Below are 104,277 nucleotides of genomic sequence, written 5' to 3'. Positions count from 1 at the left end.
CTGATATTCAAGTGGAAATTTGAGGGCCCTGGTATTGAAGTTCTGAAGACCTAATATATCCTTATCATCCTGTTTGCCCTCTGTAGGAATTGCCAGTGATCTCACCAGAGTGCTGACCTGTAATACACATATACACCTTCTTGTTCTCAACATTGATTGCATTATTATAGAAATGCTTCAGGCACTTTGGCTTCTCCATGTGTATGTTGAAAGTGCAGTAGTGGTCTTGTTTGTCATTCACCAAGGACTCAGAAAAGTATAAGGAATAAAAAATCAGCAGGGAGGTCCATAAATGCCTCTACTTTGAACCTCTGTGTGCAGCTTACCGACAGCACAGTGATCCTCATAATTGTCCACAGCTCCTTGAAGGCCCATCAATCTGAGAACAAGGTGCCCTACTTTCATTGACCTTTCTCGTGTATCTTGTGACCTGCACATACTGTGTATACCTGGGTTGCTTCAAAGAGCTGTTGCGCTGCAGCTCTCTTGATGCCTTATAGCAATAAATTCATTATAAGCCTGAATGGCAGTTCTTGGCTCCAGAAGCTAGTTACACAAATGCCTTTCTTATTGGTAAAAGTGACACACATCCATAATTAAAAAGCAGGAACAGTTTGAACATTGTCCTGTATCTCTGCTACAGCAGTACAATTCATAAATAGCAATAATAGGAACTGGGCTGGAGGACTGAAGGTGAGAGGAAGTCTTCTGGAAAGAGCTCTAATAAGAGGGATAAAAATGAAATGTTGTGGTGTTGCATGATGTTATAATTGGCTGGTGCAATTACATTTTGTGTACCTTATGATAATGGAATTTATTTTCATAGATAGATACACTTTGAGGATCATAAGTGTTAGATGTACTGCGGAAGATATCAGTCTACACTGATATATTTGCCTTGGATGTCTGTGGCCTTGGGAAGAACAGGATTACATGCACACAACTCTATGATGGGTTATGCGACATTCATTTGTAAAAGGGGCTGTTCTTTGATTTTCTGAGTATAATTACAGAAACTCACTGTTTTCTTTCTCTGTTATTGATGTCTGAAGGACTTTCATTGCAGTGAATTCCATCCCAGGAGAACTGTGATCTCTACCTTTTTAAATTGCGGTGACATGTTGCTATTGTCATTTGTACTAATGGCTGATATGGGTCGGGGTCGCAAGGAATCACTGAATGAATAAGAAAAGAAATGCATCTTCATTTTATTAATGAAAGCAGAAAAGGAGTTCATCTGGCTCCAGATTTATAAAATCATAGAATCATAGAATCATAGAATAGTTAGGGTTGGAAAGGACCTTAAGGTCATCTAGTTCCAGCCCCCATGCCATGCGCAGGGGCATCTCACACTAAACCATGTCACCCAAGACTCTGTGCAACCTGGCCTTGAACATTGAACAGCTTCCCTGGGCAACCCATTTTAGTGCCTCATCACCCTTACAGTAAAGAACTTCCTCCTTATATCCAATCTAAACTTCCCCTGTTTAAGTTTGAACCCATTCTCCCTTGTCCTATCACAACAGTCACTAATGAAGAGTCCCTCCCCAGCATCCCTATAGGCCCCCTTCAGATACTGGAAGGCTGCTATGAGGTCTCCACGCAGCCTTCTCTTCTCCAGGCTGAACAGCCCCAACTTTCTCAGCCTGTCTTCATAGGGGAGGTGCTCCAGTCCCCTGATCATCCTCGTGCCCCTCCTCTGGACTTGTTCCAACAGTTCCATGTCCTTTTTATGTTGAGGACACCAGAACTGCACACAATACTCCAAGTTAGATCTCACAAGAGCAGAGTAGAGGGGCAGGATCACCTCCTTCGACCAGCTGGTCATGATCCTTTTGATGCAGCCCAGGATATGGTTGGTTTTCTGGGCTGCAAAAAATTTCTGGAAGCTCTGGAAATTGTGGAACTTTGGAGCTGTCTAACTCAAGTGGTGGAAATTAAGGCTACCCTATAGTGTCCTAGGAAACATATTCCCTAGAGGAAGGCTGATGTTAGTTATCACAGTCAATTAATACTGGTATAATGTGGACAATTATCCCTAGCACTGAGCTGTATTTGGTCTGGAAAGCCTGAGTCCAGATTTGGAGGAAGTCAAAAATTGAGGTGCAAATGTGAATTTTTATTACATACTATCTGCAGTTTGAAAAGAACTTTTTTTGTGGATGAGATGGAACAAATTTTTCATCTGGGATTTTCAAAGATTTTCAGATAAGTGCTCTGTTTTCTTGCCAGCAGCATCTGAGCACTCAGGTATTCCTGTTTTATTTTGTAAGTGATGCAATGGATAAGTTACACAACTGCTGGAAGGCAATGCAGCTCCTGAGAATTGAGCAGAATAATAAGTTTTTACAGGCAGTGTATAGCTTTTGCCATCTGTCTTAAATTTCACCACTACTTCAGTCCAAAGACCTCCCAGACTTTGGCAAGGCTGAGTGGCTTGACACTTGAACTTCTTTTCCTGCTAGGCACCTGACTGAAATCCTGCCGGCTGACCCAACAACTGGAGCTAACTATGAGTCGGTGACATGGGCACTCCATGCAAGACCTTTTTGCAAGGTGATAGGAAAGGCTGTTTGACTGATAAAAGCTGCATCCCTTTTCATAGGTGAGCACAGTAAATGTGATAAGATAAATAAAAAAAAATGTATGGTAAGTCAGCACCTTGCCACTGCTGGCCCAGCCCTCCTGCAGAGCTGCAGGAGCCCTTCGCCTACTGATTTGTCTTGTTTGTACTCAGGTCACTTCACACCATAACGTGGTAAAAAGCCATCTGTGTGCCTGGGGTTACAGCTGGCAAGTCCAGCTTGAAGCTGGCTGAACACAAGCGTGAGACTGGGCTGAAGTCAGACTTCTGTTTGGTTGCAATTCAGGAAATGCTCGTGCTGATCCTGGGCTGACACAAATTTCACAATCCCCTTTACACCTCTTCCCTTCTGACCCCTGGTTGAGCTGGGCAAGTGGCTCCCAGCCAGGCTTCAGAGTGAGAAAAAAATAGCAGTATGTTTTCAAGAGCTCTTAAAGAGTTCTATTTTTCACATTCCTTGCAAGCTACTGCTGTGCTTATTTGCCTATCAATTCATTTTCTCTTTGCTGGTACGTTTCCTCTATATTTAGCACATTTCAAAATAGGACTAGATTGTACAGACACAGAATCATACAGTAGGGCTTTATTTACCATACCGCAATAACTGTGTTCATAAATCTAACCTCTCTTTGTCAACCTCATATACCTGTCTTTTCTTTCTTCCTTTTGATTCCTGTCCTTACTTCTCTCTGCTGATAGCAGGCAGTAGGAGCTGCTGTCATTCAGTACCTCCAAGTATTATGGTCCACTTACTTAAACGTGGATGCTGATATTAAACTTAAGGCATCCAAGTTTGACTCTTTTGTCTTACTTACATTTTTGTGGCTGTTTATTGTTTATACTTTTCTAATGATAGACATTTCTGGGTTATTAAGATTTATAGCAGGCAGGAAAGAAAAGAGTGGCTGTTTATCTCAAATGCAGTTTCCTTGGTTATCTGAGTTTTGAAGGGGTCTCTAAATGTTAAAATGAACTTAGACTAGCAGGTAATAGTGTATTGAAAGCCTTTCCTGGAAAATATTTAGACCAATATTTTTAAGGACATACGCTTAATTTTAACCTTCATAATACTGCAGTTGTATAATACTTATAATATAATGTACATGATATAATTAATAATTAAATGTTACAATATAACTATATACAATTTATTCAAATATCTAAAAAAAAATCAAAAATCTAACCCAATACAACCCACACAGATCCCCTGAAATATGGTAAAATTAAAAGCTATGAAAAGCAAATTTTTTTCTTGGACTCAAACTTCCTGTAATTACAGTAAATGATGAGACAGAGGGAACTCAGAATGGGCCAAACTGAAATCAATTAAATCTAGGATTTCCTAGACTTAATTTAGTAAAACATTGTTATTGGTCTTGAACAGCAAATCCTGGACTAGTTTGTGAGCCATACTGGTAGGCTGTGGAGCTGTAGATCCACAGATGCTCAAAAAATTTGTAATTTCTGTTGCATTTTCAGTAAAAAACTTGAACATGGAAGGGTATAGGTATTCATGGTAAATGCTGAACATAGACTCATTTCTTGGGGAAGACCACTCCTACATATGGAACATGAAACTGCTATGGTTCTGCTTTCCATTTGCACAGCTTCATCTTGGTTATCCCATTCATAAAATGAAAAGAATAAAACTAGGGTATATCAGCACAACAATGAGAGGAGAATCTAGTGAAGGAGCTGGGAACTGCTATGTACCATGCTCTGAGAAAGCTGAAGTGTGCGCTTTCGCCATACAGTGCATGACCTGTTGCTGGTTTTGGGTAACTACAGGAGTTACATACCACTCTTCCTGAGACTCAAGAGGGATAAGATACCTAAACCCACTAAACTAATGTGAAAATGCCAGTTTTAAAGATTGCACACTGTTTCACACACATTTTACTGTAGAGAAGCATTTCTTCTAAATCCAAGGTTTTCCTGGAACAGGAAAGACTATTAATGAGCTACTGAATTTTGCATGTGGCAGAGCAGAAGAAACATGTCCTTTCAATAACCTTCTGTGTACATAAATGTGCTCATGGACATGTGAATTTAATGACAATTTTATTAACCAGTCAATAAATACACACAAAAGGGGTGGGGAAGAGAGGTCATAGTTTTTTCTTACCAACTTTTAAGATAATCTGTTTCATAGAGCTATATGCAAAAAAGTAGGCATAACTTTCGGTATCTTTCAGGTACATCACATATTACTTACTTTGGTGGTCTTACCACACTTAGGGAGATAGATGGGTATATCAGAAAATTATCTATACATAATTTGTCATATTTGGGCACCAGTGACAACAGTCTCTCGACTTTGGAAGAAACCAGGGTTAGTATGGTGAGGAAAAGAAATAACTTTTCATCCTGAGGCTTAGTTCTTCCCATGCAGCACAGAGGGCAGCTGGAAGCTCATGTGGAGAAACTAAACTGCTGAAACATTGCGTGTTTAACATGGAATGAGAATACAAATGCGAGAATTTACTGTTCACCAATGCCAACCCTTGAAAATAAACTTGAATGAAAACCTGATGGGATTAGCACAAAAAGTCCTCCTGAATAAAGTGGAGAGGTTTCAGAAACAAAATCTATTATCTGTCATCCCATCATTAACAAAGTGGAATAACTGGCAGAATTGTTGCAGAATTTAAAAAAGACATCAAAATATAGGCAAGAAAAATATACAGGGGAAATATTTCTTGGGAAGAGTCCTGCACTGGCAGGGGGAGGGATTGGATAGTTTTGTTGGCCTTTTTTGTCACTCAGTTTTAGGAGTCTGTTATGTTATTTTGCAGAGTGAAGAGTGGTTAAAATGATTAATGGACCTCAGGGTTGGTGTCCGAGCAGCCAGCCAGACGAATGAATCTGTACAGTGTTCTCAGTGTGGAGCAATGCAAGGGATGCCTGAGAGCTGCTGGGGTGGCATGTAGGGGAGCTGCACCCTGCAATGTGAGGAATTGTAATTGTCAGAAACAAAATGACAACTACACTAGAAAGTCTTTTAACCCAGTTATTGTGCCCACCTGTAATCCCTGCCAGCAGCAATGACATCCGCTCCTAGTCCCATTCCTCCACAGCACCACACTGGAGCCTTTGGCTCTCTCTGCACCATGCAGCTGCAGCGCTGGCACCAGTGACTCCTTCCCTCCCTCCTGATCTATGCTGTCCCTTGCCATGGTTCAGGGTATGTGCTGTCCTCCCCACTCTGGCTCTGCAACTCCTGACTTGCTAGAGAGCCATTATGGTCCACCTCCTGGAAGCTTTGTGAAAAGCTGGAAGGCATATTGCATCAGATACCATGTTAAAACAAAATGGGACCATAGGCTAAAGGGGAAAAACATCCTCAATAAGGAAAATAGGATGGATTATATGGAGAAGATGTCAATTTACGAAGGTGTTCATAATACTTGTTTCAGAAAGTTCTCTGCAGGTATTGGGGCTCTGCTGAGACTACCCTTAGAGAAACCAGCTGGGATAGAAGAACTCTTCCTTCACAGCCATCCCCTCCTACCTACCATGCCAGACCAGATGCCAATTCACCTGCAGACTTGGAGCAGAAAATTAAGAGCAGCAGACGCTGCAGCCTGCAGAAAGCCTGGTGGTAGCTGAGCATTTGAACTCCTAGAGAAGAGTTCTTGTGGAGAAGGCCACTAGCTGACTGCAGGATTGCAGCACACCGTGCTTTTGGAAGATTTCAGAGTTTTACTGTGAAATATTCTCATGGAGGAAAACCCCAGATGTATCAGGATCTTCTTAGTACATTGTGCAACCACTTGTGAGTTTGTCCTGCCAGTCCACTGCCTTGCTGGGGTCTTGTGCTGCAGTGCTGTTGGCAGTGTCCTTGTCCTGGAGTGTTTTGGAAAAGCGATGGGACTTTTTCTCTGCATGGTTACGTTTGAGTCCCTCTGCTCCATAACAAGAAGAAAGAAGAAATTATATTGTGCGGGCATCTCGGGGGGAGGAGGGGGGGAGAACATTTTTTTAGTCCGACAGTGTAAAAGGAATATAGTCTGGCTTTTTCATTCAAGCTTCCTTCCGTCATGGCATAATTATGCCCCATATGCCCTTAGATATTGAATAAAATATATAGTGTTTACTCTCGCTTTAAACCCATGTTTTATCTAAATAAATACTATAGAATGCAAAAACACCAAAATTGCTCCACTGTGTCAGACTGGAGGCTCAGCTGCCTCAGTGCTACCTAGCAATACCCTATTATGGCTGCCTATGGAAAGTTTTATTCTTCACACTGTGGATTTCTACAACAGCATAATGTTGTTTTCCATTTTATCCTCTGCCTTATGATGCCAGCATTTAATGCTCTGTTTATCATTCTGACCACTGCTGAACATCGAGCTGAAGTTTTCAGAAAACTATCCAGTGTGAGGCACTGCTGATGATGTAGAGTTGTTCCTCAGTGTGTTCATTGCTTGGCATTTGTAAAGTCTTAATTTTGTCTGCACTCCCCATTGCTGGTTTTGGTTGATTGTAGGTTCTTTGAGGCATGCACCAAGCAGGGTGCTGGACTTGCCTGTGATGCTCCATGATGACAACTAAATTCTTCAGGTTTTTTCCTCTGTTTGCTGATGAAAGTAATTAACTTCATACAAAACATGATAAAAGAATATATTAATGTCACTTCAAACCTGTCCTATTCTGCTTTTTGTAAAGCTGTGATGTTTGTCTCCTATGTGAATGAATACAGTGTTTTATTTTGCATGGCAAAGGATATGGTGATCGCCAGTGTTATGTAAAAATAATATAAGTAGGGTCAGCAGTACATAGTCTGTTTGATGCTCCTGTTTTCCTTTTCTTTTTTATTTTACCTCCTTAGACCTTGTAGTTACTCAGTGATTTTTTTATTTAATTATTTATTGTAGCTGGATGATTGATGTTGTTTCACTTTGGTTCTTTGCAAATTCTTGATTCTTTAGTTGTCAAAATGACAAGGACTCTGTGATTAATTAAAACCTTTATTTTACTCTGTTATTGTTCATCTTCAGTCAAACCTAAATTTTTACATATTCCAAAATGTAATAAATATTCCCCTAATGTAGGTTGCTAAAATTTAGATCAAGGAATAGCTTAATTTATATTTCATTATTGTTATTTTTTTGTATTAAATTTTTTATGCATGCACACATGTGTAATGTGTAAATTTTTTATACATGAACACATACAATATTTCTTGTGAAAGATGTTAAATTAAAAACTCTATACAAGAAACCTGCCAGTATAGCCTGGTGCTGGATGATCACTGCTGTAAATTTCTTCACAGAACTCTCTTTTTTCCTAAGGAAGAAGAGAATAATTAAGAGTGGCTCCTTGTCAGGACTGGCAAAACTCCCTCTCTCTAGCTGTCATTAATTGCAGTGCTCTTTTTGGTGTTGTGTACATACAGCATGGATTCCTCTCAGCTATCTTTAAGTGTTTGGTGTTGATATGTACATCTGAATTAGTTATCTTAAGGTCTCTGTCCTGGGTTCAGCAGTAGCAGTCATTTTTCTCCTTCTTGGTAGCTGGTGCAGTCCTGTGTTTTGACTTTTGGCCTGGAAACAGAGCTGATAACAAGGATGTTTTGGTTTGGCCAAGGACTTTGTGAGCCTCATGCTCTGCCAGGGAGGAGGAGAAGCTGGGAGGAAGCAGAGACAGGACACCTGACCCAAGCTAGCCAAAGAGGTATTCCATACCGCAGCATGTCATGCCCAGGATGTAACTGGGAGTTAGCCGGAAGGACTGGTAGACTGTGGGGTTGGAGGAGGTACAGGTCGGGGCTTGGTTGGGCTGGGTGGGGCGAGTTATCGGTCGGCTGGTGGTGAGGTGATGTATTCTCTTCCCTTGTTATTTCCTTTATCATTGTTATTCTTGGTGGTAGCAGTAGTGATTTGTGTCATACCTTAGTTACTAAACTGTTCTTATCTCAACCTGTGGGAGTTGCATTCTTTTCGATTCTCCTCTCCGTCCCTCCGAGAGTAGGGGGAGGGAAAGAAGGGGGGGAGTGAGTGAACGAGTTACCTGACTGTGTTTAAACCACGACAGTCTCCTTATAGTTGGTGGAAAGAAATAAGCACTCTCAAAGGTGTAATTAATCTCATATGAAATCAGACATCTAAAATAGGGCTGCTGAACTGCATCCTATTCCCTGATAAGAAAAGGGTGAGCCTGCACATTTGGTCAGATAATTCCTATTCAGACACACTGGGACCTGGACTAAGATCATAGAATCATAGAATTCTTAGATTGGTAAAGACCTTTAAGATTGCTTAGTCCAACCATTAATCTAACACTGCCAAGTCCATTACTAAACCATGTCCCTAAGGGCCTCTGTTTAGTACGGTTTTTGAAAACATCCAGGGACGGTGATTCCACTACTTCTCTAAGCAGTTTTTCAGTGAAGAAATTTTTCCTAATATCCAGTTTAAACCTGCCCTGATGCAGCTTTAAGCTGTTGCCTCTTGTCCTATCCCTTGCTACTTGAGGGAAAAGACCAGCCGCCACCTCCTTGCTCCATCCTCTTTTCAGGTAGCTGTAGAGAGCAATAAGGTCCCCGCGAGCCTCCTCTACTATGATGACTGATTTATTTTGTGTATATGGACATAAAGAAAGCAACATCTCCCAGTTCCTCTGTTGGGCCTGGGCAGAGTGCCATTTCATTCCTAGTTTCTTGTGACATCTTCTTTCTCAGAGAGAAATGCCTCATTCTAAAAAATGGGATTTAACATCCCCTTTCATATGCCTTTGTGTACAAAAACTCAGTTGCAGTGACAACAGCTGTGAATGGCAGGATGCATTCATTTGAATTAATTCATTCCACTGAACCTACAGAAATACGTTAACCCAAGATGGCCCAGCCTTTGCAGTGTTGGGGTGGACCTCTGTGTAGTGGTTTTTGGCGGGTGTGGCAGGGAAGCTATTGCAGTGGTGAAGCGACCACAGGCTGTGGGTGTTCTCCATAGGGGTAGGTGATGGGGAGGCACGGGGCTACATGACCAGTATGCCAATCAGCCTTTACTCTGGAACAGACATTCCTAATTCCTCTCGGGAAGAGCTGATGGGTTGGTTGGAAGTAGTTTAAAGTGTGTTTGGCTTTCTGGAATTGCTTTCACAGACCAATTTATTTTTCCTGGGGTCTCATGTGAGAACAAACTCATTAAATTTTTGATATGATTCCTTGAATGGCTGACTCATGAATTCTAATGTTTCAAATTGTCATGTATATAGCACATCAGATTTTGCTGGCAAACTGGTTTTGGCTTTCCTTTCAGTATTTGTTTAGGATTTTTTTCTAGTTAATTCTGGTGCTTCTCATTTCTTGCTTTCTCTTTTTAATGTTCCCAAAGATGTAATAGACTAGAGCTGAAGTTACAGTTACTTGGTCTGCTAGAAAAATAAATAAATTGGCTCAAGTAAATTATGAAAGTAGAATTCATATAATAATAATACTTTTGCTGATTGATATAGTCTTCCATTGCAGAAAACTCAATAAAATATTAATTAGGAAAAAAACCCAAACAGATAAGCAAAATGCAATTAAACCCATATTTTAAAACATCCTGAAGTTGCAGATTTTTTGTCAGTTCCTTTGATGGCATTGAATAGATACTTACTCTGCTCTGGAACTTTAGAACTATCATTCCTGAGCTGCTGATTCTGCTCAGTAGAAGGGATCGAGGTCAGATATGGAAACACAAGGTACACAAGAGTATATCTGCTGCCAAAGTGAATGCCTGTGCATATTCCACAAAAGATACCCGCCTATGTGATTTTCAGATTTTTGTCAGACACTAGCATGTCTTTCTGATGTATTACTATACCTGGAATGATCTTTTCCTGTAATTTCAGCTTTAGAGTGTAAAGAAACCTCCTCATCATTCTACATCATAAACTTCTGTAACAGAAAGGAGAAAAAAAATTTCTCCGTTATAAAATCTGATTGACCCTATTGAAACAAAAAAATGAGACAGCAACAAAGCAAGTTCCTCCCACATCCTTCTTTTGCTAGATTTACACATTTCCTGTGAAGCAATTGCTTCATAAAAATCTCGCCAAATGTTTAGGGCTGGTATGAAGGGTCACTCAGAGTGACACTCAGAGTGGCAATGTCCCCTTAGGCTATACTAGGAACCAGGGTAGGGTTCGTCCTCTTTCCATGATGCCATGGAACAGATTATTTTGTTCAGATAAACCCAGTTTAACACTCAGTTAAACACGTTCCTTTCTAGTACATAGAACAAAATTTCTACTTTCAAACTTCTTACTGGAACCACCCTTGGGATGAGATATCTCCTGGAAGATGTCCAGGCATTGTCAAGGGCAAAATGAGCTGGCAAAGGCCATACCAGGGACAGCATTGACATTTGAGATACCTGGATGGACACTAGACTGTGCTTGAACCTGTGCCCTAACACTATTGTTTTTTTTTTATCCTTCTCCTTTATTTTACTCCTTTAAGGCAAATATTGCCTCATATGGATTAAATGGGAAAATGCTAGGAAACTAAAATAGGGAGCACTGGGACACCTAAGACAAATAATGAAATCCAGAAAAGGGAGATCAGTGTCAAGAATGAGTATGCTTCACGGTATACAGTCATAAAAATACAGCTGTAAGTCAGGAAGAAGACACCTGAATATCAGATCTACCTTTTCTTAACTAAGTTCTCTCATGCTGGGTTGCCATCAAACTTGCTCTTCCTCTACCACCACTCGTTTTGCCTGCACAAAGCTACAGAGAAATTTGCCTGTGGTAGCAGGGTGAGAGTGTGCACCTGTTTGGAACACCCTGTCATCTCTGGTTAGAGCCTTCTGCGTATGGTGGGAGCAGAGACAGGAATGATCTCAACTCTCCCATTTCTTGGGCAAATATGTTAACTGGCAGGTAATTCTAAACTCCTGCTACAATAGCTGCAAAATACCCGCCCAGCCACAGCACTAACAAAAAAAAATTTTCTAAATGCTTTATGTAACTGATCAAGTTATGAATTTATGAAGTTTTCTCATTGTTTTCCTGAATGTAGGAACCTGAGCAATGTAATTAATATAGTTTAAGTTCTTCAAACATCATCATTTAATTGCTGATGAATCCATGCACACTAAACCCTAAAAATTACGTGTTCAGTTAGATTTTTACTTTATTTTTCAGATCCGTCTCAGACTATTCTTCATAGAACCCACAGTTTATTTGGCTGCATTTCACAAGAATTTTTTTGTAGTTGTAGAATTGCAAGCTGACTTTTTAGGTTGGCTTACCAAGTGGTGTTATCAAGTTCTCAATCCATAGTGATGTAAAGGATTTAAACTCACTCAATTTGCTGTCTTTTCATAACAGTATTGAAGTTTTAAGCTGGATGTAGCTGAAGAACACTTTTCTGTCTTCCCACCTGCTGCCATTATGGCAACAAATGAGATTGCCTTGTCTTTGAAAACATTTGCACTTTACCCTCATTAAAGATAATGGGAATTTTGGCAACATGCCAGTGGAAGGTATCTGTCAGACTTGAATGCAAACAGCATGCAAGTCTTCCATGTAGGTGGGATCAGGATATAGTCATTGTATTTTCAAATATATGTTATGAAATATTTAGATGGAAATAGTTAAGTGCTACAAGATTAAGTGTGACTTTTGGAGGTATTGTTTATCATTTGTCTCTTCTACGAAGAATAAGGCTGAGGTCTTCTGAAAAATGATTGCATGCTAAAAATAATCATCCTTGTGCATAAACAAAAATTACATGGAAAATCACAAATCTAATGGTTCCAGTTTGGAGCATTTTGATTTTTTTAAATGCATTTTAGCTTTAAATTGATCACATTTTATGGGTTGTGGGTTTGTGTTTTTTTTGTTTTTTTTTTTTTATGTTTTCAAAGATAGAAAAATATTGTTACATGGAAACTGAACAGCCTTTTTGAGCTATAAGCCTTCAGCACGGCCTAATTTTTCTACAAGAGCTAACAAGTTAGCTAGGTGCATTTGTTATTTCACATTTGGAGCAGGAGGAAGAGTGCAGAGAAAATATGATTCCAGTTCTGGATATATCTTTGGTGAGTTGAAGATTTTTTTTGGAGTCTGGTTTGGGTCTATCTTGGTGCCTTGGAAATTGAAAGAGCTGAGGCAGAGTTTGTATGAGCTGACTTTAGAAGCTTTGTGAGGAGCCCAGGACAGGGCTCAGGGACTATATCACAGATCTACTGTACTGCGTGTTATATACATAGTCAATTGTCTGCAAACAGCTACCCCATTGAACATAAATGATGAAGAGGAAGGAAAAAAAAAAAAAGACCTGCTTTGAGTATACTTACATATTTCTGATTTTCCAGCTTTCATGAAATCCTTCTCAGGTCTGTGAAAGTCCTGACTGAAGCAATCTCAGCACTCTCTCAGTGTGAGGCAGTGTGAAGGTGGATCAAGTTCTGCAAGACTGGAAAAGAGCAAACATGAGACTTAATTTTTAAAAAAAAAAAAAGGCAAAAGAGTATGTTGTGGAACGATGGTTCTTTTTGTGGGAACATACTAGATAAAAAAATCACGCAGTCTTTTTATAGGGGACACCAGATGAGTAAGTAGTAAATGAGTAGGCAGCAAATGCAGTGAGTTAACTCATTTGTCAGGATTCAATTGTACCATATCAATCCAAAATCTTTTTATGCGAAGTAACATGCCTTAAGGGTATAGACATCATATAGCTAGGCTTTGTTCAGACTTCCTACATTGTCTCACATTACACGAGCAAGTTGGTATTATTGTAAAACAGGGACAAAAGTGTCTGGGGATGTTACATACAGAGCAGTTGCTGGCTCTTCACTGTCGAACTGCTAAAATGAATTAGGAGGGCTCCATGAGGATCTATCCTAGGTTTAGTATGTTCAATGTTTTCACTATAATCCAAAACTAGGTTGTTAGAATATGCTTATTAAGTCTGCAAATGAATCTGAAAGAGGCGGCAAACAGATTGAAAGATAAGAATTAATTCAAAATGATCACAACAATTTAGAGAAATTGTCTTGAAAACAGCATAGAATTTAATTAGAACAAATGCATGGTTCTGCACTTAGGCAAGGATAAACAGCTGAGAAAATACAATGAGAAAAGTTGAGATAAGGTAGGTAATAGTCTTGCAAAGAAGTATTTGGAGGTTACAGTGGGTCATGAACTGAAAGTGGGTTGAGAGTATTATGCTGTTTGTATTACATTTGTGTGGCAAGGTTTCAGTAGCAGGGAGACCACAGGGGTGGCTTTTGTGAGAGGCTGCTAGCAGCTTTTCCCATGTCCAATGGAGTCAATCTCAACTGACTCCAAGACAGATCTACTGCTGGTCAAGGACAAACCCATCAGTGATGTTGGTAACATGTCTGTGACAACGTATTTAAGAGGGGGGGTGGGAAGGGCTGTGAGGAATCCTCCTCTGAGGAGGAAAGAGCAGCAAAAACGTGTGATGAACTGACCACAACCCACATTCCTCATTCTCCTTTAGTACTGCTATGGAGGAGGTAGAAAAAGTGAGAAGTGATGTTAAGATCAGGAAGAAAGGGGATGAAAGAGGAAGACTTTTAAGATTTTATGCTATTTTTCATTGCCCTACTCTGATTTGATTGGTAATAAATGAAACTAATTTCCCTAAGTCCATTTTGCCTGTCATGGCAACTGCTGAGTGACCCTGTCCTTACCTCAACCCACAAGCCTTATGTTACATTTTCTGTCCCCTGTCCAGCTGAGGAGGGGAGTAACAGAGCAGTTTTGGCAGACACCTGATGTCCAGCCAGGGTCAACCCATTGCACTGTTTCACAGAGGTCAAACACTGCACTGGGATTTATAAACAGCAGCATAGCCCATAACATTTGTAATTTAATTCTTCATCACAACATTGTTATGGGTTTGAGATATGAACCAGCTGGAGGGAGTACAGAGGAAGGTTAATGAGGAAAGTCTGGGGATCTACAAAGGATGGCATTTTTGGTCACCGTAGAAGACATAAGATAGAGAGGAGAGGTTATAACAGCACCCGATTATGTAGAACAGCTGCGAAGAGAATGTTTTTCTATGGCCATGAATGTTAAGGGAAGAAATAATAGCTCAAGGTGCAGAAAGAGATATTTACTTTAAGTGTTAGGAATGGTTTTGTAATAGTAGGAATTGGTAGGCATTAGGGTTGCCTAAGAATGTTACACAATGCTTACTGTTAGAGATATTAAAGAACAGGTTAAGGAAACAGTGATAAGATAGTTTGGGAATATGGCAACTATATTATTTCATTGCTACAGCAAAAAGAATGAATTAGATGATCCCTTCAAGTCCCTTCTAACCCTTTTATGTTTGTACAGTTTTGTGGTCTTTCTAGGCCCAGTACAGGGAAAGAAGGTATAATGGGGAGCTGGACATAAGCCAGCGTGTGCCCAATCAGCCAAGAAGGCCAACGGCATTCTGCCCTCTATCAGCAACAGTGTGGCCAGCAGAGCCAGGGCAGTGATCATCCCCCTGTACTCAGCACTGGTGAGGCAGCACGTTGAATCCTGTGTTCAGTTCTGGACCCCTCACTACAAAAAAGACATTGAGGTGCTAGAGGGGAGCCAGAGAAGAGCAACAAAGCTGATAAAGGGTCTGGAGCACAAGTGTGATGAGGAATGGCTGAGGGAACTGGGGTTGTTTGGTCTGGAGAAGAGAAGGCTTGGGGGGACCTTATTGCTGTCTATAGTTACCTGAATGGAGGTTGTAAGTGAGATGGGGATCGGTCTCTTATCCCAAGTAAGAAGTGATAGAACAAGAGGAAATGGCCTCAAGTTGCACCAAGGAAGGTTTACATTGGATATTAAGAAAAATGTCTTCACTGAAATCATTGTCAAGCACTGGAAGAGGCTGCCCAGTGAAGCAGTTGAGTCACCATCCCCGGAGGTATTTAGAAAACATGTAGATGTGGCACGAAATTACACGGTTTAATGGACTTGGCAATGCTAGATTAACGCATAGGCTCAATGATCTTAAAGGTCTTTTCCAACCTAAATGTTTCTATTATTCTGTATTTGTTGTTGGTCAACAGTTAATGAAGCAAAACATTTATTCAGACACCTATACAAATGTTCTGGCTCTCCCAAAGATTGAATGACTGTTTGTTCTACTGAAATTACTGTGAATTTCAAACACTCGGGACTTCCGTAGATTAGTTTCTTCTCCTGAAACATTTAATGGTCTTTAAAAGGAAAATTTATTTTTATTAAAGCCGTTGCTTATGTTCAAATCAGAGCTGATATTTTAAAAAGTCAATGTACAATGAAATGCCAGAAAAATATTTATTCAGCTTCTTTTCATTTTTGATCATGTTGCCCTTCCTTTTTTTGTAAAAACAGGAAGATATTAACCTCACCTGTGACTGCAGTCAATGTAAGAACTCCTGTTCCCAAGTGATCTTCAAAGCAAAAGTATTAGGAATAAACATGAGGGCTGTGCTATATCATAAAAAGTCATGAATCTTCCTTTAGGACCGATTTTAAGACAAACAAGCAAACTGCAAACAAAGACCATGACAGTCTTTCCTCCTGAGGTTTATACAGTGTATTGGTGGATCTTTCTTTTGATGCTGCAATAGTAAATAACAGATTTTGCTGTATGCTTAGAATAGTTCAAAGCTTCCTGATGCTTTCAATTTTATTAAAACATTCTGCAGTCAGGTTTGTTCAATATGCTTTTTTGAATTTCATTGGCAGTAGCACTCACCATCAGTGCTTTGAAATGTTTCATTTTAACATTTGGTTACTTCACCATAGCAGTACCATTAAGACATCCAAATAAACTGTTAGAGAAAACACTATCCCTGCCAGGTGTTGCTATTGTTCTAAAATAAATACTGTAGGTCCAGTGAAGGAGCACTGGTAGCCAAAAGGATCCTCCAAAGGTGAGTGGTTCCAGCTGGATAATAAACTCTGTTCCAAATCAGTCCCTATTTAGAACTGTGAAGAAGGTGGTGAAAAGGGCTTATTTATCTTTGATGGTGTGTATGAGGGCCAGATATAGCTGAGTTCTTTGTAGATAGTAATATACAAATTGCTGCCCAGCTGCATTCTTTAAAAATAAGTGCAATCTGCAGCTACGATCTGGCATTATTTCCCCTAGTAGATTGTGGATTACAGTGAACGTAGATGTCTTTACTGTGTGGAGCCACAAGGAGCTCCCAGCGTTGCCTGGGGAATGAGTGAAAAGATAAGAGGCTCCATGATAGGACTGAGGCTAAAGAAGGTCTCAGGTTTCTCAGAAATCTTCTGCCCTTTCCTTCGCTGTTGATGTCATAGCTTTCTCTGTAATGGAAGAGATCATCTAACATAATTCTTAAGTCTTTCCATAGCTAGCCTTGGCTCCCATATGTTTGTTTGCAAGAATGAATTCTCAGAACTGTTTTACCTACTACACTTTTTTTGTTATTAGTACTAAGTCACAGACCCCTTTACAAGATCTTATGCTTTACATGGAATAGCTTTCCTTTTCTAGCTGTGGCCAAAAGCTTAAAAGTATGTGTAGTGTGTTTATTAGTGCAGGTATAGAACACAAAGATTTGATGTGGGTTTGAACTAGCAGTTTGTAATTTTGGGAAATTATTTTAAGGAGGAGCTAGAGTTCCCAGAGTTATAATCTATTATTTTGATTTGGACCCATTCCTTGAATTTTCTTCCTACTTATATACTATCACAAGAAGACAGAATATCTAAAATAAATGGCAAGTTCAGGCAACAAAATATCACAGGAAAATTAGCCTGCTCTTCCCTTCTTCCAAACTCCTTTTTTATTAGATGTTGTATGTCTCTGAAGGTCTTCAAAGGCTTCTATAATCAGAAGAGCTATTAAGATTCCACTTAAACTGTGGTGATGCCCAGGCTGTCCTTCTGCCATGTCTATCATACATAAGTATCTCAGTCCAGGTGTATTACTACTGGTATACTATCATGATTCTTCAACCTGCTTATTGTTCTCCATATCTCAGGAATAAGTCTGTATTTGTTGAAATGTAAAGGTGATTATTTCAAAATGGGTAATAGAAGGGAAGGGCCAAGCAACCCAACATTTGAGTGTGGAAATCCTGGAATTTTAAAAGGATTGGGCAATTTATCAGATAACAAGGTTATCTAGAATACAAGCTTATACTACCAATATTTCTTGAAGTAAAATAAGAACTCATACTGAAGGATTTAAGGATAACTCTAACTCCAAAAAATTAGGATGAGATCTTTATGGAAAGGGATTATTTTATCTTTTCTTAAAGCTTTCTCTGAAGCACCTTGTGATGGTCATAAATAAAGACAAGACATTGTAATAGATCAAAGTGGGATGAAGTGACTGTTACCGAATGATGCAGTCCTTCCTACCACTATGGCTGATCGTGGACAGAGGAAGTTGAGGGGAGCTGTTTGGTACTTCTACTGTCCCATCCAGTGTACAATTTTGCTGCAAGCTATTTCCACACTGAGCAACAAAATGTTTTGTATTTCTTTCTCTCTCTCTCTGACCACTGCATCTAGACGCTTTCTTCTTCTATCTGAAAGCACCCTAAACTTTCGGTATTTAATATGAAGATGACAAGTAGGCACTGCTCAACAAGTGCAGAAGAAAACTGATTCAGAGTAAAATAGAATTTTTCAGACAATGTCTTTTATGTTTAGCAGGGTGGAGATACGTGAGCACTGATGATTGCCACTGGCAGTCATGTAAGATCACGGAAGACATAGAGCTGTTGCCCTCACTGCTGCTGAGAAGAAAGTACTGGGAAAAGAGCTAGGTCTTTTGGGACATCCATGGGCAAAGAAACAAGAAGTTTTTCATCCCCAAACTCTTAGCTATCTTGTGAATTTTTTGAAAATTCACAGCTTTAAGGAGACTAAAGGAGAGGCACCTACAGACTCACATGGGTGAAACCACTAACCTCTGTGGGTGAAGACTAGCAAGGCAAGCCCCGGTTTTGTGTAAGCCCTTGCCCCACACTTCACTTCTTTGTATATATCAGTGCCAGGTTATCAGCAAAAGCATTGTTCTATCCTCTTCACGAACTGTTTATCATCAAAGGTGTGAGCTGTGCCTGCATTTTCCAGCCCTTCCCCCCAAAGCTACTTGTCATTAAATGTGACAGGCCTCTGAAGAAGTATTGTTACTTGTAAATAAAATATGGTTGCTAAGAAACACTATGATTAACATGCTGACAATACAACCTTCTTTGATTGTTTGGGCACCAATTGTCTGCGTCTGTAATCAGTGAGGAAATAATTTTTTGGAGGAGATTTGTCAGGCTGCAGAAAACTAGAGGGTTTTTTTGAATTAAATTAGAATCTAGTGTTTCCATGCAAAGAAAAGGTCTCCAAGCCATATCTCTTCTTTTTGTTTGTTTGTTTGTTTGTTTTTCCATTGGCACATCATAATTTTTATGTTTCTGTTTATGTTAATTTTTCAGCAAGGAAAATAAGGTTAACATTAATAATGTATCTGCCAAAATATTCAAATAAATGAAGCCGGAAGTTCAGGATTATTAATTTTTTATGTTTAAATTCTATATATTAACTTTCTTTTTGCTGTTTCTAGTCTCATTTTTAATTTCTCCTACTCTCAAATTCTTTCCGTTATTAGGGACCTTTGAAATGAACCTTTCTCGTCTACATATAGAAACCACCTGTGCCATCGTTCCAGTACAGAGCAAGGGATTTGAGTCTCCTTTTCTATTAGGGGGAGACAGAAAAACAGTGACATTTCTTCATTTTTCAGTAGACTGTCTCTGGTGCTAATGGCTCAGGTTTGGTGAAAGGAAATGATCAGACAGGAACCATACTTCTCAGGTAGAAAATCACCCTTCTCACCTCCTATAACTGAATGTGTAACTGCACTTGCATATGTTGTAACAGATGGTGTTTCACTGAAGAATGGCTGAAAATGGCACCTTCCTACCCAATGTCTCTGCCTGCTGTGTGTATTTAGAGTCATGTCTGCTTACTAGAGTGTTTAAAAAGAAGTTGCATTGCCTATTAGTTTTGCAGAGCCAACTGAGAGATGACATGCAGAATATCTTTTCTGCTACTGCAAATGGTATTCCAACCACAAGGCACCTGTGCTAGCACATGGAAAACAATGGTTCTGTGCAGGCATCTGTGTAGGCACAGTGTGCAAACAGTGGAGATGCCTGCTGGAGTCCAGTTCAGCCAGGTTGTCTTCTGTGGTGGTGATGGATACAAAAATAAAATCTCTTCTGAGACCTGACAGTCAATATTCATTTCCACAATTTCAGAAGAATGAACTAACTATATTTTTATATCTCCTTGGAGATGGACTAAACTATGGGTATTACAATGCAACATCTATGTTTTCACTGTTCTTGGGTATGAAAGGCAGATTATTATGCTACAAGTGAGAGAAGGACACTTTGGCATAGTTATACTTGTAAAAAACAAAGGAAACTTAAACACGTACACATTTACCTAATGACTGAAGAGCAGTATGACTTTCAGGAGTAACTGAGTGCCTTAGAACATACACTGAAGAGTAAAGAAAATGATTGACCTGCAGTCTATCAAGATGTACAAAGAAAGGTAACGCTTTTGCTGTTAAACACACAGATGCAAATCCAAACTTCCCCTTCCACCCAGTGCAAACAGATTACACCTCAACAGTGTAGCATTACTTAAATAAATGTTTCTGGATCCCATTGGACAGCTAGCTGAAACCCTTAGGTATGGCTTTTGAGTACAGTCATTGTCTATGTGCACATATGGAACACAAGAGGTTCCACTTGAACTTGAGAAGAAACTTCTTCTCAGTGAGGGTGACAGAACACTGGAACAGGCTGCCCAGGGAGGTTGTGGAGGCTCCTTCCCTGGAGACATTCAAAACCCGCCTGGACACATTCCTGTGTAACATTATCTAGGTGTTCCTGCTCATTAACGTAGGTAATTCTGGTTATCTTATGGCACATAAATATTGAGGTTAGAGAAGATAGTATTTATGGTGTGACCAATTTCAAGGCCAGACTGGTGGCCTATGGCTATCTTACCTAAAGCCTTCCTTACACTGGAGGTGTAATTTCTCTGAAAAGCTGAATCATACCATCTATTTCAAACAGCTATCTAAACCCACCTTAACAAAACAGACTAATGATAAATTGCCACCTCACCTCATGAAATTTCATTTTCTGTGTTGTGTCTTATTTCAAGGTCAAATTTTCTAACTCCAGCTTCTAGTCATTATGTCTAATTATGTCTTTGCCAGCAGGTTTGAAAGCAATCCTACTGGATTCGGTTTCTGTGTGGAATACCTATATGCATGAGTCAGTCAGCTTTCAACCTTCTCTGATAAATTAGTTGAGCTCTAATCCCCACAGCTTTAGATTTGTTTTCCAGTCTTTAGCCTGTGCTGGTTTTGTTTGTTTGTTTCTTTGTCTTTAATTTCTTCTGATTTCCATGTTCTTCTGGAAGAACTGACTCCAGACTAGGTGTCTTATTGTAGCAGTAGTTTTATTAAAGCAAAGTAGAACAGCAGTAGCATTTCCTTACTTCTGTTTTATAATCACTTCTTATGTAGTCAAGGATCATATTAGCCATTTAGCCAAAGCACTACTTTGAGAGCTTATTTTGAGGTGATTATCTACACTGACTCTCAAGTCCTTTTCTGAGCTACTACTTTCCAAGAGTCTCACTTTCTGTACCTATAATTTGCATTCCTGGTCCCCAGACATTATGTTCTGCATTTAGTCATCCTTAAACTTATTTTGTTGGAATTTAACTGTTTTCGCAGACTTTTCAGATATTTCTGCAGCAGAGCCTCATCTTTGCTATTTACTATCCTGCTATGCTTTGTACATATGCTCTTTCATATACGGAGCATTGACTATTTGGGGGAACCTTGTAGAAGCAGCTGTGCTCACTGGTTTCCTAATTACTGGTTTCCGAATGCTTTGGTATTTGTTATTGTATCTAATGTACACTCTGTTAATTCTGCTCAATTCAAGTTTGTTTTTAAACCAAAGTGTTTTGTGGCATTAAGTCAAATGATTTGTTAAAAATGAAGACTGCCGTGCCAGCATGGACACCTTTATCAATATGACCTGTGACACTGTCAAAAAAAAAAAAAAAAAGGTTTGTTTGACAAGATTTATTTTCTACAAAACTGTGTTTACTGGCATTAATTGTATGCTTAGCCACTCTTTGTTGATAGAATCCTGATCTAACTGTTCCATTTTTTTTTCTGGAATACAAATTGGTGCAATTTTTCTGATGGTTCCTAGGTTATATTTTTCACCCTTAATAAACATAGGAATTACTTTGGCAGCTTTCCAAGTCATTTCAATACCCCAGATTTCTAAGATCTGTTTAAAATTAAAAAGTGATTAAAACCATTTTTAACCCCTTCAAAATAATGTTTGGCTCTAAGATGTGAGTTAATCTGAAAGTTTCTATTTTTAGCAGATATTATCTCATGCAATCCTTTTGATAGAGATGGAGTTTAGATGGAAAAGGTGTATAAAAAAACCTTCTTTGTTTCAGATATCAAATGCATTAATAGAAAATATTTCTCTTTTCTATATCACTGTTTAGAATTATTCCATCTACATCTCCTGAAGCAAGACTTACAGCTGACCTAAGATGACCCTTCTTCCTAATACATATGAACATTAATTCCAATTTCCTGAAACCCTACCTATACCTAATAATAAATTGATTCAACTAATTTAACTAATTTAAATCAGAAGTGACCTATATTTTAAATTGTACACCATTCGTTTTCCATTTACCCAAGTTACATATGATTTATCATTAATTCAAATCTAATTATAAAACATAGGCCTTCTTGTAGTAAGAAAGAAACTTTTTTGACCTGAGAAATAATTTTACAGAACCATGAGTGGGGTTCATCTCTACTTCTTTTAGATTTCTCGGAATTAGACAACTAAATTTCAGCTAACCACTCTGACATATTTTGCAGAGAGAAATAAGCAACTTCTAGGGTATGATTCAATTGATTTATCTTAGACATCTATTTTAGGATGGTATGAACTGTCCACTGGAACTGTTTATTTTTCCCCTGAGGTACCCCGGGGAGGTACTGCTACGGAGTTTTAGACATCTGTGTTATGGTGTTAAATTTCCACCTTTATGTTTTTAGTAACAAACTGAGCCACTTGTCCAGCAAATAGCACTTAAAGTCACCCATCACAAAGCAGGCTTTCTTTCTACATCCTTATGAGAGGAGTTTAGGGAGGCTGGGTGCAAATGCATGCCCATCAGTAATTTTTCTTTGTTAATCCATAATCATAGAATCATAGAATGGTTTAAGTTAGAGGGGACATTAGAGATCATCCAGTTCCAAACCCCCTGCTATGGGCAGGAACACCTTCCACTAGAACAATGATTGACAATGACCTCCATCTCTTCTTTAGCTGTCACTGAGCCTTCCAAAACTGGCACAGAAACAGATTTTTTACTATGAAATATTGGTCCTTTATAAGCACAGCTCTATGAGACCAGCTGGAATACATCAGCATTTTTATCATGTTTGCCCTCTTGCAACCTCTTTGTATGGTCCTCCTGGTTTAAGCAGACCAGCAAATGATGCTGAGATGAACCCGTAGAGCTGTAGATCCTTCCAACCTGTTATTTTCAGATCTGTGAGTTTCCAGTCATGGCACTATCTTATATGCAATGGTATAAAAATTGCAGTCTTGCTTTTTTTGTTCCCCTATCATTCCTCCCTGCCTCTCTGTCAGATTTGTACAAGCAATGACCAGCTAGAAAGCATTTATAGATCCTAGTGCTATGCCAGCTGGCCAGACTTTTTCCTTTGGCAATGCTGCTCTAAGGTACCTACTGCTTGCTATCTTTCTGCACATGGGTCTCAGTAGATGCATCCATGAAAATTTTGCAGGAGGACAAGCATGGGCTCTGCTTGTGCTTGGAGGTAGCTGAATGCAGTGATGCAGCGGTGCAGCGTGGTTGAGGTGGGATGTGTTCAAGCTGGAAAGGCCTGCAGGGAAGCAGGGTAAATTATCTCAGGCTCGGCTGGGTGACAAACATGCATACTGGCTCCCAGATTGAAGCTGGCTCTGGAGGTGGGTAGAATGAGATGGCTTCTGCGAGGAAAATGCTGTGTAGACATACCCCACGTCTGGCTAATGAAGGAAACAATGAATTTTTGATATTTTATTCTCTCATAGATCCTGGTAATTTGCTGTTTTTTTTTCTGTTCAAAAGGAGCACAAATTGCTGCCACCCATATTTGGGAAATGGCAATACACCTTTGGCCAAGTCTAGAATTTAGTTACTGAATTTTTGGATTATTTGTTTTCATATTCTTTTCATTTTTTTTTAATTCAGCTTTTCTATGATAAATCACTTTAAGAACAAAAAGTATGTAAGTTTCAGTAAATGCAGCAATAGTCATGACTATGGGAAAGGGGGAAGAACACATGTATCTAACAAGGGTTTAATTTTGAAGTTAACCCAGAATACTGCCACCTCTATACTAGTTATGTCTAGCATAACTAGACAACCTGATCTAGTTGAAGATGTTCCTGCTCATTGCAGGGTGGGGGGTTGAACTGGATGACCTTTGAAGGTCCCTTCCAACTGAAACAATTCTGTGATTCCATGATTCTACACAGCTTCAGTGGTGATAGTTCACAGACTGCAATGCTTATCTCCCAGTGCACTTCTAACTTCCCTGGGTTTTCTTTCCTGTGTTGTCTCTGCAGCCAGCCCTCCTGCAAGTCTTTGTTCTTTTACATATATTATCAGTTCTTTTTCCTGAAGATTTGTTCCCTTGGAAAATATGTTTCTGCTCCTTTGCCATTTTCTACATCATGATGGCTCCCTGATCTCTGTTTTTCTTTTTCACTTTATTTTGCCTATGGTTTGCCCTTAGATAAACTCTGGAAGGAGTATCAGGCTTCTGGTTCATTAGTGAATCCAGCTGTAACTTCTAGCAATGAACATATTCATTCCCAAATAAGCTGGGTTTCATTAGTTAGATAATAATCAGTATTCAGATCTGACATCCAAGACAAACGTAAGTGTTCAATGTGTTGTCTTTCCTGAAAAACAACAGAATGCTTTTCTCTGCCTCTGCATTTCTTTGATGCTGACCTGTAAGTATGTCTTAAGAACACATTCATCACACATGTCAGATTTAGTTTTCTTTTTTTATTTGGGGGTTCCCAACTGTCCTGGTTTCAGCTGGAACAGGGTTAGTTTTCTTCCTAGTAGCTGGTGCAGTCCTGTGTCTTGGCTTTAGCCAGAGAATAATGCTGATAACATGCTGATGTTTTAGTTCCTTCTCAGTAGTGCTTACTTTTCACAAGAACATTGCACAAGAAGCTGTGAGGAAGCAGAAATAGTACACCTGACCCAAACTAACCAAAGGGGTATTCTGTACCACAGCACGTCATGCCTGCTATATAAACTAGGGGGAGTCACCTGGAAGGGAGAGATTGGTGCTCTGGCTGGACTACCTGTCGGTGGGTGGTGAGCAATTGTACTGTGCATCACTTGTGTTTTCTGACTTTAGAATCATAGAATAGTTAGGGTTGGAAAGGACCTTAAGATCATCTAGTTCCAACTCCCATGCCATGGGCAGGGGCACCTCACACTAAACCCTGTCACCCAAGGCTCTGTCACTGCCAGGGATGCAGCATTCACAACCTCCCTGGGCAACCTGTTCCAGTGCCTCACCACCCTTACAGTAAAGAATTTCTTCCTTATATCCAATCTAAACTTCCTCTGTTTAAGTTTGAACCCATTACCCCTTGTCCTGTCACTACAGTCCCTAATGAAGAGTCCCTCCCCAGCATTCTTATAGGCCCCCTTCAGATACTGGAAGGCTGCTATGAGGTCTCCATGCAGCCTTCTCTTCTCCAGGATGAACAGCCCCAAGTTTCTCAGCCTAACTTCATACTGGAGGTGCTCCACAGTAGGTGCTCCAAATAGTAGGAAAGCAGCACCTATTAAACAGAGTTATTAGAAAAATGTGTTGTTCCTTACTGTGATTATCAGTATGGTTTTTATTGTTTTTTTTTTTTTCTATTATCACTGCATTTTACTTTAGTTTGTTTATTAAACTGTTCTTATCTCAGCCCTCAGGATTTACATGATTCCAATTGTCCTTTTCTCATCCCATCCAGGGGAAGGGGAGGGTGAGCAAGCGCCTGTGTGGTACTCAGCAGCTGAGTTTAAACTACAACACTAGCCATCCAAAGACTATTCCTACCTGAAACAGTCTTCCCAAGTATAGTTCCTTAATTACAGGGCAGAAATTAAGGTCTTCCGCTCAATGTGCAGGAGGACATATACTGTTAGAAATGTAAGGAAATTTTATAACTGGAAAATATTATCAAAAGTCCAATGTGTTTCATTCCAATTCTTTGCTTCTGATTCTTCAGAGAGACTGTAATATCCAATGCCGTCTGCAGTTACATATTGCCACAGAAGTCCTGCCTTATGCATTCAACATTATCCTCTAATTTTTAGTAGGCTAGAAGATTTTCCTTTTCTTCAGTCAGAAAGCTGAAACCATAATTCTTCCAAATCCAGTAACTAATCCCTCGAAACGTGTTCTCACAATTGAAAGTTGACTCTAGGCAATATTCAGAATATACACAGTAGAATTCCGCCTCTGCCCCCTCCACACACATACTGGAGGGATTTGTTTTCCGCAAATCACAAGCTACCAAATATCAAATGATTATTTGCTAAATAATGAAAGGAAAGATTAAGACATTTCTTAAGCTCTGGTGAGTCTAGGAGCACAGTCCCTAATTAAATAACGCAGTGTTGGTTTCATAATGCTTAATTCACTTTGTGAATCTGTCCCCAGTGATGGCACTATTGTTGAAGGTCTCTCTGAATACTTATTTGTACTATGCCTCTCCACTGAAGTAGAAATAGAAGCTTCCTGAAAATGGAGTTGTGTGCGTCTAGTAGAAGACTGAAGACCCACTGAAAAGAGTGACTTGGATTTTGGGGCTTATTTCAAGCTGGGATGCTCCCATCATACAGGTGAGGGTGTGAGAGCTCAGAAAGAGCATGTTTTTGCTTTGTTATAGACTGTGACTAAATGGCATGATTTACTCTTAAGACTAAGAGAAAATGTTAATGATGTGAGCCCTCTGAGGGAAAGGAGTCCTTACATCATTGTAGTACCTGCCACTAAAAACAAAATTTTACTGCTTTCCCATGTCTCTGTCATTGGGGCTGGATCTAAGGATGCTGTCACACCTGTAGTCCTCAGGGACCCAGCCCACTTATAGACACATTGGATAACTATTACCATGTGGTATGAGCTTTCCTACTCTGACTGAATACTCTGCAGGGATAAGAACTTGAGTTCTGTGGGGACTAATCATGTCTCGTTTTCCTTTTTCTTGCCATTTTAGCAGGGAGGAAATGAAATTTTTGCCCATGGTTGCTGTACTTGTCTCCATAGGCAGATGTTTATGCAGTAGTTCTTAAGTTGTTCTCTAGTCACTCTTTGATGCTGTGGCTCTGGTATAGCCTGAACCATTCCTTACACCACAATGTCACAAGATAGGCAACTTAGGTCAGATGAGGACTAAGAAATACACACAGTGAATATTAATCCTTCTGGTTGAGAAGTCTGCTTAATGTCTTTGACACTGGATTTCCTTGTCCTGCCTATTATTGCTTCTACCACTGGAGGTCAATGCCATGCACTCCTTTGGATATCTTACTACCTAATAGGGTTTGCGTTCACCTACACAGAATCATCTCTTCTTTTGCTGCAAGTACACCTACAGTGTGACTGGCACCATTCTGTAAATAATTAGTGAAAGTAATGATATAAATCCCAGTGGTAATTTCATCCTGTTTAGGATACAACTACAGTCTGCAATTCAATAACACCTTTGACATAATCAAACATCCCAGAGCCCTTTACAAAGCCATAAATTACTCACCTGTAAAGTAATGACTTCAGGGAATTACAGTAAGCAATGAGTCCATTGATCGGTGCTGGTACAAAATGAGGGAGAAGAAGCACAGCAGAGGCCACTCCAGGACACTTTTTCTTTGGAAATTTCCGTAGTATCTTTAATTTCTGCATGTATCTCTTCCCTTCCTCACAGATGAAACCACTTTGCTCTGACACTCAAGGACACTTTCTTCTGTGCTGGTCTGTCAATGGGTAGAAAGTGATGGGATCTTAGGCAAGATGCAAATGTATGGTTTTATAGCCTGTGGGGAAAACTGCTCTTTAGCCAGTAATGCAAATAAACAGGTAAGTCACTTCCTTAAATTTGCACGTGCCAATTCCAAAAGCAGAGTTTTTTCTTTTGTTTTTAGACACAAAATAGCAGAAATTGCTTTGGATTCCCCACATGCTATGCTGCATGCAGAATCAGGAATGCCTCACCTCCTGTTCTAAAGCACCCTCTCTATGATTCAGACTTGTCTTTTCATTATCAAGTTTCATTATCAAGTTGGAAGGAATTTTCTCCTTTATCAATTCTATCTAAAATGGACCCCAATTCTAAAAGCTTTAAATTAACTAGTCCATATATCCATAAGCACTTACTGAAATTACAGGGACTATTTTGTCAGGCAACTCCTTATGTAAGAAAGGATTGCTACATCAAGAATTCTATTATTTATAAGATAGTAATAAAAAATAAGGATTAAATCACTTTTGCAATTAAAAATACCTCTGTGGTTAGGAAATGTTTTGTATTACATGAAAAATCTCAGTGGTTTTGCTTTTTTTTTTAAACCTGAATGAAGACGATGGGATCAAGCCTTATATTTGTAACATAAATACATATTTCTTAGCACCACCTGGAGCTCTTCTTGGTTTTGTAATGTTCTGGGACTACGTTTATTATAGTCCTATTCTGGATTCCCAGACTATTATTGTACTTGCCGTTGTGGTGCCAGCTTGATACCAGTGGGACTACCTTATAGATGCCATTGAGTGTGGATCTGAAAAATTTTGACTCTGAGATAACAAATATTTTGGCAAGATGGGAAAGTTACAGTAGCAAATATTTTTTGGCTCTCAAAGGTATACTGCAGTTTTATAACTTGTGCCTTAGTTTCAAACTGTTTCAAACTCTTAATTGCTTACCTTGGGTATTGGACATGATGTTGGACTGAAAGTCATGGGGACCTCTCATAGAGAAAGACAGCAATGTTTGGTCCCAAAGGCTTAATTTTGAAATCCAGTGGAATTGTCCTTGCCCTTTGGATATGACTATTGAAAGAGAGATTCGTGCTGAATTTAGCAGGTATCTTTTGGTGGGATAGGGCTTCTTTGGAATTACACATGAATAGAATAATTTAAATTCTCATACTTTAAAATATAGCTTTAGTTGGATTATCTTTTGTGGTCTGATCCAATGAGTACTGAAGCCTGCAGAATGATTTCTACTGAAATCTGTGAGCTGTGTAGCAGGTACGTACCAGATTTTAGAGGATGAGATAAACCTTTCAGGAGCTACCTCTGAGTTGTGTACAGTGTCTCAAAGTAGTCACGAGAAGAGACAACTAAACTTCTATGAGGGGCAGGATGTTTACAGTGTTCTCCTTGAGACAACCTCAGCATTATACTTTGAAACAAATCTGGTCTTGGGAAAAAGCAAATTAACAAAATGAAACAGTCTACCTTCTCATCAACTGTGTTTTTCTTTCTAATTTCCAGACTTTTTATTACCTTATCACAGTATACTCTGTCAGATACATAAAAAATATTGACAAGAGAGGATATGGAATTCCATGGAAGTTCAAGGATTTTTGCTGGTTTTGCTAGCTATGAGTTAGTCCCAGCACTTTGAAATTTACTGATTCAGCAGCGTTGCCAATTTTTTTTAATACTGATAACTTTAATTTTCTCTGCAGTCTAGCACCAACTGAAGGGACCAAAATGTAACAGGGTGAATACTGACTGATAAGCGTAATGAGTCCCTGTCTCTTGAAATCATCCCAATGAAAGCTTTAAGTTCTAGCTCCTGAAATGTGTAATTTTCTTTGAAAGCTGCTTGGTTACATATTGGCTCTGCTTTTGCATTCTGTGAGGAACCATAGTGTCACATTTATTAGCATCTTTCTAATTGTCCTGAGTTAGTATGCATTTGTTATCCTCCATGAGGAGATCTAGCTAATTAGAATAATACCAAAGAGTGATTATTGCTATGTTTCATATTTAAATAAAGGAGCTCAACAGCTTTTTATACTTCAGTGAAAGTGATTTAAAAATTATTAAGTTAAATGAAATAAGATTGATATAAATATTTTTAACTGATGGGAAAAGAGATAGCTATTGAAAACAGAAAATAGTTTGCTTTTGGTACATGGGAAAACAGATTTAAGTTGCTGTGTAGTATAACAGTTACAATTTTGCAAGATGAAAAATAATTGTTTCACTATTGTCTACTTCTGTTTTTTTTCCACCTGTTCTATCCAACTCTATGTTTAGAAAGTAGTCTCTCTGGGGCAGGGAATTATTTTATTTATTGAATATGTGGCAGGCATCCAGCACAGAAGGGCCCCTATTCCTACCCTTAAGGCTATGCATTAACGTAATGCAAGTGATAAATATAGGCCATATCAATCAGCAGTACTGTAAAAATATGGTTTATTGTAAACCCCCATTTTTGCTATGCTTGTAAGGTGCAGGAGGACAATTAAATGCAAAAATATGACCTGGAGAACAACTGTTTAGGGAAAACACTACAGGAAAAATAATTGAATAGTGACAATCTGCTGTGAAAATGCTGTATTGTAAAAATGAATGCATATCTATCTCTATTTCTAAACTTGAGGTAACACTTTCACCATGTACCTAAACTAGTTGTGAGACAGGCAGGTGCCATGTTCATCTGAACAAGCACTTCTGAACATGTGTGGGCCAAAAAAATTCATTACTCAGGGGCCTGCCAAACCAGTAAGGGAGTGCTCTGGTGAATTTCATCACCTATGGGTTAGAAAGTTCAGGAAATGAGTTATACTTGGTAGGTGTCATGCTCTTGGATGAGTTTTAGATAACTTAGGCCTCATTCTTGGAGTATTGACCATAGCTAACCATTGTGTCCTAAAAAAAGAACACTGAAAAGAAAACTAGGGAGCAAACAAATCAACACAAGCACCTAACATTCTCTTGTAAAAAGGAGCAGTATAACACTTTGAGCATAAATAGTGAAACAATGGTTGGGAGTAGGGAGGGGAACTTGACCTGGAAAGGCTTATATTGGAAAACTATGTGCAGCAGACATGTTTCAGGTTTTAAGGTAATTTTGAAAAGCTAAAACAATATAGAATAAAACCAGAAAAATGAGGTGAAAAAGCAGCTGGTCTAGTTTATGAAGTGGCCTGTATTGTCCAAATCCAGAAATGCAAAGAGAATGCTCGATATTACAGGCCAAAAGGTTCTAGAAAAATAAATAAAAAATAATTTTGGCAAGTCTGGGTTTTCTGGATCTCTGATCCATTGAATGTTTTCACATATGTTGCTGAAGCATAAAATTTGATTAAACAAATAGCATTCGTAGTGCAGGGATAAATAGGTAATTTTAATGTAAAGTCAGGATATTTGATCAAAAGGTATTTTTTTGGCCTTGAAAGCTGTGATTCTGATAAACCTTTCAGATTCCACTGAAAGAAACTGGGTTTGAAGCCACAAACTACGGATACAAGGTTTTGTATCCTACTAAACTTCGCCTTGGCTAATCAACTCTTCTCACTCTAATATTTTAAAAAGTGAATTGATGACATTCTGATATTTTTCAAGATAAAGGTATTATTTTATTTTTTTTTCCAGTGGACACATGGTGCATTAAATGCTCAGGAGGAACAAAATGCAATTATGAATGTTTTCATTCCTCCATGTGTGCTAATTAGAACAGATAAACATTTTGCTACAGCATTTACAATATTTGTGGGGATAATGTATCTGGGAGATAAGAAGGGACAGTATTTCACAATAATCTAAATGTGAAATATTTTCCATAAGGCATCTATGGGGAATGATTCAGTTATCAGATGCAGAGGCAGCAATGTATTTATGAAGCATTAGCGTAAAAACACACAGCAGTGGCAGACTGCAAATCACAGAAAGTCACCCAAGTACAGTTATAACTGTTGGTGGAAATCTATTAGTACATTATGGCTCTGAACTGTGACACTACCTGGAGCTGCACAACCAACACCTGGTAGGTCATTACAAAACTTGTCTGGAAATTTTAAGCTAGGAGTAAGAAGAAGGAATTGGAATGAAGTGTCAGAAATTATGATTGCCTTTCATAGTTTTGTCATCTGTGATAAATCTCTATAGTTATAGGATCTTTTTTATTGTAAGGATTAAAAAAGAAGGGGGAGAAATTAAAAAAAAAACGAGAGCTGATGAAGCTTTATAAAACTTAACTTATTCTGTACTGTTTTCTCTTCAAATCTGCTTAACTTCCTGGGATTGCTGTAGTATCTTTTAATTTAGTCTGACTGTGCAGAGATTATATTTTAGTCTGACAGTTTAACTCTTGCATGAAATGAGAGATTTTTCCTTTGGGCATTCAACTCTAAACAAATGAGGCTAGTTGAGCAGGTGTTAGAAAAATGTGAGGGAAGTTGCTTTGCAGTATTTTGCTTTTCTCTATGAAAATAGTAAATGCATATATCCTGAATTAGATCCATTACATTTAACTGATAATTTCTATTTCAAAACAGAGCTCCTCCCCTTTTTGAAATCCAAGGTTGTTCTACTAATAAAATGAGTAAGAAAAATATGAACAATAACAAGGGAATAGTAGAAATGTGAATTAGAAATACAGTGGGAAAAATAACAATAAATGATAACATGGGAGATTCTCCTTACATAGTTTTGAATTGATGACCTGTGGTAATGACAAGCATTTTAAAGTGAAAACAAACAAATCCTAAACAACCACAAAATAATTGTTATACTTTTGAATCACTGAGTACCATTTGTGTCCCACAGTCAAGTATGTGGAGGAGGTTGGTATTTGCTGATTTCAAGTTTCTGGTTCTGTTGTCTTCTAACTGTAAACATGCTTTTACTGTTCCAGTATATAGTCATTCTATGATTCTATGATCTTCAAATACTCAAGAGGAGTGGAACTGGATTCCTGATTCCTTTCCTCCTCCACAACCTGCAATAATACCCACTACTGTAAATTAATGTGTTTAAATATGGTAGTGGTGTCAAGAAATAATTACATTTCTTTCAGACTGTCTTTTTCAGTAAGCATGATGGAAAAATATGTATCCTAAAATAACTTTTGGAGGCAATACAAGGAAGCGGTAGCAGTTTTTAAAGTTCGGGAGAGGTGCTAGGTGGTGACAAGGTAACAAGACTGGATGACACACTGAAGGATTTTAAGGAAAATGCTGTCAAAATAGATGTAATACCTCATTAAATTAATCAACCCCACCTGGGGAGTTTGATGGCAGAAAGTATAATCTCCTTTAAAAAATGTTAGAAATTTTAGATTTCAGATTTGCTTCAGTATGAAAAAAAGATCTGAATTATAAATGAAGGTCTCTTGTTTATAGAACATCTTGATTGGTGTCAAATGGTAAAGCTGAAAAAAACAGCTGCCATAAAATAAAATCACACTTCTCTAACTTCAGAGTATTTGAACTGAATTGTAGGTAGAAGAAGGCAGTTATTGTAACTAATTTGGAATTTCAACAAGCCTTTTATGAAACCCTTGAAGGAGGCTTTCAAGGAAATTAAGTAGCTGTAATACATTAGAAGTGAATTGCGCTTACATACCAGAAACCGCTAAAGAGACAGAAAACAAGGGGCAAATCATCCCATCTTAGATGAGATGGCTCACCTTGTGGAAGTGCTTCATGGTGTCTGGCTTTCTTAAGGTAGCTTTGGTGACTAGTTTGGACTACATATTCTACTTTTAGACAGCAAAAACATTTAATGAAGTAAACTTCATCCTTACTCTTCATCATAGAGGTACCTGATGAAAAGAACCATGTTCTGCATTTGATTTATCAGATATTAATGAGCTGGAGAAGAGATAAACTGTGTAAGATGATAACGAATGTGATGCAATTGTTTCTGCAGAGATGACTGAAGAATTAAATGTTCAGAAGTGTTTGTTTAGGTATAACAAATGTAAATTAAATTTCAATTCCAATTGAAACAAAAGAATAATTTGGAGAAATTGTGGGTTAAAAACAAACTCCCAACCTATCAACCTTACTGTCATTTCTGTAGTTCTGTGATTCTCAACCAGTCCTGAAACAATCTTGTTACAGTGGTTTCTCCTAGTGCCCACCACTCTACCATCACCTCTACTCTCTCCCTCTCCACTTCTCTACACCTCCTACTTCAAAGCCAGATGCTTTTTTACTCCTTCTTTTCCTGCTCAACATATCATTGTTGCCTTGTACCTCTTCTGGTCACTAAAGCTAAGTTACTCCAGTGAGCAGTGGGGCAAACCTAGGGAGAGGTGAGTAGGCTGGACAAGTGCCAAGTACAAGGAGGCAAGAGGTGGTGGGACAGCTGACGCTGGTCTTTTACCCCTTGGTTGTTCTTCTCTCATTGTTCACTGGTGAAGACAAGTAGGTAAGGGGGATATAAGAGCTGCAATTGGCTTAAACTGCTGAAGTGAGAGCAGGAAGGGAAAACTATGCTAGCAAGCTCCAGTATTCTGCAGATGGTGTGGGGAGATCTGTTGAGTGGAGGAGCAGCCAAACCAAAATACCACGTTGTGCTACGGTAAGGATTAGGATACAAACCAATCCTGAAGATAATGTTACGACGTTGTGTACATCATGTTTGCCCTCGTGTACTCTTGATATTTTGTTCTCCTGGTCATATAAGTGAAAATAAACCAAAACACAAAACAGCAGAAATAAATGAAGGCCTGTGACAATATAATTAGAAGGTAACAAAGACTTTGGTGGGGCAAAAGATGAAAAGATTAAGGTTTTTTTTATTTAATCTGGAGAAAACAAGAGTGAAAAAAGTCATGAAAGAAGTATATAAATCAATGAACTGCTTAAGAAAAATAAAGAAGTTCCTCTTCCTTGCCCTTTTTGCATAACAGAACTAGGACAGTCATTTTCTAAAGGCTCACTGTTTTTTCTGTAGCTGACAAGCCTTGTGATAGATTTCTGATGTACTCTGTCTTTATTTTATTAACAGTATGCTTGAATTGTAAAACTGCATTGTAAATCAAGAGAAAAAAAAAAGCAGTGCAGTTAAATAATCACATCTCAGGTTAGTTGTTAGGAGTAGGCGGTACTGATATTAACCTATTTGTATAGGAGCTTGAAATGCTTTTTGCTGATCTCTGTTGTTTATTAGTTCTCCAATCAAACACAAAGAAAATTAGATGTCATGTACGCCAATTTGTACATTTTAAAGGGGAAGGCTTTTCCTGTTCACTAGCAAATGTTTCATATTTGCTGATCTGGTTTTCTGCAACATTTTGTTTATTTTTCAGGTAAGAGGTAATTTTATCTATTCTCAGATATAACCCTGGAAATGGAAAGGTTGGCCAATCACCAGTGAGTCTTTGCAGTAGTTACATTATGTGTGGTAGAATATTTAGACTAAATTATACAGCCTTTGAAGACCGTGATCATTTAATGCTAGTATTTTGATCTGGAGCCAGGGCTGAGTAGCTATTTCAAAAGCACAAAAGAATTAAGCTTTGTGATTTTCATGCAAGCTTCTATACACATGCCACTTCTACCCCAGTTAATGTTTAAGGTGCTTGTATTTTAGTAAGGCAAAGACACAGAGCAGCTCATTAAATAATGTTGGGATGGAAAGCCTCTAGCTACTCATGTTAAAAGAGATATAAACAGCTAAGATTTCTCAGGTCTTAAGTAGTACCATTTATATGAATAAAGGCATCTTTCCTCACAACATACCAGAAATATAAGCTACATCTGAATGAACTTGAAAAACAGTCAGTCCTAGAAGAAAGTTTAAATGTTTTAAGCTTTCCACAGGGTACATGAAGGCATAAAAAAAAAAAAAAATGAAGGAAGAAAAAACTTCAACCTTCCTGCGATATGCCAAACTAGCACAAAGGAAGATTTTTGCATAGCTTGCTTAAAATGTTCCTGAAATAAAGGAAAAGCCAGACCCAGACATTTGAACAGACAAATGGGCAAATACTGAAAAAATGATTAGCAAACATATTGGTGGATTTCAAACAGAATTTTCTTTTGTTGGTAACTTCTGTAGCTAAACTTTTCATTCTTTAACAATTGTATAAAATGAAGCTCACAGATGTTTATGAAAAGCAAATTTTAGATCAAGAATCAAGATTTACTTAGGCTTTGAGACATCAGACTGCTTAAATATATGCTTAACTTGGAGCCTGTGGAAACATTTGCATACTTACAGTTAGATCTATTCTTATGCATTTTGCTGAATTTGGTCTAGATTCAGAAAATCATACTAGGTTTATGATTAAATGAATCACATTGTGGGAAGAAGCAGGTTGTAAGATTTAAGTCAGCAATCTGCATGATAGATAATCAGTTACAGTCCAAATACTGTATAACACAATTATTTCTATATTAAGCAATCCAATGAATTACATCTATTGGCATATGTTGCTTGAGTGGTAAGTAAAATTCTTGAACATAAAATTGCTTAAAACAGTGCATCCCTCATTCCCAAGTGCTTACCCAGGCTTACACACTTTTAAGTAGAAAAATTCTGGGGCAGATATAAGCCTTTGCATTCAAATGTAGACAGACAGTAAAGCTAATATGAGAAAGAATTAGGTTTATTTTGTTGAAGTCTGATGAAAAATCTGCAAGTTGTAAATGATTTAATAAAAACTTTTAGGTGCCAATGACTGCAGTTAAAAAACTGAAATTGTCCTAAGGGTGGAATGAGCTATGGAAAGTTTCTTTATCAAATCAAACTCTGTTTTCCACAGTTTACCTCTTAAGCACAGCAGAAAATGCTTTCTGCATTCAGAACTCCTAACCTTGGATATGGCATTTTTCTATTTCTTTAATGAACTTGAAGCCTGATCAGCCTGAAGACAAACAGAATATTCAGATATTTTCTTTAATATTTTACAGATACAAAATATGTCTTCTGCTAAAACTTTCTAACATACTTGTCCCATTGCTTTGCACCAATTTAATATGGTTGGAATTGGTAGACTTTTGAACTCTGTTAGAGTAGGTCTGAGTAAAATCCTGCGCAGAACGTCCCAAGCATATCATTTTATGCTTCCTAAAGGCCAATGTAACATGTTCATAGGCAGTACAGAGTCAAAAAAAAAAGAAAGAAAAGGAGCCAATGCTTTTCTCACAAACTAACTTCTAAACAAAAAATTCTCCAATGTTAGTGAAATGACATCTCTTAAAACTTCAATATAAAACCTTGAATAACTTCTTATCCCTTGGTGTTTGCTGTCAGAAGTAGGTTTGGCATCTTTCAGAGCTTAATATCAAGGATTCAAATTTCTGTTTCAATCTTATCTTGGAAACTCAACTGAGCTGTTGGTTTCTCTATATTTATCTAAATTCCTTCCCTGAACATTTTAAATTTGATCATGTTAGACAAGATCTGGTTTTCTCATTTTGCATCTCATTTTGGAAAATTACAGAACAAATGATGTCAAAATACCATGGTCACTGAACATCACCCTTCCTGTTAGAACGAATCAGCCTTAGGATTTTGGATCTGTATAAATTCTTCAGATGGTGAGCTAATATTTTGCAAAGACTTCAGATAAGACATTCAGCCTACCTAGCTTTAAACACTGAGAGTGAATTGCCATCCTAGGCTCCCTTTGTAGTCAATCTGTTGACTATGCAACAGTTGTTTTCAGCAGTGGCTGTAAGACTCATTTAATGTGTGGTTCAATGGGATTAAATTTTATGATATTTTAGGAAGGCTAAAAGTAATATTTTAAGATAATGAGTATCTGTACTTCTTCTTTGATAATAAAGGCATCCTGTGCTCACTGGTTCAAGACTAACCCTCTGTGTTGCAATTATCTACCTTGGGTCACATGGATTGCATCTAGTTGTTGAACTTGTAGATGAAGACCCAAAACCCAGAGTATTATGCAATTACACATAGCAAGACATGCAATGGGGTGTGGGAACTACTGCATTGTTGCATTGTTGCAATTTATTTTGTTTCTACTTTTATCAGTGAACTCACATCAGTTAAAAAGCTATCCTAAAAAGAGACTCAAAGCTAAACTTCTTTCCCAAATATGGGTGCCTAGTGTCATTTGCAATGTTTTAGATTGAATAAGGTATCTGCATATCATCAATTAGATGCAAGGCCTAGATAAACACTACTGATCTCTCAGCTGGAGGCCGGGCAGGATACCCTAGAAAATTTCAAATTATCTTAAATGTCCACGTACAGGCAATTGAAGTCAACAATCAAAGTGAGAAAAGTCAGGCTCAGAACATAAGTCTGTCAGGAAGCATTACCTCTAAGGGTGAAAAATAAATAAGACAAGTAATAGTGAGGTGAATTTCAAGTATTTGAATGAAAAAGTAGGCATGGTAATTTAAAACTGTGTCCTTTATTTTGCTTTATGTAGTCTGTCCAAACCATCTACAAAAGAAGGGTTTCTTACTTCAAGGAGTAAACTTTGGCTTTGTCAGGAAGTGCAAATGCAGTCAGGAGTGGTTCACATTGTTTAGCAATGATAAGACCTTAGGCACTAAGATGAATTTGCCAAGAGCAAGCACCCTGAAAAGACTAAGAAATTGTTAAGCTATGCTACCTATTCTCAGGTGTTACAGATCTGCATCTATCCAGCTGCTGACTTTCTCCCCATCCTCAGTGCTTATAAAATATCAAGGCTTTCTCTCCCCCAGCGTTTGGTATTTTTCCTTAAGCGTTTTTCCACAGAGGTGACACAGACTTCACAATGGGCTTAGCTTTGTTCTGCAGTGGGTCTGTAGTTGAGGTGGCTGGATTAAACCATACAGGATGGGGCAGCCCCAATCTTTTCTCACTGAGGCTACTCATCGTAAACTTGAAGGATAAATGCAGCACAACAAAACATTAAATAAGTCCTTCACCTTTGTGGGTCTTAGTTACTTTTGTTGTCCCTGTCCTCCCTTGAATTTTCTGTTAGCCCTCAGGCATTTCCAGTTTCAACATATTTTCTCTTGGAAGTATTCCTCATCATTCCTCACTACATTGGGGCACATGGCAGCCTCTCCCTGCAGCACAGACTCAGACTTTTAGCCATGCCCCATACTGTCTGCTGAAAATAAGCAAATGAAAACAAATGCCATCGTCATACTTATTATGATTTTCCAGGGAAAACATATGTACAGAAAATGGAACCCAACAAATCACAATATTTTATAACTCCTTGAAAAAATGGGTTCTGACTTTTTTTACAGCCTGAATTAGGAAAATTACTTCTTGAACTTCTGGAGTACTAGGATTACCCTACTAAATCCTCCTGGTTCCCTGTGTGTTTTATTTACAGTCAAAATGTTGCCAACACTGTAATGAGAACTTGTGTTGGGCTTCTGCAGCAAGGTTTTGGTAGAGGGGGGGCTGCAGGTGTGGGCTCTGTGAGGAAAGACTAACGGCTGGCCCTGTGCTGGACAAAGCCAGCTCCAGCCAGCTCCAGACCAGACCCACTGCTGGCCAAAGGAGAGCTTCCTAATACCTGCTCATGTAATATGGGCAATTATATGCAATTCATATATTTTCTGCCATCTGCAGTCTAGAAAGCCAACTATATCTTAGGCTGCATCAAAAGGGGCATGACAAGTGGATCAATGGAGGTGATTTTCCCCATCTACTCCACTCTCATGAAACCCCACCCGGAGTACTGTGTCCAGCTCTGGGGCCTCCAATATAAGAAGAACGTGGACCTGTTGGAATGATTCTAGAGGAGGCCATGTAGATGTCAGAGGGCTGAAGCACCTCTCCTATGAAGACAGGCCAAGCGCAAGGGGGTTGTTCATTCTGGAGAAGGCCTGGGAAGACCTTTGAAAAGCCTTCTAGGATCTAAAGCGGCCTATGAGAAAGCTGGAGAAGGACTTTTTACAAAAGCATGTAGTGACAGGACAAGGGGGAATGGCTTTAAGCTGAAAGAATGTAGATTTAAATTAAATATTAGGAAGAAATTCTCACTATGAGAGACATAAGACACTGGCACAGGTTGCCCAGAGAAGCTGTGGCTGCCACATCCTTAGCAGTGTTCAAGGCCAAGTTGAATGGGGCTTTGAGAAACCTGGTCTAGTGTAAGGTGTTCCTGCCCAAGGCAGGGGGATCGGAACCAGATGATCTTTAAGGTCCCTTCCAACCTAGACCATTTTATGACTGTCTGAATACTGGCAGAAGGCCCATTAAATAACTATAAATGGAATCATATATTCAGTTGGAAGGTAGAAGGGATGATTTTGAGCTTTAGGATGATAGATCAGTCAGAGCTGATAGTGCCAGCATCATGAAGGATGCAGAACAAGCTACAAAGAAATATTGAAAGAACATAATGTAGCAAGAAATTACAAAAGTAGATTCAAACAGAGACACAGCTGTGAGTCCTTTTAGGGGATACAATGTAAAACTCAAAATCAAGGAAAAATAAATTAGGCTGGGTGGCAGGGAAGTCTATGTGACAAAGAAAACTATGAAAAGATGGAAGAGTTCCCTACAGGGAGACATAGGCGTTCCTATGCAAGATAGTAGAACAAAGTGGTAATTAATCTGAAATTGGCAAATGACAAGGTTGGATTAATTGATTTCATGTTCAAGCTTACATACCCCCTCTCAGTTAAAGGAACCTCCAAGTTGCCAGGTTTTGGTCCCAACAAGGTGCTGGCTGGATTAGAATTAAAAAAAAAATAACATTATGAAACCCTTAATGAAGAAGAAACCTAGGGAAATTCCAAACACAGGTTCATCCCATTTTTTCTGTTTCCTTTTTCTGTCACGCTTACCGTATGAAACATGAATATAAATCAAATAATAAAATGATATATTAAGTGCAATGGAGTAAAAGCATATCTAAAAGCTATTACAGGTAAACCAAGGACATCCATATCATGTTCTTCATCCAAGTAATAATATAAAGCCTATTTGAGTCCCTTTTGGGATTTCACACTTAGAAAACCAAATATGCAGTTTATTCCTGCTGAAGAGACTTTCTCTCATTATGAGCCCTCAGACTGCTGTGTTAAGCAAAACACTAGAGTTACCACAGGATGAACTCTGAAGCTGCCTTACCCATTTCATTTATTCTGTCATATTTGTTCATTCCATACATTACCAGAGCATCTAAATCCCAGGCTTTCTTCCCCAAATCTCCATTGAAGATTTTCTTTACTGCTTCACTGAGTGTCACAAGGCTCTCTTCTCCACTGGGGCTGGTGTTGACTGTCTTTTTGGCAGTGTCTTTATCTCGTAACATTGCAAGAGAATACAGCAAGACTATCTGTTTATCTTTCATCAGCTTTGAAGTTGTTTCCGTGTATACAGGAGCCTCTATGTCAGAGGACTTCTTCTAAGTACAAAGTCTTTTCTGCAATATCACCCCAACCATGCCACTCTGTCTTGCACAACAGCAGCGGGAGAGCTGTTGATCTAGAAATCTGAAACACTGCCTCTAGATTTTCAGGCATATCCTTCAAATTTTGTTGTCCACATTGAGGAGACCGAGCACTTCTTTCAAATGTAGATGTCAAAAAATATTTGCAAATCAAAACTGGAAATGAAGTAATATACTTGCAGGCATCCTTGGGAGAATGTGAGGTTCTTGCAGGTGTGCGCCTACCACTTGTTTATATGTCACCCTCATCCAGCTGCCTCTATACACTACCAACGTACAGTGTAAGCATGCTCCATTTGCAGTAAAGTAGTTGAGTTCTTGGCCTGCTTTGCCACAGCTGTCAGATTAGTCAGTTGTTTTGGGGTTTGTTTATTTCTGTTTTATCTGAGCTGGCTTTATTCCCAGATTCCAGATAAAAGTGATATCATTTTGCTCGACCATCCCATTCCAAGCATTAAACACCCTGACTTCAGGCTTGGATGCTCTAAAAGCGTGCTAAAACTCTCCAATTTTCACTATCTGCCCTCCCCTCTGCCCACACATGCACACACATAGTAAGCCACAGGAATACAATACTGGGGAGAAGCCGGTGCATAGAGGCTTGAGAGTGTGCTTGGCTGCTAGTGGTTGAAAGCTACAGACTAGTCAGCAGGGCTAAAATAAACACAACGTAGTTTACTAGTATACTAGAAGGCTACTGATATAAGTTGAAAACTAGTGGTATTTTCTTTAAGATTTTCCCTTTGGCATTGGTGGGTACTGACATCTCACATTTTTGTGATGAGAATTTACTGAACAAGTTACTGACACTCAAATGAAACAAAGCCTCCATCTTCTGGAAAGTTTCATCAGCAGGGTGACTTCTGATAAAGTGCTGGCATCATTTGGTATTTTGTTTACCCCATTTAGGTCTCTGTGTAGTACAGTAAATCTGTAGTATAGGACTATCTAGTAAAAACTGGAGATGTGTAGAACACTTCGCAATGCAGCACAGTTCTGTGCCTCCCATGCTGGACTGCAAAACTGCATATCCCTGCATTGCTTTAACTTTTGTTCTGTCCATGCTACCTATGGTCAGCTATCTAAACGGTCCAGTTTAGGCAATATGTAATTGGTATACTAAATTTAGTTGTTAAAACTGAAGTTACTCTGCTGTTATACTCTCCTAGTACACATAAAATTGCAGAAATTTTCAGCATTCATGTCTTCGATATGAACAGCTAAATCTACAAGTTTGGAGAGTTGCTCTCTCCTACCTCAATAACAAGAGCTTATTTGAATGTGATTTTAGCTTTAGCTTTTTCTTGAATCAGGAGCACTACTTCTGTAAAGATCTTTTCTTGAGACAGATGTCAAAGTGCCCAGTATAAGCACCATTATTGGGAAGATATTTCTTCCCTTTCTGTCGTCTTGCCATGTGAAACATGAGAAAGAAGACTGTGACTGCTTTTGGGCCCCCAGTGAAAGAGATATTGACAAAATGGAAAGTATTAAGTGAAAAGGTCATTAAGATGTTTAGGAGGCTGTGGAATATGACAGGTGAAATGAGGCTGAAGAAGTGGGTTTGCTTAACCTGGAGAAGAGTAAACTAAAGGGGACGGTGGGAATCTAATTGCTGTCCTATACAACTTACAGAGAAGATGGTGTCTGCCTCCTTTCAGAGAAGAGCAGTTACAGGAGAAGCAGCAAAGAATGGAAGATGCAACAACAGATATTTTGATTTATGGAGAATAACATTTACACAAGGGCAGGCAAATATTGGAGCAGGATGCCCAGAGATGCTGTGAAATCTCTGTCCTTCAGTCCTCAGCAGGTCAAAGTGCTCTTTTACCTACTCTAATTTTGTCTTGCTTTATACTGGGGATTGGATCAGAAGATCCCCAGACATCCTTTCCAACTCAAGTTATTCTATGAGTCTATAATTCCATTGAAATTATCTACAGTGCAATAACAGTCAAAATATCGGTGGAGGATCCTCTAATCTCGAAAGGCAATGGAGAAGCACATTAGCATTTTATGCTTGTTTTCCTTTTCTTTGGAATTCCCCAGGGTACTATCACTTGCTATTGGTTGCATTAGAACAAAACAGTGCATCTTTTGGCACATGTAGCATTTTATAAACAAAGGAACTAAGTTGTTTGGATTTAGTAGGAAGCCAGAGGGACATTAACAAAACCATGCAACACAGTTAGAAGAATCAAACTGCAGAAAGAGCTTCTTAATTTCAGATCAATCACCTATTTCAGTGGACATCACGAAAACAAATGTTGATTCTAGAAAATCTAAAAGGTAATTGGGAGCTTCTCTTGTAAATTCTGGACACTGCTAATGTGAAAATGTTCCTTGAAGCTGCTGGCATCCATGACAACCTCAGAATCTGCCACTTTCACAGATATCAAATATATACTGGAAATATTTATTTTCTCCTTCAAGCCACGATCTTATTCTTCACCTCTATGCAGCTACTTAGGGATGTAGTATGTATATGTGAAGAGTGAAAAAGAATCACATGATGGACGTAAAACAAAATCCCCTTAGAACATGCCAGATGCATAAATCTAGAGCTTCTTCAAGAACTGGATTCTGGGCTGCAAGACTTCAGTACAAGGTTAGGTTCTTAAATTAGGGATTTTATTCCACTTTAAAAGAAGAATGATATACAGAAAATGACAGAAGACAAATGAAGAGACCACATGCTAGCATATAAATGGACAGAGACAGAAAATTGTTTTTTGTGTTTATTTAACACAGCTTAAAACTAGCAGCAGCTTATTACCCCACATTTGAACCATGCTCCTCTTAATAGATCATGAACTGCTACATCTAATTTCTTTTTCTACTCACTGTTTAAAATTGATGGCAAATGTTGCAGTTTGACCATTATTTTTTATCACCCAGTAAGTAGTGGTCAGGCATCTGAATAATGGTTTCTGCATATGCATTACAATAACGATGAACAAAGCTGTCTTGAAACTGATGAGGCACAAAGTCTCTCCTGATATCAGTAGACCACAACTCCCTCTTTCCTAACTGTCTCATTTAGTCCATTTCTTCACTGTTTAAGGCTTTTACCTAGTCCGCAGGCTTATCCTTAACCTCACTTGCTGGACGACCATTCTTTTTTCCTTTTCTTCTGGATATGAAGGTCATCATTGTGTTCTCCCTTCTGTATTGCTTTTAAAAATACCACTGTTTCTTCCTGCTAACACTACCTGTATCCTTCTTCCCTGGTTTTATTGGGACAGCTAAGTGGGAGAGGTGGGAAGGGATATGGAGATGTGAACTATATATCTCTTTTCTTCTCAGACTGGCTTAAATTAACAGGGTTAGAACTTGAGGTCTTAAAAATATGAGGTTTTAAAAATCCCCTGGGAAATTTAAGAAGACCCACAGAGGTTTAGCTGAATCTTAAGATTAATGGCCTACATATTTTTTTTTAACTAAGCTGTTTATTGTCTGGAACTTGACTTATTTTACTGAAACTAGGGAGAAAAAGGAAGATAAAGACACACACAAAAAAGTATTTTTCTAGGTAGGTGAAAGTAATTTATATGTATGTATGTGTGGCTAAGCAGACAGATACATTGTATCTATAACCTTTCACAGACACAGGTTGGTTTGTATTTAAATGTAACTCAATAAAGGCATTTGGGGAACTAATTTTAGGCTGACAGTTTGCTTGTTTCAGGTCATTATGCTTTCAAAAAGCTAAAATCCTATTCCTGATATCCTGGCCTTGAAGCACAGCAGCCATAATATGCTAGCACAGTATGTAATGCTTGTGCTACTGTATGGCTGCCATAGCAAGAAAGAATTTTTTACAATTAAGTGCATTAAAATAACATTCTCTGGAAGTTCAGATTTTGGGATATTAGACTCCACACCTGAACTGTTCAGTTCAAACCCTTTCTTTTTCTTTTTTCTTTTTTGTATTATGCAAAAAGCAATTTTAATGTTAAATTTGCTTTTGATATGGTCCAATAACAATGCAAAATGGATGGAGTCTAATAAAATAACTCAGAGTTACAGGCAGGTCTGAATTCTTGGCTTCACTATCATTTTACCTGGACTTGATAAATGACATTGCCTGCATAGTAGACAGTATGAGTTGTCATATTTTTCTAAGATCTTGTCTAGTGGAAAAGTTAATGTATTTTTTTTTCTCCTTCTGAATTTCTCAGTGTGGTAATTGCTATGTATTTCTTAATTTAATTTAATTTTATTCTTCTAGATGAGAACCTTTAAGTTGTTCTGTCAGGATGTCCTTTGATGCCAGGTGCATGTCAAATCTGTGGACACACACTTGGGTTAGAGACTCTATTCATACTCTGCACATTAACAAATGAATCACCTAGAAACCATGTTATCAAATTTTCTTTGACAGACCGAAATTCATTTACTTGACATTAGAGGTTGCTTTCTTCTCTAAAAACCTTGCATGATTTTTTCCTTTAATCTACCCATTTGCTATGAAAGAAGAATGTAAAGAATTTGAACTAACTGATTTATTTTTTTTTCCCCCATTTCTGACTTCTTACTAGAGATTTTGCAAAAAGGTTTTTGGGTCTGTATTAACATTTGGATTTGGAGATTTTTTTTTAGTTTTGGATACTCCTAAAGATTAAATATATAAATTCAAGCAGATTTATAGAATCATGCTATATTGTAAGATATTGCTTTTTTTTTTTTTAATAAAATAATCAAAGTTTCAATAAAGGAATAAATTTACCTTGGTTTTGGGGAAATCATGTTGACAAACCCTTTACAAATCCTTGCAAAGAAAATGGGGAAGATGAGCTAAAAGAATTGTGAGTAATAGAAGTTACGGAATGTAGGCGTTTGGAGTGGGATATTAATTTTGTTCACAGTAGCTCTTAAGTTGCTGTATTTTGGATTGGTGACCAGACCCATGCTAGTAACATACCGATGTTTTAGCTTCTGCTGAACAGCACTTACACAACCTGAAAGCCTCTTGTAGTTCTTGTGCTGCCCTGCTCTAAATCAGCTAGTGGTGCACAAGAAGTTGGAAGGGGACACAGTCAGGACAGCTGATCCCAAATGACCAAAGCGGTATTCCATAGCATACAGCATCATGCTCAGGAATAGAAGATGGGGAAATAGGAGAAGGTAGGGCACACACACGCAAGCACATGTTCAGAGTTATGGCATTTTTCTCCCCAGGTAACCGTTCTGTGTGATGAAGCCCTGCTTTCCTGGAGATGGATGGACACTTGCCTGCTAATGGGAGGTGGTGAATGAATTCCTTGTTTTGCTTTGCTTGCAAGCACACCCTTTGCTTTCCCTATGAAGCTGTCTTAACTCATAAGCTGGGATGAATGGTCTTCTTGGTGGAGGTTCACATTCTCAGGGTCCAGCTGATTACTAGACATCTTTTAAGAAAGAATTTTGTCCCACATAAGGCTGAAAACAATAATTTTTTTTTTTAAGCTTTCTTTTCTAGTGTTTCGTGACCTTGAACTTTCAGGAACCACTTTGCCTTAAGGATTTGGACAATGCACTTCATCTCTCCTGTTCTCCCCCTGTGGGTTTGGCAGTTCTCCAGGCTTATGGTCTTTTGTTCTCAAGGTTTTGAATCTGACTTAGGATGCTTTGTAACATGTTTTATAGCAGACATGAATGGATATTCATTTGTGGATACAGATTTTGCTTTCTGTCATGACAGCAACAGTAGAGAGAATGGAGCACCAATGCAGTCAGTGTGATCCCTGTATTCCTCTGGAAAAAAAACAACCAGTTGCTGAGGTCAAACAAAAAGTGCAGAGATAGGAATCAGGTCAGTGATTAAGAAGAGGGCTGTTAAGGAGTGAAAGCAATCAGTGAGCCTAGAACCATTCATTGCATGTAACCTGATTACATTAAGACTCCATTCTTACCAATGCCCTGCAGAAGTACAAATAGCTAAGATAAGACTAATAGTAACCCAGTGAGGGAAAACTGAGTTTAAGATATATGAGATTCCCTTGTTAGCTGCAATTACATCTTCACAATACTTCAGCTCTGGGTAGAGCTGCCTGACACCACTGTTTCTCCAGGGTTTATATCCTTCAATTGCATACATGACTAGAAGTAGGAATTAACCTACGTAAGTGTGAGATAGTTGGAGAGTATAATAGGAAAAATTGCACACATTACACTTTTTTTTTTCTCAGAAACTTGATCCTTTTTCTCTAGCAAACCAAACTACCATATTCATGTGTGACTGCTCTTCTGAGTATGTTGAAGAAACTGTCCTTGTTTAATTGCTGTTTTTTTTCTACCAGCTTCTTTTGCATCAACGTTTCTGTGAAGAAATATTGCCTGCATTTCTTCTTGTGAAAGCTACTTCTCCTGCACGAGTTTAACATAAACTTTAGTATTTTAAAGAAATTAATTACTATTCTAATCAGTTTGCTGGTGTCTATCTGATCCCTTTGGACTCATATATACTTCTAAGATAGATAGCTTTTTTTTCTCTACTATAAGCCAATCTTCCTTCATAACTCATGCACTCAGACCCTTAATCATATTGCGTGGCCTTTGCTGTGCCTTTTCATTATCAGCAATGTCCTTCCTATAATAAGTAGAGTTGATTCAGCTGATACTCATTAGATATGCTGTCTCCTCCAAATACCAAATGTTCCTGCAATATTCGGAGGAATTCCAGTGAATGTGCTATGGGAGATGAAAGTGAGAGAGGCAGCCATCTAATCTTCCAAACTTAAGTGTCATCTGGTTTTCAATGACTTTGAATATCAGTTTAGGTAGTTGTGAATTGGCTGTTGTGCCTGGTTGTACACTGTGCTGACTTCATGCCCCTTTCTAACACTTTCTCCTCAACATAATGTTAGAGAGGGGAGAAAATTCTGCATTTGCCTAAGATACGGTAATGTGAGTTAATGGAGCCCCTTCAGCCCCTTCAAACGGATCCCAGTTCACCATGTTAGGAGACAGATGGGGCACTGATGTCAGCTTCTGAATATGCTGGCTTATTTCTCTGCCCATGGACTTGATCTGTAACTAAATTATATCTTGATTTGCTCTTGAATTTCATTAACAGTATGATCAAAACTAAAAATATGATGTCAAATTATGGCCTCTGTAAATCTGATGGCTTTAAAAGAGCTGCGTGACAGGTAAATTAGTAGGGAATTTGGCTTAAGGAGACCAGAAGTGCACAATATTCCTAATGTAGTCTCATTACTGCCCTATTTAATAGAAAAAGACACCAATTGTATATACAATGTAAATCCTAAGGCCTTTTCTGCTTCTGCCAAACACTGTAGAGAAGGATTTACTGCATTATCCATTATCACGTCCAAGTCTATTCTTGGTTTATATTGTGCTTCATTTTAGGCTATAGTCTCTGTGGATAGTTTTGATCCTCCCTACTCTTATTACTTTATACTTCTCTATGCTGAATTGCATAAGCCAATTATCAGACCATAAACCTCAGCTATCCAAAACATTTTGAATGTGTATGCTCTGTGCCTTTGTGGCTGCTGCCCTCCTCCTATTTTGTGCCATTATCAAACAAAGGCATATTTTAAATATTGTCATACACGCCCCCCCAGCCCATTTCAGAGTCATTCTTAATTAGATAATGATTAATTAGATGTTTGTAAAGTACTTCAAAGAAAACCCAACAAAAACCAAAATGCTATAGAAGTGCAAAATATTAATATGCATCATTGCCAATGTTATTAATAATGAGCTTTGCTGCAACAACCCTGTCATTACTGTTCGTCATCTTGAATTGTCCGCTCCTTTCCAGCACGAACCATTTCCTCTTTACAAGCCAGCCTTTAATCCAATTCAGTGCATTTACTCTTTGTAACATGCTCTCTGACTTAGTAAAAAAGTCTCTCTGTAGTGTCATGTGGCACCAGGAGCAATTGTGAAATGCAGACAGATTATATGACCATCCTTTTTCCCCTGCATTAACAATCCAGCAATGTGTTCAAAGAATTCAAGCCAAATTGGCACACATGCTTTTCTTTTCAAGAATCCATGTAGTATCACCCTTACCAGGGGGTTGCACTATATTGTGAGTACCCCTGTTGTGCAGAAAAAAATGCAGAGAACAAGACTGCTGACCTCGTAAGATGAAACTCGGTAGGAATGCAGATGATTGTCTTGGTTAGTTTCAGGCCGTGAATTAAAAGAGAGAAGAGAGGGAAGGCATGTTTAAATGGGACCATGCTCTTTTCTATGATAATGCCCTGTTCCACTCCAAGACGTCACCTAGCTCTAAGTTTACAGAGGTCCTGAGTTTTAAAAAAAAAATCTGCTAAATGGCAGTAAACCAGTTCTAAGCCTAAAGCTTTCTAAACTGTAAGTAGCCTTTTCAGCTGAAAATTATGCTTTCAGTTAACACAACTGATGCAAATACAGTCACTTGGCAGTCTCTGCTCATCTACATCTGTTAGAACAGTGTGAGATCTGCTTGCCTGTTGGTCAGAGCCTTGCTCCAACATTCAGGTTCCAGGCAATTGTAAGTTTACATGGGCAGACTTGAAAACACTATGGAAAAATTCGCTTTTCTTCAGGAAGTCCCTTCACTGTGCCAACTGAACAACACTGGCAACATATGCCAGCTACAGTCAATTACACTAGCTTATACTAATATGACATGCAGAAATAAAGGCAGGCAAAAGAGTCCATGGCTCTCAGTAGCTGCCAAAAATGAAAATTGCATTGCCCTAGGTGCTGCAAAGACCATAAAGAGCACATCAGGGTATAAGCATTAGAGCCAGATGGAAAGAAGAAATATTGAAATGGTTAATAAAAGAAATGGAAATTTGGAACTCGTCCCAAGAAATAGCTGACAAACTACCAGCCCAGAGCTCTGTGGTAGTCAGCAGCAGCCCTATAGCACAGGGGAGTAGAGAATAAGATCTATAGTCAATAGCCTTTAAGTCTAGGAAAAGATCCTGAATGGGACTATGCATAGCGCAGTTATAGCTTTTCCTAGCAGGATAGCCATCTGACTCCTAGTCCACAGTCAAAGCTGAGACAAAAATCAATAGAAACCCCCCCTATAGCTATGTGATCCAAAGCCAATAAAGTTGGGTACATTTTCTGAAATGAAAGTTGCTTTGCTTTTATGCTGCTGACCTTCCTAAGGCTAAATACATAATCAGTGATTCTACTGTTTTCTATGTTCCTTTTGTTTGTCCTAGTACATGTCAGTGTCTGCAGAACTGAGTCTTAGTTCCCTATATTTAATAGTCACTATTAACAGTAGATGTCCTTTTAAAGACATTTTTGAAGACACACATATGTTTGAGAAAATGGCCTATAGGTGTGCCCTGCTTTGACTGGGATAGAGTTAAATTTCTTCATAGTAGCTAGTGTGAGGCAATGTTTTGGATTTGTGCTGGAAACAAGGTTGATAATACAGGGACATTTTAGTTGCTGCTGAGCAGTGCCTACACAGAGTCAAAGCCTTTTCTGCTCCTCACCCCACCCCACCAGTGGGCAGGCTGAAGGTGCACAAGGAGTTGGGAGGGAGCATAGCCAGGAGAGCTGACTCTAACTGACCCAAGGGGTATCTCATAGCATATGGTATCATGCTCGACATATAAAGCTGAGGAAGAAGCATGAAGAGGGGGACAGTGTCAGTGAAGGCATTTATTTTCCCAAATAACAGTTGTGTGTGATGGAACCCTGCTTTCCTGAGGATAACTGAACACCTGCCTGCTGATGGGAAGTGGTGAATGAATTCCTTGTTTTGCTTTGCTTGTGTTTGCAGCTTTTGTTTTACCTATTAAACTGTTTTTATCTCAACCCATGAATTTTCTCTTTTACTCTTCAAATCCTCTCCCCAGTCCCACTGGTGGGGGGGGAGCGAGAGGCTCTGTGGGCTTTAGTTGCCAGCTGGGGTTAAACCATGACAACATGTTAGAAAAAGCCTTCAAATGAACTTGTAGATATCAACATGTGATGACCATTAAAAAGCATCTAATACAGATGTTCCAGGAGAATGAACATCTGTGGAAAGTAAGCATAGGATACACCTCCAAACCATAGTCATAGTTTCAACTGTTTCACCTTGTAACTTCTAAGGACGGAGTCTGGGCTAGGTTGCTGGTGTTCGTTTGTTTTCTGTTCTCATTACATTTTAAAAAGAAAGCCTCAGTCTCAATTGTAGACCTTCTCAATAAACAGAAAATATTATTTTAAAGACTAACTGGTTATGCAGGGTTTCAGAAAGACACATCTCATGTTTTACTAGAGATGTTTAGTGGTGATGATGAAGCCAGCTGAGCTTTCAACCAGTAAAGGCTACCTGGCCTCTACTCTACTTCATGTCTCCCTTGTTTAAAAATGTGCCATGGAAACAACACTTTGCTGCTGCTGATTGCAGTAGATTCATTGCTTTCTTCTGGGAGCTCCGCAGGAATAAATATCACAGAAGGAGATGTGCTGAGGTCAGCCATTGTATCCAGGATAGTCGCAGCAGCACAATCTAAGTCTCTGCCCTCGGTCTTCCACTATAAAAAATTTATAAAAAGAAAAAAGTTAACTTAATGAAAAAGAATTTCAAGCTGTGGAGATCTTCAGCAAAACCTGGGTTTTGCTGGTCTTCTCTATGCTACCAAAAAGCAACAGATAAAAAGTGTGCAAGTGCGGGTGTGTGCATCAACCTGAGTGGTGCAGCCTAACCAACTTAGAGAGGGCTTGCAACCTGCAGCGGTGAAGAGACCCTTGTGTTTGTCTCAAAATAACTCAAAAGGAGCTGACAGCTCGTTATCTCTCGGGCAGACGGCAGGGGGAGCAGAGCAGGGATTGGCTCCTCCAAAGTAGAAGCGATGCTTCCCTGTGTCGCCTGCTCTGAGGTCCCGAAGATAAACTGCCCGAAGACAGTGGCTCAGAAACTGCGGCGCCTGCAAGGGCACAAAGTAAGCTGGGTCTGGGGCTCATCAGAACCCCTATGGATGAGCCTCACCTGGGGGAACTTTTTGGGAGAGCCTGGCCCTAGAAAAAAGTAAAACCGTCCTTCAGCTGTGTCGTGTGCATCTTGGATAAAAATGGATTCTCTGATTACAAGGACTACAGATGAAAGGGCTTCCAATCGCTGACCAAAATGTGGACTGGATCCATGAGGTGGTGAGCCTATTTTTCTGTTTTCTTTCTTTCTTTTGTTTCTCCTTCTACTTTGGATCTTTTATAATAAGAAGAATTTGCCAAGACTTTTGTTCCTCCTGACACAATTTAGGGAAGTTTATGATAAAATTAATTGTTGTCTTGTTTTTCAGTCTACGGAGGGCCTGGGGTTTCTCCTGTGGGCCATGCAGAGTGGTAAAGGATCTGCTTCGGGTTCCACCAGACGAGAAGGGACACAACCCACTCAAAACCAGCTGTGAGTGACCTGTGTCTGGAGCAAATCTATCAGCCTTTATAAGTCAGACTCTTTATGCCTCAGTTTTATTTTTTGCATTTTATAGGTTCTATTGTGCTCTGTATCTATACAGGTAAAATCTCCTACTACACACTTGTGGCCTCTTCTTATGATCTTTTCACCATTTGCTTAACCAATCATTTTCCAGTTTACTTGCAGTTTCTGCCCAGGTAGCCAATGGCATATTCCGTTTAGTTTTTTGAATGAGGTCAAATTCAGGGTGACTCCAGTTCTAGGGGGAATGGGGGAAGGGAGCCTGTTAATATCACTTGCAGAACTAAGAGTTAAGAGGGTGTTTTACGTACTCCTCAGTTAGTTACCTTGCCCTCTATTTACACCCTACAGCCACTGGGGCACCATAAAGTGGCCAGAAGGCAACAAGGGCCAATTCTGCAGCAGCGTAGTTGGAGTAAATCAGTGCCAATGTACTTCAGAGAAGAGTCCCTGGACCTATTTTGTTCTGTGTTTTAGATACAGCCTAAGAATTCATCACGTGAGCTTCTGCTTTGTGAAAAAAGAACATTCTTCAGGGTCACTTAGAAATGTTGGCATCTATTTACAAAAATACAAAAAAGTTTAAACTAATGGAGTCATAGAGGAGCCCAGAGATGCCTCCTGCGAGTCAGTGGGGTCCATGTCTACCAGAATTTTATATTCCTTAGTAACATTTTCCCAAGGCTCCCTTGCCCCTTTTACTAAGCGTGGGTGGTAAGCATAGCAGCACCAAGGAGTATGAGAGGTATATGCCATACAGCAGACACGCAGTACTTATATAGCAGCTTTCAGAAGGCATTTCCTTGGTTATTCCCTATCATCTTGAAGAAATGGATATGGGGCAACTTGAGCTCTTTAGCAGAATGTTAGGAAGCCCAACAGCCCATATTGTGAGATGTTCAAGATGTGAATGGTGAGATCTCATTATGCAAGTGTGTACTTCAGCCCTACTTTTTATGATGACATTGGGTGAAGCAGATTTATTTATTTTTTATTTAAAAAGAAATAATAAAAAAAATGTTCAGTAAATGTGCTGCAGAGTTCTTGGGCATTTGTGTAGCTCTTGCAGATTTTGCAGGCTATCCCTGAACTTGCAGAGACAAGTACATGACAACCCAGGCTGAGGGTGAAATGTGGTAGGTACGCAGGAGAAACCTTATGAAGCACCTTGAAGCTAATGGACAACTTTTCAGTTTCCAATAACAACTAAAAAGTCTTATCTTGTTAGTATTATGTTGAAGAAGTAATGAATCACATATATTGGTTTTTTATGCATGTTACTTTCCTCTTAACCCCCCCCTTGTGTTTTTTATCCCTCCTTCCCTGCCAAGTTCACTGCAATATTTTCCACTGAGATACAAACAGAAAACATAAAAGTCACAACTGCTTGAAAGTGTCTGAAATAAATATAAAAGCTGTGTTTCAAATCATGAGAGTGATGTTTTCATACCAGGAAAAGAAGTACTGCATGTCCTGGTTTGTAGCATGAAGTCATGTGCAAATATCTGAGGATGCAAAGTCTGCAGGAGACATGTAGCAAACCCTGAAAGAAAAAGGAGCCAAACTTGGTGCAGTTTAGTTCTTATTGCCTGTAAAAAAAATCTCTATCATGTGTTAGCTTCTGATTGATGCCTGTGCTCTACTTGAAAGAATGCTAGCTCACAAAAGCATGATGAGAGTTTAATGCTCTGGACAATCAATTACTAGTGTTTAAGTGTAGACCCTGTTTTTTTGCCTTCAATTATTTCTAATAGCAGGAAAAACAGTAATAGAATCCATTTTAATATTAGGTATAGCAGTGGAAATTATTCTGCTCTTTTGGGATAAATACCTTTGGGATCCTTTTTTCGATAATGACCTTGAATTTAGACCAGCATTTTGAAACTCAAAATCCAAGTTTATCTGCTTAACTAATCAAAACTTGGATCTGTACCATTGAGTTTAGACAAATCTTAAGGTCACTGTAAACTAATTGAACTCTATCTTAAAACGAAAAAAAAAAAAAACAAACCAACACAGGTGATCCCTTTATTTGAATAAAGTGAATTTAAGAAGTGATGATTAGTTCTTAATTTTTTTTTTCTGTCTCATATTCGACAGCTACTCTTCAATTATTTCTTTCAGACATTAAAGAAAACATTTATTCAGAAACCAGAATACAGGGAAAAAAGGGTAAAAAAGCTCTGGGATCACAGCTGATATTTCCAAGTTAGACAATATAACTGGGTTCATTAGATATGAAGTATGTAGAATAGATATGGTACGGGTCTCTTGAAGGAAAAAGGCTCCCTGCTGATTTCTTGCACTTTCGGGCTATGCAAAGTGAAAAAAAAAAATTACCACTGACTAAGAACATGCATATTGATAGCTCTTGTGGCATAGACAGTGCATAATAACTTGATTGTCATAGTAATTTTATTGCTTAAACTTTCAAATGTCCATAATATGTCAAATATTTTTGCTTACATGCAATTTTTATGTTTCTTTGAACAATACATTGCATGTTTTCCTCTAGGTTCTCTTTTGAAAGGTATGAAGGCCCCTTCTCCTTGCTAAATCAGAAATGTTTACAAAGCTATGAATTTAATGACAAAAGTCTCACAAAAGATTTTAGTTGTTCGGCTTAGAAGAAAGTATATTAGATTAATTTTTCTGTCACTTTTGACCTATTCTGATTGTTACCCAAATAATAAACAAAATACACAATATGTATTTGTGTATAAAAATGATTTTGGGTAGCGGCTTCAAACAAAGTCAATATTCCCTAACTTTTTTTTAAAGGAAAATAATGACATTATTGTAATCTATTCAATGGGAAAAAAAAAGTAAATTTGAAGTTATTTTAATAAAAAAAATCTAGTTCCCTAAATTTTTGTTAGTATAATATTGTGAATATTTCCTTTGTTGAGCTACTAATGGTTGGTATTTTACATAGTAATGAATAATCTAGTTTCTATTCCTCATTCCACAGCAAAATTGCTTTCATAAAGAGGTCTTATAGTATGGATGAAGAGAACACGTAAAAGAACATTTAAAACCATGCTGGATGTGGTTCTGGGCAACCTGATCTAGTTGAAGATGTTCCTGCTCATCGCAGGGGGGGTTGAACTAGATGACCTTTGAAGGTCCCTTCTAACCCAAATTATTCTATGATTCTATGATATAAATACAACAAGGATATAATCTGAATGCTCTGTCTGAATGGGATAACACAATTTCAGATAATAGGTTTGCCTTCATCTCACTTAACTTCATCCATACAGAAATTAGCTATCTATTCAGAGGTAATTGTCTAGCTTCTATCTGTTGTCATTGTACCCATAGAGGAAGCAGAAGGAACCTGCAGGCAGTTATTTATTTATTTATTTATTTATTTATTTATTTATTTATTTATAAAAGCACTGCTTGAAAATTATTAGTTAAACTGAAAAAGAGAGATTAGAGCAATTTCTGAGGTATTCAAAGAAAAGGGCATTTGGTTGTGCTGAAGGAGAATGTAATGGTCTCAAGAGAAACTGCTGTTGATGTTTCTTGTGGACTGTTTTTCAGATTCACCTTATTTATTATTTTAACTAATGTCTGTGAAAAAATTTAGAGGTTGCTAAAAATGGGAAGATGACAAAAAATAGGTGTTGTAATACATAGGAAGATAAAAATCTCTCAGAACTAACTGACCTTGAGACCTTTTGTGTAATAGAAATGGTCTGACTATAAGTGTACAATGGAAATACACATTGTAAGTCTACCTGTAGCAAGAGGTTTTTTGTGACAACCAGAGGCACACCAGCAAGAATTAGCAAAGGAAAGGAAGATTCTGGGATTACAAGACTATTTTAGAATGACGGAATGACCATGAATGTATGATGAATCCATGAAAAAGTTAAATGTATTCTTTTTCTGGATCAGTAGAAACACTTCCAAATATTGCAGAGAAGTATATTGACATTGGAAACTACCATATGAAGCTCCATCTGGAATTATGTTCAGTTCTATAGTTGAACATAACAAAGGTTAGATCCACACTCAAAAGAAACTAATACTGATGCCCAAAGTTGCTTAGAAGACAAATAATTTCTCATGGGGCCTAGATAAATTCAATCTAGATAATAGCAGAAATATTTTAACCACCAGAGACATGAAGTTCTCAAGTAGACTTCCCATAGGATCAATAAGAATAAAAATGTGAAATAATTTCATAATGGAATTTATTACATTTTTAATGAGATTATATGACATGGTCACCTGAACAGGAAGATGCTTCAAGACTTTAGAGATCTCTTGCACTTCTGTGTATTGTCCCTAGATGCTTGTAGGGTGGGTTATGCTTCATTAGAAGAAGTGGAAATATTCTAAATTTTGTAGACTACTCCCATGCAGGAAAGATACGCTAGAGACTTCGGGGTTTTTTTGACAAACACACTATGGTCAGCATGGTTAAATATAGGTGTTTTTCAGATAGGTTACCTGCGACTTTTGTGGAAAGAGGTACTCTAAGGAAAAAAGTAATTGGGTAGAAACATTTTGGTTTAGAAAATAACAAAAATACCCAGAGGTGTGGGTTACATAGTGGAATGGATTAAGTTGAATTTCTCCTCTTATACTCAATTCCTTTTTTTTTTTTTTAACATGTTCAGTATAATAGATTTTGAGCTAAATTTTGAACCCAGAGTTTGAAAGGGAAGCTATTTTCCTCCACCTACAATCTCCTATTGGAATGTATGGCAGGAAGGTGAAGGAAACTTAATCTTGCTGCTGGAAGATTAGGAATTTATTCTGCTAAAAATGTTTGATTTTTCATCCAATTTTATAGATGTTATTTAAAATACAGATAAAAAATAATTGTTTGCAATGAAGCTTAAGAAAACCAAGCCTTTACTCTCACGTAAATTAACTGTTGCAAGTTTTCTGCATGTGAAAGGGAGAAAGAGAAAATCAGTATTTCTTGCAAATGTTTTAATCTATGAGAGTTCCAACTAGCCAGAAGTTCCAAAAAGCAATTGCATAAATAAACAATAGGCTTTTAAAATAAGGCATAAGTAATTCAACTGAGCTATGGGAAATCCAATCCAAGTTTTGTGCTAATGAGGAACTATCATAAATATTCACATTTTCTTAGTATTAGCCTTAAAATTTGCTACCTACAGGTGTGGAGACGGATGAAGAATCTTACACTTAAACCTTCACTGCAGAGCAATCAAGAAGGAAAGAAAGAAACTTAGCTCACCCGGGTACATTCTTAGTGAGCAGCCACTAGCAACAATTGTTGCAGGAACCTCATTGATCTTGGGCAGACAGACTGAAAAGTCAGAAATAGACCAATATAAAAAGTAGAGCAGTAGAAATATTCAGTGAATGGCTATGCTGGCAGGATATGCTGTTACTGTGATAGGAGCTCTGAGGGTGCCTATTTATTATTTGTATACGATATCATGAGGACAGAGTTCATAGAAATTAAATTTAGCAAGACCAGAAAAGTATTCTATTTCTGCATCTGTACTGCTGAGGCCAGCAGCTCAAATAATATTTTTTCCTTGACCCTGTACATTCTGCAAAAGGTTTATGAATGGGAATTATAAAGACTCCCTGTTTTGCACGAACATTCACTCCCTTTGTTTGTACACACAAAAAATGGTGATGGACTATCATTATCCAAATTGATAGCAGCTGTGCTTAGTAAAAAACTGTTTCCATCAAATCTGTTGACAAGTCAGTGGTAATAAAAAAATAAAATGTCATATGGTACACTGAAACTCCTGAATTACTTGTCACAGCCCATTTAAATGTGGACTGCATTCAATCCAAGGAATTTTCTGTAAAATTAATACATTTGCTAGGCCCTTTAGTACAGATTCTACTATCCTCAGGGGAGATATTTTGAAGATAACGTTAAAAATCTAAATATTTAACTTCCTTTTACATTTGCATATTTTAATTAGAAACTTCCTTTTACCCTTTTTCTTCTTCTTTTTTTTTTTTTTCTGGTATATTTCAAGGTTTCTACCATTTTATTGTTTGAAACTAATGTACTGCCATATTAACTCACCCATGAACTCTTTTAGTAGTACCAAGTGACTGGAAATTTATTTATATTGTATTTTGCAGGAGGAAACAAACCAGCTCTTGCAGTCAAAACTGACCGGAACTTGTGTTGGGTCAGGTCCTAGCTAATAAGTTTTTCTGAGTAGCTGGGTGCGTTAAGTGCTGCTAGCTTGTGTGTGGTGCCAGGCTAATCACAATCATGGCTTCAGTAGTTGCTATCAGCTCCCTGTCAGAGGCCACCTGCAAAATATCACATCCTAAAAAAAGCACCTAGCACTGCTTGTAAGTATTTGCAATGAGGAGTTGTTTACTAAAGCTTAATATGAATATTTGATCTTATATTTTGAAGTTTGCAGTCGCAGTCACAATCTATTAAATTTCATACCTACCTTTCTTTATGGTCACAAACTTAGGTTTCTGGTGAGATGCAGTCATGGCCAGAAGCAAAAAGCAAATGGGGGAGAGGTTTTTTAGAAGACATGTTGCAGTCTTACAGAAAGTGTAATACTACTTTGCAGTTCAAAAAGTGTGCAATTTCTGAAGAAATCAGTGCCTATGATGTAGGGAAAAGCCCTCCCTGTTTGGATGTCATATGATGGTATGTCAAATTTGATTGCATGGTGCTGACAGACGGCAAGTGTAATTGAGACCTTTTTCTTAATGATGTTATGGACATAGGCAGTGGATGTATGTCCTTGCTTGAGGCAGTTTACAGTCCCAGTTGAACAGACAAGGAGACCTCAGGGAGTTGAAATAACTCACTGTTCAGGGCCTGAGCCAGATTTAATGCAATTTTTCTAAACCTCAGTGCAGTGACTTGTCTAGTACATCACTTTACCTTATGTTCTCAACAGAAAGCAAAATAAACGTACAGAATCAAGTGCTGTAGATAAGAGAGATGCTAAAACGAGGAGATCAGAGACAGGCAAAAGCCACTAGATACCTAAGTTCAAAACAGGGAGCACTGTGGAAATACAGAAGGTCACAAGCAACAACAGAAAGAAAAAGGAAACTTATTGTAAGACAGCAAATAGCGTGTGTGTTTCCTGTTCTGAGAACAAAATACCTGTCTGCTGGCTGTGCTCTCAGAGGTTTAAAACCTCAAGTAACAGAAGGCACCATAAAGCCAATTTCACTGGTCACATCATGACAGACTGGCCAAATCCTCTCTTCACAGGCTTGGAAACTGACTCCCTGCTCCTGGAGCAAAATCAGGGGCTAAGATCACTCATTACCTGATTTCTATGGCAATAAAAGGCACTTCAGCCTCTCATCTGCTCCTCCTGCTTCTCCCTTTTTTCTGGGAAACTGAATTTTCTGGCTGTGGATTTACACTCCAGTTGAGGCTGACATTACTTCTGATGTGTGCTGGTTTTGGATGGGATAGAGTTAATTTCTTGCAGAGTAGCTAGTATGGAGCCATGGAAAATTAAGAGGCTCCTTTAGAAACAGGGATATGAAAAATTCAGGAGAACGGAGTTTTCTTTCATTAAGTATTTGAAAACAGAAAGGAGGTGGTTTTGAAGGAAGCGGGTTGAAGGCAGAGGTTACCTACTTTTGTCATGAGAATGCAAAATGTAAAGATATATGGAGAAAGTGCAATTGTCAGTCACTTTCACATGGCAGATTTTATATGCAGTAATAAGTGAGACAAACAGGCACTGAACAGGGCTTTATGGAAAGCAGTTTTGGCTCAGTTGTACCTCTGCCTCTCAGGGTGTCTCCCATTAGTCACTCAGCTGATGAATTTGCTCAGCAGTGGTGGCAGTTTCTAGAAAAGAAGAAACAGCTCTCCAAAGATTCAGCAGTTTGGTTTAAATACATTTCCTCTCCCATGCCTGCTCCACACTGGGCTCCTGTCTCTCTCTCTGCAGCTGTTGCCTGTTTCACGAATGCCCTCTCCTTCATGTTAATCATCCCCATTCATCCTTGGAGACAGCTGGAGCCAAACAGCACCACATTTTCATAGCTATGTCATGGAAAGATATTGAACTTTCAGAACCTGCAGAATTTAATCTAAATCTAGAAGCCACCAAGATTTTTGTTCAGGATTCAGAAGTATTCAGCAATCTCTTGGGATTCAGAAGTTTTGAGTTCAAGTCTGATGTCTCCCTGGAGGTTACGGTCTGGTGTGGCTGGCATGGTTACCTGGTAGGTGTGGCCTCATCTACATGAACTGGTTCTGCATGAGCTAACCACAGACTGCTAGTGCTAAAAATGGTACAGAAAAGCTCAGGCTGTCTGTGCTAGAGCCTGCTTGCATCTGCAATCTGCATAACTTCATTGCATGGTGTTTTTTCTCAATAAGTTGACCTGGTCATGAATATTTTCTGGCTTGAGTTGGCAGCAGTTTGAGAAGCTCTGCACTGCTTTCTGTGATTTGTTATAAGCACTGTTTTCCCCTATTAAAAGTAGAGGTAATGTTACTTGCAAAACGTGCTGAGATTTGTGCTGAGATGTAGATTCAAGGTAATATCGCAATTCCTTTAATGGCTTCCTTTCAAACTCTGAAACAGGGCCATGTGAATTCTTTCTTCAGCTGAATTGTGAGATTTAAGTCTATTTATGTGACTGACAAACACTAATCCCTCACATTACAATATGATTTTTCCATTTGACCATTACATGACACTTGATGAAGTAAGCTATTATATAATTGTTGTAGTGAAAGGCAGCGTATTTGCCCACTTTTAGACATTTCTGAAATGTTAATATATGGAGCTATTGCTGCAGCTGTCTCAGATGTGCCTGTCCTGTGTATGGCATGTACTGGATGCTCTAATTAAGCCCATTTTCATTTACTCAGTGGAAAAAAAATAATAATCAAAATTGGTTTTTGCACCAGGTTGGCTTTTTAATTGGGATGGGGAAAATGAGGAACAGAGGAAGAACAAGTGAGTTACCTTCGGCAGGAGACTAAGCATTTTTTTTGTTTGGAAAATCATTGATATCAGTCATAGTATTAAAACTAGCCCTTAATGCTATTCACTAGGTTTTTGTCACAAGCTACTAGCGGGATCTGCAGATGTCGTTGGAGTTGCACAGCTGAGGTATGATGAAGTGTTTTCTTCAAAGATAGTGGCTTCCACTGGGATCTGGATAGCTAATGGGTTTGAAGAGTTTTCCCTAGAGGTTGTCAGCTGCAACTGAACACATTAAAATGAGAGAACAGTTCAGTGGCTTATGTAAAATGAGATGGTGGCATAAATCCAACAGTTCAGTACACAGGTATCTCCATCTACATGCTAATACTGGAGATTTAGGTTTTTTGTGCCAGGAAAACAATTCACAATGCAGAGAGACCACCTACTATCAAGGATTGCCAGACTCCAGTTTTCTAATTCTGTCTGCAGAGTGGACCTCATTTTTCTAGGATGTGCTCTAGTTGTATATTTTTATATGTTATTAAAGAAGAGATGGGGAACTATGCATCTCTCACAGAAATTGATTCCCACACTGGGACACAGAGACTTGATGTTGGTCCAGGGTACCCCAAATTCTCCCATACCAGGTAAAACAGTTTCAAGAGATGGGTCTGAGAGACTACTCTGCATCCTGGCCATTATGGTATACAACATGAATACAGAAGCCCCTGAGAACTAGAGTCACAAGCACCATCATAGGTGCTTTCAATCCCAAGTGCAATCTTATTGAAAAGGTCAAACTCCAATATCTTAAGAGGGAAAATCAGGAGGCTTTTATGGGTTGCAATGACAAATATATATTATTACAGCTCTGTCAAGAATTCTATAGGAAGGATATAATTGAAAATATATGCTTCACAATATACCTAAAGTTCTTCGTTAAATTTCTAGGGTTTTCCATAAGGGCTTGGCTGGAGTCTGGAAATGTTAAATCGCCTTACTTGTGAAATGCCTCCTTCATTGCACAGATGCTTGGGGAAGCTTCCTCTCATGCAGATATATGGACCTCACTTTTTTTACTGAGTTAAAAAATAAGTGTCATTATAGGCATGATAACCAAGTAAAGTTTTGTAAGAAAGATAATACTGTTTATTAGCAGGAACCTTCAAGATAAGTACAGGTCCAGGAGCCGCTGTTCTGAATTTAACTTTCTGTTAAATAAAATGTTCAGTAGATATTATGCCTCCTTTTCTGGCTCCACAGGTACCAACTGTTTTTTCTCTCAATTGTTTTAACCAATTAATAAAATCAAGTTGAATTCAAAGCAGTTGTTCTCTACCTGTATTTACCTGGAAAGGTGGTTCAAAACTGGGAAAGCTAAACATGCTTCAAAACTTGACTTTTTTTTCCCCTCAAACTTCTGCAGTTAGTCGATAAATTTAAAATGCAAACAAAAACCCCTGTCCGGGGTGTAGCAGTAGCAATCCTTTTTTCTCCTTGGTAGCTGGTGCAGTGCTGTGTTTTGACTTTCAGTGTGGGAACAGAGCTGATAACACTGATGTTTACTCTGACCAAGAACGTTGTGAGTCTCATGCTCTTCCAGGGAGGAGGGGAAGCTGAGAGGAAGCAGAGACAGGACACCTGACTCAAACTAGCCAAAGAGGTATTCCATACCACAGCACATCATGCCTGGGGAGGTAACTGGAAGGGCATTCTCTGCTCGGTCAGGCTCATTTCGGAGGGTGGTATCGTATTCTCTTCCCTTGTTATTTTCCTTATCATTATTATTATTGGTGGCAGCAGCAGTAGGTTTGTGTTATACCTTAGTTACTGGACTGTTCTTATCTCAACCAGTGGGAGTTACATTCTTTTGATTCTCCTCCCCATACCTCCGGGAGCAGGGGGTGGGAGTAGAAACTGTGCAGCTGACTGGGTTTAAATCACAACAATCCCCTCCTTGCAAACCATACCTAACTTTTTCCCCTTTTTTTCCCAATTTTATTTTTTTCACATGTACCACTTTAAAAAGAAGAATGAAAATGCATTTTACTGCCCTCAGAGTAAGGTCAAAAGCAGCCTCACACTTACTCCATTGACAGAGTCATCTTTCTGACTCTGACCCTATAGAAGCAAACCATTTCTGATATGTATTGCGTTTACAGGGATTTTGGAGAAGGGTTGAGACATATTGTGTAACTGCCATTTCATTGAAACATGCAACTGTCATGTTATGCAGCAAATAATGAAGCGCATTACAGGCATGGCCTTGAGATATGTTTTAATTTTTTTTCCTTGTTTTCTAAGGGAATGTCTTCAAGCTGATTGATAGTGAAGCAAAAGGATTTAGCAAGTTTGGAACTTGCTGGAACTTAATTTTCTATGATCTCAACAGAGACTCAGTCCCTTTCAGGATATGGCTCTAATTTTGAGGGCGATAAATTACTCCTTTAAAGCACAGCTAGTATTCTGCAGAGAAGTGAGAGCTGTATTTTTGTTAAGTGCTTAAAATAAACCAAAACAATAACATTTTAATGTTTGCATTGACGTGAAGGTAAAAATAAATTTTCAATTAATTGAAGCTGTGGGAAGACAAACAGTGAAAAAGGAAGAGTCACGACATACCTTGCTTCATTGAATAAATACTTTACAGTAAAAAGAATCAAAGAAATTGGGAAAATCCCAATCTCAGTTTTGACTTGCATTTAATCACAAAGGTGGTGAACAGGAAAAACCATTGATTCAGGCTGGCAGACAGTTTAAATGAGTGTCTTAATTGTATAATAGAGCATATAAAGACTTTTTATTCAGCCCTTACTGGCCTTGTGAAAGCCATGTAAAGCCTATGGCTAATCTGGCCTGAAAAAGCAAAACATTTAGGGAATATTAAAATAAATCATATTGACATTTTCAGAAAAGCAGTGTCTGTTTATAGCTGAGTTGGGACTATTTGCTAAATTAATGTTTAGTTTCATCCTAGTCCAAACCTGCTTTTTTTTCTTTTGTGATTAAGCCATCCAAACTACTGCCCATTCTTTCAAGCTTAAATCTATCCAGTTCTATTGATTACTTGCCCCATTCACATAACCTTACTCACCAATAATCCAAATCAAGGATTTTGTGCTCTAATTCTAGGTAATGTGCATGTGAAAGGTGACATCTTCCCCAGAAGACATTATGATTTTATCTGGGAGTTGAGGAATAGTTGATAGAACAGACAGATAAGGGAGAAGAAGGAAACAAAATGTGATTAATATTAGTGTAATAAACAGTGATTAAAGCACAGGAAGTTTTTTTCACATGTCAGAACATATCCCAGCAGAGAAGATATTTAAAGACCTCAGCACAACTACCCTATAGATGTCCCATAGTTCTGCTCAAAGACAGGGCTAGGACTAAAACGTCCACGTTCTCTGGGTCTGACTAAGCCAGGTTTGTCATCTCTCCCACTGCAGGGATGAAGAGAGAAGAGACCGCTTTCCAGGGCTATGAGTCCCACGGGCTGTGGGACAGCTGTGGGTGCTACAGGCATTGGGGCTGCCCAGGGTGCTCCCAGGCAGTTCACAGGGCTGCTGAGAGGATGGGGAGCTCCATGCATTTCTCCACGGTCTTTAACAGAATCGAAAATAAACTCTTATGCACTTTTTATTGCAGAATCATCAGTGTTAGATGGGACCTCTGGAGACTGTCTAGTCCAACCCCCCTGCCAAGGCAGGGTCACCTAAAGCAGGTTACACAGGAACATGTCCAGGCAGGTTTTGAATGTCTCTATACAGGGGGACTCCACAACCTCCCTGGACAACCTATCCAGTACTTTGCCAGCTTCAGGGTAAATAATTTCTTTCTTATGGCACCACACAGGTGTAGGATGTGATTATAAAATCACAATGTAAATGCACATTCCCAGTGCATTTTTGCACTGGGATTTTTTTTTTTTTTTTGTATCTATAATTGTGCAAAATTATATTTCCAAACATAAAGGTTTTGTTTTTAAATTACATCGATAGGAAAGAGGCTTATTTCCAGCTTCATGAAGGGTGACGAACAGTATAGGAAATAAAAAACTTGGGTAAAATACTATGATTCTAGTGTGCTTGCTGCTGAACTATTGTTTTGTGATTTTGGCCACTGCAGCATAAAAACTTTGTAATACTTCAAAACAGGGATAAGGAAACCAATTCTATTATTACTGAGAAATGAACTATGATATGAATGTAGGCTTAAAAAAAACCATAAATCTACAGTAGCCTAGAATTAGGGAGAGTGAGGGGGAAGTTTAAAATCTAAATGGTACAGAGTATGTCAAGCCAAGTTATTACTTCCAGCCATGTACAGATAATAAAGGAAATAAGGCATTTGGAGGAGATGTGAGGAAACCCTCTTCTATTCAAAAGAGCATAAATGTGTGAAGTGGCTTACCAGGCAACACTGTTGAACTTAAACACTAGGGCTATTCAAGACACTATAAGGTAGTGTCTCAGAGGGATCATAGTATTGAAAATGTAATGAGGCGTAACTTATCCCCGGAGATCCCTGATCTTATATTATATATGAAAGCTATTCTTGCAAAACAGTAGCTGAGCCTGCATGCAGTCTTGGAGGAGCATGCAAAGGCAAATCCACACTCCATTTTCTTGTTTTTCTGTGGGTTTATTGTGTGATTTTTTGATTGGTTGGTTTTTATTTTTTTTTTTGTTTTTTTTTTGTTTGTTTTACCACTACCTATTTGTATCCTGAGACTGCCAGTGTTGCAGGGAAACTGCATGTGTATTTTGTCTTTGGTGCAGCTTCATGTACAGTTTTGGCAGCAGGTCCAACAGGTTAAGAATAGACAAAATCTTAAAAGGGAAGATTCAGGCAATTCACACCTACATCTTTCTGAACATGCTGCTGCTAGGGAAGGAGGCAGGGTTTTGTGCAAAGAAAAATTCTGATCTGTTGAAATGTAAAGAAGAGTCAGAGATGTGATGTTCTTATTAATGTGGCCTCCTGTGATTTCAATGCTGATTTTCTTTATGCTCAAACATTGTGAAAAAGGTGTAGCCTGTTTAGCTTGCTTTCTTTTTTTTTTCTTTGTTTCATTTTCTTCAAGTTCATTGGTTTTTTTAGCCTCTTGGATCTGGAGTTGGTTCAGCTTGTGTAGGAAGGGACAACTTTCTGTACTTTGAAGAAGCTTAGGTTGGAAGCCTGGGGTCAGATGAGGCTGAGAAAGAAGTGGAAGGGCAGAGAAAGGTTGTAAGGAGGGGTCTGGGAGAACAACATAATTATATCCAGATCCTGGAAAAGCAGAGGAATCTGCATCCCAGCACTCCTCTGCACTGTTATTAAATGCAGCAGGGAGATGCATGTTGTTCTATTAGCTGAGCTACAAGTAGGATAGCAGCCCATTTCTGCTGCCTGTATTAAGCAAAAGAACAACATATATAAAAGGAGGTGTATGTTCTTGTGCGTTTCATTTATCCATGGATTGCAGTGCTGTCCTCAAAAATGAAGGGGAAGATGCAGATAGCCCGCTGATATAGATAGTACTCAAACTCCAGGTAACAATGAGGGCTGCCTTTTCTCCAGCATTTCTACATGTGTAAGACTCAGTGGGTTCCTTGTAAACATCCTTTATGGACAGTGGAGGAAAAGCATCACTTTCCTATCTATGTTTAGTTGTGGACCAGATTTAGGAGGGTCATTAATCTCCACTTCTCCACAAGGGAGGCCAAACAGTGCTTTTGATGTCCTGGTTGGCAGAGGTGAATGTGTTTGGCCCTATACCTGGGGAGCTGCAGTCTGGGCCTTTCTCTCCTTGATGGATTTTCAACCCAAAATTTCTAATTTCTAGCATTGTCTTAACTGCCACATTGCAGACCATCCTTGGGGAAGGTGCTTTCTGTCTCCTCTAATATAAGAGTGTTTCAGACATAGACTGATGGTCCTTTAGGTAATTTTTCTTATTTTTGACATTACTATGTAATGAGTGCTATAGGGATAACCACAGGAATTCAGCACCTGTATGAATCAGTCCATTCCCTAATGTATCACCTGGCTATACAGCAAATGTGTGAGGGGGTTTCTGAAGTGGAGTTTGCTTTCAGACCACCAACTTGTTAATTTTACAGATTTATTAAAACCCAAATTATATTAATTGTTTCTCAACCTCATCTTGTGACAAAGAGGCCAAAGTTTATTTGCATGCCATGTATGAGAAAACAACTCTTTTCACTTAAACTTGTTTCATCATTTCACTGATACCTCTGTCATTTGTATGTAATTTTGTTCACACTCAATAACTGTCCTATTTCTTATCCATGCTTAAGTCAGCTCAGTCTGCTTTCATTGAAGAGACAAGCCATATTTTTAATTGCCTTCTTTGCCTTTTTTTGTATCTTTTCAAGTCCTGCTATAATCTTTTTGAATTGGGGTGGCTGAAACTGTGGACAGCATTCATGACGCAAGTACAGCCTACATTTACATAGTAGCATAAAAATGATTTGTCCTTTGTTCTCTTCCTCTCTCCCTTCCCCCCCCCCCCCCCCATGCCTACAATTCTATTGCCTTTTTGACTGCTGCTGAGCACTGAATTGATGTTTTCAGAGAACTATCCACAGTAACTCTTAAGATCTCTTTCCTGAGTGGTAATAGCTTATTTACAGCTCACCATTGTGTTTGTATAGTTAGGGTTATTTTTTTCCTATGTGCACTTATCAACATTGAATATCATCTTCCATTTTATTCCCTATTCACTCAATGCCATGAGCTCCTTATGCAACTTCTCACAATCAGCTTTAGATTTAAGTAACCTGCATAATTTTGTATCATCCACAGCCTTTTTTACCTCTTTATTTACCTCTTTTTCCAGGCCATTTTTGAATATGCTTCATAGCAAAGGTTCTCTAGTAATCTTTCTCTGCTGTGAAGACTAACCATTTATTCCTACCTTTTGTTTCCTAAGTTATGGTGGGTATTAATTCATAAGAGGACCTTCCCTCTTACCCAGACAGCTCAGCTTCTCCAAGAGGCTTTTGTGAAGGATCATGCTAGTGGCTTTTGGAAGTCGAAAAGTGCTGCACAGATTGGATCACTGTTTTCCACATTCTTTTAGGCATCCACAAAGAACGCCTTCTGAAACAGCTTCTATACACAGAAATTATATTGCTATTTCCCAACCATGACATATCTACTGCTGTCATAGAATCATAGAATCATAGAATAGTTAGGGTTGGAAAGGACCTTAAGATCACCTAGTTCCAGCCCTCCTGCCATGGGCAGGGACACCTCTCACTAAACCGTATCACCCAAGGCCTCGTCCAACCTGGTCTTGAACACTGCCAGGGATGGAGCATTCACAACCTCCCTGGGCAACCCATTCCAGTGCCTCACCACCCTTACAGTAAAGAACTTCTTCTTTATATCCAATCTAAACTTCCCCTGTTGAAGTTTGAACCCGTTACCCCCTGTCCTATCACTACAGTCCCTAACGAAGAGTCCCTCCCCAGCATCCCTATAGGCCCCCTTCAGCTACTGGAAGGCTGCTATGAGGTCTCCACGCAGCCTTCTCTTCTCCAGGCTCAGCAGCCCCAACTTCCTCAGCCTGTCTTCATATGGGAGGTGCTCCAGTCCCCTGATCATCCTCGTGCCCCTCCTCTGAACTTGTTCACCTTCCATTCCAACATTCCAGTCATAGGAGCCATCCCACCATGTTTCTGTGATGCTTATTATATAATATCCACATAGACATGCACACATCTCTAATTCCTCTTGTTTGTTCCCCATGCTACGGGCATTTGTATAGAGGCATCTGAGCCGAGCTCCAAATGAAGCCAGTTCATTGGCTGGAGCAGCTGGGATATCTCTGCATTGCTCCAAGCATTTATTATAGGTGCTGGCAACTGACTGGGTGTGTTGGGATGGAATGATGCCCCCTTCCCCCAACACATCTAGTTTAAAGCCTCCTTGACCAGTCTGGCAAGCCTCCTACCAAAACTGCTCTTTCCCTTCTTTATCAGACCAGCTCCACCAGCCCCCACTAGACCTGGCCTACAAACTTGGGTCCTGTGTTCAAGGCACCCAAACCCCTGACTATGACACCACCCTTTTACCCATTTATTAACAGTGCTAATCCTCCCAGCTTTTTTTAGGTCCTCCCCTGTATCCTGGAGAATTGATGAAAAGACTATCATGATTTTTGTTTTTCTTAATTCATGCAAAAATGATACAAGTTACTGGCCAGTTGTTCACTTGATCTCTCCAAGCCCCTTGCTAGTAGGTTTGGCACGTCCTATTTCTCTGCTATGGAAATGGTTAGGAGATATTATACAACTCTCTTATTAATTGAGCAATCTCACATTGAAGACCCCAGCAAACTGTTAATATTCAATTTACTCTTTTTTTCCGAAACCCCTTTCTTTGTCCAGTCAGTTTGAGATGGTTCTCCAGGGTTATTTTCTATCTGACACTGTGCTTTCTGAATGGTACTTTATGCACATTGATCACCCACTGATGAACACTAGCAAACTTCCGGCTTCTGATGTGTTTCATGATTAGCTTTTATGCCATTAACTAGTTGTTCTTCAAAATGTTTTCTACCTGTCTTTTTACAATTCTATATTCAGCTTCCTCAGCTTCTGTACTTTTCTGTTTTTCTTAAGTAGATACAAATTCAATTTTTCTGAAGGATTTTTGCATCTAATAAGCTCCTTCATCTTTTAACCAGGCTAGTTTTTTTTTTTTAATTCCATCTCTTTGGAGGTGGATTTTTGTTTGTTATTTATCTGGAGCTTCTAGTACATTGTTTTAAAACACCCTATAGTGCCAATTGCGAACAGTTTATGATGTTACGTATCCCTGATGTTTTTCAACTTTTTCACCTTTTTGTGTAGCTCCTCTCTAAAAGTAAATATGACTGTTACAGATATTTTTGTGGGTTTTGTTTTGTTGTGTTGTTTTTTTTTTTTATTACTGAATATCTTTAATATAGTCTTGTTTTGAAGCACACATACAAGAAAACACATGGGAATGGTTACTGTCACCTGGGTTTCTGGCTTCAGAAAGCTATTTATGATTGCTGCAAATGCAGACTTCCAATTACATGCCTTTTTTTGTTGTTTTGTGGGCTTGTCGTTGTTTGTTTTTTTTTAAATCTTTGCAATATCTTTTGGAATCTATTGGTCACTGCTATCAAACTAACAGTCTTAGTGCTACAGCTCTGGCAATCCTCTTATTTGAGCAGGAAAATGAGTCCTATGGACTCTGGAGTATGATTTTGTCTTGTGAACTTATTTTGCTTTTGATCTTGTTAATTTATCTCAGTTTTTGTATTGTACCCTTCTTCCCTCTGCTACCTGCACATTTCTCAGTACCGTCCTGCAAGCCATGAGCTGTCTTTACCATCAACACACACAACTCATTGCTTGTCTGATACCCACACAAACAACCTTCAGTGTGACCACTTGAGGAAATACCAGTGTTTTGTGGCAGGTTTTAGTTTTACATGATGTAGGCTTTTCTTCTTTCTCTTGTTTGCTATTTGTCTATTCATTTCTTGTACTTTTGTGATTAATATGCAGTCAAACAGTTTCTTTAGTTGACCTCTCCTGAGTATTGAACTCCCAGTGTGTCTGAACTTTCCTAATTTTGATGACTGCCTGAAACTTTGAGCAGTCAAGAATGCAAGAGTCATGAGCTAGAAGGACATCAACTAAAGGAAAAACTTCAAGCTCTGTTCAGTGTTTCTAGAATGCTCACTTCATATTGGATCACTCCCATGAACATTAAACCTCAGACCCCTTCTTCTGAGATTCTAACTCTCCAAATAATATAAGAAGTCTGGGTTACCCTAGTGAGATTAAGCAACAAAAGTTTTAAGTATTGCATTGCCTACTGCCCATGATTTTTCTCTTTCTTTAAAAATTATACATCCAATCTCACAGTCAGAAGCATTTCCCTGAAATTTATTTTGTTTCCCTTTTTTAGCTTTGACCCACTATTTCTGGGAAAATTCTCTGGTAACATAGGAAGTAATTTCTTTCACACCTAAGGGGAGCACAAACATCTTTCAAACATTTGCAGATTGTTTCATGCCCCCTAGTCATCCCTCTGCATGCTACGTATTACTTCCATTAAATCCTAAGGCACAGGTTGTACTATAAAGCTGAAAGCTCACAAGAGCACTAGGGAATATCTCTGTCTCTTCCCCCCGCCCCCCCCCCCTTTTTCTTCTTTTCTGCACAACTTCAGCAGGCCTTGCTGAAAGTGGCATATATGCATCCACAGGCAGAATCTGTCCCTGTGAATATGAAGAAAGCTGTGGGCCAAATGATGTTTTCAGTCACACCAGTGGGACTCTGTTGACTTCAGTTTTACCTTCAGGAGGTAGCCTTTTTGTGTGTGCTAGGTGAAAAGACACAGCTCAGACAGTTCTTAAAAATATTCTGCTCTGTTCAGCGCAAAATGCCACAAAAGCCAAATCCCCAAAAATCCCCTAAATTGTCCATCTGGAACAGGTGTTTACAGTTATATAAACAAAATAAAATTGCTTTTTGCAGACCTAGAGTCAGCCTGCTACTAAAATGTCTGGCATCTATTTGAAAAGCAAGCAAACAAAGACCTGACAACCAACAGAAAAACTGGGGGGGAGCAGAGGGGTGAGGGAAGGGAGTAGTGCTGAGAGATGAACTAAAAAGCCCTTCAAAGATGCAAAGAGGGGGAAAAATATTGCTCAGGCTAATGAGAAAATTCTTGTTAATAACAATGTCATTTATAATTTTCCCACAGGTTTTCACCTCATGGCAAGACTTACAATTGACAATGTGAAATCATCCCACAGAAAAAATCTTATCCTTTTAAAGCCACAGAAGTGGGATATCACTATTTTGGGCAGATAAAAATTTGTTGTGTGGTCAAAGTTGGTTAGAATAAAGAGTGACATCAGAAGAAATCATCTTTGTCCACTTTCACCTGACCTAGCATCTTACCATTACCTGCTAATTTTTCCTGCAATAGGTCAAGCTTGACACTCTCCTCTTTTTCTCTTCCCCCCCGGAGCTTTTTAGGCTAAGTTAAAGACTGTTCTCTTTACCATTCTTGCCAGTTGTTAAAAGACGACATGCTACTTGATGGCACAAAACCCTAGCAAGACAAGAAATAATATGTTATATGTACAGAGGGTTATAACACCCTGTAACAAAGGAATAAGAGATTTGGATGCCCAGGGGTCTGAATTTTTATAATTCATCAATAGTTACAGAGCTCTTTACAGAGCTGGTTACAGATGCAATCAGGGATTAAGTCTAGGTTTTTCAAGCGATTCCTGAAGGGAAAACTGGAAGTGGGTAAGGAGAAGGAAAGGGGTGAGAGACAAATAATGGCGTTAAAGGATGAAGACAAAGAGAAGACAGTTTCCTGAAGAAGTGTGAATACAGTCACAAACTACAGATTATGAAAGACTAGAGCTGGTAGACTCAGGATTCAGAATGCCTTAATGTCTATTTATGTTTTTGGGAATACAGTTCTCATGATTTAAGAATTTACATCTGCAGACATAAAAAGATTTAAATAGGGTTGTTTGGTTGTTTGTTTTTTTTTTTTTCTGGGGTTTGTTTTGTTTTGTTTTAAGCTTCAAAGAAGGATTCACCAAATTGAAAAGACTGAGGACCAGTAGTCTAAGAACATGTCTACAGGCTCACCTCAGCTAGCTTTACACTAGTTAATCCTGGTTGGGATAATGCAGTTGTGATAACAGTTGACTGTGGGCAGGATCATGCTGAAGTATTTACCCAGATGTCACTCAGGCTTTGCAGCTTGGGTTGAGCTTGGTGCTGTCTGACTGCCTTGGTAATGGTACTTAGTTTAACTAGTTTAGAGCTATTATGGTTTGATATATCTATATAAGATTGTAATGTAAATGTAGCTACAGTAGCCAAACTCTTTTAACCACTGCTTTTAACTGCTTTTAACCACTAGGCTGTATTACTGCCTCTCTCCCTTTTAGTTTTCATATTTTTTCTGTAATGTTGCACTTCAAAAATAACTCTGTTTTGGCAACCTTTAAGGCAATGTCCAGCTGAATTGAAAATATTTCTCCCGCCAATTTGTACCAGGGGTATGAATTTATACATATACAGTTTATACAAGGGGTTTCTCTTCCTTTTTATACCACCTTGACAACTATATAAATGAGATAAATTTCTGCCCTATGGTCTACTACTCCCATAACACGTTAAAGTGTTGTGCAGATTTTTGATGATTTTCTCTTTTACCTGCATTAAATTATACACTAAAATTACTTCGACATGGTCCCTTAGCAACATTTCCAATATATTTCTCTCAACTGAAATGAGACTTAGCAGGGTTGTCCCCTGAATCTTCCCTTTTCTTGAATCTGGGAATAGCTTTAGGACCCCTTAAGACCTTGGGTATGATTACACGCCTTAGTGGCTTGTCAAAAACCTTTGCTGAAGGCTTTCTTATTTCCTTTGTTACTTCCTTCAGGATTCTGGGGTACAATTCATCTGAGCCTGGTACTTTGTCAAATATAACAGTCCTAATTGCCTTATTATCTTCTCCAGTGCAATAGCAAAGCTTTTTAACATTTAACTTTCCCTCCAGGAAAATGTCTCTCAGTCCTGGAGATGCTACCTTCTTTTTTTTTTTCTTTCCCCTCCACTTCCCTCCTGCCCCACAATGAATAATGAGGCCAGGAATTCATTTAGAGCAAAATCAACCTCATCTGTCATTAACTTTCCATTTATGTTCTTTAATGCCTCTACTCTTTCACTGCCTCATGTTGAATTCCAAATATATATTTAGAAGCATAGAATCATAGATGTAAGGAATGGAAAAGAGCCATTAGGTAATCCAGTTCATTGCAGTACAAATGGAGGATTGTCCTATGCAGTGTATTTCTTCCTTCTTTGTTCAATCAGTTTTTAAGGTCCCAAATGTTTCCTTTAGAGTCACTTTAATGTTTCTCACAAGCAGTAAGTTTTCTCCTGATAGTTAGCTGTTTTCCCTTTCTTAACATTAAGAATCTTGTCTAAATTAAATGGTCTTGCATCACTTTATTTGTATTTTTATTTTTTCTCTGTTCATCTTTTGTTTCATGTTTTTAAGCTTTTCAGATAGGTACAGATGACCATTCTCTTTTGGGAAGACATTTTGGCCCTATTTTCACACTAGCTTTCTGGAGACTGAATTTCTCATACTGATAATGATATAAAAATTGAATCAGAATACCAAGTTGGAAGGGACTTCAAGGATCATATGGTCCAATTTGTCTAGGCAAAGCATGACGTAGACTAGATGATCTAGCCCAGCCAAATCTTAAGTGTCCAGTGTAAATGATTTAAAAAATCTTGGAGAGAGGGCACAGAACGGGGTGACTGGCTCACACTTCTCAGTAGCTAAGGCACAGGCTGCTTGCATAGATTTCACCAAGTGTAATAACTGCCATAACTGCCACATAGTTTGTGACCTACGTACCAGCTCTTCACTGACTTCACAGCAAACCGCTGCTGAATAATCTGCTAAGTCTTGAATTTATATGCTGCAACTGGTCCAGAAATCTATTGTAGGAACTGGACTGTACCCCCAAATTCATTTGGCCTTTGTCTAGCTCAGCTTCAAGTATCAGAAGTGAATACAATATTGTAGATTCCCAATTATCAGAGTCATATTGGCAGCTTGGTGTAATCCATGAGCTTTTTAGTAGTTACAGATTGTTTATCTTTCTTTGCAATTTCATATAATTTATTACTCTACTGAACCTTATTTCTTTTTACATTTCATAATTTTTTCAGGCTTTCTTCCATTTATGTTTTGTTCTTTGATATTTTCAGGTGTTCAGCATGGTTCAGCAGGGTTTTAATTTTCCTCATCAAGCTGTGAACCTCTTCCTTTTTCTTTCTAGACAGCTTAATATGGTTTGACATTTCCCCACATTTCCAACTGTCTGTAACTGCTTCTACATGTAGCCGCTGTGATTGGAAATGACTGCATATGATTATTGTTAGACTTAATATTGTGATTGTACTGCTGCTGGACATTGCTTTGAAAGAATGGGAACTCAAAAGAAAACATATTCTGCTCACAAATATTTTATTCCTAAAAAAAAGGCCAAATCATGAGCCAAGTAAGCTTCCCATTCAGCTACAGTGAAAAAATACTGAGTGTTTAAAAAACAGGCAGCCAGCATTATAAATCTTTGAAAGCATTATAGAGTCAACCTAGTATACTTCTAAGTAGGAAACTATGAAAAGCACATATTCTGCATTCTGTCTTGTATCTTTTCCACTATTCCTATCCCAGCACTTTAATCATTCTCTTCAGGATACACAATATGTAAGGAAACACATTATACACATCCTCACAGTATCTGCATTGCCTCCTGTATGAAAAAAGAGTTCCGCCTGCATCATGCATTCTGATTTGCACCATTATTCCTTCCTCATATGCTAGGAGGGAGATCGGAATAAGCTATTATTACCCAGCACCCATTTGCTTGTAACTTCCAAAATTACTTATCTATTTCTTATAGTCAGACCTAGTAGAAAAGGTTTTTTCATGAAAACTCTGTGGGAAAGCATTGTCCTGCTATGGCAGAAAGTTTTACAATTTAACTAGATATTTAATGAAGAAAAATGATATTTATTTATTTGTGTATTTATTTTAAACCTGAAGCCTCTGAGTCTCAGTTAACTTTCCTTGGTTTATGCCAAGTAAAAATACTAATACATAGTAAAATGCTGGTTCGTTCTTACCTTTTCCATGTTATTCAAGTATTTTTACACCTCTGCAAATACATCTCCACAATCTTGTGGTAATATTTCTGGGTAAAAAGAATTTTTTATTAAATCAGGGGGCTTTCAGGCAGGGGTGGGTTTAAGTATAACTGATCTCTATTAGAACAGAGGTATGTATTGAGCGGTCAGGCTCCTTAACTGCATGAAAGCTGTGCTGAGCTGCTGTAGGCTTTTGTACTACCTGGGTAGTGGTGTCTGAGTGGAGATGGTGCTGTGAAGTCAGCGATTACAGCTACTTTGCACCAATCAAATAACACAAAAAAGCTGAGTTAACCTACTTCTGACCACAATCACAGGCAATTTGCAAAACCTGGGAAAGTCAGGTCAATCCTAGGATCTGTGAGTTTAATTTACACTGGTGGCATATCTGAGGGAATTGATAAGATTACACAGGTATGGATGCTCGGTGATGAGATCAGAAGGAAAAGGTATTATTCATGAAAGCCATTGGCAGCAATTTGAGGATGGATAGAGGGTGCCTGGCCCATGAGGAACGCAAGAGTAAAATATGTGGTTTGTCAAGAGGTCAAACAGGTGCAGTTAGTTAGCAAAAGGGGTTTCCTAGCTATAGAAAGCTTTTTTTTTTTTTTTTTTTAACAGAGGCTACCTGTTTATCATGATTTCAGAAGGATCTACCCAAGAAGTAAAGGCACTTCATAAAGAAAAAGTGATGAGACAATCCTAAAGTACTCTTTTAGAAATATAATATCCATTTTATTTGGCGGTTTCTTTTCAGAATGAAGATAAGCACACACAGCTGCAGATCAAAAAAAGACTTGAAGCTAGACATGCTTACTCTGTTCTGTGTCAGACTATTTACCAAAGAAGCTGCCAGTGCTGTCAGTAAATACATTCACTTTGCACATTCTAGTCAATCTGGGATTAAACCAGTTTAACATCATCTGCACCAGGACTCAATGTACCTGCTGTTTTTTTCAAAACAGTTTGTCCATTTAAACTGAAGAAGGTGAGGAAACTCTAAGTCCTTGTGTTCAGACTCATTGCTTTTTATTATGGATATGCTGTCAATTAGCCTTGCCCTCATCAGCATCAAAATTAACTATGTTGTGCTAAAATGATGGAAATTAAAAAAAAAAAAAATTAGTATTTACCTGCTATTTTAGTGTAAGTCAAGCCAAAGGCAAAAATCATCATCACAAATCTTGCAACATAACTTGGCAAAGATTAAGCTACTCTTTTTTTTTTTTTCCAAAAAAAGCACTTCCTTTATAAAAAGAAATAAACAACTTCCCCCCCCCCCCCCAAGACAAAAGAACAAGCAAATCACAGAAGAAAGGTCATCTGAAGATATAGCTATTTAGCTCCAGATTCCAGCCAGAGAAGCATTTCAGATTCAACCTATGCCAAATTCAAATCCTAATCCTTTCCTCCCCTCTACACTTGATAGTTTCTGTTCTAAATGTCTTTAAAATAGGTATTCTCTCCCCACAAAAAACTTACCACAATGGTAGCTGTTTAGGAAATAAATTAAAAAATTGTTGCCGTTGTGGAATAAGATATATTTAATTAAATAAAATAGAGAAAGAAAGTGCTATTACAAGAACATAAAACTGTAAGGCACGAGATAAAACTAAATTACTACATGGCTGCTCAATTTAATCTAATCCCTGAAGATAAAGATGGAGTCAGAAAATTGCATGTATTGTGAAATCAACATAAGCCCTAAGCAAATATTAACTAGGGGTATATAAACTGATTTATTATAAATACAAATATGAATGTGTTAAAGTGTGACTTTCCTCAGGGGTTGGTCTGGGGACCAGTGATTTTAACATATTTGTTGGTGACATAGACAGTGGGATTGAGTGCACCCTCAGCAAGTTTGCCAACACCACCAAGCTGTGTGGTGTGGTTGATACACTGGAGGGAAGGGATAACATCCAGAGGGTCCTTGACAGGCTGGAGAAGTGGGCCTGTATAAGCCCCATGAAGTTCAACAAGGCCAAGTTTAGGGTCCTATACCTGGGTCAGGAAAATTCCAAGCACAAATACAGGCTGGGAGGAGGATAGATTGAGAGCAGCCCTGATGACAAGGGCTTGGGGGTGCTGGTTGATGAAAAGCTCAACATGACCCAGCAATGTGCACTTGCAGTGTGGAAAGCCAACCATATGCTTGGCTGCATCAAAAGAAGTGTGACCAGGAGGTCCAGGGAGGTAATTTTGATCCTCTATTCTACTCTTGTCAGACGTCACCTGCAAGCAGAGTGCAAAGGAGGTCACAAAGATGATCAGAGAGCTGGAGCGTGTCTCCTTTGAAGACAGGCTGAGAGAGCTGAAGTTGTTCAGCCTGGAAAAGAGAAGGCTCTGAGAAGAACTTTGTTTTTTTAATTGTTTGCTGTTTATTACAGTTCTACTTACTAAATTATTAGGAATGCAAAATGTACATTCAACACCATGTAAGAGATTCTTCACAGTATCAAAAGACTCAGATGTTTCTATAAGTTAAAAAGTCTATCTAAAGCAGTTCTACTTATTACTTCTATGTCTTTCCTGAGAAGTTCACAGAACTTGTATGAACAGCAGGTAGATAAGGGTAATTTGTGTCTATGATAATAGAATCATAGACTAGTTAGGGTTGGAAAGGAGCTTAAGATCATCTAGTTCCAACCCCCCTGCCAACGACAGGGACCACACACCCTAGACCATGTTGCCCAAGGCTCTGTCCAACCTGGCCTTGAGCGCTGCCAGGAATGGAGCATTTACCACTTCTCTGGGCAACCTGTTCCAGTGCCTCACCACCCTCATAGAATAATTTGGGTTGGAAAGGACTTCAAAAGTCATCTAGTCCAACTCCCCTGCAATGAGCAGGGACATCTTCATCTAGATCAGGTTGCCCAGAACGACATCCAAGCTGGTCTTAAACATCTCCAGGGATGGTGGTGCATGCATCACCTGTCTGGGCAACCTGTGCCAGGATTTTGCCACTCTTGTTGTAAAAAAATTTCTCCCTCACATCCAGCCTGAATCTCCTCTTTTTTAGTTAAAAAACATTGCCCCTCATTCTATTGCAACAGGCCCTGCTAAAATGTCTCTCCCCATCTTATAGGCACCTTTTAAGAACTGAAAGGCAGCAGTAAGGTCTCCTTCTAATCTTCTCTTTTCTGGGCTGAACAACCCTAACTTTTCTCAGCTTTTCCTTACAGGAGAGGTGCTCCATCCATGTGATCATTTCTGTGGCCCTTCTCTGGACCTTCTCCAGCACATACTACATTTCTTCCCTTCCTTCTAGGTTCTAGTTGAGGGGTGTCAAGATCAATGTTGAATGACGCACACACAAGCAGTAAGGTCCCAATTCACTGCAGTTCATCAGGTTTCCTTGGCATCTAAACTACCACCCAAATCACCACGAGACTCAAAAATAACAACTCCCGTGTTTCATGAAACTCACTTTCAAGTGCAAAAGGTGCATAATGGTTGCATACTGCAAATATTTATATGTGCTTACTTTTAGTTTTTACCTTTTGGTGAGCTAAAGATGCAAAATCCCTAGTACCTGACCCATCTCAGTCACAAATTGCTGTTGTTGGATTTTGTATTGGACAAATTATATTGATCTGCAAGGCAGATTAAAATCTTTTAGACTGATCTTACTGTATCTGCAATGAGTATTTTATGTAGTTTTCAGTGAATCTTTCTTGCCCTTATTTATTTTTTCAACACTGTTTTTGTAGAAGGGTAAAAATGATAAATTTGAGCTTTAATGGTGTATCTTGGTATCTTTTTTAATATTACAAGCGAATACCCTGAACTATTTTGAAAGACAGCTGCTTTGTTTGTGAAGTCAAGCATCCAAAAGTAATTGCTATGGGCTATGCACTGGGCAAGAACCAGAGGTAAAACTGGTATGATTTGGGCACCATCCATTCTCTGCCTCAAGCAAAGTCAAGGTTCCATGGTAGAAGGTCTGTATGTGGACCTGTGTGCAAGCAGAAATGAAGCAGTCAGGCATCATGCTGGGACACTTCTATTCTACAGTAGGGCTGAACCCTGTAGCTTTACCCTGCAGTTTTTCTCTGCTTTGTAAGTGGAACCTATAACCAGCTTTTTATCATTTTTCCTCCCAGGCTAATCCCCCCCAGTCCTGGACCCTCAGTTGTGTACAGTACCTATTGGTTAGCTGAAACACAAGCTCCAAATTGCATTGGGGGATTATTTTTTTTTGCCCTTTGGCAATGGAAGCTGTCAGTGGGCAGTGGGATACTCCTGAGATCCAGTGTGAAGTCCTCAGCTTGCTCTGGTTAAGGGTACTAAAAAAATCATGCAGCCTAGGTGGGGAGAGAACAGAGGTTTTCCACAAAGTCCTGGATTTTAGTAGGAGGAGGTATTATGGGGTGGTTCCAGTTCTCTGAATGTGAAGAAAAAGTATGACCTACTACCCCAAGGGGCCTGAACACGAACAGCATATGTGTGTGTAAATTATATGTTTCATAGGAAGGAAATACCAGGCAACAGGGATGTAGCACATTCAAGCCAGGCTCCTGATGTGAACAACTGGGATCGTGACTACCCGGTGCACAACAGTAAGTACATACTGAGTGTAGGTTAGTGTACCTGGCTGACTTCCCAGCACTTTGCTGGGAAGTCTTGTTCTTCTTTCTGGTTTGCATTTATTCTTTTTCTTAGTGCCCTTATGTAGCTTTCAACATTGCTTCCTAAGCAAGGACTCTTCTCTTAGAAGTCTTAGTCTTCAACCTCTCTGCTTCTCACACCAGCTCCTAGTCCAATGGGCTCTAATTCATCTAACCAAGTTGATCGAAGCCCACTTTTCCTTCACCAAGTGTTGGCTTGTCTTTTTTCCACACTGATGTTCACTGCTGGTCTCCTTGCATGTTCACTCTTGTCTAGCAGTTGTCTTCTGTCCTCTTTATTTAAGCCTCCTTCCATGACTCCTGTCCCCAAATCACAGTCATCTCTTTCCCTCTACCTTCCAGCTTCTCCTTCCTGGTTTGAAAATAGATCCTTGAGCATTCACAGAGCACTTGCTTGGGTGCCAGTAGAAAGGGGCTTAGGTAGTCATGTTTTATGTTCCAGTTTTCACTCTTATTCAGCTTTATGCAAACTTCAGAGAGAAAACCTTCAGAATTTCCTGGAGATTTGAGCCTACTTAGCCATTTAATAACAGGATGGTGTGGAAAATTGGAAAAGGGTGGAAGTGGTCATGAAAGAGGGAATACAGCCTGTTGCTGTTCTAATTGCATAAGTCCTTTATGATGATGTAAAGACTGAGTTATTTAAAAAAGATATATATTTATTTGGTTTTGACATCTACTTTGGACAAATTCTTGCAGGTTTTCACAGAAATGGCAAGAAGACTGTCAGACATGACAGACAGTCCTATCTTGTTTAAATTTTTTTCTCCACCCCAAAGGATGATAAGCATTTCAAAGAAGGGTTGTCATGAGTATTTGTATGTGGATAAAAAGTATATGTATTTATGCTAGTCTCATTCTCACAATAAATTTAAATTTGACTGAAAATTAAAATGCATGTAGATTATCATAGATGATGTCAACATGATAGCTGATATTTATACAGTTATGAAAACTGAGAATATTAATGTGGAATTTGGGGCAATTTAATGCTGGTGTGGGTTTTATGTATTCTTAATTTTCTGAGTTTAAGATTTTCAATTCCACTTTTCACTCACACGCTGTCATTCTTTGCTTAGCAAGTCTTGAATATCATCTGTGAAGGTATTCTGAAAGTTCTCACTGAAGCACAAAACCAGATGAAGTTCTTCAGCCTTTCCTTTAGAGACTTGGATCCATTCTGGTTTAACCTACATATGATTTGCTGTTAAAGGGGAAAACAAAAGAAAAAAAGATGGAAAAGGAGAAAAAAAAAAAGAAAAAAATAAAGAAACAAGAAGGAACTCCAGATGGAAAATGAGAACACTAAATGGATGGATTCTGATCTCTTGTCTGACAACATTTTCATTTCTTTTGACTGCTGCTCCATGAGCCTGATATCCCTCTGCAGTAAGCTGTTAATGGTTTTTGGGTTCCTAAGTTCACCCACACTGACACATCTTTCTTTTCCTTCTCTCTTTCTCTCTGTCTGCCTGTCTGCAGAAAACTTATGCTTTCAAGATTTCAAGATTTCTTAGAAGACTTTTCCTGAGTCAGTTCACAGCATGGACTTTTTCATTCAGGATTGCTCTGGAAGACATCTCTTTTCCATTATTTTGCCTATTCAGATGTAGCTAAGGAAAAATAATGTACTAACAGAAGGTAGAACCAATAGGTAGTTTTTAGTTAAACTTTTAAACAAAACAGGAAAACAAATGAGCAATAAATATCTAGGAAAGTTCACAATTGGGACAAAATGAATGCTTCTGTTGTTTCATTTATCAGGACGTTATTATATATCTGTAGCTTGGATGTTATTAAGCTAGATTGGCATCGTTATCATCGCTTTTAAAACACTACTAAGTAACAATCTGTAAACAAACTACTAAGTATCCTGTGAGGGCAGAATATAGGAAGACACTTAAGCATTGTGACACAGAATACTAAGATATTTAAAATTAGATTTTCAGTTGTGTGAATGGAAATTACATTGCTCAGTTGGGTTCATAGAGTGAATAAAAAAGTGAGGCACCTTATTTGCAGCCACAGGAACTGGAACAGAGAAGAGTCGAATTTAGATTCTTAATTTCTTCCTCCATTTACAAGGGTATGAAACCTTTCCAGAACCTGAAAAGTTTTCCAGCATCTGTGTGCTTGGATGACATTGGTACTCTTGTGCATGATAATACTTTTTTTCTTTTAAAATGGTGGCAGTGGTGATTCTGCTTCTCATTCTTTGCATGGTAAGCCGTATTTGCATTCAGAAAGTGCTAGACTTAGATGACGTTTTCCGTGGGCTCATGGTGGATTCTGTAAGGTTGCATGTTGTTTCTGTTAAATTATTGTATGCTGTGGGGTATTCAATACCTTCTGATTTGCCTTCTGATTGCAATTAACTTCAGAATCCAAAACCATGAGTGAATAAAAAAGAAATCACTCCTTGCGTTTCTTCTTTGAGCAACCTGTTATTTCAGAACACATGTTCAAACTTTCATACACACATTCTGCTTGATTGCAGCCTTCTGTGTGATTTCTTTTTTTTTCTTTTAAACCTTAGATATTCACCATGAATTGATTCAGTCCATTTTGCATCAAGTAATGTAAATCTTGAAAAATCCTTAGAGAATTCAAACCTGAACTGGCCAGAGCCTGGTAAATATTTTCTGAAGTATAGTTTTGAAGATGTGGTGCTTAGATGTGGTTTAGTGGTGGACTTGGCAGTGCTAGGTTACCTGCTAAACTTGATGATCTTAAAGTTCTCTCCCAACCTAAACGATTCTATGATTCTATGATCAAGTTCTTGAGCAAGCTAAGTATCTCTATTTCAATTAAAAGGTGGAAAATGGTAGAATTAATGAAAAAGACTTTTAAAAATTTAAGTCTTGTGCTCATAAATTTTTTTTGCATCAGATGTAAATTCTGTCTTTGGAATCTTGCAATACAATCTTTAAGACAGGTATTTCCTTAAAAGAGTGTTGACTACAACTGAGGAGGATTTGCATTGCATGTTGGACTTGCAGTTTGTGATAGCAAATGAAAAAAAAATTATGAGGACCCTAAAATAATGTTATAATATGTCTTATATAGCTATTTTTATTTTCTAAGCACTATTTAAATGCTGTTTAGTAACCAGCAATTCTCTGAGACTGGGTATTTAGGATTACAAAAACTGACATATGTGATTAAAGCTGTTTAGTATACTGTTTCTGTTAGTGGACTATATCAGCTTCTTAAAAGAGGTTCTAAAGGAATTTTCTGCTACAAAATTATAGATATTTTCTATGATTTTTTTAATTGTATTTTGCTTACCTAGTTAGAATTTAACTTTTGCACTAAAGCATTAAGATTTTGGAAATCTTGTAAATATTTCAAAAGCAAGAAATCCTTATAAATGTCTTCAACTGCTTAACTATCAAAGCTATATAAAGTGCAACTGAAGATCATTTTCTTCTGCCTGTCTGGACATTTCCTGTTGTGTTGCATCTATAACTACTTGGCACAGATCTGATGGATTTGTTGCTTCAAAGTCAATGATGTTGCTGCTGGCTCTTTCCACAGATTTCTTTAGAAAAGAATAATAATCAGACAATAAAATAGTAGTTATGTCTACTCATAATTTTGTAGCTCAGTGTTAATAACCTTGTTTTATCTTATTGAGTGTTGTTCACACTTCTGCACTCCGCTACATATCTAATACAGTCTCTAAAATTATAGCTGTAGAGTAATTTAGGTTGAAAATGTCTTCAGGAAGTCATCTAAACCAACCTTCTGCTCAAAACATAGCTCACTTCAAAGTTATATCCAGTTTCTCAGGGCTGAATCCAGCCAAAGTCTGAACACATCCAAGGATGCAGATCCCACAGACACCTGGGCACTTATGTCAGTGACTGACCACTCTCTCTTTGGAATTAAAAAATATAAAATTGATAATATTCACTCTTTGGCCTATCCCTCTCTCTCACACACACACACATCACAGTTGTTAGATGAAAATTGATGTGGCCTAAATTCTATCTCTGTCCCCATTCACAGTACTTCCTATTGTCTGGCTGTAGACCTTCAGAGGCACACAGTCAATAGAAAACAGCAGGGGCCAGGGCTTGGTTGAAATGTAGGCCACCTGAATCTAAGCTTTTGACTCTGTCATGCACAGCTGCAATTTTCTACCTTTCTTCTAAATACCAAGCACTTTGTCTCCTGTCATATAAATCAGCCAGAGCCAGATTTTTCTATTCTAGCTGGGTTTGTGTGCCTTCTTCCTCACTGGGTGCCTTCCAGTAGTGCATTAATCAATATGACTCACAGCTGTCTCTGGCATTTTTGTTGGTTTAGCCAGCTTCTCCTCAGAGGCTACTGCCTGGCCACCTTACAAGAAGCATCGCTTCTCTTAGCCTTTTCCATTTGTAGGAAGGAAAGAGCATTGGGAGAGAGGATGAAGTTGGTTAGGGAGAGATGAGTCACTTTTATTTAAGACATCTCTTTCTTTTGATCTTGTGCTGTCATTTTCAATGTGAATTTCTGCTTTTGCATTATCTGCTAGAATGTCAGATCATTGTGATGGAAGCCAGATACTGAGCTAGATAGATGCACATATGCAGAAATAAAGATATTTAATTAAGACCAGTAGAAAACTAATATTGTGGCAATATTTAAAAATGGTATATGGGACAACCCAAGTAATTATAGGCCTGTCAGGCTGATATTGATCTTCGGTGAAACAAGGGAACATCTGATACAGGGCTCAGGTACTAAAGAGCTGAAGGATGGAATTAATGCCAATCAACACAAGTTTATGGAAAATAGATCCTGTCAAACTAACCTGATATCTTTTTTTTTCAGATTACAAGCTAGTTTTTAAAGTAATAGTATTGATGTACTACATTCTGCAAGTTATTTGATTTGGTAGTGCATAACACTTTCATTAGGATACTAGAAAGACATAAAATGCACATGGCACATTAAATGGGTTGTAACCTTTTCTTACTGATGGATGATAAAATTGTAAATGCACTGTCATTCTATGGCAGAATTTTTCAAAATATTTTTTTCTCGGACACATGTATTTTAACACTTTTTTAGCATGTGGGAAAAAGTATAAGATTATCATTGATGATCAAAGTAAAATTTACTAGTGAGGAGCATAGTTCACTTTACCAGTTAGACTGTGAGTGTTTGATGAGCTGAACACAAATCATATCTAAGACCAACTGTGAAGTCCTACCACTAAGAAGAAAGAGTATACAGTAATACTATTTTTGTATGTTTAATGGTTGAAAGCTGTAGAGAAATAAGAAGGAAGAAGTAATATCTGTTAGCAGGCCAAAGAATGCAGTTGAAAATGTGGACTGTCTTCTTGGCTGAGTCTGTCTTCACTTCTCCATCTATATCATCCAGTTTAAGAAAAAAAAAATCTTTTACTATAAACCTTTCCTTGAAAAGAATGTTGGTCATATGAGTTTGAAGATTACCTTAGAACACACCATCTTTGAAAAGGCTACAAGGTTAATCAGTAGCTAATCTGTGGTTAATCAATCCATTGCAGACTGGTTAAGTAAGTTAATCTGATTCTCAAGTATATAAGCAAGAAACTCTTGTGTTGCTATTCCAGCAGTTAATTGTTATTGCTCTTAAAAATATGTTGCAAATTTAGGAAGAACAAAATGCAGAAATATTTTTTGGTTGAAAAATCTAACTGGAGCTGGGATGGCAATTTCTTAGTAGGACCAGATGATTTTCTAAAACATAACCCTGAGACACTACACAGGAACTCTCTTGGGATACCTCTGTACTTCTTTTCTTACTGGACGTTTACTTACAATCCCATTTCAGCCTGCCTGAAGCTGCAGTATCTCAGACTGTGGTTTTCCATCCTTTCCCAAGAGGTAATGTTACACATAATACTGGTAATAGGTTTTTTCCCTTCTTTTTTAACACACTCCCCCAAATCTTTGTACCTTGATTTTCACCAAAACCATCCTTGACTAGCATATTCCCTAAAGTACATGCTGGTTTTTAGTGTGCATCAGAGTATCTTGGCTCCACTTCAGTCCATCCTTCCATCTTTAGCCAAAGTCTTACCTCTAGCACCTGAACCCCTTCAGAAGCTTCTTGTAAACTGACATGCCATCACTGTCAAAGGACAAAATAGTGTTTATGCATCGTGTCAGTGAATTAAATCAGGATATATTGTAATATCTGATCTTATTTGACACTACTGCACATTTGCCACAAAGCAATAAAGAAAAAAAAGATAATAATCTGCATCTAAAGACCTGAATGAGCCAATTGACTACAGGATATTTCTATTACTTTGGCATTTTATAAATGTTTCTCCTAAGACTTCTCTGCAGTTGCAAGTTAATTCACGCAAAGGTGGGCTGTGAATTTAAAGTGAAACAGGTACTCCTGAGCAACTTCATGTACTTTTCTGCTGGAAAAATACAGTGGTCTACTCTTACTCAGCAGATCTGGAAGTTTCCATTTTTTCCATCTGAAAAACTTCAACAAGGCATTTCAAAGTAAATGCTGACCCATGGTGGTTTGCAGAACTAGAATAATTTTGGAGTAATTGCATGAGTAAAAAGCATATTTCTTTCTTCAAAGTCCAAAACTGAGTAGGGCCTATTCTTCCTCACTTCAGCATTGTTTTTCAGCCCTACTGAAGATTTCTTCACAGCTGCTGGCTTTTTTTCAAGTAACAGCAAGTGCTCCAAGAGATACCTTTTGACTGTACTCTAATAGGTCCCTTTTTAGCTTCTCTAAAAGCAGGGAGCTTCTGCTTTTCCATCTTGCTTTATGCCATCTAGCCATTCATTTTCTATTATAAGCATATTTCCCCTAAGAGAATTCCCCATTCTACTGTTACACTGAGTTTTCATATGTTTCAAGACCTGCTTTTGGGGAAACTTTCTACAGACTAGTGGATACTATTTTGCTTCCCCTCATTTGTGTATCTGAATTTCCTCTGACTTAATTTATTCAAATGCCTATCATATCCATCTCCTACTCTTCCTTGGGGCTAATTCACTTTTGAAGTTTATGGAGTGGAGCTAGTTCATTTTTGCTGTCTATTGACTAGTTTTAAACCTATTGTTTTCTTTTGTTATAATTGCCCCATAAAGCAATTCTTTAGCGTGAAGTATGGAACATCAGTGTGTGTCAGATCTCAGGCTTTCATAACTAATAGTAAAATTGTATAAACTGTATTTAAATGTTATAATTGTGCCCAAAGGCCAGAGATAAAAAACAGTCTGGTGTTGTGTAAATGGATAGATAATAATTGCCTATTTCCCAGTGGTCATACAAGCCAAAACTTTTTTTTGCCTTTTAACTTAATTAGAAATAATTAATATTTATCACTTTTGACATCAAAACCCCAGACTAGGATCTTTTTCGTCCCACTTCGCATCTTATACTTCAGTCTGTTTATTTAGTCCACCTAAGAAATAGTAGGCAGAAATAATGTTTTAATCAGCCATTTTAGGGCACACTAAAGAATATTCCTGACTGGGAACGGTAAAGACTGTCAGATCCTCCTTTTGAAAGGAGGGTCAAAACTATAATCTGTACACAGCCACGGTATGATGGAGGAAAGAGGGATGAAGTCTCCTTCCTGTGGTGTGTTATATGATGAGGTTGCCTCATCTGTAGTGAGCTCACGCTTAGTCTGCACCATGTTGCCACTTGCCTCTTGCTAAGAAAAACAGCAGCATTTTGCTGCTGGGGTAGCTGGTGAGCTGTGGGGTAGCTGGAAACAAAAAACTGGGTTAGTGACAGAAGCAAAACCTTTTTCAGGTCTCTGAAACTGAGGATACTAGTCAAAATTTGAAGGCACTTTGAGTTTATATATTAGCATAACTATTTTTTTTTTGTTTGCTGTTTCATTATCGACTATCCGTGGTACTCTGCTTGGCCTTTATTTTGGATGACGTTTGTACAATGAGTCTATGTTATAGAATCATAGAATAGTTAGGGTTGGAAAGGACCTTAAGATCATCAAGTTCCAACCCTCCTGCCATGGGCAGGGACACCTCACACTAAACCATGTCACCCAAGACTCCATCCAACCTGGCCTTGAACACTGCCAGGGATGGAGTATTCACAGCTTCCCTGGGCAACCCATTCCAGTGCCTCACCACCCTTACAGTAAAGAACTTCTTCCTTATATCCAATCTAAACTTCCCCTGTTGAAGTTTGAACCTGTTACCCCCTGTCCTATCACTACAGTCCCTAATGAAGAGTCCCTCCCCAGCATCCCTATAGGCCCCCCTTCAGATACTTAAAGGTTGCTATGAGGTCTCCACGCAGCCTTCTCTTCTCCAGGCTCAGCAGCCCCAACTTTCTCAGCCTATCTTAATACAAGAGGTGCTCCAGCCCCTAATCATCCTCGTGGACCTCCTCTGGACTTGTTCCAACAGTTCCATGTTCTTTTTATGTTGAGGACACCAGAACTGCACACAATACTCCAGGTGAGGTCTCACAAGAGCAGAGTAGAGGGGCAGGATCACCTCCTTCGACCTGCTGGTCACGCTCCTTTTGATGCAGCCCAGGATACGGTTGGCTTTCTGGGCTGTGAGTGCATACTGTTGGCTCATGTTAAGTTTCTCATTGACCAACACCCCCAAGTCCTTCTCCACAGGGCTGCTCTGAATCTCTTCTCTGCCCAACCTGTAGCTGTGCCTGGGATTGCCTTGACCCAGGTGTAGGACCTTGCACTTGGCATCGTTAAACTTCATAAGGTTGGCATCTGCCCACCTCACAAGCATGTCAAGGTCCCTCTGGATGGCATTCCTTCCCTCCAGCGTATCAACTGAACCACACAGCTTGGTGTCATTGGCAAACTTGAAGAGGGCACACTTAATCCCACTGTCCATGTCACCAACAAAGATATTGAACAAGACCAGTCCCAGTCTTGTAGTACTTACTAATACTGAATTTTAGTAGTTTTTTTCATCCAGTCACCTAGTGTCACCAACTTCCTCCACAACTCTTATCAGCTCCAGATTGACTATGATGGATACTTTTGTAATGTGAGGTTTTGTGTATCACAGCTATTTCTCATTTACTCTAAATATTTATAAACAAGTTGCACCACAACAGCTCCATGAAGGAGCACAGCAGCACCTGAGGAAAATGAGGATTTGGAGGAAGGAACTGGTCACAGTTTGTCCTAACTGTTCCTCCTTTCACAGTCGGGGCAATCTGAGTACAGGAGGCAGTGAAGCTCAGAGATGACTCCAGCAGGAACCTTGGCTGAGTCAGGAAGCATCTGTTCTACAAGGTATCATCCAAGATGATGACTGGATCAGGCTAGAGCAAGGTTTATTTAAAGTTATATCAGAGCTACTAAAGGAGAGTCAGTGCTACAGTTACTGTCACATTCCCTGCCTTCTGAGATTGTTATGATAGAGCACGTCACAGGCCTAGATTTCACTAACGAGGTTAATCAAGACCCTGGGAAATGGGTACAGATGCTGCCTGCAGGGTTAGGTCATACACACAGGGTCTGGTACCATGCCTCTGAAGAGATAGTTGCAAACCTCCTCTGGCAAACGATAAATCATGGACCATTTATTTTTATCTCTTGTCAGTAATCTATAGAAGGACTCAAACTCCTTAGGAATTTTTAGTGAAGAAAATGTTTCATTTCTACTTCTACAACAACAGGTTGCAGTCCCCAAATACGTTATTTAATTTTTCATTCTTGGTAACACATTGTCAAATTATTTTAATAATGATTAAATTATCCATCCATTAACAAAATAGGAAAACAAATAATCAATGCTGAACCATTATGGTTTACTGTGTTCCTTTCTTCAACAATAAAGGGCTTAAAATAAAGCACATATCCATATTCATATCCATCATTTTTGCTTTCATTTTAACAATATTGGCTTGTTTTAGAAACTCCTTATTTTTCTACTGTAGGGAAATAGGAAAAGAGATAAAAATTTCAAGACGTTCCCTGTGTTCTGAGTTTTCAGTGAAGGCTAACATAACTGTTGTTTGGTAGATTAGGAGTTTTGTTTTCAACCTACCCTGTAAGTGACTGATACTGTTCTGTGTAGTAATCTAGGTCTTTCAGTTTACAGGCTTTTAGAGGAACAAAATACTAGAGATCCCATGGATACTGGTGTGTGGTGGAAATTCTGGATCACTGCTGAAGATTTTGCTCTCTGTGTTCCTACAGAGCAGCCAAAGTTCCTATGGGATTGGGTCTTGTATGAGAAAATCCACCCCAAATATAAATGCAAGACATAAACACCTTACCATGTAAACCCAGTAGAAGAGGAAAGCAGAAATGTTTTAGTAGGGGGTTTTAAGTTGCCATCACTGTGCAGATGTGGAAGAATGGACGGACCCACAATTTCTCTGGTGCATTAAAAGGCACTGGTAGGGGCAGCTCCAGCCACCATACCTGTGTGACTCTGCCCTGTAAGCAGAGTCCTCAGACTACACTCTGTTTCTGGAGTTTGACGGATTTGTACCATGCTGGAAAAGTAAAACCTAAGAGAAAGTGACATTAATGCAGTCTTATCTCACCTTTCCTAAGGAACAGGCTAAACAGTTCAGTCCTTAGCTGGCAAACATTTGTGTTGCTGCATTCATGCAGATTATGTCAGTTTAGCTGAATGCAGCCTTGTTCTGGAAATGCAGGCTGCATCTGTACTACTTTGTAGAAGAGGCTAAACATCACCAGCTGGTACAGCACAGTTTGCACCCATACAGATAAATTGTCTTGCCTCCTAAAACAGGACAGCTGTAGCCAAGGTTTGGTTTGGGGATGTATGGGGCTACACCAGTCCTTGAACAGTGCCTACGTATTGTCTGACCAAAGGGAAGACATACCAAGGACTGTGCTGGCAATGAAATAACTAATATGAACTGTTGTGTAATTCTTGGGCAGTACCCAGGCTCTGGTGGTTCACTGATATGGATCCAGCTGCAGGTGCTTAATACACACAGCCTATATACCCCTCATGGGCCAGGCAAGTGGCCTGAAGAGACTTCCTCTTGATGCAGCACAGACATTCCATTGTGGTACATGGCCCTGCTCCTGAGCCTTGGAACTACTCTGAACCCATGTACCTGAATGGCTTTTGTTCCTGGAACAGGAACAGGCTGGAAATGTGCCTTATTTGAGACAGTCTGACAGGTTGTTGGTGTATGTGGCAGTGAGTAATTTCACAGAGCAAAACTGATTTTACATTAAGCATTTCCAATCCCATTTTCAATGGCAGGCAAATTAATGATATGCAGAGTTTGCAACTGGATAAGTTATAAACAAAGAAAAGGACTGTGTTTGTCAAACTGGTGATTTTTTACCAGTTTCTCACTCAGTTCCAATTCTCAGCTATCTCCCAGCTGTTCTGAGGATTAATTAGTTAATATTTATGGAGCATTGTGAAGATGAAGACTGCTAGAAGGGTGCTAAATGTTTTATTTACGTGGTTTATTAACAGCAGCCCAGTGATCCCACATTCCCTGTGTTCACAGATTTCCACTGCAGGTTGAATCAGGATGGCTTTTATCATGATGTAATGTATTTTTATTGCGGTACTAGAGCAAATGTATCCTTTAAATTATGTGATTAGTTTCAGTACAGCTCACTCTCCAGAATAGCTATCATAAAGCGTGAGACTTTGAAAGCATTGCCAAATTTAAATTTAGGCTTCAGTCTATGATTTCATGTCAAAAATTCATGCTCATTTGTCAAGCAGCATTATTGATTTTGTAATGTGTAATGTTTTTCTTATTGAAAAAGTGTTCCTAGGCCTGAGCTTATTAGCACAGTGTTGATTACTCTTTGGGGGAATGCAAACGTTTTTTCCATTTATTAAAGATGATAAGAAATGGGAAATCATGTTTTTATATACACATTATGTGAATGAAAATTATGGTTACTGATTAAATAATATGAGGCTTGAAAATTAAAGTGTAACATGTTTCCCCTTTATAAAGTTGTGTAAGTTGCTAGAAAGTCTGTCTGTATTTTCCACACCTATTACTACTGTTACTTTTCCCTCTTTTTTACTGCAAAGATTACATAAAGGTGCAGCACTGCCTCTGCCTTTTCTGAAATTCCTGAAACTGAAATGATAACTCACTGCTTGAGACATCATCATCATTCCCATAGCAAGCAGCTTCAAACATACCAAACAATTATAGTTTTTGTAGGGAATAAACAGTAAGAAAGAAGACTGCTAAGAAATCTAAAATTGAAGGGGTTTGGGATTTTTGAGGGGTGGGCTCATTGCATTGTTGTTCCTTTTTTCTTTTTTGCTTGGTTGGTTGGTTTGGGTTTGTTTGTTTTTTTTTTTTTCTTAAAGATACCCAGCTTTTTCTGGTTTAGGGTGATGATGTGAAAATCTCAGTTAATTCTCTTACTGACTGAAGAAAGAATCAAGCAGCCTTCTCTCCTTACCAGCACTTCCTGTACAGTTATAATGATGTAAAATGCTGCAATAATGTAGCGTGGCAACATTTAATGAGTAAGGTACAGATCATGCTTCTGGCCTTGTTGAAGGCAATGTCTAAACACTTCTGACTTCAGTATGGCCAAGACTTCATTTGTTATTTTTCCATGACTGTTCAGGAGGTACTGAGTCCTGTATGCACTGACGTGTGTGTTCAGTTCTCAGTTCTTCAGATGAAGGTTCAGATGATAGAAAAGATGCTCAGTTTGTGTTTTTCCCTAAAAGCTGTCCTATTTGCACATTGTTTTTCACTAGGGAAATTGCTGGCAGAAGCTCCTCTTATGTAGTGTAAACACATAAATAAGCTTTGCAGCAATTAATCTTGGTCAAGTTTCAAGACTATCCCCCCATCTCCACTCTTTTGGAATCCATTATCAACTTCTTCATTGTTAACACACCACTCAATTTGGCTTTATAGACTACCTATAAACTCCATCTATTATGCCATATTCATGTGTATATCCCAAGTTTTTCTCCTCCTTCCAGAGGACTCTCTGGAAATACATGTTACTTTCAAAACACAGCACTGGGCTATTATGTTGCAGGGTTGATAGTGGCTGAACAGGCAACTTCTAAGAAGTAATTCCTCATGTCCTCTCCTTGATAGCTCAGTCTAGGTCTCCTCTGGAGACTCAGTGGCAAGTGACAGTAAAGCTGAAATTAGCTGAAATCTTGCATTCTTTCAATGATTGTCTTCCTCCCTAGAATGCAAAACAAAGGTAGATATCTGCCTTGAACGAATATGATATGGGTCTTGGGCAGGCACAGCAGGGAATTCATTGCAGTATCTTCTTGTGAGTTTTCAGTCTTTTCTCCTGCTTAAGTCCACTTGGATTTTTAATTATCTTTCAGATCCTCTTCATTTTGCTTGCTCAGAAATACAGAATAAAGCTTACCTCCTGTTTTCCATCCAATTCATTCACAGTCTTCTGTTGCAATTATTGTACTATAATCCTCTCTCTCTGTTTTAATCCTTTTCCATAGTCAGTTTATTTCAGAATTAGGATTCTTATCCTTTGATCTATTAATTTAAAGTTTAACCTTATGCTCTCTTTCTGCTTTTTATTTGGGTCATTACTGAGGATTGCTTAAGTGGGGAGGAGAAGGCAGAGCAGGGCCTTTCGTATCACACATCAAGGATCTCTAAAAGGAAGGCATTAGAGGAGTCTTCCTAAGGGATGGCTACTGGGAGAAAAATGCGATTTGGATTTGAAAGTTAAGCAGAGTAGGGAAGCTAAAAGTGGAAAAGCTTTGCAACATTACTGTGATGTTCTTTCACTGAACAAAACAGTTAAATTTGCTGAATAGCTTCAAATAAGGTACAGCTGACATCTTTCTAAAAGCAAAAATCCCTTCTTCTCAGCACACACACCACACCCTGTAAATTGTTCTGATTTTTTCCGAAGTGAATAATCTGTCTTGGTATTAATGCTTGAGAACAACAACAACAAAAAAAAACAAACCTACTTTTTGAACTAAACTTTTCCCTTCAAGTTGAACACTCTATTTTTTGCAGGAGCCTGTTCATGTATCCACAGCAGCAAGCTTAACAGCAATATCTTTAAGAGAAAAAAGGGAGCACACAAAAACTGAAAGACAGAGTGGTTGCCTGAGTGGACAAGACAAAAGGAACACTACACAGTTAAATAGGTGGGCTTAGCACAAGTACTGAGCCATTCCAAAAATGTGTACCAATTTTGCCTTGTTTTCTTTTAGGTGCAGCTGCTGGTCTCCTCCTTTGGAGGAGAAGGGGCAAGGAGTAAGGGTGGTATCAAGGATGTGATTCATGTTTGGATTGCCAGAGATGTCCATAGTGAAAGGGTTTCAGGAGCTCTGAGCTGAAATACTGCTTTAGCAGCATATTTCCCGTGTAACTACAACCCCACCTGGCCTCAAAACTAACCTGTGCAGGATGTGGGGTCTTCTCATAGCAGTGGGCAAGTACATGTTTGAAGAACCAATAATGTCAATGTGGGATGTTTAAAGTAAATATAAAGAAAATTTAAAAAAATGTTGTAAATACTTCATGAAAATGAGAGTAACCGCTTCTTCGGAGTCTCTGCAATCTGTCATGTAAATAGAAAAGATAGAGACATCTGCAAAAAACTTCTAGTACATATGGGGATACATTTCATATTGTCTATCCTACACCCAAAATATTGCACTGTGCTCATTTGCATATTGGTGCTTTAGCAGCAAGTGAAAGTGCGAAAAACTGCAGTCACCATTCTCAATTTGAAGTGTTCTTTAAGGTTTGCCCTTAATGACTTAATTATTTGTCCACCTGATATACAGTGCTCTAAAAGTATGCGCCTAGAGCTGAGCAACACCTCTACAGAAAGAAACCATTTTGGCAAAATATCAAACAGAGAAAAAAAAATTCTGCTTCATAAACCAGCTCTCTGCAGGCTGTGACTTTTCCTGAGGGGTAAAATAAAAACTCGTGCATTTGCTTATCCAGATAAAAATGGTTCCATTTCAAAAAATATAAAATCACTAAAATAAAATAAAAAAATATAACAAGTGGATCAGCTCCTTTAAGTCACATCTTTGAAAGTAGAAGATATTGTGGCTTAATCTTAAAAAGTCTTGCCTGTAGTGAATTGTAAATATTTTAAATTATCAGACAATTCCAGTGGTTGCTCTTCATTTATCTGCTTTTTTTTTTTTTTTTCCAAATCAGTGTAATGTCTAAAAACCCTGATGCTATAATGAATGTTGATACTACAATAGAAGTGTAAATCCATATCTGAAAATTTATGGGAAGCCTTACTGGTCCTTACCCTCCCTAGTGTGATATTCTGCTGTAGTGATGGCAGTGGTCAACCCACAGTAAGAGTGACCTCTCTTTATCTGTACACAAACTGCACATACTTTTTCATATTTTTTGACAGTTACTATAAACTTTAAAGCAAGTCTCCAGATCTTAACTACTTGAAAAGTGACAACAAATACAGAGAACTCTCCTAAGCCTTGAAACTGGCTGTGACTCCTGGTTCTGGACCAAGTGGTCTTCAGAGTGTGAGGAGGCATTTAGCTGAGCAGCCTTTGTTTTTTCTCCTCTGGAAAAAAGGTTGGTGGTCGGCTGGTTCTCTTTATATATTGTTTTGTGGCAGCTGGAGAGCCATTAGCAGTGCATATACCCCTGCCTTATGGTATATAGACAGTCAAGGAGATGAGAAAAGATGCCTTGTAGTCTAGCCTATTATTAATGTGTCTACTTCTTTAAAAGGTCAACCTATTTTAACAATCAATTCTGTGCGAGAAAAGTTTTTTGAAATGAGTGCTGTGATATTTTTCTGATTTTGATTCTCTTAACCCCCCTTGTAAAGTAATAGAAGTATAAATATTAAACATCTCATTTCCTTTACAGCTTGGATTGATTGTGGGTGGAATTCTGACAGCCAAAATGATTCATTCTCTAAAAACAAAGAAAATCATTTTGTGTGAGAGTAATAAAGTACAACAGAACAAATAAGGATGTGCAAAATCACGGGTACCAGCCCAAAACCTAAATTGCTATGGTGTTATGATTCAAACAGCTGTTCTGCCTAAGGGAAAGATGTGGATTTGTCCCCACAGATCATGCTTTCTGCTCTTTACTTCAATCCTTCTCTGTTTCACTTTCCACTGGGATCTTACACTTGGGCCTTGGTTTTGCGTTTGAGCTCTAAATAAACAAAATTCCTTATGGGACATCTTCATAGCCTCAAAAATTTGTTGTGTGGGTTTGATTGTGAAGCAGGAGCTAATACTGAAAAGAGCACATTCTACAGTGCTGAGTTTATGCATTCTTTTCTAAAAGATGTATTTAGTAGGAAAAAAAAAAAAGAATGGTGCATTTTTCAACAAGTACAAATACTTTCCAATCTTTTTTGTGCTTGTTTGTTGCAAAAAAAAAAAAAAAGCTCTGATGGCTTAATGTCTTTGAGTGGAGTGTAATTTAACAGTATTTGTTCTATCAGCTGTGAGAATCTCAGGATCAGGTTGCATGCCAGGGCAGCAGTGAAACTGTTCTAATGAATATACCCATTCAGCTGTGGGCTCTATTGTATAACCAAATGGCAATTGTCTGACAGATTCAGCTCCTTGAAAATGTACTCTTTCCTCCTGTATTTCCAAATTCCTGGGCATGAACACCTTTATTTTTTTTGCAATTTATTTTTTGACAAAGGATGAGGAAAAGGCTGAGGTACTTAATGCCTTCTTTGCCTCAGGCTTTAACAGTAAGACCAGTTGTTCTCTGGGTACCCAGCCCCTGGGTTGAAGATATGGACAAGGAGCAGAATGAAGCTGTTGTAATCCAAGGAGAAATGGTTAGTGACCTGCTGCATCACTTTAGACACACACAAGTCTATGGGGCCAGATAGGATCCACCCAAGGGTATTGAGGATTCTGGTGGAACGCCAGGAAACCAAATGCCTTTTTCTACTAAGAAGACAGATATAGTATGGCTAGAAACAGTATAATAGTATCAACACTGTAAAGTTGATGGACCTTGACACGTGACACAGTCCAATTATCAGTATGTTTGGTATGTAGTTTGTCCTTTGAAGACAGTTTCCCTGGCTAGCCTGCAAGGAGGAAATTGCATGTTGATAATGTGGTGTGAAGGCTGTGACCATTTGTTTAGAAATTGGATTAAAGTCATCAGCTTTTTCATGTTATTGCCTAACAGAAAGCTGTTAGAGTAATACCTTTAAATCACTTGCAAGTAAGTATCAAGGTGGAGATGAAAGATTTTATATTTCAGCACGTCTCTACCATTTTTTACCCTTCCTCACATCTTCACAGTATTTTTAAGTATGTAAAGCTAATTAAAATGAGAATTGATCTGAGAAAGAGTTTCAGTCATATTCTTTTCTACGATTTCTCAGTGAATCTCTGCAAGGTCTGTCTTCCCTAGAAATACAATGGAGGGGAAGCCGGATTGCTCTGGAATTGGTAATATGATGTAGTCTCTTTTATTTCTGCATTGTCAGTACAATGCCAGTCTAAGTCTGTGTGACTAAAAGTTGTTACTATCTGATGGCTTTTCAATGGGCTATTGGAAATGAGTTTCATGGTTCCAGTTTCCAGCAGTGAGGCATCCACATCAGAAAAGCCACCATTGCGCTTGGCAGTACTAATTGGCACCCATATCACCAGCAAAGGACTATAAGGGGCTGATAGTAGTCCCTTCAGATCAGAGCTTAGGGACACTGCTGTTGAAGCTTTTATTTCTGATCCCTGAGCAGCACTTTTTTTTTTTTTTTTGTGGACAGACAGAGACATTTCAAGGGCTGTCAGTCTGGTAGTTTTTTCCACAAGTTACTATATTCTAATACAAAACATTTTGACAGAAAATAAAATAAAACTAGCAGAGATTTACAATGGTTTTGTGTTGTAAGTACTGCATTTTTAACAATGTTTAGAACATATTAGACTTGCTATATTTATACACTTAAATGTTGTTGCTAATTTTGGGGAACATTATTAAAATCATATTAGGTACCTGTGTGGCTTCCACAGTGTCGCAGAACTCTATCTTCTTAACATATTCTTACTGCATCTTTTTGAGTTTCGAACACCTAGTCTTGTCATTTTAGAAAAGTGAAATAAGGGACATGGACAGATATCCTCCTCCATATCCAAATTCAGTGGCCTCTAGAAATCTGTCTTCAGCTGCCCATCTATAAGTTACTGACTCCACTACTGCTCTGGCAGTGCAGTTTGTACGATGTCCGTGTCACTTTAGCGAAAATCAGACTAACTCTTTTAGACCACCCAGTTATTCTACTAGAAGTAGCCTTGCAAATTTTGCTTGAATACAGTTGTATTTCATACAAGCCTTCACCAGCATTTACATGAACTCATTAAGTTCTTGACGTGTATAACAATGAGGTCCTAATCTCTTCTTCTGGCAAAGGGAAAGTTTTTTCCAGACTGGGAGCACAAGAAACCTGACTGATTTCTAGGGCAAAACCAAAGAAACCTAGGCAAGTGCGCATTTAGGCAAGTCTGTGTTTAGATATTTACTACTGGAGAGAGAGTTAAAAATGATTAATGCTATTAAGAGAACTCATTGCAGAGTCAAAGTAAGACCTAGTTCAGTAGGTTACATATTCTTTAATGATATGAATATTTCTTTAAGGTCAATGAGATCATTTACATATTTAATCTCAGGCACTTGCTTATACACCTTGGTGAACTGAGTTTTACAGTAATAGCATTGATAAAAAACTATTAAAAGGGTTAAAAGGAAAACAACAGTGCTTGGGGAAGAGATGGAGAACAGGAGAGAAAACAAGAAAGGGAAAGATGGAAAGAAGAAAGAAAAATCAGGAAGAGAAAAGCCTTACATTTCTATTCTTTTGTTAAAGCCAAACATTTAAGATTCTATAATGTTTCAAAAATTACTTCTTACTTTGAATATTTTCCCTGTTATCAGAGCAGGAAGTGCCAAATACTGTAAGAAAACCTGTTTTAATGTTAATTTTGGCCGTGGACAGTACCAGAGGTGTGAAAAATCTCACTACCAGCAATCTTTCACATTACATTTCTTTTCAGTTTGTAGTTTCAAGCAGTTAGGATTAACACTTGATTTTAGAACCTAATCACAATTAAACCTGAACCTTTTCAGGTACTGTTATCACTAATTAGGAGAGCTGAGTCTGTTTACGTAATAATGGATAGCTATTGAGAGCTAGTTCTGTAAGGATATAAGTTCCAATGAACTTCCATTATGTCACTTATCAGCAAAGTGTGATAAATTAAATGGTGGAAGTCAATACCACAAGCTCTAATCAGGGTGAAAATTTTGCGCTTATAATAAAAGCCTTTTATACTCTTAACTGCTTAGGTCCTTTTTACAGTGTTTATAACTGTGATATCAGAATAATACCCATGATCTCTGGAAATCTTTTTTTCCAGTCACTGGCATTCATTAAGAATGAATATGACAGTTTGTGTTCTAATAATTTTGATGCAGTAAAGAGTAATTATAGAATTTTATTATTAAGCAGTCTATGTTCCTAATGAGAATAGTAGCTGAGAAAAACATTTATGAATTGCCCGCACAAGAAAAATTGCTTTCAAGAAAAAAAAAAACCAAGAAGAGAATGGCAAGTAACTTCTTGGATGAGAAGGAGCTGTCTGATATCCACAGTTTTACAAATTACCAGCTGTGAATTTTCATACTTCCTCTGATGTGTGTGCCATTAATCACTGTATGAACTGGTATAATAAACTCGACACAGGCTTGAAATGCTAGATATATGTTTGAATGTATTATCTGTAAAGAAAACAAAATCTGTACTATTACAAAATACCTTAACAAATGGACAAGTCCCTTCTCATACTTACAGGGCTAAAGGAAAACATTAAAAAAAGACTATTTCCAAAAGAGGACAATCAAGATTGAAATCTCTTTTAGTAATCAGAGATATCTGAATTAGAAAATAATAGACATAGGGTCATTACTGTTGCTGATCAGCTTTATTGAGGTTAAGGAAGGCATGGTATCCCACACTACCTGAACACCTATAACCTTTAGTAAGCCTTTAATAATACATGGTTCGCTGTGTGATTGGTGGTTTTGCTGTCATCTGTTGTTCCTTATCAATATCTAGCCTCCAACAAATATATTTTTCTTCCACAGGAATGGTCACTAGGAATAAGCTCAATAGCATATTTTTGTAATAGCTAGACCTATGATGTACTAAACCCTTGCCTATGATGCAGTAAAAGAGATTTATTTACCTCTGAGTCTTTCTACTGACCATAACTAAGTGAAAAACTGTCTTCAGAACAATTCAGCATCAGATTCATGGTACAGTCATGAAGCCCCATTGAAGCCTCACAGAAACCTTTAAAAGGATCATTCTGTCTGGAGAAAGTTTTGCTTATACATAATGCACTTATTTATTTATACATATATCAGTGGATGAGTTATCTTCAACTGAGCGTCTGAATGCATGGGAAAGTTGATAGACACATATCAGAAAGTTTTGTTCTGATATACCAAATCCAAAAAGAAGGAAGTGAAAGAAAGAATGTCTGCTTGTGTATGATGTGCTCCTCCCTTGGTTTTCAGTCTATGCACAATGCTGAAATGCTGATTCAGTTTGAGGTCTTTTTAAAGATACTATACTGGAAAAAATGGACTATTTCTGGTCGTTATTTTTGGACTGCAGAGTAAAATAAAAGCTTAGATAGTATTTAGAAAGCCACATTTCCAAGCTATGCTGTGTGCTGTGATAGTAGCTTCCATCAAAATCAGACATTTTCTACTAACAGGTCGTTGGGAGCTACTGGAATATTGTCCATCCTCATGGCTTTTTTTTGTTTCATCTCAATTGCTGAGGTGAGTAGCTCAAGAGAGGACGCCTTCAACACCGGAGCGGGGGCAGATCAACGCCCAGGAGCCTCAACTCAGAGCGGCGAGAGACACCGAGGGAGCCTCAAGTCCTCGACAGGACCTGCCCAGGAGCCGGCAGCTCAGCTGAGGAGAGCGAGCAGCTGACTCATAGGGGGCGGAGCCAGGAGCAGCGGCACCAGCCCTGACTGGGTGAAAACCTGCCCAGGGTGCGGGAGCGGCCAGGAGCGCGGCGAGCCGGGTAGTTCAAGGCAGTTCGTGCGGGATGGTGAGCATTCGTCCTATGACCAGAGTCTGCTCTGGCTGCCCCGGCGATGGCCAGCGTAGGCACCCAGACAGAGCCGTTGAGAGGGGAGGCTGCAGTGCAGACCTCGGGGTGTAGAGAGTGCCTGCACTGGTCTGGTGAGGGGAGGGTGCGCAATGGGCAGGGCTGCACTCGGTGCGCCCTGGTGGAGGTCCTGCTGCAGCAGGGGCTGAGCTGCGGGAGACTGCTTGTAAACTAAAAGGTGTAAGGGAAGCTGGGAGGGAGCAGCAGTGCCTGCTCCAGGCCCAAACTGTGCAGGGGCCTCAAGCGTCCCCTGTAGTTCATGGAGGAAAGAAGGAGGCCGTTAACGCAGGAACCTGGGAAACAGCAACAACAAAAAAAAAAACAACAACAACAACAACAAAAGGGAAAAAAAAGGAGTAAGAGGACAATTAAAAGCAAGGGACTTCCTCCTAAATCGGTTGTCCCCACCCAGAACCGCTTTGCTGTCCTGCAGGGGGCTAATAAGGAAACACCCTTGCACCAGAAACAACCGGCTAATGCACTGGTAGAGATCTCTACTGGTGCTGCCAGGAAAAAGCGGTGGGTCGTAGTAGCAGGGGACTCTACTTTGAAAGAAACAGAGGCACCCATCTGTCGGCCTGACCCAGTCTCAAGGGAGGTGTGTTGCCTACCAAGAGCATGGATCAGGGATGTTGCAGAAAGGCTGCCTGCTCTAATAAGTCCCACTGACTATTCACCACTTCTAGTGATCCATGTGGGTGCTAGTGATACAGATAGTAGTAGCCTGGAGAATATTAAGAAGGACTACAGAGTCCTGGGAGAGGTGGTTAGGGGCTCTGAAGCTCAGATTGTCTTTTCGTCAATTCTCCAGGATAAAGGGGAGGACCTTAAAAAAGCTAGGAGGATTGGCCAGATAAATAAATGCTTAAAGGGTGGTGTCATAGTCAGGGGTTTGGGTGTCTTGAACGCAGGACCCACGTTAGTAGGCCAAGTCTAGTGGGGGCTGGTGGAGCCGGTCTGAGCAGTTTTGGTAGGAGGCTTGCCAGGCTGGTCAAGAAAGATTTAAACTAGATGTGCTGGGGGAGGGGGGGGCGTCATTCCATCCCAACACACCCAGTCAGTTGCCAGCACCTATAATAAATGCTCGGAGCAATGCAGAGATATTCCAGCCACTCCAGCCAATGAGCCGGCTTAATTTGGAGCTTGGCTCAGATGCCTCTATACAAATGCCCTTAGCATGGGGAACAAACAAGAGGAATTAGAGATGTGTGCACATCTACGGGGGTATGATATAATAGGCATCACAGAAACATGGTGGGATGGCTCCTATGACTGGAGTGTTGGAACGGAAGGTTACAGACTCTTCAGAAAAGACAGGCCTGGCAGGCGGAGAGGGGGAGTTGCTATTTACATTAGGGATAGGCTGGAGAGTATGGAACTCTGTCTGGGGACGGGTGAGCAGTCGATAGAGAGTTTGTGGGTCAGGGTTAAAGGGAGAAGAGCGATGGGAGACATTACTGTGGTGATCTCTTACAGATAACCCCATCAAGAGGAATCTGTGGATGAAGGACTCTAAAGACAGATAGGAACAGCCTCATGCTCACAGGCCCTTGTTCTCAGGGGGAACTTCAGCCACCCTGATATCTGCTGGAGGGACAGTATGGCCTGGCACAAGCAGTCCAGGAGGTTCCTCAGTTGTGTGGACGACGACGTCCTTCTGCAAGTAATAGAGGAGCCGACAAAGAGGGTTGCCATGCTTGACCTCATGCTCACCAACAGGGAAGGGCTCGTTGGAAATTTGATGCTCCAGGGCATCCTTGGTTGTAGCGATTATGAGACGGACGAGTTCAAGAGCTTCAGGACAGTGAGAAGATCGTGCAGCAAGCTCACTGCCCTGGAGTTCAAGAGAGCAGAATTTGGCCTCTTCAGGAACCTGCTTAGTGAGGTTCCATGGGATATAGCCCTAGAGGCCAAGGGGGCCCAAGACTGTTGGTTAATATTCAAAGATCACCTACTACAAGCTCAGGAGTACTGTGTCCCAGTTAGAAGGAAGTGCAGCAGTAGGGCCAGGAGACCTCCTTGGATGGATAAGGAACTGCTGAGGAAACTTAGAGGGGAAAAAAGAAGCTTATAAAAGGTGGAAGCAAGGGCAGGCGGCTTGGGAAGTATACAGGAAGTTGTCTGGGAAACTAGGGACCAGGTTAGGAAATCTGAGGTCCAGTTAGAATTAAACCTGACTAGGGATGTTAAGGATGACAGGAAGGGATTCTACAGGTACACTGCAAATAAAAGACAGACTAGGGACAACATGGGCCCTCTCAGGAAGGAGAACTGGCTACCCTGGACTGGGAGAAGGCTGAGGTTCTTAATAACTTTTTTGCCTCGGTCTTCACTGGCAAAGGCTCTGACCACA

The 104,277-nt window shown here is 38.9% G+C and overlaps 1 long non-coding RNA gene across 6 annotated transcripts; it reads right to left on the bottom strand.

Moving 5' to 3' along the window:
* Positions 1–24,713: 24,713 nt before the first annotated feature.
* Positions 24,714–76,296, bottom strand: LOC134173922 (uncharacterized). Of its 6 annotated transcripts, none has more exons than XR_009968441.1 (4): positions 76,134–76,296; positions 61,515–61,671; positions 27,502–27,718; positions 24,714–24,932 (listed from the first exon to the last, which is right to left on the bottom strand). It is a non-coding gene; the product is annotated as an uncharacterized LOC134173922 (long non-coding RNA). The 6 variants fall into 6 exon arrangements; XR_009968446.1 differs by lacking the exon at positions 76,134–76,296 and adding an exon at positions 64,484–64,575; XR_009968443.1 differs by lacking the exons at positions 24,714–24,932; positions 27,502–27,718 and adding exons at positions 53,548–54,075; positions 60,229–60,296.
* Between the last annotated feature and the right edge of the window lie 27,981 nt (positions 76,297–104,277).

Source organism: Pezoporus occidentalis, unplaced genomic scaffold, assembly GCF_034315485.1.
Source record: "Pezoporus occidentalis ecotype Australia unplaced genomic scaffold, CSIRO_AGI_Poc_V1 ctg57, whole genome shotgun sequence".
NCBI classification, from domain to species: domain Eukaryota; kingdom Metazoa; phylum Chordata; class Aves; order Psittaciformes; family Psittacidae; genus Pezoporus; species Pezoporus occidentalis.
The sequence above is the reverse complement of the archived record's forward strand: the minus strand, read 5'-3'. Positions and strand labels throughout refer to the sequence as shown.